The sequence below is a fragment of the Hippocampus bargibanti genome, linkage group LG22 (assembly GCF_051943395.1).
Source record: "Hippocampus bargibanti isolate YZ-2025 linkage group LG22, ASM5194339v1, whole genome shotgun sequence".
Taxonomy (NCBI): Eukaryota; Metazoa; Chordata; class Actinopteri; order Syngnathiformes; family Syngnathidae; genus Hippocampus; species Hippocampus bargibanti.
In genome coordinates, this window is record NC_142755.1 from 4,137,809 (window position 1) to 4,269,398 (window position 131,590).

The 131,590-nt window shown below is 42.5% G+C and overlaps 1 protein-coding gene across 2 annotated transcripts; it reads left to right on the forward strand.

Moving 5' to 3' along the window:
• Nucleotides 1-432: 432 nt before the first annotated feature.
• tafa5a (TAFA chemokine like family member 5a) lies at nucleotides 433-74,132 on the forward strand. Of its 2 annotated transcripts, none has more exons than XM_088989250.1 (5): nucleotides 433-1,137; nucleotides 48,045-48,194; nucleotides 65,970-66,097; nucleotides 68,867-69,047; nucleotides 72,937-74,132. In XM_088989250.1, exons 1-4 carry the CDS (start codon nucleotides 1,038-1,040, stop codon nucleotides 68,873-68,875), a joined length of 387 nt encoding a protein of 128 aa, XP_088845376.1. In that variant the 5' UTR covers nucleotides 433-1,037; the 3' UTR covers nucleotides 68,876-69,047; nucleotides 72,937-74,132. The 2 variants fall into 2 exon arrangements, with proteins under 2 accessions (XP_088845376.1, XP_088845377.1); XM_088989251.1 differs by lacking the exon at nucleotides 433-1,137 and adding an exon at nucleotides 22,125-22,585.
• The last annotated feature ends 57,458 nt before the right edge of the window (nucleotides 74,133-131,590 follow it).

The window sequence follows — 131,590 nt, forward strand, 5'->3', positions numbered from 1 at the left end:
ACATGATCGCAACGAAACCCGATATGATTTCTTTGGGGGTCAGGTGACTTGGGCGGGGGATTACTGTGGACATACTGTTTAAAAATTAACATAGGGGGAGGGGTCAACCCACTCACCCCCACCCACCCTTTGCGTGTTTCTAATGAAGTGGCCCCTTGCAGCAGCCATCCACCGAAAAAGTCAAAGCGACAACGTGCGCAACGTCTCGGCAAAAAACAAACGCGAGCTGTCAAATTTCGTAGATGCTGTGGCGGCAAATACGTTGCCCCGCCCCCATACGCCCCTTTCACACGCCCCCCTCCCTTTTTTTTTACATTCTCACAGGGCTCATTGTGTGACGCAATATTGATTATCCAACGTGAAGGGGTGCGCACTTTGCCTACCTTTTGCTCTCTCTCTCTTTTGCTCTCTCAGTACCCCCCCTTTACCCTCTCTCTCTCTCTCTCTCTCTCTCTCTTTCGCCTCATGCCTTCAGCATCTTCCAGCAAGCACGCCGCGATGGACTTTCAGCCCTGTTCGCTCCCGTCGCAAGCTTAATCACTGAAGTGCGTCGGACCTCGCTGTTATTTTTTTGGAGTGGTGCGGCGGAAGGGCGTCGAAGGGGGGGTGTTGGAAAGAGGAAAGAGGAAAGGGGAAAGAAATCAGCAGGCAACACAGGTGGAATGATCTTTTTTACGATGCTGCGGTATAGATGATTGAACACTTGGAGCATGCACTCAGCGCAATCAGTCACTGGCGCGTCCTCCTTGTCGGAAATTGAGATTCGGCGCACTTTTTAGGGGTCGGCAACTAAAGGGATTTTTTTTCTCGAACCCCCACCCCCCCCCCTCCATGTTGAAGAGCCCAGAGGATGTAATGTTTTCGTTGGCGCACCGCTAACCGGAACAAATCAACCCTCACACTTGCTGGTCTTTTTTCAATTCTGAAGAGGAAATAACGCAGAGAATGAGCTTAACAAGAGCACCGTTGGGATTGTTTTGTTCTTGAAGATCCCCCCCCCCCTCAACCCCTTACCACCACCCCCTGTGTTCTCTTTCATGGCATCTTTTCCACGCCAAGACTCCGGTCGCTGGTCGAGGATGTCTTCAACTTTCTGGGCTTTTGTGCTTCTCACCGCGCTTTTGGTTCTCTACTGCGGTAAGTGGTGCTGCTGCGCGGGTGCCATGCCGGTGCGCGGTAAGGAGTTAGAAATATGGCATGATGGCTATTCTGTTCTCAATATTTTTTTTTCCGAGGGATATGCGCATTTTGGTCACGTGACACCTGCCATTCCGTCATGGTGTGCTAATTGTGCGCTAGTTGCCATAAAACAAAATAGGTTTCTGCATTGTGGTTACGGTGATAGACATACAGGAGGAAATGGTCTCTGGAGGGGTGAGTGGGGTATAAATAGAGGGGGTCTTGTCCTGACATGACAAAAAAATGAAAAATGCTACCTGGGTGTCTGTATGTGAATGTTGACATGTTTGCCAAAGAGGCCTGATGCGCTCTCATGTCATTCAGCCTACCAATATTGTACATATACACACACAAACGCACACATGTAGACACATCTTGGGGGGGGGGGGGGGGGGGGGGGGACTACGCCGCCATGGTAGACCCGCCGAGGTCAAACGGTCATGTGTCAGTCATACCGTTATCGGTGCGAAACAGTGACTCCGGAGAAGGCATCAAAGCGCAAACTCCTGAAGAACAGCAAGTTCATTCGACCTTATTAGGCAAATGTATTCACACACACACACACACACACACACACACACACACACACACACACACACACACGCACACACACACGTACACAGACATACACACACGTACACACACACACACACACACACACACACACACACACACAGAGGGACCGACTGTGTTTGCGAATGGCACTTTCGTTCGATTGCATGTGAGTCACGCGTGAAAGAAAGATCCAGCTGGCAACTGCGCTCCAGCCCACCGCATGTGGAAAGGAGAGGGGAGGTGCGAGGATAAATAAAGTCTACAATGAGCCCATCAGCTAATGATAATAATAATAATCCATTTCATTTCTAAGCGCCTTTCAAGACTCGCAAGGTCACTTTACAGTCACAGGATACGTTTTTCCGTGGGTGAGCAGCAGCAGCAGCCACACGCGGAACCCGGAAGTTAATAGATAGAAAGATAGCTAGCCAGCTAATAGATAGCCAACAGATAGCAAGCTAGATAGCTAGCCACCTGGATAACTCTATATCTAATAGCTAGCTAACTAGTAAGCTAGATAGTTAGTTAGCTAATACACTGAATGTCACTATTAAATACACAGATAGAAAGCTTGCTAGCCAGCTAGTAGATAGCTAACAGATAGCTAGCTACAATTCCCCCCTAATAAAGGCTAATCCAATCCAATCCAACAAATCCGCCACAAGGTGACAAAACGAGCAAATAGAAATCCATTTATTGCTCTGTCGACACAGCTACGTCCTGTCTTGCTTGAAGCACATTAGCTAATCGTTAGCTTTCGTCGCACTTTCACTTTCATGAAAAACAAGTCGAATTAGGGTAGAGAAAACCTGAGATTTACCTTCCCAAAGTTGTTTTTTTTTCTCGAAAAACAGCCAAAAGAGGTCGCAGCTTTTCACAAGATTGAGTTTGCTTTGTCATCACAATGACGGCGGTTTAATCATTAGCCACCTTGTGCCTTGTCGATTGATTTCCCTGCTTCGGGACGATCAATGGAGGTGGCTCGGGTGTTTGTTTGAGTTACCGAGTCCCCACCTGTGGAGCTCGACCTGTCGCCCCGGCGACACCTCGGCATCATAATCGGATGTTATATAACAAGTTCAGGTCACACTGCGCTCAGCTGTTATTTTGGTTCCCAATCGCGCTCACTTTCTGGGCTGAAGATCTGAACTGACGACAGCTACGAGAATCAACAACTGACTGAACTGCGTCTAAACCGCGGCCTTCCGAGGGGGTGCCGAGAAAAGGAAGTTGAACTCATTCACTGCGAGCAGAATTAATTCAGGGGTGAAGGGAATGGGATGAGAGAGAGTGTGAGCTAGCTAAGTAGCTAGCGTGCTAGCTCTTAACTCATTCACTGCCATTCACACATTTATTTGGCAATTGAAAATATGACAGTGACATTCCAGAATTTGTTTGAGTTTTGTTTTCTAAAGCTTGGATGCCGATAAAGCCCTGGCCATGCCTTTGGCAATGTTTCTTCCCCTCCACAAGGGGGCAGCATTTCCATTTTTTCCATGTTAGCGCTTTGTTCCAGTTTCAGCTGTTAAGCACTATATGAACCAATATGTATGTATTGCATTGGATTTTGGACATCCACCCTCATTTCAAGCTTATATAACTCTAGACCCATATAATTTAGGAATTAACTCTTGTTTTTCTTGATGGGGCTGCCGTTAAACTGTTGGTCAGACCTCTGGCATTGTTTTTCCTATTCCACAAGGGGGCAACATTTGCCTTTTGTCCATGTTAGCGCTTTGTTCCAGGTTCAGCTGTTGTTAAATTGCTATATAAACCAATATGGATAGTATTTTGGATATCTGCTCTGATTTCAATCTCACATAACTTCAGACCCATATAACTTAGGAATGATCTCTTTTTTTCTGATAAAAGAAGAGAGTCTAGGGTTTCATACACTGCATTGAATGTTTATGGCGTCCTAGAACTCAATATTCTGTGGGTCCTGGAATCCGAGTGACAATGACAAAAAACAATACACTGGAGTGGATACATTATTGCACGTTTGGCAGTGAATTGGTTAACATTGGGGGTGGATTGACAGGAAAGAAGGCCGTGCATTAGGAATAAGAAAAGCCAATCCCCGTCGAGCAGGAAGAGGAGGAGGGCATGGCGAGAAGAGAACAGTGAGAAGAAAATCAAGTCAGGGACGAGAGACGAGAGCGAGAAAAAAACGGTAAAATAAATGGCAGCCGCTCAACAATATAACGGCTTGAGCTGGAAGAGGCTGTTTGAAACTCTAATCACAGCAGAATGCTTCACTAGGCACTGATTACATTCTTTAAAAAAAACGCCTCGAGCTCCCTCCTCTGGAACCTCTTGGCTGTACATTTTTTTTTCTCGTTATCACTCTTTATTCATGAGGGTGTCGCCTGCTCAGGCCGGGCGAGCTAATCAGTATGCTAATCTTAGCTATCGGGTTAGCCACAATTTTGCACGATTCTGGTTGCTGATGCGCTTGACGTTGTTCAAACTACTTCCAAAGCGCCCGGCGACGTGTCCCAGCTAGCGAACCGTCATCACAATAGAGCATATAATTTTCCGTGCATGCTTCCAGACTACTTTTTTTTATGTCTGAGAAGCTGATTCACCAGCCGGGGAAGAAGGAGACAAGAAAAGAAAAAGAAAAAATAAATAAAACGGAACCAGACTGACCTCACTTGTAGGTGAACACGTGCACATATTTGAATATGTTATCCTATTTCCAGCATAGCCTGCAGCTTTTGTGAGGAAGGGAGTGCGAAGGAGGGGGGGGGGGTAGCAAAGCGGGCCCCGCCGCCGATGGCCCGGGGAGGTAAATTCATAAGAGGGACTTGTTAAGTGCGAGAAAGGCAAACGGCACATTATGGACCCGGAGAAAAAAAAAATTGGGCCAGAGTGCGTATACATATTTGAAAAGCTTTTTTTGGGCGGGGTGCTTTTGCAAAATGTAACGAAAGTGACGAGCAAATTTGTACGAAAGGGGGAGCATTTGCCGTATGGAAAGCCTCAACTTTAGTAAGTCAAGTAAGACGTATTACCATTTTGCTAGTTGAAATATGAAATATTAAGCAGGCGGGGGATCTTTTTCTGCGAGCGCTAAAGGGGTCCGCTAAACACCGGCGTTCCAAACGGTGATCCTCGGGTTGGCGTCTAGCGGCCCGCCGGTATGGTTGCGAGGCCCTGGCCCATCCGTCATCCCATCAGCGTTAAAATGTGTCGAGGTCAGCGAGCTTTGAGGCAATTACGTCGCACCAAGACACTCATTTATGGCTGACGCCAACAGCTTAGGAAGCTCGTTGAATACCGAAAACTAACTTTTTGCTTAAAGTTTGATGAGGAGTATCTAATTAGTGGTCTTGGGTGCAGGCGGTATTCTGATTTTTGGAAACACATTGATCAAGTCTGATTATTTATCCCTCGGCCTGATGTATCAAACCACTGCCATAAGTCATTCACTGCCAGACATGTGCATAAAATGTGTCCATTCCAGTGCCAGGGTTTTCGTCATTGTCACTTGAATTCCAGGACCCACAGAATATTGAGTTTTAGGACTACATAAACATTCAATGCAGCATTAGAAAACTTAGACTCTCTTCTTTCATCAGAAAAAAACTGTTAATTCCTAAATGATATGGGTCTGGAGATATATGAGTTTGAAATGAGGGCAGATGTCCAAAATACAATGTATACATATTGATTTATATAATACAGTAAAGTCTCGTTATATCGATATTCAAGGGAGTCCGAAAAAATATCGATATAACCGGGACTATCGATATATCCGACCCTGTTTGCATGTAATTTTCTCCATGCACTAACACTACTCACCATTTAAACTTCAATATAAACTAATCATTGTCACAATAACATTCAAATAAAGTAACACTACTCACCATTTGATTACAATGCTCTGATCTGACCGATAGCGCTTTGACGACAGCTGAAGCTAGAAAAAAAGCGTTAACATGGGAAAAAAAGGAAATGCTACCCCCTTGTGGAAGGGAAAAAACATTGCCAGAGGTATGGCCAATGCTTTATCGGCACCCAAGCAAGAAAAAAACATCACATAACGGCGCTCTATGTCATATTTTCATTCTTCTCCGTTTTAAACTTAGTCGCCACTGGGGTTTCCACGGTTACCATCAAAGCCACTGCGACTCCTCAACACATCAGTCAACTCACTTGTTTAGCAAAGTCTAGCTATCAAACGCGTCGCTACATTCCGTCATGCTCAAAAACCTCCCGGTGTCACACTTCCACTCGCGTAAGACCAAGCCTGCCGAACCGCCGTCTCCCCAAATCGCATGCTAATATACGCTGACATTTACTTTATGGAAGCTAACCGCTCAAGCATATTCTTTTAGTTTAGCTACACGACTGGCGACATGGCTAATTGCATCCCAAATGTTGGCTGTCCCATTAGGAATTAATGTGCTGTTTGGAGGACTCTGTAAAAAGATGCCGTGGGCCGACGTTCCATTTTTCGGTCAATCGCGAGTGAAAAGCAGAGAAAAATGCACCGATTAGCGCAGCTACATAGCTAGCTTCTACGACCAGCGATAGCAGAAAGGTATAAACAGTTAAGAACAAAGGTTCTTGGGTGTCATGAATGCAGAGTGGTAAACATGTCAGGATGACGCAGAGAAAGGTTAGCGGTTGAAATGACATGATGTAATCGCTTGTAATGGCTTTAAAAATACAAATAACGCAATCAAGGATAATGAAATGGCTGGCGGGAGAGTAGAAATTGCTTCTTTTTACACACTACAGCATCCCGGGTTGAAATAATCTCCAAGATATTAATTTTTTTTAGCAGTAACGGTAGAAAAAATAGGTCGGAAATATTCCGGGGGATTGTCGTTCTGGGTTTATCCGAGGGTTTAAAGCATGAAAAATATTAGACATGCATTGTGAAAGTGCTCGTTTGACTTTTTGCGTTCAAACCAGTTCATTAAGTTGAGCAAAGGCTTGTACTTAATTGGGTCAGAATCAAGACAGGAGCTTGGCGCTATGCTTCACTCTCAAGAGGATTCACGGATGCGCACTTTTGCATGTTTTGCCTCTGGCCAGTAAGCCCATCCAGAGAGAGAGAGAGAGATAGAGAAGAGAAAGAGATGCTAACGCTAACCCCTTAGCCAACGCCCGCCACCTCCTCCCACCTAGTCTCCTTTATCACTACAAAAAGCCAATTGCTTGGAAGAAAATGCCAGAATGGTGCTTTGAATTCCTGGAGGGGCCCATCACGGAGACACGGCCCACGGAGCCGAGACAGCTAGCATCTGGAGCAAAGACACAGTAGCGTAAGTGGGGGAGGAAGGGGTAGGGGAAGGAGAAGAGAGCAGGATGAGCAACCAGAGAGCGACAAGAGAGCCCGGAATGGCGAACGCGAGACAGACTGAGGTAGAGGTCGACAAGGGAGCCGTAGGAAAGAGGATTGAAGGGGGTCTAAGGTGGGGGGTGGGACAGTTGAGCCAATGTGACAAAAGACAGACAGACGACGACACCGAGACGCTCCGCCAATTGACAGCCAGCCGGGGAATAAAGTCAAGTAACGCCACGTAGCCTGCAGACGGCGGCGGCTCGGAGGCTCTCCGAAGCGAAAACAGATATTACATTCGAAGAGACAGAAGCCATTTGTCACAAACGGGCGGCCCGAGAGGTAGTTAAGGCGGCGCCGATAAGCACCCACAGCCGGGCGGGTTTGATCTACGGGACATCGCCGACGCCGTGAAAATTGTGCTGAAGTCAACTCCGCTCAATCTATTCCCCCCTCTCGACATCACAAACTTTGCCGCCTCTCAAAGTTATGTTATTGGACCCGTAGGGCGGTCCTGACTCGAAGCTCCGTGGACCACTCCCCCCCGCCACCACTGCGTACCACTGATTCGCGTGCTGACGGCCGCAATTCAACGTTAATGTGTCCATCGACCGGATACACAAGACATTTATGGCTTCAGTGATAGCTGCAGTCCAGAGAAGGATAGCTTCCACAGCCGCATTAATCAATCATTGATCGATCAATCGGTCGATCGATAGGTCGGTTTATTTATTTATTTATTTATGTAATTGTTTATTATTTGTTTATTATTTGTTTGATTGTATATGTTTTAATGTATGTATTTATGTATTTATTTATTTTTGTTTCATTATTCGTTTATTCAATGTGTTTTATTAATCCATTAATTGATTGTTTGCCATACGAATATGTATGTATTTATTTATTTTATTTGTGCTTAATTATGCAATTATTGTGTAATTTTATTTGTTTTTATGAATTAATTTAGGTATTGTTTGTTATCCATTTATTTATTTGTTTGTTTATTTATTTAATATTTTTAATTTATTCATTTAAATGCCCTTGAGAGTTTTGAAAGGCGCTTATACATGACATGTAGTATGTATTTATTATTTACTTATGTTTAATTTTTCATTTATTTAATTTTTGTTTCTTAATTAATTAATGTATTGTTTGTCATCCATTTATTCATGTATATAATTAATTTTTCGGGGGGTTATTTATTTATTGTTTGTTTGTATTTATTTAAGCGGCCTTGGGAGTTTTGAAAGGCTCTTATGAATTAAATGCATAATTTATTTATTTATTTACTATTTTTTTTTTATTTATCACCCCACCCCAATTTGGTAATGGCAACATCGACTCGTTTGTTTCCACCTGCACTCAGACTCGTCATCACCCGCCATTGTATCACATCTGAATGAGTTGGTGATGAGATCACACCAGGGTTAATTTTAATTTGAATCATAGCACCCGAGTGGCTCCTTGACTGCCATTTTTGGCCGTGAAAAAAAAAGCAATTTCATCATGAATTGCGCTTTAATGGCGAGGAATGCTCATTACTGCCCCTGCCACATTTCAAAGCAACGCGCTATCATCAGATGTTACAGAAGTCGGACATTTTGACAAGATTGTTGCGGGTTTGGACTGCGGTCAGATTTCAGTTTTAGGGTAATTTATCTAAGGCAGAAAAGCTAATTTTAGGAAAGACATCCGGGATTGACCGCTAACGCCCAATCTCTTGAGACTCAACGTTGAGGTTTACATACCCCCACGCACCCCCACCCCCTCTCAACCTGTCCTGTGAATTTGTTTCATTCTCTATTCAGTGAATCGATCGCGATTGTTGCCTCAGAAAAGGATTGGCGTGTAAGAAGTCGCACTGGGAATGTTTACATAGAGCGCAAAGTCGAACCAAGAAAACATACGGTAATTGCTTGTGTGGTATTATGATAACGGGGGGCTGTTTATCTTTTGTTGTGGGGACTTAGATGATTTTCCCATCTGTTTTCTTGCGAGAATACACATTTTGTTTATTTATTTATTCATTTTAGCGGTAGCTCGGGTACTAATTGCCACATGTCTCTGAACCTGCGAAACAACCAAGATTGACCTGAGATTAGCTAGCATTCACTACCTTTGAACTGACCAAAAAAGGGTTTACCAGTAGTTAGGGTGGGGGGTTGTTAGCGGTATTTGTATCTCCTTTAGCATCCGCTCTTTGGTTGCGCGAATGATATGGAAGTGGCAACACGCCTGCCCTCATTTATCTCGCGCTTCGCAACAGTCTTATCGGAATGTGGAAACAATGAACTGATTTGCGGCCGCCGTCGCCGGGAGTAAAAAAAAGGGGATGCAGTCAAAAGATTTGATTTGAAATTCCGCTGGAGGGAGGGGGGTACAGACGCTAGACCGTGACACGGCGCTAATGAGACGAGCCAAATATGAAAGTACACGTATGAAAATCCGAACACGGTGGAGGTCAAATATGACAAGCGCGCTACAAATGAGCCGTGGTTCTATGTGAGTTAGCGATGCATTGGGCGACTGGCACATGGGGTTCCCCCCTGCAGGGTTTTTCTATGTGTGTGATGTATACAATGCGCGACCTGATTCTTCATGACAGCAGATGACTCCCGCCGCCATACATGATGTATAACGTCCGCTCGCGCCATATGTTAGCATGCGTCGACGACTCGCCCGTCTTCGAGACGCTTTGATTGTTTCCACGTTTGAGCAAATCGGGCAGCTGGATGGCATCTGATCAAATGTGAACTCATTCACTGCTATTCGCAAATTTAATCGGGAGATAAAAATACGACGTCGAGTGACATTCACAAATTTGTTCGGGTTTTGTGTTTTCAAGCTTGAGTGCTGATAAAGTGCTGGCCATGTCCCCATGGCAATGATTTTTCTTTTTTACATATTACATAGCGCTAGCAGCATTTCCCTTTTTTCCATCAAGCGCTTTGTTCCAGCTTCAGCTAATGTGAAAGCGCTATATGAACCAATATGTATGTATTGCATTGGATTTTGGACATCTGCCCTCATTTCAAGCTCATATAACTCCAGACCCATTTTTTCAGATGAAAGAAGACAGTCTAAAGTTTCTTACGGTGCATTGCATGTTTATGTAATCATAACACTCAATATTCTGTGGGTCCTGGAATTTGAGTGACAATGACAAAAACCCTGGCAGTGGAGTGGACACATTTTTGCATATCATCTGGCAGTGGAGTTAATCTCTCCAACGGGAGTGTTTTGATTGACGGAGCAGATGAAGAGAACTCCGCTTTTCACGTCGTCGCAAGACGATCCATTGTTGAATGAGACCCACCTGATCCCACTCTCACTTTGCGCATCCTTTTAGCGAGGCGACTTAGAAGCGGGAAAGCGCAAAAAGCAACTAACTGCCCGATCCTCTCGCCAGCTATCGCCTTCGCAGACGCGACTTTGTCCGATCCGCGGCCCGCTCGGATAAAATGCTAAAAAGAGATGATTGACGTCGAAAAAAATCGGTTGTGCTAGCTGTCGCTACTTAGCGCAAAGTCCTCCTTCCGTAGCCTGAAAGTCAATTTTTTTTTTTTTTAACACCCGCTCGCAGTTTGTTCCCAAGACGACTGATTACCTTGAGTCCTTTTCAGGTTTGTGTTGATTTCTTTTGCGAAACCAACAACCACCGAGTTCACACCGGAGGACTATTCTTTTCGGAGCCACTGTGTGCTTTGGAAATGCCCCTTCGCAACCCACCCGCACGCTTTCTCGCGGGAACCACTTATGTGTGTTTATTTAATACGGCGAAGGCGCAGGTGAGCGGTCGAAGGGAGCAAAGAGGAGAATAGCGCCACTTGAATGGGAGCTGGATCGCGTCCTTTTCCCCCACGCTTACAAGCGGCGCCTGACCGTGGCATGGCTTTGCGGTCGCTGTCAATCATCCGTAAGCTGCTACATAAAAGCGGCCACAATGCCTTTTGGTTCATTCTCACCAAAAGCTTGACTTTTATTTTTTTTGTATGCGCGTTTCATATTGCTTTTATGACGCAATCATTGCACGCTTTGGTTTTGTGTTATCTCCAAGGCGAGGGTGCAGTTTCATCTTGTTTTTAGGTGTCGTTGTCATCCTTTTAATAAATGAACCCATTCAATGCCAGACGATGTGCAAAAATGTATCCACTCCAGTGCCAGGGTTTTTGTCATTGTCACTCGAATTCCACAGAATAATTGAGTTTTAGGACTACATAAACATTGAGTGCAGTCTAAGTAAGCTTAGATTCTCTTCTTTCATCAGAAAAAGAATTAATTCCTAAATTATATGGGTCTGGAGTTATATGAGCTTGAAATGAGAGCGGCGGTACAAAATACAATGCAATGCATACATATTGGTTCATACAGCGCTTTAACAATAGCTGAAGCAGGAAGCAAGCGCAAATACGGGAAGAAAGGGAAATGCTGCCCCCTTGTGGAAGAGAAAAAGCATTGCCAGAAGCCATGGCTAGCGCTTTATCAGCACTCAAGCATGAAAAACCCAAAACCCAAAGAAATTCGGGAATGGCGCTCTATGTCATATTTTCAATTCCCGAATAAATTCGTGAATGGCAGTGAATGAGTTAAAACAAATTAAATGCAGTCAGTTGATGATGTTAGCTAGCGCAAGCTAGCTAGCATCATGACAAACACAATCAGAAAGTCTGTAATGATATAATGATAATGATTTTATATATATATTATCTCTGAAGATTATATACATGAGATAATGATAAGATAATATCATGAAAATAGAATAATAATGATAAGAAAAAAATAATAAGAATAAAAGATAATCACAAAATGGTCGACGTGCCTTTTTATACTGAACACAACTACACAACTAGAGCCGCTACATGAACCGACTACAATGAAACGGACTCTAGTGTAAGCACGCGACTGCTTTTGGTGACGGCGGAGACGAACCCCCCCCTAAAATGCCCCCCACCGATCTCCTCTGTACAGCTTCCATTCAATAAAGACGCTTCAGGGGCGTTCTGGAGTAGCATAAAGTAGTGAGCATTCAATTCTGCCTGAAGTGTGCTCACTTCGATGAAAAAAAAATGGATGGAGGGGGAACTATGGGTTATTTAAAAGCTGCAGCTCGAATCAACCCAAATTGCACCTAAATTTTACATGGCCGCCAGGGAACCGCGTCGCACTTTGCATCAAGAGCACGTCGCTAAGTGTTGCTGCGTGACTCGTTGACCCCGCGAAGGCCGCAAACGCTCGCGTCGGCCTGACCTCTCGTAAAGGTCGAGGCGTTCCGCAGAGGTTCCCGCTCTGTGAACATGAACGCAAATTATGCACGTTCAATGGGTGAAAGATTAACTCGTGTCACTGTTAAGAGTCACTCAGCCCTCAAGTGACATTCAGAACATGAGAAAAAAAATCAGGTATTGAGAGCGGCTACACAAAATAAACCAAAAGCAGGCTAATATTTTGCCGTCTGTAATACGCGGTGCGGCGTTAAAAAAGAAAATGGATGCCCTCTTCATCTTATAGCGGTGATTAAAATTGCAAGGTACCGATCTGAGTGGAACTCCCCTGCAATTCAGTACTTGGCCGGAAGCTTAAGCATGTCGACTTTCCCCGCGGCCTCTTCAGACGTTGACTAATTAGGCAATTACCCCCACCGTGAGGGTGTGGGATTGATCCGTCCACCAGCTATCCCTTACTGAGTGTATTCATTCATTCATTCATTCATTCATTCATTCATTCATTCATTTATGTATTTATTTATTTGTTTATTTATTTTTGGATTTATCTATTTATCTATTTAGCTATTTATCTATTTATATATGTATCGATTTATTTATCTATTAATCTATTTATTCGTCTATTTATCTATTTATTGATGTATTATTTTATGTATTCGTCTATTTATGCATTTATTTATTTGTGTATTTATTTATGTATGTATTTATTTCTATTTTCCCGGCGACATCCCAATTTCGTGGTTAGCAATGACAGTTAGCATCCCAGCTAGTCTCTTAACTCATTCACTGCCATTAACACATTTATTCGGGACTTGAAAATATGACGTAGAGTGCCATTCCCTAATTAATTCCTGTTTTTTCTTGCTTGGGTGCCGATAAAGCGCTGGCTAGACCTTTGGCAATATTTTTCCCTTCCACAAGGAGGCAGCGTTTCCCTTTTTTTCCATGTTAGCGCTTTGTTACAGCTACAGGCCTATATACTAATATGTATGTATTGCATTGTATTTTGGACAGACGCACCCATTTCAAGCTCAGATAACACCATATCATTTTGGAAATAACTCTTTTTTTTCTGATGAAAGAAGGTTTCTTTCGCTGCATGGAATGTTTATGGAGTCCTAAAACTCAATATTCTGTGGGTTCTAGAATTCGAGTGACAATGACAAAAACCCTGGCACTGGACTGGACACATTTTTGCACATCGTCTGGCAGTGAATGAGTTCATGAGAGAGACTAATTTGAAACTAAAGCAGCGATCGATTTACGAGTGCTCCCGCTACAGTTGTGGAGTGTCACTGGCTTCGCGGCGGACATTTGTCGTCATCCGATAATTACCGTTTGCCTCGAACGTACTCTGCACAGAACGGCCAGGACCATCTAGATTCACGCCAGCGACGGACGCTGATATCAAACAGCCCGATTCACAAAAGAAGCGATTTGAAAGAAGGTCATACGTTGCCGATCGAGCCGCCCGCCGTCCCGTTGAGACGTGGTAATGAGCTCTTCAAACCTTGAGAAGCAGGCGCAACTCACATGTTGGGCTGTTGTTCTAACAATGGGAGGGTTTATCAGTGCCAAAGCCTTTGGGAGGGATGGAGCGTTAGCGCAGGCTACAGTCGGAGATATTGTGGACAAAAAAGAGACACGGGGGGAGTGTATGAGGCTGAGAAAGCAAAGGAGCGAGATGGAAATCCATATGGATAATAAAAATATAGAAATGAATCCCCTCCAGGATGTCGCGTGTGAACAAAGGCGGGATTCAGCATGCAGAAGAGACATGGTAGCACTCTACACAATACGACACCATTTCAGATTCACCTGCCGATTGACAGTTGGGTATGGATATACTTTGGGCCGCTCAATCACCTGGTCCAGTCCAGTGCCCGGGATTTTGTCATTGTCACTCAAATTGAAGGACCCAGAGAACATTGAGTCTTAGGACTACATAAACATTCAATGCAGCTTAAAAAACCTTAGACTCTCGTCTTTTATCAGAAAAAAAAAGTTAATTCCTAAGTTATATGGGTCCGGAGTTATCTGAGCTTGAAATGAGGGCAGTTGTACAAAATACAATGCAAGACACATTGGTTCACTTAGCGCTTTAACAACAGCAGAGTAAGAGCTCTTCTTTCATCGGAAAAAAAGAGTTAATTCCTAAATTATAGGAGTCTGGAGTTATACGAGGTTGAAATGAATTGAAAATTGATTTATATACAGTAGCGTTGAAGCTGTAACAAAGCCCATTTTGTGTAGTTTTAAGGCTTAGAAAATTAGAAAGTAGAACATTATGTTTTATGGGGACCTGGGAACTGATTATTCTCATTTTACTGGTTTCCTATGGGAAATTATTTTTTGGGATACACATGTTTCGCCTTACACATTGTCTGGGAACCAATTAAGTTTGTAAACCAAGTTATCACAGTATTGAGTTTTAGGACGACATAAATATTAAATACAGCGTTAGAAACCTTAGACTCTCTTCTTTCACCAGAAAAAAAAACGAGTTAATTCCTAAATTATATGGGTCTGGATTTACATGAACTTGAAATGAGGGCAGATGTCCAAAATACAATGAAATACATACATATTGGTTTACATTGTGGAATGAAAAAAAAATGCCAGAGGCCATGGCCAGCAGCACTTTATCGGCACCCAAGCATTAAAAAAAAAACTAAACCCGAATAAATGCGTGAATGGCAGTGAATGAGTTAATCAAGAGTGTTTTAATCGGATTGGGGTATTCATGCCATCTCAAAAGTGGTTTGAAATCTGACGGGAACTAACTTGACTTTGACCACAAAACAAGCGCGATATTCTTTGATGAGTTCTGCGGCAAATATCGATTCATCTTCCAACGGATTCATACATCAACGCGGCGTCACAAGCAAGTCTTCAAAAAGTTATTAGACGTGTTTTATATTTGAAAAAAAAGTGACAGTGAACGAGTGGAAAGGTGATGGAATCAAATGTGATGTGATTATTCCACTAAGTTTATTAAAGGCGCAGTGACACCGTGTTGTAAACGAGACGGGGGAAATGGATTTATGAGGAAATAACTGGAGGAAAAAAATTACCAAGCGAAATTAAAAAGTCTGCTTTGATTCGATGCCAGGGGCCCGAGGCAAGAAGCAAAAAGATTTCCGATTGAGTATGTTGATAAACAACCATGTCTTATTTTATTTTTACTCAATCACTGCCAGACGATGTACAAAAATGTGTCCACTCCAGAGTTTTTGTCATTTTCACTCGAATTGCAGGATCCACAGAATATTGAGTTTTAGGACTACATAAATATTTTAATGAAGCATTAGAAACCTTAGACGCTCTACTTTCATCAGAAAAAAAAGTTAATTCCTAAGTTATATGGGTCTGGAGTTATCTAAGCTTGAAATGGGGGCAGCTGTATAAAAACAATAAAATACATACCTATTGATTTATATAGCGCTTTAAAAACAGCTGAAGCTGTAACAAAGCGCTAACATGGACAAAAGGCAAATGATACCCCCTTGTGGAAGGGAAAAAACATTACCAGAGGTCTGACCTGCGCTTTATCGGCACCCCTCGCAGGAAAAACCAAAACCCGACATAAACTTTCAGTGCAGTGTTAGAAACATTAGACTCTCTTCTTTCATCAGTAAAATAAGTGTTAATTCCTAAGTTATATGGGTCTGGAGTTATTTGAGATTGAAATGGGGAAGGGGAAAAAACACATGACCAGGATCGGCAAACCAGCGGAAGGCAAATGTCATGCTTTCAAATTCGCAAACAAGTTCGTGAATAGCAGTGAATGAGTTAAGCGCTAGCTAGCTATTTAGCTAGCTCGCACTTTCCCTCCCTTTCTCTCTCAATAACTATATATCCATCCCCTTCGGTCTGACCAGCGCTTTATCGACACCCTCCACAAGAAAAAGCAAAACTCAAACAAATGGCGCTCCACGTCATGCTTTTCAATTTGCGAATACATTCGGGAATGGCAGTGAAAAAGTTAAGCGCTAGCAAGCTACTTAGCTAGCTCGCACTCTCCCTCCCACTCCCGATATATATATATCTCCATCCCCTTCACCCCTGAATTATTTCTGCTCACCTACACTTTCTTTTTGGATTTGAAAGTCGCACTTGAGTGACTCTGAGGGGTGTAGGGGGACGAGGGGGGGGGGAGGACCCCTTCTGCAATCATAGAAATGTGATGGATTTCATCACTGAGGCAGAAGGCTTCTGCTCTCCTGAGGTCTTTGCGAAAGGTGGGATCGTTCCGAGGTGTGCACCTCCTAACAACAGCGCACCCGCACTTTTGCCGCTGGGATCTCCTCTGGGGATGGTGGGGGGAAGTCAGGGGTGGGGGTGGGGGGGTAGTAAGTCCTTCATTCAGTGACCTCAGAATTTCGACTCAGAAGAACACAAAAGTGGAAAAAAGAGTAAGGAGTTCGAGATGTATCATCAGAATTAATGCGGAACATAAACAACAGGCCAATGGCATACAGACGGGGGGGGGTTGGATTGGCACGGTTGAAGCCCCTTTGCAGGCGCTTTCAAGCCACATCCTATTAAATTCCCCATCCTTTGTTTTGACAGATTTCTCCTGAACCGATTCCATAAAAAACAAGATCACATCCATATTTTGTTTCTTCTGCCTTTGTGACGGACGGATCAAGCTCCCCCCCCCCCCCCCCCCCCCCCCCACTGTGCCAAAAAACAGTTCATTGTGAAAGATAGGAAGAGAGAGAAGAAGGCGACGGGGGGTTGGGGAGGGGGGTTGTCAGCCGCATTAATGTCAAGTGGACATCATTCCGCGGGCCCCGTCAAAAGGCCCTTCAAAGCGTTGGCGATCAATCTTCTTTGTGATCAGCTTGATGAGATTTCCGTTTTTTTGACGGGAGACTATTTCCCCCCACCCTTGAGCGGGAATGCGTAGCGCCGTCGGGGATTTAAAAAAAAAAACACATTGGGTGGCGATGGTATGAGCTAGCGGCAGGCCGCCATGTTCTCTCTCCCCGCGTGGACTAAAACATAACATGTGACACTGCTACAGTTCGTCTTTATCAGCTGCTGTAAACATAATAATAATAAAAATAAAAAATGATTTTGTATCTTTGCAGAAAGAGCTGATAAATATATTTTAAAAAAAGAGCAAGCAGGAAGCTGCCGGAGCACACCTGGCTCTGTGATGATAAAGGGGGCAGGTCATGGCTCACGGCATGCATTTGGGTGGGAGGATAAAATGAGGAGGGGGGGGGGGGGGGGGGTTCAAGGGAGGTGAGAAATCTCGTGGGTTAAAAAAAATTCAAGGCCAAGGAAACTGCCCATTTTGAGGGTGGGCGAGCGCACCCGTAACAAACGCAAATGAAATTTGGTAGTCATTTGGACCCCCCCCCCCTCCCAAAACCTCCCGCTTCTCCCCTATCGAATGTGGTTTCACTTATCAAAATAAAAATGGCTCGAGATACGACATATGCGACGCATAAACTGGACCACAATAAAAAAAGTCAATTTGTTTTGCTAACAGAGTGCTAGCAAAAGTGCTAGCGTCATCTCGTTTTCAGAAAAACAAACATTATTTATTGTTTTTTAATAGCTTTTTTTCTGGAATCTATAGATGCTATTATGCTAATTGATTAGCGCTAATCTCTCCAAAATATGGCGACGCAGTTTATGTCACGTCGCCGGCGCTTCGGCGAGGCTATTAGGCAAGCGTGCTAGCGCTAAATGTCTAGCGTGAACTGGATGTTTGGTGGACGGACAAGCGGGATGGAAGATTAAGTATGGGGAGGGTGTAAATAAAGAGGCTTGGGGAAACAAAGGCAAAAAGAAGAAGAGAGTTATTTGGAAAGTTGGGGGGGCAAAAGGGCAAATCAAGTGAGGATCAATGAAGAGCAAGAAGCTAACAAAAGCTATTCAACTTGCTCAAAGAATCGAATCACGTCAAGATACTTTCATTCGACCTCACGTCCAAAAAATATAATCATAATAAATAAATAAAAGATGGCGGCTGAGGCGCATGTTATTGCTTCTATCAACGTGTCGCCGTTCTTCCCTCATTTCCATACATATATTCGCCGCTCGCTTCGTATGCAAAAAAAAAAAAGAATTTTCGCACCCTTTCGCATGCCTAGGGGTCATCTTTGGCGCCCTTCCCTCGTAATTGTTACGTTTCGGTTGGCGAGCACTGGGTGGCACTGTAAGGCCCCGTCAGCAGCCGCGGAGCTAGTGGTCGTTTTAATTAATGGCAGTTAAAAGGACTCCCGGCACGATCATTCAATGGCGGGTCATTGTTTGTTTCATCTAGTCATGGTTTTGTTTGCTACTTTGGACCTTTCTGTTCTGATGACTTTGTTGTTTGTGATCTTGTTCCTGCTGAATTTGTCAAATACACTCTGTTCTTCCCTCCTGTTGGCTTTTGTTGGGGGTTCCACCACCACCATCTTGAAAACCGTGATAGAAGCATTGAATTTTGTCAGCGGATTGATTTTTAATTTCTGCCTCGCCGATTTAATTTGACACCCTCGTTGCATAATGTGATCAATAGTGATGAGTCAGATGCCCCCCACCCCCACCCAGTTGCGCTGAAAGAGGCGCTCCTACCATTGTCAAGTCATCAAGGTCGTGACGAGTGATCGTGGCCACTGTCGTATTTCATTTTTTTTGCGGTGAATTTACTCCACTTCAATTGCTAGCGCGTAAATTCTGTTTGTTTACGGTGCAAAATATCCGTCAAGAGGTATCCGGGAATTATTCACGTTATAGATTACGGCGACGAGAAGATTAGAAAGTGATCAGGAATGCGCATTTCATCTTGTCAAACAACTGAGATACAGTAAAGTCTCGTTATATCGATATTCAAGGGAGTCCGAAAAAATATCGATATAACCGGGACTATCGATATATCCGACCCTGTTTGCATGTAATTTTCTCCGTGCGTGCATGGAAATAGTATCGATATAACCGGGACTATCGATATATCCGATATCGATATAACGAGACTTTACTGTATTTTAATTGAGAATGCTAAACCTTTATCGGACATCTGCGTGTTTTTTAGATATTTTTTTGCAGCGTAATAAAGTCATTTCGGGTATTCAATTAACGTGTTTTTTGATCCATAACGCTTTCCGTACCAAAGACTATCAAAACACACGTAGAACGACAATGCAACGACACTCACAGGCATGCATTCTTTATCCTCGACACGACACGCCTAATAGTAACCTGCATTTGTGTGCAATGGTTAACTCTGCGCTGGGTACATAAATAAAAACAAAAAAAATGGACAAGCGAAGTGACGGAACTACAGACGCAGTCCGCCGACAACTCGCCCAGTTTCCAAAGCAAATTGCGGCATTGTTTGATTTCAAACAATGTTATGCACGACACCCCCCCGCCTTCCCGAGAGTGTCTCTGGTCTTTCTTTGGCGAAATACAAATAAATATTCATTCAATTATCCCTCTCCGCCACTCGGAAATGAGTTTACTCGGAGTTCACAAACGTCGCGCATCAAACAACGTCCCAAAAGTTTTATATTTTTGTGTGTTATGTCATAAATGTCTGCCGCCTCAACTTTTTATCTCTGATTAAATTGTAGGAACGTTGTCGTCGGGGCACCTTTAGTGGACGTTTGCCTTATGTTGCGGCTTTTCCCTCTGATTAAGCCCCCCTGGCGGCTTTATTGGCCGTGGGAAATAATGGGAAACACTGGATGGCGCGCTTGGTGGCCATTATTCATGGCTTTTATTGGCATGGGCTCCTCCTGGCGTACGGCCAGTGACCTGCGAAAAGGACAAAGCGAGGAACGCCTCACTTGGCGATCGGGCGGAATAGAGGAGGGATGTAGGTGGGATGAGGATAACGCTTTATTAAGTCATACGGCGCGTGGGATGCGGCGTCCCAAAACTGATCTCCGTGTAGGAAGAGGGGAGGATTTCGATACTAATATCAGACACGTGGAGTCTAGACAGCATCGCTAATCCACAAAAGATGAGTCCATGTCCCCTTCCCTTGCCGAAAAATAGACTAAAATAAGAGCTAGCATCAGCGCACCACTGCCTCAACGGACTCTTAAAAGTCTGGCCGTGATGTTCTAGCAGTTCGCATTTGTCGCGAGGATCTGCTCAAAATCAACAAATCGGATCTCCCCGTGTACTTCAAACGAACCGTTGGCGGTTCTCATGAAAAATACAAATCAGCGCAAGGGTCTCGAAGCATACGGGGTGTCACGTTTTGGTGAACACAATCTGTTCGCGAATCGGCTGAGAGACACAATTGATCACAAACTCTGGGACGGTTACCTGTACCTGACCCCATCGAGTATCAACGTGGACGTCCCGAACCTTGTCTAATGTCAACATGTTTCGTTCAAGCCCCTAAATCCCCCGTTTTTGTCTGAAGCTAGCAGTGATGACAATCTGCACATTGATGAATAACTTAACAGGCGAAGGCTAATTGCCACGAGGTGTCTGCGAAGGCGCGTTATAAATATTTCCTCTCATTTACACCGACCGCCGGTGTCACTTTGAATCGCTGCGACAATTTTTAATGTTTTTTTTTTTTTAACAGGTTGCCACGTGTTGGGTGTCAAAACAGGTGCTGAAACATGTCAGCCTGGCGAATAACTCTCCACGGAGACAAACTCTCACACACTGTCAATGTAACTATATTTAGCTCGTCCAACGGGTGCCGCGCTTGCATCTACTCAGTCCATACCAACGTCTTTGAAGTGTACATTTGACATTTCACCCCACCAAATTTTTGTCCTGGTTAAGTCTTCCGTCATCGGAACTGGCAGCCGGATATCCAAAGTGCGTAGTTTGGCAGTAGATAGCAGAGACTGTTTTTGGCTAATTAGAGCGGGGAGCTTTTGTGGCGCCATCACTTGTCATCCGGTTCAATTAGAAATGCGAACAAGTGGGCATGCTAGCAAGAACCTGAAAGAGTGTTATTCGGGGGGGTGACCTACAAATGCTTTTGGCGCATGTGTCTGTCACTGTTGCATATTTGCATTTTTCTCTTTGAGCTTTAAACAGCACGCGGGGGTTATAAATATGAGTTGGGGGGGGGGGGGGACAATTGCATTTGTTTTGCACTGCAGGGGCGGGATTAAGCTAGCTATTGTTTGCTGCCATTGGATGTTTTTGTTCCTTTTACGGCGCTTTCGACGCTAACCCCTGTTACGCCCCGCTAGCAACGCTTCGTAAGAATTTCTAGCAATACTATGAGGATATTTGGGGGTAAATATGTGACACTTTTTTTTGTCGGCGACGATCACACATGTTTGTTTTTGCTAGTGTGGAGAAAATTGTGTCGTTTTTATGTCGGAATTCCAATATAAAATTAGTGTCAGGTTGTGCCGGCATTTTCTGCTTCGAGTGGAGCAGTATAAAAGTGACTCTCCGTGTTTATTATTGAAGGCAAAGGTCACGAAATGAAACGAAATGTCACCAAAGATATGCAAGTGGCGAGCCGAGGTACAAAAAAAGTCATCTCACAAAATGGCCGGCGCGGAAATATATGTAAATAAAAACGCAGGGATAATTACGGCAGGGTATGGGTTCTCAATGGTGGGCATTTTCTTCAGTTATATGGTGGAGGGGGTGGGGAGGGCGGCAAGGGGTGGGTTGTCACATAAGCCAGCCACTCTTGTGATTGCCCAAGTATTTAGAAGGCGTGATGATTATTGAGGAGATGCTTCTGACAGGCATACTTATCGCGCCGAAATAAGTCGCATTGGACTGCTTGGAGGGAGGGGGGTAGGGGGGTGCGAAAAAGGAGGAGTGGAGAGAAGAAAGAGGGGAGGGAGATGGCATCATTGAGAGAGAGAGGGAGAAAAGAGCTGCAAGGAAGAGGGGGGGCACTTTGAGCCTAGTGTTTGACTCGAGCGGCGGTGGTCGCGGTGACGCGCGCCTAACATGCAGCGGAGAGCGTCGTCCGTGGGCATCACCTGCGCGCCTCGGAGAAGCGCGCCCGCGCGTCAAACGCTCAGCGACGCCGACGAAGGCAGACGGCGAGGGGGCTGCGTCGCGGAGGGAGAGCCAGAGGCGGCTAAGAAACGCCAAACGATGGGCATCCAGACCGTTTTTGGAGTCGCCGCGACGCACTGAATGTTTTGCTTTTTACTTCGCTTGGACTAACGCTTTGGATTGCTTTTGTTTTTAATGCTGCATCGCAAGACGGTGTGATTTTTGTGAGTTTCAACCTCCCCCCACCCAACCCCGCCACTTCGCCTACACCTCCCCCGTCCTCCCCCAGTCAGGATGCAGCTGCTCCGAGTTGCGTGGGCACTAACCGGAGCGGCGATCTGCTGCTTCCTCATCCTCCTCATCCACTCTCGTCTGCTCGCCGAAGGTAAACACCATCAAGCCACTCAAAAGTATCCCGCCAGCGTCGGGACGGCCGAGCGAAATTTGCATCATGATGACGCTCGCGAGCCGCATTCGGGTTGACTTGAGTTCCAACGGGGGAATCAAAAGACGTGACAGAACGGCTGTGTGCAGATTTATTTATTTATTTATTTATTTTTATTTTGTATTTATTTTTGTGTTGTTTATATTTATGTATATTTATTTATACATGAATCTATTTATTTATCTGAATATATTTATGTTGTATTTATTTGTATTTGTATTTTTATTTATATTTAATTATTTTTATTTATTTGTGTATATTTGTTATTTATTTTTATTTTTTATTCATATTTATTTATATTTTTGTATTACTTTGTATTTTGTATTTATATTTATATTTATTTATTTGTGTATATTTATTTTATATTTTTCTTTTATTTAGATGTATTTATTTTTATTGATTTGCATCTATTTATTTATTATTTGTTATTATTTTTATGTATGTCCATTTATTTATTTATTTATTTATTTATTTATTTATTATTATGTATTTTTATGTGTTTATTTATTTTAATTATTAATTTTTTAAAGCCTTCTCAATAGATGGCACTAGAGACTAGCTTTAGGTAAATACGGAGGTCAAGTCACGTTACCCTTCTGTTTTCCACTCTCATGAACCCCCCCCCCCCCACCCAACAAGGTTGAATTGCAATTAAGATCACCGCCGTTATCACTTCCATCCCCTACACCCCAATATCCCCCGCCCGGCCGTTTTGAAAAGCCGTCACATCGCCACCGCCGGCGCGTCCACGCCGCGCGAGTGGGCACAGCCCACAGATGCGCCACAGCAGGTTTGTGGCTGGGCTGAGAATGGATTAACGGGATTCGATTGATTAGGTTCTTTTTTTGTGTGTCGCGGGATGAAAGGCCGATCAAAGTCAAACGTTTGCTGCACTTGGTGAACCTGGCGGCCAATACAAAGCAGTTAATACTCTCAATGGTGGAGCTCAGGGCAAACTGAGGTGTTTTTTGATTTATTTTGCTGCTTTTCAAGCGTGCTAATCGGTACCGGTAAGCAAATATTCAGATCAGACACTCTCCCGTCCACGACTACGAAGGGCTTGGAGACCAGCCAGCATCACCCAAAGAGCCAAAATGGAAGACAAAATAGAGTTGAGGATTTTTTTTTGTGCTGGCACGCTTCCCCCAAAGCGTCTTAACATGTTGTGACACGCTAGGGGTCAAAAGAGCATCGCGCGGCCACTTCGGAGTTGTACAAAACCCGTCGCCCGGGGCCAGCGTAATGTGAGGAAGCGTCCCAAGACTCATTGGCGACGTCAGCTTGGTATTTGTGACCTTCGACGTAGTCACGATGTGCCAGATAGTCATCTTTGTTTGTAAAGTTGACGCCAGCTAGCTTGAAGCGTGACGGATGATACAATGAGCAAGGTCAAAAACGTCAAAGCAAATTCAAAGTGAGGGTATTCAGACCCGATGTCACACATTGGCTCATCGGAATATTTGCCGACACGCATTTTTAAACGTACAACCCTGCTAGCCTACATCTGGAACTAGCACTACGATATCATTGACTCGACTACCCCTTGTGTACCTACGGCGACTTCCAGTGGCCAAAATGACGCAAAGCCTTTGACACTGCTTGACCCAAATGTGCCCGAGGCTCTGAACAAAACCACCACACGACACCTAACCAACTCCACTTCGCTCCGTATGTGCAAAATCAAAACCGAGACGGGTTGCTCGGTGTATGAATACAAATCTCTCTCTCGCTTTTGGACCTTTACACCTCAACCTTGTGGTTTTTAGGATCAATAACCGAGGGTGTCTGGCAAGTAGGACGCTTTGACAATTGAAGGAGAAATGATATGCGGCTGAACGCGCAGTCAACTTCTCATTGGAGCAGATGCCATTTTTAAAAAAATGGGGGGAGGTGGGGGTGTATAACTGAAGTGCGGAGCTGCTTTGGGGCTTGACGAAAACGGAGATGAGAAAGTAGTCTGGCGCAGTTTTGCTGGGGATTGTCTTTGTTAAACCCAACGAGTAAAAAGGGACGCTTATTTTGACATTACTCGAAATCTTTTAACTCATTCGCTGCCAGACAATGTGCAAAAATGTGTGCGTTCCAGTGCCAGGGTTTTTGTCATTGTCACTCCAATTCCAAGACCCATAGAATATTCATTTTTTAGGGCGATATAAACATTCAACGCAGTCCAAGAAACCTTACACTCTCTTCTTTCAACAGAAAAGAGAGAGTTAATTCCTCACTTATATGGGTATGGAGTTATCTGAGCTTGAAATGGGGGCGGATGTACAAAATACAATACATGTTGATTAATATAGCGCTTTAAAAACAGCTGAAGCTGGAACAAAGCGCTAGCATGGAAAAAAGGCAAATGCCGCCCCCTCGTGGAAGGGAAAAACATTGCCAGAGGTCTGCCCAGCGCTTTATCGGCAACTCCCGCAAGAAAAAGGGCAGAGAGTAGCGGCGGTGTTTTCAAAGTACCGTATTTTCTGGAATATAAGACGCACCTTCAACTAATGACATTTAAAAAAAACAACCTTTTCCATACATAAGGTGCACCGCATTATAAGGGGAGCCTTCAACGAATGACATATTTTAAAATGTTTTCCATACATAAGGCGCATGGTAATATTTTGAAAAAAAATATTTTCTTTTAATATACGGTAATCAAACTTTCAAATGACCTCCACGCGTCGGGTGACCAACATTTGGATGGACTTTTGGGTCTAAACTCAGGGGATCTCAGGTATTTCACTCGCTGCATTGATTACAGGACAGTATACACAAAGAAGTGTGTACAATTGCACCCTGTTTTCCTAAAGTCCTATTGATTAGGTTTTGGCAGCTCGGTGGGACAATAAAAGACAACCAGGACGGACGTTTGCCGCTAATGAAAAGCTACTAGCCCTCCCAGTTCGGACCCGTACGGGTCGCAATATTGAGAAATAGACGTCGACCTATCTCGCTAGCTACCTATTAGCTATCTAGCTAGTTATCTATTAGCCATCGATTAGCTAGCTAGCTAGCTTTCTATCTATTTGAGTTACTTCCGGGTTGGGTGAACGCTGGCGCGTGTGGCTGCCGCTGCTCACCCAAAGAAAAACTTATTATGTGACTGTAAAGCGACCCTGAGAGTTTTGAAAGGCGCTTATAAACGAAATGTATTAATATTATACTTCGAAGGACAAATTGCCGATTGAAGAGCATCAAAATGGACCCTGTATGGGTTTTATTCATGCGCAAAAGCCTCCAGACTATCGATTCCACGCTAGCGGAGTGCGTTCCGTCCACGCCTCAACGGAGGAAATGGCGGGTGAGAAGTGTGCTTAGCCCCCCGCTTACTTTCAATTTGGCACTTTCCCGCCGTGCCAAAAGGTTATGACGAGGTCCCCCCGCCCCCGCCTTGACGGTCGATCAATCGCCGCATCTCTGTTCATCTCGCTAATCGATAGCTAGTTAAGGGGGGTTTGAGTACGCAGTCATTTGAATGGATTTAGAAACATTTTTTTGGGGGGGCCGTTGCAAAGACTCGTTCCCCCCCCCCCCCCGAGGACCCTCCTCCGTGCCGTAAATGTGGCGTCGGCGATAACAAGTTCGGTCACGCTTTATGGATCGAACGCGTGGGAATTTTTTTTTCTGCGACAGAAATCCAGGATTCATATGTGACGTGAGTTTGGCGATGGCCCACTAGCTAACCTTGGAATAAAAATATTAGAGTGAAATGGCATGTTTCTTCTTTGGCAAAACTAGTGGAAGCTTTATCGATTCCAACAAGCACGGCCACTTGCTTTGTCTCGCCCGTCAGATCGTGTCGAAAGCAATTTCATAAAGATCATTATTTTCTTTCTGGGGCTTACCTCGCTGCTAAAAAAAACATCTCCCTAACCTCCACCTGGCTGACTTTTGTCGCCCACTTATTTAGCTCTGACAGAAAACGAATGGAAAGCAAACTGCAATTAACGGCAATTATATCATGAAAACTCACAAATGTATGCTAGCCGCATTGCTAACAACAGCTAGTGCCTCTCAGAGTTTTCTCAACATCTGCCAAAATTATTTGAATTTAATAAATATATATATTCAGCAAAGGGAATATGCTGGCATGGCATATTTGCTGGACAAGAAATTATAGCTCGCGCGGCGCTACCTAAACTAGGCGTTAATATCACATGCAATGAGTTGAAGGGAAGTCAGAATAACGGGATTAAATAATAATAATCCATTTCAGTTCTAAGCGCCAATCAGAACTCTCAAGGTCACTTTACAGTCACAAGATGATGTTTTTCTGTGGGTGAGCAGCGGCAGCCACACGCGCCAACCCAGAAGTCAATAGACAGAAAGCTAGCTAGCCAGCTAGTAGATAGCGAATAGATAGCCAACAACCCGGAATAACTGAAATAGAGAGAAAAGCTAGCTAGCTAGCTAATAGCCAGTTAATAGATAGCTAGATAGATAACAGGTTAGCAAGCCACCTAGATAGCTATATAGCTAATAGAGAGCTAGCTATATAGCCAGTTAGCGAATACACTGAATGTCACTAATTAAAAGCTGTGGCATTGACTGGACACTTCAATCATACAAACGCACACACAAACACCGCAAGACCAAACGCAACGCGAAATAAACAACCATGTCAACAACAACCGAGGCTTATGGATTGTCCACGAGCTAAATGCTAAATGCCCAACCACCAAGCCAATCGTTCACGTATGCTTTCAACAAACACACGCATGTGATATTTATAATAATAATACATATCATTTATAAGCGCCTTTCAAAACTCTCAAGGTCACTTCACATATATTCTTTATCCTCTGTGAAAAACAAACAGGAATTGCGATCAAAATGTCAGATTGTCACGACACAGTGTGGATGCAACGAAATGAAGACATTGGCGGCCATTTAAGTGATGTTCAAATGTCATCGGGCCGCCAATAACTGTCAACTCCTCGTCAGCCGCCCCATGCGAGAGCATACAAACAACCGGGGCCGTGGCACTTTGCCGTTATTTCAGCGTCGATGTGCCGATATCGCCTGTGGAGAACCAACTGCGCCTGATGGCTAACGGAGTAGAACCCCGCCCCACTTGCTTTTTGGCCTAGGTAGAAGCCATCTTTTTTGCGCAAATTGCCTCCCTAATTGATGGACTTTGACTGATTGCAGAGCTAGCATCTTGTGTGCATTTGAGTATGCCTGCTTGCGTGTGTGTGTGTATACACGCGTGTGGTGGAGCATGGGCAGAGGAAGGAGGAGAAATCCGTCAGCGGCTAATGAAATAATTGGCACTGAGCACCACACTGAAACACACACACACACACACACATATTCCTGTTTCAATGTTTTTGTGAGGTCTGGGTAACTCCAGATAACTAGTGAGGACGAACCATTCTGAGAAGTTTAGAGAAGAACTAGTGTTACATTTGAGCACTAGATGTCCCCCTAACTGCATTTCCCACTTCAACTTCTATAAAAAATAAAGCAATAAAAAGTGGACTTGATACAGAAATAACAGCAGGAGTGAGGTCTCTGAATGGGTACATTCAACGTCCTCACTCTTGTGGTGAATTTGGTGGAAATATTTTTTTTTTTTTTGCAAAGACGTGCAACACGCACGGATGCTCGCGAAGTACAAATGGCGGCGAGTAGAGGAACTTGGCCGACGACGGCAGAAAACGAAGGAACCAAGGCGGCAGAGTGCGGGCAGGCGGTGGCGGCAAATGAGGCAGAAGAGGAACAGAGGGGTAAAAATGTCAAACCAGAAGAAGACAAGGCGCGGTAACGCGGGAGGCGCTCTCTCTCTTTCTCGCTCGCTCGGGAGCATCTTGGCCTTGGCCCCTAATCAAGTGGCCATGTGAGCCTTTAAAAAAATGCATTCAATAAAGCGACGGACGACGGAAGAGAGGTCAAGGGGAGTCGTAGGGTGCCGCAAATGGTTTCCGCCCTGTTGGAAATTAAGATTTGTTGTGGGGGAGGGTCGCCGTGGCAACATCGATAAGCACCTGGGAGGAATGAGGGGGGTTGCGTCTGTTATTTCCATCATAAACACCAAACGACTGAGTCATGAGAGGTCACCAGGTGGGCCAATTTCAATGAAATGGTCCGGAAACTATTTACTTACGACAAACCATCTGCTCATTTAGCTCATCTGCGCTAGTGACATGCGAAAATATGACATCGCAATCAAAACGGCTCTGATAGGACGATTCTAAAATACATTTTGAGAAACATTGTATGACGCGAATTGGCTACCATGTTGCTACTTGAGGAATGAACTACTGCCGCCATAAAGTTTGCGAATCGCTAATTTCGAACAAAATGAGTCATGCATTACCTTCCCCTTTACTGCTTAATATGTCATGCTACAAGCGTCGCACAAAAAAAAAAACGTTCCAACAAGGTGAAAGGTGAATTCCTAATGACACGTCGCACCCGCTGCCTGTGCGCATTTTAATCACTCCCCTCGTTAATGCGGAAAGCCTAATTGCACTGGAGTCACCAAAGAAAATGTAAAAAAAAATAAAGAAAAGGGGCCGGGTTACGTAACATTTGGCTGGATTCACACAAATTAGCATTGATTCCAATGAAAATAACATAGGCTAGCGTACCGCACACCCCGCGCTAGCCGGCGGTGCGCTTTAAAGATGATACAGTGACTCCCCGCCTTGATTATCTCCCCCCCTAGCGCAACGAATAGATCCCCTGGACGATGCCACGCAAGTAACGTTGGATTGAGAGACAAGGAAGCGCTAATAAGAGCGACGACAACGCCTACGCGCTAGCTATGGTGGATTTCCAGATAGGGAAGAATGTGAAGGACCGGCGGCCAAGCTCCACGTTTAATTGCGACGGCTAAAGCAAAGCGAAAGGGAAAAGACAGCAGCGAGATGTCTTTGGATGAGTAAGAAGCAATCGATAGGTCGCTAGCCTTCTTTGGGCGTTGCGCTCCATCGACTCATTTCAACGTATCGGAAAGCGCAAAGAAGAGAACATCCCCACCCCACCCCCCACCCACCCCCGAGGTGCGTTTTCTAGCGAGCAGAAGAGTTTGATTTAAGGTCTGTTGTAAAAAGCGCGTAAAATTCGGCTGTCCTCGGGGTGCCTGCTGGCTACCGTAGCGCGGGATAGTAGATCACAAGGTCGCGATCGATCGGGAGGAAGAGAGAACAAAACGAAAGGTTGATGAAATGTGGTGGGCGATGATGAGCGCGGGGTGATGAATCGCGCATGACATTATGTCGCCATTTGATAACATTCGAAATTTAGGCAGCGCTGGTCAGACCTCTGTTCATGTTTTTTCACTTCCATGAGGAGGCAGCATTTGCGCTGTGTTACAGCTTCAGCTATTGTTAAAGCCCTACATACAGTAAATCAATACGTATGTATTTTATTGTATTTTGTATTTTATTTTGTACAGGCGCCCCCATTTCAAGCTCAGATAACACCAAACTGATATAACTTGGGAGTTTCTCATGAAAGAAGAGAGTCTAAGGTTTCTAATGCTGTATTGATTGTTTATGTAGTCCCAAAACTCAATATGGTGTGGGTCCAGGAATTCAAGTGAGAATGACAAAAACCCTGGCACGGGAGTGGACACATTTTTGCACACCGTCTGGCAGTGAATGTGTTTACATATTTACTGGTCGCTATTCTTGCGCATCCGCAGTTTCTTTTTCATAATATAATTAAATAATCAACTGACTTCATTCAAATGAGTAAATATTGTGGTTTTTTGTGATACATATTAGATTAGATCAAATTAGATGATGGCATCATGATTAATTGATTATTCAATCATGTGAATTGTCCCGTCGGCCATTTTATTTTCCTGCTCGGACACACAAACAAAATATTCACGATAAACGAACGGATGAATCCAAAGCGGCCCATCGATATTGTATTTCGCTACCTGGTTCGGGCTATGCTTCTCCTATTTGGATCCTTTGAAAGCAGCCATATTGGGCTAGCGCAATTTTCGTCTTTTTGTTTCTCATACGCCACTAAAATCGATCCGAAATGCAACCAACAAGCCCTTCGCTTCCATCATGACACTTTTTCAGGGACCAAAGCTAATTTTGGGGAGTATCAAATCAAATCGTTCGCCCCTACAAATCGGTTACAAATAAAACGTACACGCCACGCGGCACCAAACTATAGCGAACTCGCCTCGACGTGGGCTTTAGAGCGATCGACCAGTTTGTTAAAAGTCGTAGCCATTTCATTTGCATCTGTAAATGATGGCCAAGCGCCGCCTGGTAATAACAGTGGCCGCCTGATGTTGAAGCAAATGAATAATTTATGGTTTATGCCGCACCGAAGTGAGCATATCGTCTCCATTAAAGCGCACTGACTGCGTGCGTGCGTGCGACGCCTTCTAGCCCCCCGCTGGCTTTATTACTAATGCACACACACACCCTCACAAATGTAGAACTTCCTCTCCGTAGCTGACATGCAACATTTCTCACTTTCTTTTAAAAACGTTAACCTAGCGTCCTTATTTCTACCTTCTTTTGTTATGCTAAATGCTATATTGAGCGCTACTATCTCCTCTGAAGGAGCAGACGGTGTTAACAAAAGGAGCCGAGAATGCAGGATGGATTTCAATGCCGTATTCTTCCTGGCGTATTTTTAAAATGTATTTTTTTAATGTTGTGACCGCATCACCATCAGGCCCTTGTCATCCTGCTGTTTGAGCACCTTGTGTACGGTCATGTCGTTTGATTTCGCTCTCCTGGATGAAGTGTGAGTGGAATGTCTTGCTCTCATTAAAATGGTGCAGGTGTTGGGGGGGGGTTCATTGTATCAAAAAGAAGCATGTGGAACTGTGGGGAGGCGGCGGGGGCTGGGGGTGAACGCGACTTGATTTTTGTCACATTTTAATTGTCTTTGACATTTGTTGAGGGGAATGTTGACATCAGCCGCCTGCAACCAAGTTAGTCGAGTGCAAAGTATTCCAGAGTGACTCACGTGCATGACAAATGAACTTTAATTAGCCCCCCCCCTACCTCTCGCATATTTTGCTCAGAGTTCATCCGAATGCGTCACCTTCGGATTTGAAGTTAATGCAGGCGCACCGCAGAGGTAGACCCCCTGCTGTCGGATTGGTTTTGCCGTGTTAATAGCTACTTTGTGATAGATGAAATGCCATTTCAACCCCCCTTCGCATCCTAATAAAAATGGCTACTTTTAACTTCTCTAGGGCATGACTGAAAAAAACAAAAATAAAAAGACAAAGCAACAAGTAGCATTGTCGCTAATATGGCAACAAACGTGCAGCTTTTGCTATCTTAACAGCAGATTGAACGTCTAAAACGGGTGCACACGGTCAAATGTATGCACAAGCTCCGCCCCCCTCCTCGTCATCATCATCATCCCATAGCTAGGTTATCCCCTCCATCATCATTATCCGCGCACCAGCTCGTAAATCTACCGGCAGATAGCTGCGCTCCGGTGTCCTGATGCATATTCATAAACCACGCTTGGCTAAATATTCATGAAGCAACGTCTGGCCAAAGCTGCTCCCATCGTGAAATAGAAGACGCACTTTGCCTTTTTACGGCCTTGTTTTCTCTGCAACGTGGAGAGAGGCTAAGGGGTGATGTATTTGCATGTCTCAAGGAGAATTGCCGCGTACAAGTTAGCCTTAAACTCCGCGGACCACTTCACCGGGGGCTACTAGTCTCCTCCCGGGGATTTTCTACGTCCTACCCTCTCGAAATTGTACAGCAGTTTGTTACTGGTGGTGAAAAATGAGGCGAGTAACAACTTTTGAAAGGTTTATTTTACTGCGATGGTGCACATAGATCATGCTTTGGGCCAAAGATGACATATTAGCATGCAGATTAGCCTTCCTACAGAAATAAGTAAATTGAGCCCATTTTCTAAACTTAGTTTCTAATCAGTCATTCGAGCCGAACAGGATTTCCCCAATAAAGTATCACTGATGGCACCCGAAAAGCTAATTTGTAGCAGCATTAGCGTGATGCAACAGCCCCAAAAAATAAGCACTAAAAATCAAAGGGGTACGGCAACATAGCATAGCTAGCAAGATTGGATTGTAGCATAATTTTGCTAATATCTCCACCCTAGCTGTCTCCAGTCTTTGACCTCTCACAAGCAGGCATTAGTGTCTTGTACAAAGACCCGTTACTACAAAAACGGCAAAGGAATTGGTTTTGGTGGCCAAGAAGGCCATTTCTTGCATCACAATCACATTACTGAAAAATCAGAGGGATACGGCAACATAGCCTAGCTAGCAAGATTGGATCGTAGCATCACGTTGCTGATATCTCCACCCTGGCCGTCTCCAGTCTTTGACCTCCCATAAGGTATTAAGTACGACTGATGGCACCCAAAAAGCTAATTTGTAGCAGCATTAGCATGATGCAAAGCCCCCCCAATTATTTTTATTAAATATGCTTTCGACAAACACACCTGTTGGCAGAACTTAATGCATTTGCACGCATCCCGATGGAGCGCAAACCATCTGTCACATGAGGATATCAGGTTATGTAAGCCTTCAAGAAGTAAAGGTTGGGCTCATAAGACTGAGGTAACGGGACTGTAACCCAATTATACGTGCTGGGCATATCTTGCCTTTAGGGAATTCTTCTATTAATGTCCTACTTCACTACTGACACCTAATGTGCTTTGATTTTAATGTTGTTTTTGCACGTTCATATCGACTGCAGCCTTCTATAGGACATATACACCAAATTAGCCTGCTTATACACTGTGTCTTTACATTATTTTTTATACATCCAAAGACAATATGATGCTAATGATGCCTTGTAACAGCCGGTTGAGGGTCCACAGTGTTTCGTGTGGTGGTGATGACATCTTGAGGCTTAACGCCATCGTAGGAAAGCATATCACATAATTCTTTAGCCGTAGCCTATTACATACAAGAGTCTGTTCCCACAAGAAGGTAATAGGGTCTTGTACAAAGAAACGTCAACCCAATAAAAACGGCAAAGGAATGTGTTTTGGTTGGCCAAGAAGGTCGTTTCTTGCATCACGATTGCATCACTGAAAAATCGGAGGGATGCGGCAATGTAGCATAGCTAGCAAGATGGAATTGTAGCATCACATTGCTAATATCTCTGCCCAGTTTCTGACCAAATGTTCTTCAACCGCGCTGTTCATCGTTAACAAAGACAATCGTCCAATGCTAGCAGACATAATCTAACATTAGCATTGTAAACAAGCCAGCGTTAGCATCTTTTAACCTGCCACATTTCTGCGACATTTCAACACTCCACATGCACCGGAATACTTTCAAACTGGTTCTCCAGGGACAAAAAGGCTCCCCATGGTCACCGTAGCCTCAGCCCCGCTTGTTCTTTTCGTAATTAAAAAGGAGCGGCACTGTTGTGTAAGTGACAACAAATGGATCACGTTTGACAGCCTGTCACTGTGTTTTGACAGCTGCACGTCATCGCATCCTCAACTCGGCAGCAGGTGCTCGCCCCCCTTCTGCGGCTTCTTTGCGCAGCCCGTCGCTCCAAACAAACGTGCCACCTTTTGGGTAATTTTGCCTGCAGATGATCGCAAATGCATCCTGGTCCGCGTGCGGATATGCATGGATGATAATCCCGCCCTGACAATGCTTTGACACAAGATGGTGGCTAGGTGCGTCATTAGCGTGTCGACTGTCAGCGGCATTATTGATGATTCGGGAAAAAAATGGGCTTTTGTTCACGAGAGATCTAATCTGGTTGACTCGAATAGCCAAATGACAGCAAAATCTAACTTGGAATGCTGTCTTGTGCTTAAATTCTGATCGATTATCAGATTTTCAAGCCAAGCTGGTAGACCAAACTATTCTCAGTATTTTTATTATCGTATCTCTATATTATGGGTTTTGACAAATAGTGTGCGGGTCCGGAATGGATCCATGGGGAACACCATTTTCATCTAACGACAGGCAGACTTTGCAATACACCCGTTGTAGCCAAATCCCATTAGCAGAGCTGTATGTAATATTTAGCCTAGCGCTTAGTAACGATTGACTTTGGTCTCTTTTGATCCAACAGAGCGAAACATCCTAAAATTTTAACGCCTCACCAACTGCATTCGAGGTGACGCCGCAATGCCAACTGGTCCTTTACATGCCGGTAATACAACAATGACGACTTTGGCCTCGAATTGACGCTTGGCTACCAGACTGGGGGAAATGAGAATATAAAGTAAATACTCAGTTCATACACTTGTAATGTGACATAGCCATGCGTGCTAAACGAACAGATTTCCTGATTGTCGCGTAGTTTACGCTATACGCACATTTCGAAATAAGGGTCTCTTATACGACATTAACACAGCGGTTAGCTTAACCCCAACTGTTAGTGCCTAATAACGCCGCCATGTTCCGCATCGGGATCCCTTTTCCACTCGCGTCAAATTAAAGCACAAACCGCACCTCATCTCCCGAGCCACTAAAATTTTAACCTTGCTGCCAACTTTTTTTGTTTCTAATGGCACATTCTGTCCTATCTGTTGACGCCCGCCAACGCGCGCCGCTGCTGAGTCGCGCAATCTGTATTTATGGAGGTCAATCATCTAATGGACTGTTTTAAATATGTATAAAAGTGTTAAATCTGTCCACTTTAATTTACTGGGAGATGCCGAAGACCTCCCTTGCACTGTACTCATAAAGTTCCAGGAGAGGCGCTTACGAGGACTATTTTGCAAGCGAGAACCGGGGGTTGCCTCCTATATTTACCGGGGGGGCCTCGTGAATAATTAAAAAGCGGAGGACTGTCATCCTTTTTTTTTTCATGGCGCTAGGGTCACGGAACTCTGGACTATTCTTGGAAAGGAAGCAAGCTCTATAGCTCCTGGCGCAACAAGTAAACGATTCTTTATCGCCAGAGATAACGGTAACCACAACATATCACAGACCCCACTGCTGATTTTATTAAACGCCGCCGTCGTGAACGTTCCCCTTTGGCGAGTAAAATGAAAAACGAATGGCAAATTACCACCATCCCCCCCACTCGTAATGGCTCTGAGATATGGCAATTAACTACCTGCAGTGCCACAAGGTGTAGTAAATCCAGGAAGGATATGAAGTCAATGTTTGAGGACAAAAAATAGAGGAGGGGTATTCGAAATTGAACTGGAAAGAAGAAAGACGACTCAGAAGTGTGTATGTGTGTTTTTTATGTGCATCTTTATGGGCCAGCTGAGCGGCAACACAGAGGCCAAGTTAAACGAAGGGGGACGGGGGGGATTAAAGGCAGCGCCGGGTCCTGCAGCCTCTGTATTCAATCAGCACACTGGACCACACCTCAGCTTGAATGCTGATGGGACTGCAGTGAAAGGAGCCATGCACTCAGCAGCCACTCCCAGACAACAAACACCGAAGAAGCGCATCTAGCCAGTTGACTTTTTCCACGAAATCTCCGTTTGCGTCGCACGCGTGCCGTTTTGCTGAACTGTAATAATTCCATTTCATTCTTTATTCATGTAAACTGGAACCGCTCGAGGTTTAAAAATCATTCTGGTGGGCATACGACTATTTTCAAAGAAGGGAAAAGTCTGGCGCATTATTTTCAGTTCGCAAGCGCGTGGCCTTACGCCTGCTAGCAAGCGCTAAGGGAGAGCTAGCCAGTTTTAATTGCATGGAGAGCGGTGGAAGTTTCAACCTCTGGCCGCTGTACAAAAATTCGCCGGTGTGAGCGAGTCTCTGTGGTCTGATGTTTGCCAGCAAATTCGCTTCCTGCATTTTAACACGCCGACTTTTACTCAACGTTGCTACACAGGCTAACATCGATCGCTACCCCGCTAGCCCGAAAGATTCGCCATGTTTCAGACTTGAACGCAATTCCTCCAGCAGACATTTTTGAATGCAAAAACCGTGGCAGTGCGATTCGTTGTATTAGGACATATTTTCATTGATTTCTATTTTATTTTATATTTATTTTTTGGGTGAACTTGGCTTGGCGTCCCCCAGGGTTCAATGCCAAGACCCATTCAGTTCACCCACTACATACCCCCTTTTTGAATCATATTATACAGCACCGCATCTCCACTACCTGAACATACCGGTTAAAATATATGTCGACAAACTCCTCCCTTAAACTCTAAGTACTTTTGCATTATAATCAGCTCAAAGTGGCGGCTGATTACGTAGCCACGAGCAGAGTTTTGACACAGAGTTACCTGTAAAGCAACGCATCATAAAAGGAGAGAGGATAAAACAGCTGAAGGTGATCCAAATACATTTGTAGAAAGTGGGTCAGGCTACGACTGTACTGCAGTCAAATAGAATGAGCGTTCACAGATTCAGACGGGTTCGGGCTTCTGGCTAAACAAACACACACATTAAAGAAAGGGGAGAAAAAAAACGATGCTAATCACACAAGCAGGAAATGGAACAAAAACAATAACCAGCGACTAAAGTTGTCTTGTTTTTTAACGCCGAGAGGAGCGGAAACAGCTCTGTTGGTTGAAACGTAGCCTAGCATTTTATTCCCTGTGTCGTCAGGCTGAGGTCGGTGTGGCTCAACATGACCAAGTCAGCTTGTTGTCGTCACCGTGTGGTGGCCTTAAGCGGCGGCTGCATTTTATTTATTTTTTGCCTCTCAAGTCTGCGCGACTGCAGGAACATAAAACCCTTTCTTAGTTCAGGGTGACAGTGAGCGCCTTGCAGTGGTGGCCCGTTATATCCTGCAAGGCCTTCTCTGCTGCCCTAAAAATATCTGAATCACAGACTAATGTGAATTATATTTCCTCAATGAATTCTTATTAACTAATTCCAAATTGTCTTTCAGCCTCAGGGCCTGCAACACCTTCTCTGCTGGCCTAAAAAAATATCTCAATCACAGACTAATGTCAATTATATTTTGTCCATGAATTCTTATTAAATCATTCCAATTGTCTTTCAGCTTCAGGGCCTGCAAGTTCTTCTGTGCTGGCCTAAAAATATCTGAATTACAGGGTGATGTGAATAATATTTTATCCATTCATTCTTATCAAATAATTCCAAATTGTCGTTCAGATTCCTTTCATTGCTTTTCCCCTGTTCCGCCTCTTCCAGATGTGTGTTTTCGTATTTAAGAATTTAACCAATCACATTTCAGCCATCATTTGTTACCAGTTCTGCAGGCCCTGGCGCATAAAATAAGTGTAGACGAAACTGTTGCTTTAACCAATCAGAGTTCGAGTTGGCAATTATTTTTGGCTAGTCACACGACTGGCTAGTGACTAGAGAATCATAGTATTGCTAGCCGTGAGTGATAAGCGCATACTGGCCAGAGCTAGCGCACTGTATCGGTAGCAAGCTGCATAAGCAAATATATTGTTGTTTTGATTTAATAGCGGTTTTGTCAACCCACAATGGCTGAAGGAGAGGAATACATTTGGTTTGCGGATTTACTGTTAAAGCCATTTTCAAGACGGACTTTTCAAGAATAGATGGACATCATTAAGAAAGGTTGGATAGCTCAGAAGCAAGAAAAAATAGCAAATTATATTGCAATTTTGTGAGGTTATCATGAATCTACACGTTCATAAAAATTCTAACCGTCTGATTGAGTATTTCTGAAGTTTCTTCACGTCAGAAGTTATTTCCTGGCCAACAACATCCTCTAGTGGACGTGTAGTAAATTACACTATACTCACGTCTGTGGAGTGATTCAGACATAGCACTACTGAAGGCCTAGCAATGAAATCCATGGCCTGCCAATGGTGCCTTTGTGAGCTTTGTCGTTTGTTCCCCATTACCCGTGGAATAAAAAGCCAGTCAAGTAGGCCAGCGCGAAATACCGTATTTCCACAAATAGTAGCCCAACCCTATAATAGACACCTTGCCCTAATTAGCCGCTGAATGGCTCATCCGTTCAGACAATGGACCCCCCTTTTCTCCATGAGGATAGGAAAACTAATTCGCAGATTCTAACCCTTGGGTTAGTTATTTGGGGTTCTTTTGGACACAATGATATCATATTATCACAGCAAGAGACTCAGTACAAAGTGACTTCGTACTTGACAGATTGGGATGTTCCAAATCACACAAAGGTTTTTAGTTTTCCAAATCGCAGGTAGATTAAAGGGCTTTTGCCTTATCATTGCTTCCCTGGGAAGTTCCAACCCCTTGGGGGTAGGTCATAATTGCGACAATAAGGTAGCGCTCATATACACACGTAAGGTTTACAGGGGGGGTCATTTGTTTCGCCTCTTCCCTCGCCGTTTTAATAGATGATCGTGCATTGTTTTCCGCGCCGGCGTTATTCAGCAGCGTTCATAATTCTAATGCAGCGGGAATCCCACGGGAGAACGCCATTCCGCAGGTGCTTTTTTGTACACAAGGTCGCGCAACACGACAATTGAGCTTTGTTTATTCAGGGCGCAAACGGCAGATCGAATCCATACTTGACAAAAGACAGAAAAGTAATTCAAAGGTTTGTTTTGTTTTGTTTGTAACGGAGAAGATAGCATCCGTCGATAGTATCGCACGTGGTTAACAACGGCGTCCCTCGGTTGAGCCATGCGGGTCTCATTTGGGACACGCAGGGTGTTACAGATCTCAGGGCAATTGCTTACAAAATGTCGGAATTTTACTGCCGGCAGGGGATGCAGGATTCATGACCGACACCCAACCTCTGCAGCCCCTCTGGCAAGCTATTTATTGAGATTATGTGCAAATTTAAGTCATACATCATACATACATTAGTAAAACACGGTCTTCTTAATTTGAATGCCACGCCCTGGATGTCCCATGGTACAAAGCACCAACATCCATAAACCAACAGAACATAGAAATTTTAATGGATTGTCTTTCCATGAACTGATAGATTTGTAACCTGGCTAATGAGCTCTTCCTATGAAGGAGTTTGCCAAGTCGTAAATTAGCCCAATATCAGATCTCCTACATGAAGATGACAGTTTAACAGGCTGTGTCTGTCCACCTCAGATTGACCTCGGATTTTCTGCGCTTCCACTGTGGGCCTTGTGTTTGGCCAACAAAGCATACAACAGCATAAAACGTTTAAATATGTTTTGTTTTATTCCAGCTATTCTCTATTATTGTACAAAAAGTGCTTCAATACCTGCTAAAATGTACAGGAAGTTGTGGTCGCATGGCAACAATGGCTTAGTTGTGAAAATGCGGATGAGTCAGAAGAGGAGAGAGAGAGAGCGCAAAGTCTATCATGTGTCCGTGTTTGACATTTATGCCTTGCTTATTTTGTCAGCACATGTGCTGATGTTGTAAGCGCACCGGCAGCACCCCCCCCCCACCCTTGCACATCTTCTGGACGGAAGTGAAGAAGAAGAGAAAAAAAATCAAATCATTTTGCAAGAGTGTCTCCACAAAGTGCTCAGACAAGCTTTGCTCACTGAAAATAGATGGACCCTTCGCCGCATCACCCCACTACCACCACCACCACCCTCTATCGCCGGTGAGGATTGTCTACGGAATTTTCTCTGACTCATGGCAGCGGAGGCGGCGGGGTATTAATAATATCAAGGCCGGGCTTTATGATGGCTTTTCAGTCAATCGATCAGTGTCAGAGGAGGATAATGAATGTATGTTCTAAGTCGAAGGCGCTTTGAGATGAGCTTACTTTCTTTCCGTTAGCGAGATCGAAGCCGTCAGACAAGATGGCGTGACATTCTCGCCAACCTTTTGATTTCATTCCGCCGCCACGCGTTCATTGAAGCGACCCGCGTCAGCGCAACAGGCGAGTTCAAGGTAGCCGATGGAAGTGACGGACAATCGGTACGATAATCTGTAGTATGCGTTAAATGGGAAGAACGTAGGCAAGATGGCGGCGAGCCGAGGTGACAGATGAGGCCGAGGAAAGTGCCAAAGGGGGCTAAATGTTTGTTACGCTTTAAGACAAAACATCAGGTTGTCTCTTCACCTTTGATTCACCGCAGAGTAATTTGCCGGTAAAATAACTGGATTTTTGATAGCTTTGGAAGACTCATTCACTGCCATTCCCGAATTTGTTCGTGTTTAGTTTTTTTCTTATTTGGGTACAGATAAAGCACTGGCCACGGCCTCTGGTAATGTTTTTTTTCCTTTCCACAAGGGCGGAACATGTACCTTTTTTCCATGTTAGCGCTTTGTTCCAGCTTCTGCTGTTATTAAAACGCTATATAAACGTCTCGTTATATCGATGGTACTGCTTATTACGATACAATTTCTATGAACGCAAGGAGAAAATTTACATGCCGCAGGATCGGATATATCGATAGTCCGGTTATATCGATATTTTTTCCGACTCCCGAGAATACCGATATCACATTGTATTTTGGAAAGCTGCCCTAATATCAAGCTCATATAACTCCAGACCCATATAATTTAGGAATTAACTAGTTTTTCATGATGAAACAAGAGAGTCTAAGTTTTCTAACGCTGTATTAAATGTTTACGTAGTCTTAAAACTCAATATTCGGTGGGTCCTGGAATTCAACTGACAATGACAAAAACCCTAGCACTGGTGTGGACACATTTTTGCACGTCTGGCAGTGAATGAGTTAAATATGAAATAAGACCACGAGGCGAAACATGGTAAGATTCACATCCAAATGAACAGCTACAGGATAAACGGTAAACAAAGTAAAGTATCCAGCTATTGCCTGCCTATGTGACGGCCATCTTGTTCGGGGCAGCGTTCCCATTAAAGGCAATGCACGGGCATTGAAACTAAGTGTTTTAGGCTCCATAAAAAAATTAATTACAGTAATTAATTAAAAAGTGGATTGAGAGCATCGAAGCCACAGACTCCTCGCCGATTTTTGAGCAGCTGCAGCATGCGCAGGAGCGATGTAGCATCTTGGCGCGGGCTCGTGCTTCACGTTTCCTCGCTCCTCCCCTCAGCACAACAGATGCCAACTACATCAAGCTGTCATGTCGCGCTTTTTGGGTTAAGTGGAGATTATTTGGGGGAGACATTTTGTACGTGCGCCTTTCGACGGCAAAGTCTGTTTACACATGTCCATATGTCGCAATTCTCGTCGAGTCATGTCGAACACAGGCAAGCTGTGGTAACATATTGAACGATGGCGTAAGATTTTGAACAACTTGAGAAATTCCGTCGTTTGTAATTCTGTTTTTTTGTTTACGTCAATGTTGTTCAATGATAGCAAAAAATTGCGGCACAGCACTTTTTTTAAACCCGCGCTAAAGCACCCTTACCAAGAAACTTTTTGCTATGCTCTCCTTTAGCATCTCCCAGGCAGCAAAATTAGACTTTTTTTTTTTTTTGGGGGGGGAGGTTGTTTTTTGAAAAATGAATGCACAACTGTCCCGAGCTGACGCGCTAAGACCTTTGGGCCAAACGAGAGGCGCGGCGAAAACAAATGCCTCGCCGCCGCGCTGCCCATTTGTCAAGACGGCACGGCTATGACAGAGCAATTGTAATGTGCTGAGGAGTGGGAGGCGAAATAATAAGGCACAGGGGGGGGGGGTGTCAATAATATTACGTTGTATTACGCCGCACGCATCGCCACGTGAATCCATCTCCCACCGACGCCGCCGCGTTCATTTCACTCTAGGGTGGCCACGCATTTATTTTAATCAGGCATTTGGCCGGCCGGGCTGACAACCGCTCAACAAAGTGGAGCTGATAAGGCTGATGATAAATCATAGCTCGCAGCTTTGGGGTCTTTCGGCCCGTCCGTTGATTTTGGCGGATGGGCTTTTGTCGGATTCTGGGAGGAATGTATGTCGCGATAAACTAGCATGCTGTTTCGATGAGAAGGTTTCTTCAGCCGTCATCTGTACAAAAGTGAAGGTTTCATACGAAAGTTTGTTATTTTTAATAGCCGATTCAGTAGAAACAAATAACAAACTTTCGTATGAAACCTTCACTTTTGTACAGATGACGGCTGAAGAAACCTTCTCATCGATGGACCACTCCTGTACGACTGAGAGCTTACACAGACGTATAGCATGCTGTTTGACTACCACTGTGTCATTGGTTGAGTAGTCAAAGTTGTATTTATTTATGTTTAATTTTATTTTTGTTTATTTATTTATTCATTTAGTTGTGTTTATTTATTTATTTGGTTTATTTATTTATAAATCTATTTATCTATTTATTCATTTATTTATTTTTCTATTTGTCGGTCTATCTATTTAGTCATTCATTTGTTTAGTTATTTCTTTGTTTATTTATGTATGTTTTTATTTATTTAATTTGTTTGTTTATTTATTTTAAATGTATTGATCTATTGATCTATTGATCTAATTATCTATTTGTCTATTTATGTATTCATTCATTTATCTATTCATCTGTTTATTTATTTATTTATTCATCCCTTTCTTTATTTGTTATTTATTTATTCATATTTTCATTCATCTATGTATCTATTTATGTGTCTATTTGTCTATTTATTCATTTATTTATACATTCATTCATCCCTTTATTTATGTTGTTTATTTTTTTTATTCATTGGTTCATCTATTTATCCATTTATTTATTTGTCTATTTTCCTATTCATTCATGCATTCATTCATCTATTTATCTATTCATTCGTCTATTTATCTATTCATTAATTCATCTATTTATGTGTCTATTTATTCATTCATTCATCCTGACTCAAGTCGAGAAACACCGCCCCCAAATAAGATGGCCCCCCGCCTTTGTGGATAGCTCGCCTTGCCCTTTCAGCACAGCCACTGGTTCCAAATCTTTTTAATAGCTCTTTTTTTGTTTCGTTTTGTTTTGCTCCCGTTTGTTTGTTTGTTTTGAAGTGAAAAATCACCTCCCATGAGCGTCAGTGTCTCTGGCCATCTTTAAATCTTTCCACCCCAGGGTCACCATCGGGCTTGAGATGTCATCATTACTTTGATTTACGGCCAAATGCGAGTGACACACACGTGTCACGGAAAACACTTTTTGGCGGAGATGACTAAACGCCAAGTGTGTTTTCTGGCGGCCTTCAAATAAACACTTTTTCCTCTTGTTTTCCTCGGATGACATTATGTTTACCATGTTTTTTTGGTGTGGGTGAGGGGATGGTTGTACTTTGTACCTCACCTCACTTCATTGCAAAATATTTAGTGACCTTTTATTTATCTCTTTCTTGTTGTGCTCGGGAAATAATAAAAAAAAGCTGAAACTAATCCCAAAACTAACTATATCTCAACTCATACACAGCTATTTTTAACTAATTAAAATAAAGTATTTTTAAAAATGACATTTTAACTCATTCACTGCCTTCACTAATTCATTCGGGAATTGAAAATATAACGTAGAGCGCCATTCCCGAATTTGTTCGGGTTTTGGGTTTGTTTACATGCTTGGGGGCCGATAAAGCGCTGGTTATGGCCTTTTGCAATGTTTTTTTTCTTTTCCACAAGGGGTCCAATTTCCCTTTTTTCCATATGAGTGCTTTGTTACAGCTTCAGCTGTTGTTAAAGCGCTCTACAAACCAATATGTACTATGTGTTGTATTGCCCCCATTTCAAACTCATATAACTCCAGACCCATATCATTTAGGAATTAACTCTTTTTTTGGTGATGAAAGAAGATAGTCTAAGGTTTCTTACGCGGCATTGAATGTTTACGTAGTCCAAAAACTCAATATTCTGCAGGTTATTCAATTTGAGTAAAAATGACAAAAACCCTGGCACCGGAGTGGACACATTTTTGCATTGTCTGGCAATGAATGAGTTAAAGATCAAATAGTACCACAATTATAAGACGATTGAAAATAATTCATGGCAAAACATGATAAGAGTCTCATACAATATAATAGCGACAGGACAAACATCAAATAAAGTAAAGTATCCGGCAATCGCCTTCCTATGTGGCGGCCATTTTAGTAGGGGCAGCGTTCCCATTAAAGGCAATCCACCTTAATGTCATCCGGGTCATCAAATTTCACAACGAAAGCCATCTAGAGTCAATGTTGTTGGCGTCAAATGTCACACCGGCTCAAATTTGACCCCCGCAATATGGAGGGGCATTTATCACACAGAACGAAAAACTATGCAGGGCTATCACGACATTGTGTACATTTCCCCAAATAAAGTCGATTCACAACCCAGCAAATACGTACACTGCCCAGACCGGAGGTAAATTGAGCACATTTGTTTCCATTTCCCGTATAGAAGCACTCGGGGAGGAGACAGCGCAGCGCGAAGGCATTAAGAGGATATTAATTTAGCTTTACTGACAGCCGCCGCGTTGACAGCGGCGGCGACGCGAGGGCCCTCGTTGATGAGACGTGGGTTGAGTAATGAGCTCGGGCGACTGGAGAAAGACGAACGGCCAACCGACAGCGACTTCAGACGTCGACGCGGATTTTTGAGACGTCGGTCTGTGTTTTCAGGAAGTTCAACGCGTAAAACGTCGCCGTCCGCGCCGGACTCGCTGTGACGAGTTTATTATCTGCCGTTGGGCGGAGAAGGCAGTGGATAAAAGATAGCAAGATGGCGGAAGAGGAGGCCGATGAAGGTGGAGAAGGCGTCTTGATCTCCCAAGACGTGACACATTTGATTTTGTTGACATGCATTATTGAACAAACGCGGCGCTTCATCTGCATATCCCCTCGCAAGTCTTTCCCGGCGTCTTTGTCGGCGCCGTCGTATTTATAGATTTGTCGCTTCCCGTACGCGCTCGCCTTGTTTGAAGCCGCCCCGCTGCGAGGCGCGATGGCGAGTTGGTGGAAATTACACAAATAAGACGCTGTTATGGTTGATAGTGAAAATCCGATTGATTATTTGTTCCTGACTGTTTTTTTTTATACTTTTTTTTGTCTTTTTTCATTGATTATGATTATATTTGTTTGATCACAAGAAGGAAAAATGTAGGTTTTTTTTTATTTGTCTTTTTTTGATTGATTATGATTATATTATTATATGATGACGAGAGGGTAAAATAGATATAGAGATATTTTTTTAGAGTTTAGAGCTATCCCTTTCAAATCTTTTTTTTTAGTCTGGAGTGGGGTGAGCATTATTTAATTGTTTTTATTTATTTATTTATGTATTTATTTATGCATATATTTATTTATGTATTATCCCCCCAATTTCAATTATTCCCCCCCCCAATGTCATGTATTTATTAATTTTTATCTGTTTGTTTATTTCTATATGCATTTATTTTATTTCGCCCAAAATGGATGTATTTATGTATTTATCCATTTATCCATCTATCTATTTAGTTACCCCGTTGTCACTTATTTATTTATTATTTTATTTGCTCCAGTATTTATTTCTTTATTTATTTATTTACTCAATTATTTAGTCATTTATCTCTATTTATTTTTTTATTTGCCCTAGTGTTTATTTATTTATTCATTTATTCAATCATTTAGTCATTTATCTCTTTAATTAGTTATTTTTTTTATTTAGTCATCTATTAAGTGAGGCATTTATTTATTTATGTACTTATCTATCTATCTATCTATCTATCTATCTATCTATCTATCTATCTATCTATCTATCTATCTATCTATCTATCTATCTATCTATCTATCTATCTATCTATCTATCTATCTATTTACTTAGTTAGTTAGTTAGTTAGTTAGTTAGTTAGTCAGTCAGTTAGTTAGTTAGTTAGTCTGAAAAGTAACTGTGATTTTGATGCGCATATGTCACTGCCTCAACGACACCCAAAAAAATTCTACACCACAAGACGGGAAAAGGCTTTTTGATGGCAAAAGAGCGTATTTACGGCCGGGAGAAACGCTGACTCACTGCACGTTTGGCTTTTATTCCTCAACGGCGTCATCGTTTCTCACCATTCGGCGCACACGACCGCCACGGACGTTTTAACAATGGCGGAGTAGCTTTTTAGCTTGCGAGGTGGCGGCAGCAAAGCAAGTTGAATCTTAACTCCTGTCATTAAAAGTAGCAAGGGAACCCTAATTTGAGAAACTTTCCGCTTTACGCCCCGGACACGGTGAGGGTCTTTGCCACCGTGCTCACAAATGCTCATTACCCCAGGTGTTGACCCCCCCCCCCACCTCGCCATCTCAGTTCATTAAGACGAGCGGTCGAGTGTCGGAGACTCGAGTCCGGATTTAATCACAACTTCCGCTCTGGTGCCAATCACAATTAGGCCCCGATAAGCCTCTGCAGTCACGGGGGGGCCCGGAGGCTTCCATACACAGACAAAGGTTAATTTGTGAGCAGCGAGGGCACGGCTACAGAGTCAAAGGTCACCTGATTGAATACGCAGAGTCGGCGCGCGGGCGTGCGTACGTGCGTGCGTGCGACGGGGGCGCTCCGCCGCAATTACAAAAGTTGATCGGTATTCATGGAGGTTCCTTCACAGCTAACGGCTACGCTACCTTCAAATAGACGCCTTTGATTGAGATGAAGCTATGGAAAGGCATTTGACCATTTATTGGTACTCACTAGCGAGACTATTTAGCAAACTAGTAGTGTTGGAAAGACCCCCCCCCACCCCCACCCAATGCTAGTTCGGACACACTAAATTGAAATAAAACATGATCTCAAGTAAATTAACTCATTTGCTGCCATTTCCGACTTTATTCGAGAATTGAAAAGCGCGACGTGGAGCACCATTCCCGGATTTGTTGCAGGGGGTGCCGATCAAGTGCCGGTCAGACTTCTGGCAATATTTTTCCCTTCCACGAGGGGGCAGCATTTGCCTTTTGTCCATGCTCGCGCTTTGTTACAGATTCAGTTGTTGTCAAAGTGCTATAAAAATCAATATGTATGTATATTATTGTATTTTGTACATCCACCCCCATTTTAAGCTCAGATAACTCCAGACCCTTATAATTGAGGAATTAACTATTTTTTTCCTGATGAAAGAAGAACGTCTAAGTAATTTTTTGCCGCGGGCCACATTGTAGTTATGGTTTTCTCTCAAGGGTCGTAATGAATTTGGGGAAGCCATTAGAATGTTTAATCACCTCCAAATATTACATATAGAGCGCACGACAAATTAATGAATAACTAGTTTTCAAATCTGAAGTCAAGACTGTTATTGTAGTTTACATCCAAAAATATGAAATTTTGGTGAGGATTTTAGCAAGCATCATGGAATTTCACAAGTTTGAAGTGCTTTCGCGGGCCGAAGAAATTGATGCGGCGGGCCGGATTTGGCTCCCGGGCCTTGACTTTGACACCTGTGGTCTAAGATTTCTTATGGTGCATTGAATGTTTATGTTGTCCTAAAACTCAATATTTTGTGGTCCTGCAATTTGAGTGAGAATGACAAAAACCCTGGTACACGACTTTGTTTGCACACTGATACCTGTTGTACCTTTTGACTCAGAAAATCATTAAACACTAAATGTGAGCAAAAAATGTCCTTCAGTCCTTAATTTGGGCGGCGGGGGGAACGACAAGGGTCGACCTGCGACTTCGGAAAAATCAGAGTGACGTGACATCAGGTGTCACGGAATGACGGCGAAGCACATTGCCGGATTTTGCGTTGCTACGTGCGTCTGACCTCGCTCCCTGTGGTGTATTTGTCATCCGCAGGCCAACTGGCAGCGGGGACATGTGAGATTGTGACGCTGGACAGGGACAGCAGCCAACCGCGGCGGACCATCGCCAGGCAGACGGCCCGCTGCGCCTGCAAGAAGGGCCAGATCGCCGGAACTACGAGAGCCAGACCCGCTTGCGTGGATGGTAAGGCTTTGGGTTTGGTCCTGGGGGGGGGGACGAAAGTGCTGTGGAGTGCACGGTGTTACGTCACAGCCTCCAGATAGCGCCGCCTTAAAACTCGAGTGGTTTACTGTTACTTGGAAGTGAGTGATGAGAACGCCCTAAGATGGAGGGAAGCCATTTTGTTGACGTTTCAATTTGGCGTTCAAGGGCGTTGCGCAACTATTGAGTTTGAAATATCCCGATTATTTTTTGAAAAGAAAGAGGGTGAGAAGTCGAATATGTTTGCGGGAGTGATATCATTCCAAGGCTAATTAATAGTAGTGATAAACAAGTGCAAGATAAAGGTAAAAATGTGCCGTTCCGAAATCTAACCTTGCTTCATCTCACTTTCGTTTTAAGGGCCGTTAAATTCATTCCTTTTAAAGGGACCGGAATAGAAGTCAAACAAACAAACAAAAAACCAGCCCAAAGAAATGAAAATGTTTAATTTAGTTATTTATTAATTTATTAATTCATTCATGTATGTATGTGTTTATTTATTTATTTGTTTGTTTATTTATTAATTTATCTATTCATTTGTCCATTATTTATTCATGTATTTATGTTATTATTATTTATTTGTTTATTTATTGTTTTATTTGTCTATTTATCCATGTATTTATTTATCTATTTATTTATTTCCCAATGTGTTTATTTATTTATCTATTTATCATTATGTATTTATTTATTTACTTATTTATTTACCAATGTATACATTTATTTATTTATTTATTTATTTATTTATACATTTATGTATTTATTTGCCCGTTTATTTATGTATTTATGTATTCATGTATGCATTCATGTATGCATGCATGTTTGCATTCATGTATGCTTCATTCATTCATTCATTCATTCATTCATTTTGGGTGGTGCTACCGTCATCAAATAAATAATTTTAAAAATCCATTTTGGCTATCCTTACACGGATAAATCAATGTTTATACATTTTTAGTATTTCATTTCCTTGTATTGATCAAAAGGCACTTGAGCGGAATTGGAAAAAAAAACCCTCAAACGTATGAATATATCGCAGGTACAAAAATCCAACTTTGTGTGCATATTTTGCGACGCGGCGGTTGTAATTTACAAGCTCCCGCCGTACACCATTGCCTCCTGTCGGTGTAAAAACTTTATTGCCGGTAGTATTTTAAACATCCTGAGGCTTTCCATTACCGCCATGCAAATGTGCTTATCGGTCGGTGCAAGTGCAGTTGGAAAACCCAGCGCGGCCACCGGTGACCCGAAATGTCGCAAATGGGAATTCAATCATTCTAATCCACTGGAGTCCTTGAGTTCTACCTCTCGTTGGCGCCCTTCACGATTCCGTGTACCGACTTGGAGGCCATTTTGCGATAATCCATAGTCGGCGTAGCAACACGGGGGTGCTTCCAGGTCACGATGTCTTATTAGCGACGAAGACTGTCGTTGAAACTGGGATTGCGTACTGGTTCTCGAAATCCTTCCCTCACTTCACCCCCCTTGAAGACGCCTGTCGCGTATCTGCAATCTGCTACTCGGGATTCTTTTTTTATCCCGCGCGCCAGCCTGATGACTTATGAGTGAGGCCGAGGTTTCGGCGAGACTGCTGAGCCGGAAACAAAGAAAAGAAGCTCTGAAGAGTCAGGGAGAGAGAGAATGTGGCGCCTGTGTTATGCCTCAAACGCTAGTAAAATGAATTGTCTGTATGTATGCAGTATGTTTGAGCACCCCTCGGAAAATTGTATCCATAAATTTGAATGGTGTCATGTGTTACGTAATTTTCTGTGCAAAACAAAAATCCGCCTCCAAACGGTCAAGTCGTTCGAGTGTGACTTTTGACAAGTTTGAGCGTTTGGTTAGCGTTTACAATCAACGAAGGCGTCGTCGACCAGTTTTGCGATTCATTTGAAAGGAACGGGAGGTGATTCGCAAATTAAGACACCGCAAATTCCGACATCTGAACGAGCTAAGTCATTTTATTTTCCGATGTAGTATTTTAAGGGGGAATAGAGTTGTTTTTGGCTAGCAGGCTAACCCTTTCGGCTAAATAACACCCAAGACAAGCAAGGACGGGACTGTTATTCTGTTGGATGAATTATGCCATTAGAAATTAATTGTAGCTTCTGTCATGTAGCATATGTCATGTAGTATTTCATTGTTCCATCTGTCACGGACGCCTAAGTGCGATCGGGAATTACGGTCTTCCCGAAAACCAACGGGCGCTACGTTGAGAGCAGAGTTTTCCAAAGTGCCTTAACATGCCAAAAGGAACCAAGGGATGGCACGTTATCTATTATGAATACGATCTTTCGGTTCAAGGATTCGTATCGCAGCAACGTGTAAATGACCGCATGATAATGCGAATCTGAATTTGGCGTCGGCGCTTTTAGATACGACCGTAGCTGTGTGGGAGGGGTCGAGAAGGGGGGGTGGTCTGTTGGGGCAATCATGTCATAACAGCTCCAGCAGGCAGTTAGCAAGCTAGCCGCTACCGCAGAACAGAACTAAGATCCGCGGGGAGGCGGACTAGAAAAGGTTGAATGTGCAATGCAAAGAGAGCACTTGCTTTCTTATGTCTCCTGAGCCCCCCCCCCCCCTTTACATTCACGTGTAAATGGATGGCCGCGGGCTGCGGTCTTGTCCAAGGAGTCGCAAGGGGGTAGGCAGATGGGTACCACAGCCCCAAGGTGGACCCCTTTTCCCTTTTTGGAGCGTGACATAAATCACATGGCGCCATGTTTTTAAATCACTCAGCCGTCCCGTGTAACCCCGACAATATCTTGTCGTCTTCTTAGAAATCTCCCGGTTTTCAATCCCCGTTTGCTATTCTCTCCCAACCTCGAAGAATGAGATAATCTTTCATTTGCAGTGTGATTGCATTTCCCCTCTTTGAAACACACGCTCGATTGCTTTCTGGTGTTAGCGTGCGTGATTTGCTTTAATCCCCCGTCTGCTTTTCTTTCCGTCCTTATAATTAATCATCAAGGAAAAAAGAAAAAAAACAAACAGGTCTTACCCCCCTCCCCCTCCGTCACCCCACCCTCCATTTTGTCACCAATATGTGATAAAATGAAGCAATCTCACTCTTATTATGCCAGCGTGACGCCGATCGCGCGTGTGTGATTGCGATCCGCCGCCGAGCGTGGAGATGAAGGAGCTATTTGGTGTCCAAGTCGATCATAAAACAAGCATAAAGCGGAGGTAACGCGATGACATTAGGCAAGAACGCGACGCTGTTTTTAGGCTGCAAATCAATGGCTTTCGAACGGCAAAATAGCACTTTGCGCTAATGGCGCAAAGTGCTACTTTTCAGAATAACGGTTACTTTTCAGAATAACTAACTAATTCCGGTTAACTCTGAGGAAAATTGTCGACGGCTAGCTGGGTGAATGAGTTGGACTTTTGACTTCAGTGGGGAGAGGCTGTGATTGGCAACCCAAAAAAACATAAGCGGTTTAAGGTGTAATAACAGGCTTCACCACTAGGTGGCTAACGTCACGAAAGTATCAACTTTGACAGGCGGGCCGACAAAAAGTTATCTGTTGTTAAATTTTTCAAGCTAAGTTATCACCGTGACACCAATCTTCAAGCTAAAACGCCGCCATTTTTTTAAATTTGCTTGAAAGCCTTTATCATCGCGGAATTGATTATTTTAATTCATTCACTGCTATTCCCGGATTTTATTCGGGAATCAAAAAGCAGGACGTGGAGCGCCATTTCCACGAATTTGTTCTGGTTTTGGTTTTTATCTTGCGGGGGGGTGCCGATAACACTTTTATATTGCCCAACTTTGGACCAGAGTGAATTATGGTGGCGGCCATTTTGAAACACTTAGCAACGCTAACATTTAACTCATTCACTGCCATTCGCAATTTTTTTCGGGAATTGAATATATGACAGAGCGCCATTCTTGACTTTGTTCGGGTTTTGTTTTTACATACATGGTGCCAATAAAGCGCTGACCAGTTTTTCCCTTCCACGAGGGGGCAGCATTTGCCTTTTGTCCATGTTAGCGATTTGTTACAGCTTTAGCTGTTGTTAAAGCGCTATCTAAATCAATATGTATGTATTGTATTTTGTACTGCTGTCCCCGTTTCAAGCTCATATAACTCCAGCCCCAAATAATTTAGGAAATAACCCTTTTTTTCTGATGAAAGAAGAGAGTCTAAGGTTTCTTACGCTCCATTGAATGTCAATGTCGTCCTAAAACTCAATATTTTGTGGGACATGCAATTTGAGTGAAAATGACAAAAACCCTGGCACGGGAGTGGACACATTTTTGCACTGGCAGTGAATGAGTTAAATTGCCCCTCCCTGGTTGAAAATTCTTTTTTTTCCCCTCGCCATTGTCAAACTTCAATGTGCCCATGCACTTATATAACAATGAGGTCGTCAAGGATGCCCCCCCCCCACCTTAAATGAATTCATAATCGGGGTGGCGGGGTGTTTGGCGTAATATTCATGAGGCTTTGTTCTCATGGCAGTTAGATAAATGCAAATAACGGGCAGCGATGTACTCCACCGCCGGGCATCAATAACCAAACTGGGGTGACGTCAGCGGGCACCTGCGTCCACTTCATCGCTCGGGCGGATTTGCGGAGGCGGAAACAAACGGCGAGGAAAGCGACAATGCAAATTGACCGCGGCGTGTCGTCCAATATTAACGGTTGCAAATTGATCGTCGATCGCATTCATCTGCCAAATTGCGTTGGGTTATAATGAGGCTGCAACACTTTCGGAAATTATTTCACACAATCCTCCTTTTTGTTCGATTTTCATGCTCTCTGTAATCCGAAACACAAACCGCGTTACTCTTTCCATCCTCTGTGTAAACCCACAAAGAATGTATTTTCATGACAAGCCACTCTATGGGGACAAAAAGAGGAAAAACAAGATCTGCGTTGCTATTATGCCATGCAAACAAATACGAAAAAGAAAATGGAGATGCTCATTTGGGAAGCGTATGCGTCCTCGCTCTCTCTCATTCTTTGTCAAAGACACTTTTCTAAACTCCGCTACAAGCTCGCTCGCTAATAAATTATTTCAGACAAACTAGGTGTACAAAAAAATTGATATATTATTTTTTTCACCCCTCTTCCAGACTCTTTTTAACATTCCTGATGTCTCCGACAACTGTCAAATAAGCGCTCAAAGCAAATATTTATCTCATGCATTTCCCCACTGTGAGACGAATAAAGGTTTATCTAATGTAATGTAATGTAACGTAATCTAATCTAATCTAATCTAATTTTATCTCATCTGATCTAATTTAATCTAATTTCACCTAATGTAATGTAGTTTAACCTAACTCATCTAATTTAATCTAATCGAATGTTATCAAAACTGTATCACTAAAAAAATGCAATATTTTCTTATTTGGATGAAGTGATTCCACCTGAGCCAGTTGATTATTCAACCATAATATGAAGAAAACTACCATTTTTTTAACTCATTATCTGGCAGACAAAAATGTCTCCACTCCAGAAAATTGAGTTTTAGGCGACATAAACATTCAATTCATCATAAGGAACCGTAGACTCTCTTCTTTAATCAGAAAAAAAGTTAATTCCTAAATGATATGGGTCTGGAGTTATCTGATCTTGAAATGAGGGCAGATGTCCAAAATACAATGCAACACATACATAGTGGTTCATATAGCGCTTTGCTGAAGCTGGAACAAAGCGCTAATATGGAAAAAAGGCTAGGAAGGGGAAAAAACAAACAAGTCTGACCAGCGCTTTATCGGCACCCAAGCATTTAAAAACAAAACCAGAACAAATTCAAGAATGGTGCTCTCTAACACATTTTCAATTACCAAACTAAATGGTGAATGGCAGTGAATGAGTGAAACGTTAGCGTCGCTAAATGTTTTGAAATGGTCGCCACTGCCCGCTCGTGGAAGGGGAAAAATATTGCCAGAGGTCTGACCAGCGCTGTATCGGCACCCCGGCAGAAAAACTAAACCCCAAACAAATTTGTGAATGGCGCTCCATGTCATGCTTTTCAATTCCGGAATAAATTTGGGACTAAATTTGTGAATGAGTTAAACGTTGTAGGGGGGTTGCTACATTTTTCATCACTGCTCTTTGAGGTGAGTCGGCGGGGGTAAAACGTTGCGACTATGGATGAGAATTAAAATGACGTGTAAGATTTTTTCTTTATTTACACGTCTCGTGCAATTGGTTGCAAAGGTTTTCTATCCTTTCACACCGGCACCCCATCCCCTTTCAAATTGCTGCTGCGGACTGCAAATGTCCCCATTGTGGGATGAATAAAGGTTTTCTGATTCTGATTGGCCAAAGATGGCCGCCCCCTACCCCCTTCAAAGAAAGTGCAATTTTGGTCTAAACTTAGCCTGTCAGGCAAAAGGCGATGAGGCTAAATGCGCTACCTGTTTTCCCAGAAGTCCGCTCGCTAGCACTTCAGTGTTTGATGGGCCGTGCTCTCCACCTCGCTGCTCTAATTGGAAGCGAAGAGTTCCCCTGCTGTGAGCACGCACGCGGGAAGGGGAGGTTCTGTCCGTTCACCCAGCCACAGGCTATAAACAATTAATTCGCAATTACCGCCCGCGCACTCGGCGAGGTCGCGATTTAAAGCAGGGGGGTTGATGTCGACGCATCGCCAGCCCGTTGCTGTTTTTTTCCCGTCGTCCGATAAAGACTCGACTTGCAGCAACACGATATAAACGTTTCCCCCTTCTGGCAATATGCGAAGAGACAGCTGGTTCCCCCCCAGTAATTCCATATTTAATGTCTTGGTGTTGGCCCGTGGCACACCGGGAGCGAGGCCCCGCGGGAGCGCAAATAGACTTTCATTGCCACTTGTTGACGGAAGCCGAGATGAGGCGAGCCAATCATCTGTTGAGCGTCTCATCGCAATCCGATTCCAAGACTTTACTCGCTCGCTCGCTCGTCGTGAGTCAGTCACAACGCACTTTCAGTCCGTCTGGTGTCTAGCGAGTCGCGTTCTCTTTTTTTTTGTTTTTACACCAGAGTTAGTCACCAGGTGATTATCATTTCCTGTTTCCTGGCTCAGAAACAGGAAGTTTAACTGGTGCGATAGTTCCGACTTTGGACCAGAGTAGGAATAATCAGATGAATTATGGTGGTGGCCATTTTGAAAGATTTAGCGATGCTAATGTTGAACTCATTCACTGCCATTCATGAATTTATTCGGGAATTGACAAAATGACATCGAGAACCATTCCTGAATTTGTTTGGGTTTTGTTTTTTCATGCTTGGGTGCCCATAAAGCGCTTGCTCGACCTCTGGTAATGTTTTTCCCTCCCACGAGAGGGCAACGTTTGCATTTTGTCCATGTTAGCACCTTGTTCCAGCTTCAGTTGTTGTTCAAGCGCTATGTAAATCAATGTATGTATTGTTTTGTATTTTGTACATCCGCCCCTATTTCAAGCTCAGATAATTTTATTAACTTTTTTTTCTCATGAAATAAGGGAGTCTAAGATTTCTAATGCTTTATTGAATGTTTATGTAGTCCAAAAATACTAATAATAATAATACATACATGTCATTTATAAGCGCCTTTCAAAACTCTCAACGTCACTTTACAGTCACAGGATAAGGATATATTAAATAGATAGCTAGCTAGATAGATAGCGAGCCAGTTACATAACTAATAGATAGCAAATAGCTAGGAAATAAAGTGCTTGCTCGGTAGCCCACCAGATAGCTAGCCAGATAATTTATTGGATAGCTGTGGTTGCTGGAATTCAAGTGACAATGACAAAAACCCTGGCACTGGAGTGGAAAATGAGTTTATTTTATGTTTAAAAAAATACATTTTTTGTAATAATCTAAATAAATAATGCACTGGCTTGATCCAAATGAGTAAATATTGTGCTTTTCTTGCGATACATATTATATTAGATTAGATACAATTAGATGACTCCATCCATTGCATTTTCTCTGTAGCTCTCTCGTTTCTATTTATAATTGTATTTTATTTATTATTGTATGTATGCTTGTCTGTGACGGAAAAGTGTCCTTGAGAGCTTTGAAAGGCGCTTGAAATAAAATGTATTATTATTATTATCATATGATTGATCAATTATTCAATCATGTGACTTGTACCGTCGGCCATTTTATTTTCCTGCTCGAATACACAAACAAAATATTCACGATAAAAGAACGGATGAATCAAAAGCGGACATTTTCTCGCGACATAGCATTAAAGCTAATTTTCATGGCGGACGGGAAGTAACGCGTTTGAATCCAAATAAAGCGGGCTTGTGATTTTTTTTTTCTTTATCTATGTCATTAAAGAGGCGATGGCCGCCGCACTGCTACGACCGACAAAAAAAAAAAAAAAAATGGAGGCACTCTATCGTGACTGAAATGATAAAATGCATAATTAGCTAGTCAATGTTGTGTTCTATATACACCCCCGCCCCCTTTGCTTTCTTTCACACGCAGTCACTCGCTCCCTCTCGGGTTGATCGACGCCATTTTCCAAAATGATGTTATTCATTAATGCGATGCCATTTTGTCTTTCGGGCTCGCCGCCACCTCGCCTGTTTTTTTTTTTTTGTCTTTTGGTAATTTGCCTTTATTGGGTCGGCTTAGCAATTCCGTCTCGACGCGGCTTCATTCAATAATGCATGCGTCTGGTTATTGTGCACGCTTTGCGAACCCACCTGTAATTGATGCGCAGCTGGGTGCACTCGGGCGGACGGATGGCGGGGGGAACGGTAAGAGCGCCAGAGGTTACCGGTGCAGGGTTCATTATAAAAAATAATAATAATACATGCGAGGCTCCTGTTGGTGTTACCATCCGAACATATTGAAAACGACTCGTTTGTCATCAAGGGAAATATGTACTTTTGCTCATTTTAGTGGAGATTAATAGCGCTCCATTTTCTAGCAAGTCAGTAGCTTTTAGCCTAGCATAGCAGTCGAGGTGCAGTTATTTTTTTATTAAATACTAAAATTCTAAATATAATCAACAAGTCAATGATACATTTTATTTATTTTTATTTTTGTAAAAGGAATTTAATTTCATGATATTAACATCAATATCTGGGCAGTTTGAAATAATCAAAGTTGTCCTTGAGAGTTCTGAAAGGCGCTTAGAAATGAAATGTATTATTACTTATTACTATGATTATGATTAATATTTATTAGTAGTAGTATTAGTAGTATTCACAGTATTAGTAGTATTAGTAGCATTAGCAGTAGCAGTAGCAGTAGCAGTAGTAGCAGTAGTAGTAGTAGTAAAGTGTCCTTGAGAGCTTTGAAAGGCGCTTGAAAATAAAATGTATTATTATTATAGTAGTAGTTGTTGTTGTAGTAGTAGTATTGCTATAATTGCTATTATTATTATTATTATTATTATTATTATTATTATTATTATTATTATTATTATTATTATATATTTTTAAGGAGTAGATTGTGGGCTCCCCCTATTGGCAAACAAATGAATCCCTACTTCAACATAGATCAGTTGTACTTCCCTTTTTTTCCATTTGCATTTGATCTTCCGGAATATTTTTTGTTTTTCTATTTATATTTACAGGGGACCCCACCCGGGCTGAACCCCCCCCCACCCCGCATTTATATAACCAAACTGCAGTCACCCTTCACTCCCATCCAATTGTTCTGCAAAAGGAGCTCGGTGGTCAGTGTTGTCTTTGCCCTTGGCTTGGAGCACCACTGGCTCACCTTGCCAGCTTTAAAAGAAAACACACACACACACACACACACACACACACACACACACACACACACACACACATGAGCCAGTCTCATAAAAATGTCCATGTTTGTGTGCACCCCCCATAGGAAGACAGACGTCATTATCCCCAACTTTCTCGCTATCCTGTCCCTTGGAGACTTTTAATCTGCCCGTAAAAAACAAAAAAACTAAACACCACCACCACCAACAACAACAACAACAACAACAACAGCAAAAAACACACAATGGAATCTGATGAATGATATCAAATAAAGGCACTATCCAACCCCCCACCCCTTTTTTTTTAATTATAAGATCGCCTTACGGAGCGGCACGTGGCCAAAATAATATTAGCATGCCGGTGACAAGCACGTGAAGGCCAGATGAAACTAAGGATAAAAATAAAGGCAAATGAATACAAATGGGGTCTCCTTCACCTAGAGGGGCGAATAAATCACATGTGCTCTAATGCAGTGTACTCGCTCGCCCCTCTCTCTCTCTCTCGCCCACCCTCCATCAGATTAACTTTGTGTCCTTCTCTATTAATAATACACTGGTAGAGGTGAGCCGGGGCTATTTACTCGGATGCTAGGGGTGGCGACGTGTCGTGGCCGTTTGCCGTTGTCTTATTTTTATAAAGGTATCGCGTACTCGCGGGGGGGTTTTCGATACTCGCCGCAAAAAAATGTACAGTATCTAACCTTTAGTGAGACTGAAAATGGTACACAACAACCCCGAGCGTGTATAAAATGGAGAACATTTTACAAGTGAAGCGGCGAGGACGCCTGTCCAATGTCTGGATGACATTGACTGCGGCAGGATTCCCAAAGTGTCCCGAGAGTGTCCGTAAGAGGACAGCCATTTTTTTTTTGGTGTGTGCGAGATGCGCATCCCGCGGGAGGGACGTCGTCATCTCCCGAGACAGGACAAAGTCAATACGGGCAGTTACAGCGAGCCCGTCGAGGGGCGAGGAGGGGGGATTGCAGGCCACCAGAGGCCTGACTTATAGTCATGGAGAAAAAGGCAAGTTGATTCCGTGTGTAGAGGAGAGCAAGAAAAGGTGTCAAGGACCCCCCCCCCCCCTCCCTCGAGGGAAACCGCGAGCCGTCGTTTTCTTCGGAACGAAATAAGATAGGATAGCGAGCCAGCGCGCCATCGTGGTTGTGATTTCAATTGACACAACGAAGCCGTGTCCAAAGTTCCTATTTTCACTGCGCGGTTTGTTTTTAGCATAGGGATGTTTATCTACCTCCTCGACTAATGGCCGTGAGTCCCGCATGGCTCCGCTTTGTGTCCCCCTAAAATAGCACAGGGCCACTCGAAAACCCTCTCGCTTGGCTGACTCACTTCGAGTGGCCGCTTATCTAGCACTCCCTTTGCCATTCATCTGTCGCCGCCGAAGCGTCAACGCCACTTGGCCGCCCGTCTTTACCTTTTCGATCGATATGGTGCGCATTGCACAAAGGCGTTATCATTACGATTTATTTATTTATTATGATATTTTAATGTATTTTGTTATTTGTCTGTTTGTCTGGTTGTCTACATATTTATTTATTTATTTACAGTAAAGTCTCGTTATATCGATATCGGATATATCGATAGTCCCGGTTATATCGATACTATTTCTATGCACGCACGGAGAAAATTACATGCAAACAGGGTCGGATATCTCGATAGTCCCGGTTATATCGATATTTTTTCGGACTCCCTTGAATATCGATATAACGAGACTTTACTGTAATTATATATCTATGTATTTATTTATTTAATTTGTGAGTTATTTATTGATTTATTGATATATTTACGCATCCGTGCATTTATGCATCAAATTATTTGTTTATTTATATATTCATTTATTTATATATTTATGCATCTATGCATTTATGCATCTATTGATTTGTTTATGTATTAGTGTACTTATTTATTTATGCATCTATTTATGCATTTATGTAATTGTGCATCTATTTATGTATTTATTTATGCATCTATTTATTTATTTATACATTTATTTACTTACGTTTTTAATTCATGCATGTATTTAAGCATTTAGGTGTTTATTTATTAATTTATATATGGATGCATCTACACACCTATGCATGTATTTATTTGTATATTTATTTATGTATGTATTCATTTATTTATTTATCTGTTTATTCATCTATTTTTTATGAATGGACTACTTTTTACTGACGTTGACGAAATCAATCATCATTTTGTGCAAATCGTTTCCTGTCGTAGTTTACTATTTATGCACTGTCCCTCGGGGGCGGGGGAGGGGGGTGCTGGGGGGAGGGGGGTGCTGTCAGTTAATTGCTTGTCAGAGGATGATGACAAGAAGAAGGGAATGCCTCTGACCAGCAGTTAGCGTGTATGGGATACAAGTTCAGGAGAGCGGAAAATAAAAATGGAACACACGCACACACACAAATAAGAAGATGGGCCAACCCTCCCGTGCGTCGACATTTTCTCCCCCCCCAGGTGCCGAAATTCCGGGCTACCTTTAAATTTGTCCGGGGACACAGCGGCACGAGGTATAATCCACCTGCCAACGCCGTTCAGCATCAGCGGCCATATGGCAGAAACATTCGGGGGGGCCCCTTCTCCCACTTAAACACAAAACGCCATCAGTGCTGAACTGTAGATACCCCCCCCCCCCCCCCAACTACACACCCATTCCTATCGCTACAGATGTGTCGGGCGAAAAGCTATTTCTTTTATTAAAGGCTGTAAAATTATTTATAAAGTCATTAAATCCTCAATTGCTGCCCTACGAAATCTGCGCGCAATGTTCGTCCTATGTTTTATAATTTTCAACGCACCTGTTTATTACTATTCGTGCTTGGCGTCAAAGTAAACATCAAACAAAGAGAAAGTCACTTACCTTGACAGTCCGAAAAATGCAATCGGCAAAATATAAATCGGGATACGCTAAAGCGGTATACAATGTTCTCCCTACGTTTTATACATTTCAGCGCACCTGTTTATTGCCATTCGTGCTTGGCTTGGAGTCAAAGTAAACATCAAACAAAGAGAAAGTCACTTACCTTGAGCACAAATACAGTCCGAAAAATGCAATAGACAAAAAAGCGGGATAAGCTAAAACGGTGTACAATGTTCTCCCTACGTTTTATATTTTTCAACGCATCTGTTGATTGGTAATTGTAGTTAACTTGGCGTCAAAGTAAACATCAAACAACGAGAAAGTCACTTACCGTGAGCACAAATACAGTCCGAAAAATGCAATCAGCATAAAAAAATCGGGATAAGCTAACGCGGTGTTTTGAAATATAATGACGTAAAATTAGCTCAAAAAATTTGGGGGGCTAAAGTCAATGAATTCGGGGGGCCGGAGGGGTGTGTGTGTGTGGGAAGGGGGGGGGGGGTGTCAATGTAACTTCGCTCTAAGTCATCCGGAAATGCAAAAAAATCACCACCTACCTTTTTCCCCAGGCTTTTTTGTAGGTGAGGTTGATTGGTAGGTAGTGCTTGAAAAGGACCAATAGGAGAGGGCCTGGGGGTGTTTGGGGAGGGGGAGAAAAGTGAATGATTAGTTCATTCGGATTGAGAAAAGTGCATTAAAAGACCAAAAAAAAGCAGATTCCTCCCTACGTTAATGACAAATGAGCTATTGATTTTCTTGTTTACAATCCAGAGTTGAGATTGACCCGCGGATGGCCCCCCTTGCCAACTGACAACCTCCCCACGCCTCCCCCTTCAACCCACTAAAACTTACAGACCGCTTCAAAATAATGCTTACAGACGCCAACGAAGGACGACCGCCGGCGAACATCCTGTACTGCGCGTCGCAACAAGCCCGCAGTTCTTGTTTTGTTGACCTTTGCTATTGATCTCGGGTTGATCCTTTGAAATGTCAGCCGCCGAACCCCCAGCAACCCTCAGCCACAGTTTCTTACACACTTACCCAGCGCGGTCGACACACGCCGAGCGGTTAGCCGCGTGCTCGCCGAGAAGCCATTTTTGTTAAGGGCATCTACGCTTCAAGTCTTCGGATGGCGTTGTCGGGGAGTACAAATCAAAAGGATGCGCATCCCATCGACTTTTTCGCGATGGACGACCGTGCAAAGTTAAGACTATTTTTTTTGTTCTTTCAAAACAACCACTGTGCAATTTCTCTCCTGTCCAATGCATCAAAAAAAGTTTTGGGGGCATCAAGTTTGTTGTAGGATGACTATTATTTTGATACCCTCCCTCAAAAGATCATAAAAATCAATCAGATTTTGATCCGTCGACCGAAGTTCCCTTAGTCGTGTCACATGACCTGAAAAGTCAAAGGGAAAAAAAATCTATGTGAAATGTTACTTACAATACAATAAAAAACATATGATAAAGTGCACAATACTGTCGGCCAGGCTAAGAAATGCAGCTAGGCTAACAACCGCAGCTAGGCTAACAACCGCGGCTAGGATAACAACCGCAGATAGCCTAACAACCACAACTAGGCTAACCACCATGACTAGGCTAACAACTGCGGCTATGCTAACAAGCACGGCTAGGCCAACAACCGCAGCTAGGCTAACAACCGCGGCCAGGCTAACAACAGCATTCATTCGCACTGCGTAAACCGCAGCCGATGGCCGGATAAAATGAATAAATAACATAGCAACAGTGAGCATATTTTAGCAAAATGCTACCATAAGCCGCCTTCGACATTAATGCCAATGATTGCCGTCTTATCCTCTTTGGGGAATGTTCACAGGGAAATTACCATTCACGCCGGACTGCCGCTTCACTTAATTGGAATTTGTTTAGCACGATTTATAAGTTTAGCAGGATTTATTGGTGGACGGGCTACTGCCAAGTAAAGGTTATGCATAATTTAAGGCGGATTAGTGTGGATGCGGAGGTGAAAAAGGCTAAATGGACAACATGGCGGCGTGGCAAACTTAAAAACACGTGAGACCAACCCCCTCCTCACTTAAATAGCCAATCAAACTAAAAACTTTCGGTTTTGCACACGTAAACAAACACAAGGCGCGCAAATTTAACACTGACACGCCGCAACGGCAGGTGCAGAATATAGCGACCGAAGGCCGTTGCAGGTCACGTGACACACGTATAATTAAAGCGTGAGTACCATGTGTTACGGAGACTCCTCGTTCTCAGTGGCGCTATGTTTGTTTTTGAGTTTTGTCAGTGCTGTGAAATCAAGTTGACGCCTACCCCCCTTTGTTTACTGTGAAGAAGGAAGTGTTAAGGAACAACTTGTGGAGTGCTGGAGACGACTTTGCGACGTCCTTGCCAGGCAAAAAAAAAATCGGGGACGGTATGATAAAACGCAGCCAAAGCAAAATAAAAAAAAATAATCACTCATTCACTGCCAGATGATGTGCAAAAATGTGTCCACTCCAGTGCCAGGGTTTTTGTCATTGTCACTCAAGTTCCAGGACACACAGAATATTGAGTATTAGGACTACATAAACACTCAAAACAGCGTTAGAAACTTTAGACTCACTTATTTCATCAGAAAAAAAAGAGTGAATTCCTAAGTATATGAGTCTGGAGTTATCTGAGCTTGAAATGGGGGCGGATGTACACAATACAATACAATACATTCATATTGCTTTATATAGCGTCTTAACAAGAGCTAAAGCTGTAACAAAGCGCTAACATGGACAAAAGGCAAATGCTGCCCCCTCCCGGGAGGGAAAAAACATTGCCAGAGGCCTGACAGGCACGTTATCGGCACCCAAGCATGAAAAAAACAAAACCCAAACAAATTCCGTAATGGCGCTCTACTTCATGCTTTTCAATTGCCGAATAAATTCAGGAATGGCAGTGAATGAGTTAAAAACCAAAGACAATTGTTAGACTCTTGCTCAACTGGACTCGAAATGATCAATTTGCTACAAACTGCCGTTATTTTTTAATCGAGGAAGAAGATTTTAGCAATTGGAAATGGCTAACTGGGTTGAGCGCTACATACGTACCGATTGTTTTACCCAAACGGTTCAAACCACGCCCACTTCCTCAATCCCCTTTTTTAAAAGGAGTTCCGGCCAATCAGATTTGAGCTTCACTTGACCCCTTTCCAGGTGGCTGCGATTGCCTTTCAATGCAACAATTAAGTCGACAAGACGCACTGAGCATCACATGTTGATATCAAATACTGACAACACCCCCCATTTAAAAAAATGGTGTCATTTAGAATGACAAAAAAAATCCCATGCAAAATATTGGAAAATCTCCATATGCCGTGTTGATGTTTACCACTTGCTCAAGCAGAGCCGAGCGGGGGTATAAATTGCCAATTTTCAAACAATAAAAGGAAAATGATAGGAGGGGGAAAACGCGTGCCGCCCGACGCCTGCGTTGGGACGCTCTTCCTCGCATTATGCCGCCGGGAAGTTTTTACTCTTACAGTAGGATGAAGAGCCCAGGGAGGGGAAAACCGCTGGCAGATTCATAGCACTTCAGGTGAAAATGTAGACGCATTGGATTGGCTTAAAAGGTTATTTGACTCGTCAGGAGCTTGAGCAACATGGCGGCGCATTAGTGAGAAGGAGGAAGGGTGGATGGGGAGTGCCAAACCGAATTGATGAAGAGCGAGGAGAAGAAAACACACGCGGGGGCTTATTTGTACGCGCCAGCTCCAATTTACAAGCGGCTCATCGAACGATGAATAATGTTGATTTGACGCTGCCGCTCGGCGAGAACCAATATGAGTGGCAGAAAAAGGCAACCTGGAAGCGCGCCGCTTCAATAAACCGACACCTGCGAGGAGAGCCCGCTAGTCATTTTCGACCGTCTTAACTCTGTTTCCGTGCATATAAAAGGTATTGTGGAAACGCTGCGTTATTTAAATTAACTTGGGGCGGGGGATGTGGGGGTCCTATAGGAAATGTGTGCAGATGCAACATAGCATATGACAAATTCAGATCACCAGCAATCCAAATATAGTTCAACTCATTCGATGTCATTCCCAAATTTGTTTGGGTGTTGGTTTTTCTTGCGCGGGGTGCCGATAAAGCGCTGGTCAGACCTCTGGCAATGTTTTTTTTTTCCATTCCACAAGGGGGCAGCATTCCCCTTTTTTCCATGTTAGCGCTTTGTTACGGGTTTAGCTGTTGTTAAAGCACTATATAAATCCACCTGTATGTATTGTATTTTGTACAGCCGCCCCCATTTCATGATCAGATAACTCCAGACTCATATAATTTAGGAATTAACTAAGGTTTTTTACACTAGATTTAATCTGGGTCCAGCAGTTTGAGTGAAAATGACAACAACCCTGGCACTGGAGTGGGCACGTTTTTGCGCATCTGGCAGTGATTGAGTTAAGATACAAGCGAAATTCAAGATGATGCTTAGCCGCCAGTGTCACAACTAATCTACCCCGCCCCCTTTTTTAATTTTAAATATTTTTTGATCATTATTAAAATGCTTCACCTCGCGATGTCAAAATATGATTGATCGCAGTGTTTCGGAATGAAACAGTTCACGTGGACAATCGTAACCTATTAGCCGCTAGCTAGCTGCGCTTTCTGTTGATTGGTGCGACATCACGGCAGCTGCTCAGGGTGCCCTCGGTGATCAAATTTTGAGATGTCAAGAAAAGATGTCTTTATGTATTTTTATTTTTTTCGTAAGCAAAGGCAGACAATCGAACGGCGAAATATTTGCTGCATAGCCCAACATTCAACATTCCGTTTCGCTTCAGCTTGGGCAATTTCCACTGAAACTACATTCCCTAATCACTTCTATGTTTTGCCATGAGTCGTATGCGTCCCCATGACAACCCCGCCAACACCCTCCCTACCTTAGTCGGCTTGTGCTGGCCGCTCAGAGCGGAGGAAAGAAAATATTGAGTGAGCGCCACATAACCGCCCAGCTTGACTGTGATACTGGCCCACCCCGCGCGGCGCTCAATGGATCGATCCACTTTTTTTTTCTTTCAAATAATTCAAACTGCTCTTCTGTGTCAGTGTGCCAGAGTGAATCAGTCATCACCGACACCCCCTCAGCCCCCCTTTAAAGTTCCTAACACAGTCCCTCAGCATCCATCAGGCAAGCTACTCTAAGTTAGCTTTTCGATGCGCAATGATGACTCCGATTTCTTCTCAACAGCCGCCATTGTTCGGAAAAAGCAGTGGTGCGAGATGGTGCCGTGCTTGGAGGACGAGGGCTGCGACCTGTTAGTCAATAAATCCGGCTGGACTTGTACGCAACCCGGAGGCCGAGTCAAGACGACCACGGTGAGTTCAGACCGCCTCATTTTCTGATTGCCGTTATAATTGGACTGGTCTAAAAAAGGTTGTCAATTTATTATTGTTATTATTATTAAATACATTTTTAAGATCACCAATTTAACATAACTCCCCACCGTGAGCCGTTTACGCTTCGTTACATTTTGAAGGGAACTCTCTTCCTAGGCTAATATTGTTTTGATGGGAAAGGTTGCCCCTATCAAAATGACCGCCATGTTGACACTTTTTCTTAAAAATCTCATGCTAGTCTAACTGTTTAAATGTGTTTATTAGGCGAGACCAGCGCAAGCTAGAAACACGTGATTAGCCATTTTGACTGCGTGGCACCATTAACAGACTTGGAAAGTTAAGATACGCAAAATTCGCCTCAACCAAAAATTGCACCGCGCGAGCCGCAAAAATCACCCAAGCGCCAAGCATGGTAACCTAATGCTAATCCCTCTCTTTTTGCGGCTCATTAATAAGCGTAAAAACATTCACTTTACCTCCTTTCCTTGTTTTCGACTCATCAAAATTTGCATTAACCGATGCCTATCATTCGACATTTTGAATGATCTCAAAATGGAGTCGCTTTTCACCGAGGAGTCATTTCATTAAGGCACAATGGCTCGTATTTGGATATTACCACCTTTTTGTCATTTCACCCACGTCTCCGTCGGCGCGCTTTTTGCCTTTCACGATCTCATCCGCCGACGTACACGCGACCGCGCCCGGCTGCTTATCTATTGAATGTCAACGGGTGAAGGCCGAGGCGCGCTGGAGCATCATTAAAGGATCTTGCCCATAATTGAGTCATTCCGCTGACTCACTTGTTTATGCCCAAAGACAAACGTCGGTTCGGAAATACCCGCACGCGTGTCGATGGCTACAATGTCGTCTTGTTATCCGCACGCCAGCTCATAAGCAACATGTATCCGCGTCCTTTTATTATACTTGAGGGCTACGAGAGCGGCGTTAGCGCATGTTACACTATGCGAGCGGCCATTTTGTCGCCTACTTATACCTTTCATATTCCGCTCGAGGACGTCCGCACCGCCATTTTTCTTTCAGACTCTTTGATAGAACAACACGCAAAAAGCTAAACCGTTTACTCAAATGACTTGGAACAAACGCCCCCCTCTTTCTCTCTCAACGTGATCGCGATCGTTGCAGACGAATGACGTGTTTGACCTCTCTCTGACATTTATTTGCCAAATATTAGCTGTTTAACTAATAGATAGCTAACAGATAGCTTGAAATGGGGGCGGTTGTACAAAATACAATACATATTGATTTATATTGCGATTTAACAAACTGCGCTGCGAATATCGGACAAGGCTGGTATTTTTCCATCGGCGGTAGGACAACCCGACCCCGACCCCTTTGCGCCGCATTGGAAGCGTAGAAAATGCACGTTTAGATCTTGAGCATCCTTACAAAAGCTTGTTTACAAGAGACAATATCCTGGATGGATGAATGCTTTGAGGGTATTTATGTAATCCGAGTAGCCCCCCCCCCCCCCCCAATCATCTGCATCTCCGTGTCGCTACGGAACCGGTTCAAGACGATCCTGATGGGATAGCACTACAACGCCCCCCCCTAGCCGCCTCCCTCTCCACATCAGCGGAGGTTCTGGGTTGGTACTGGCGTCTGTAATTGATCCCTATGGGTATTCCGAGCGCATCCAAACAGTACATTGAACAGAATCCCCACGAAGAAGACAGCTGTTTGGCCGCGGTAGACATGCAGAGAGACGAAGAAGACGAAGACCCCCTTGCTGCTCACCATTCTTTTTTTTTAAGAGGGAGCCAAGTCAGCATACCTCCATTTTAGGGGACTCGGGGTAGGCAAGGGGGAATGAGGGAGATGAGGGATGAATTATTATTATTATTGCTTCTCTTAGCGTCACAAAATGCGAGAGTAATTACAGAGCACAAAGCCGACACGTCGTACGTACTATGAAGAGATAAATGTGAGCTGTCGGGATTTTAAATGACACTGGACAATCGTAATTTGGGATAATTTGGCGGATTGACAGGTCGAACGGTGAACAAAAATTAATAAATAAATCAAAAAATTCTAACATGAACGAGGGATCTGGCAGCACCAGTATCATCAACTCTCCCCAGTGCATAAATGAGAAAATTATTCAAGACCATCCAGTCGCCAGCAAAACGCGGCGGCTCATCAATTGCATTAGCATTAGCATCGCGTCTGAAATGACACGATGGCATCACTCACGAACTCAAACGGGCCAAAAAAATCAAAGTTTGGGTTTCTTTTTTAGTTATTTTTTTTAAATCCCCTTCCTTTCCACCTTTTGCGAGCACAGCAACTCCCTCAACCATTTTTCTCCTTCGAAAGCGTTTCAATGATAAGCTGGCTATCTAGCAAGCTACTTAGCTGGGTATTAATTGCCGTCTCGCTAGCTAGCTAACTGGCTAGCTATTTGCTATCTGTTAGCTGTCTTGTCTTGCTGGCTATGTATTAGCTCTCTAGTTGGCTATTAGTTATCTACCTGACTGGCTAGCTATTAGCTATATATTAGCTAGCTTTCTATCTATTTGAGTTACTTCCGGGTTGAGTGAATGGTGGGCGCGTGTGGCTGCCACTGCTCACCCACAGCAAAACTTATTCTATGACTGACCTTGAGAGTTTTGAAAGGCGCTTATAATAGTTCATTAGCAAAAGCAGAAAATGGCGGCGGAGATAACGTGACAAAATAGTCCATTTTTTGCCCTCTTAATTTTTTTTTTCTACTTATCCGCCCCCTTCCAGGCTCTATGACGCGACAAGACTCTCCCTCCACATTCTTGCACTAAGGAGCACATTGACGACCCCCTTGACAGGCAAGCCAGACGCCACCCGCCGCAGCCGCCACTTTATCGCCAATATCACGAGTCCACCCGTACCCTGGAAGGCCTCCATCCTGCACCGCGGTCCTCACGGCGGTTGAAAGGTACTGAAAATAGCCCTTTTGATGGTGTCCCTCCTGAAATAATTTTTCACGATCAAATAAAAGTAATCCATCCAAAGCATCTCCGAACGATATCATCAATTTTAATTTATCGCAAATACCACCCATCAACTGCTGACAAGAGAGATGACATGTGCGCGAGAATCCAAAAACATAAGTTATCTATCTAGCTAACATTCTATTAGTTACATAGCTATCTAAGTGGCTAGCTATCTCGCTAGCTATCTGTTGGCTATCCATTTGCTATCTACTAGCTGGCTAGCTAGCTTTCTATCTGTGTTTAATAGTGACATTCAGTGTATTAGCTACCTAACTATCTAGTTGGCTAGCTATTAGCTATAGAGGTATCTAGGTGGCTAGATATCTAGCTAGCTATCTGTTGGCTATCTACTAGCTGGCCAGCTAGGTTTCTATCTATTTATTTCCTGTATTATTATTATTATTATTATTATTATTATTATTTCAAGCTCATATAACTCCAGACCCATATAATTTAGGAATTACCTATTTTTATCTGATAAAAGAAAAACCGTCTAAGGTTTCTTACGCTATATTGAGTGTTTATGTAGTCCTAAAGCGCAATATTCTGTGGGTTCTGGAATTCGAGTGACAATGACAAAAACCCTGGCACTGGAGTGGACACATTTTTGCACATTGTCTGGCACCGAATGAGTTAATATAATCATCAATAAAAAATATATCGTAAATAATCATCCGCCATCAGTCACGATCGATTAAAAATGACTGAGTGGACATATATTTGCAAGTCTGGCAGTGAATGAGTTAACGTACGTTTACTGGGACGGCAGAGTAACCATTTTTTTGTTTAACTTGTAGCGCAATAAAATAGATCAGGATAAAATTGTTCACGTTGGGCTTCAGAAAAGCAGTTTCCAGTCAATATTCCTGACAGTTTTATGATTTGCTTTTAAGAGAAAATCTCATCCCGCTCTGTCTTTCCCATCTCCACTGAGAGCCCCCCCCCCCTTAATGGTAGATTTGCGGCTATAAATAGACATACTCGGGAAGATTGGTTTACCAGCGGTTAAAGAAGACCAAAATGCAATTAGAACATGAAAAAAACAAAAAAAATCCAACGAGATAAGTTCTGCTACAAGACAGCTTCTTTGTATCCGAGACAAATTAGTGCAGTTGTTCCCCGGGATGTAACCTCTTGAGAACAAGCTTTCCAATCAGATTCTATTTCGCAGTTAGCAAAGACTGACATTTGGAGTTCGGCGGACATGTTACCCTCCCCTATTGCGACCTAACTTGGCGGCTAGATAGTCGTAAACTAACCCCGTATACACGCGTGTGAACATTTTTGCCGCTTCGGGCGTTTAACCAGCCGTTCCCTAGCACTCATTAACCTGTGGCTCATTGCTAACCTGCGGATGAATATTCATCGACCGTGCTTTGGTGGGCGTAAGACGAGGCGAGACCGCCGCTATTACAAAGACAAATGAGCAATCGCTAAAAAAGGCAAATGCTAATGCTTCAAGATATTGATATATATATATATTTTGTACATAATAGCACAAATAAATTTTTTTAACCAGATATTGATGCTAACCACGTGGATGAGCTTTCTCTCATGCGTCCGCTAACGCATTTAGCGCCGGGTCCGTGTGCGCTGACATTTTCGAGGGAGTCGGCCAGAGTAGGCGCACAAAGGAAATGTCAAATCGCGGCCATGTGTTGCCTTGGATTTGCTTTTCCCATCCCAGCTGGAAAGCGACTGTGTATGTATTATGAATCGAGTTGTCTTTAGCGCAGACAAATGTTCACCTTCGCTCCAGTGCGTGTGTTAAGCGAGTATAGAAGGGATGTATAAACGTATGAACAAATGTACCGTGTTCTTTTGTTACGCTATGCTTTGCCTCGAGCTAGCGAGATGCGTGTGAAATTCAACGTTTTCCCCTCTTCCTTGGATGAATTTCTCGATATGTATTGAGTGGAATGCCCGCTTGCCCGTACGCGCAAATTACACGTCAACACCGGGGGTTTAATATTTACGTTCTGCTGCAACCGTCGATTTTGTCAATGGCTTTGCGTTTGTCAGTCAGACGCATTTCATCTCTCTCTATCTCTGTTTCTCTCTGCGACTGAAAATGGCATCTGGTCATTCTCATAAGATATAAAACAGAGTGATATGGCAGTTTCCTGATAAACCCGAGGTAATAATCACCTGAGAATTTTATTCATCAGGCAAATTCATCTGATATTCATCTGACATTGCTTCTTCTTTTAATAGGAGGCTTGCATTTCTACCCCACGGATGAGATTTGTGTATGAGGGAGATTTATGGGAGGCTGTTTGCCGGCGCATCGTGGGAATATAAGAAAATTACCATGGTCGACCGTGTCGACAAACTATGTGGCGGTAGTTGACAAAAAAATAGATATTTCATCGCCTTGCCATTTGCATTCCGTTTCAGTGTGCCATTCCTTGACTGCAGTTGTGTGGGATTTCCCAGTAGGGGCTGCCGCTACCGGTTGCAGTCATCCCCCTTGCTACTCTGCGCTAAAAATATTTCCAGTTGCCGATAGCTGCGCGAATAGTTCCAACTCTCCGATATCATTACCTTGGAGCAGTAATTCGTGCCTTTGTCACATCTCGACTCGATTACTGGAATGTGGTTTACTTTGGAGTCAGGCAACCCTCCATAAAGCATCTCCAGCTGGTCCACAATGCTGCGTCTTGCCTCTTGACTGGTACTCGTAAGAGGAAGCATATAACTGCTACTCTGGCATCCCTTCACTGGCTCCCTATATGTTTTAGTTATCTTCAAGATGTTATTTGTTTTCAAATCTTCAAATCTGAAGGTCTGCTGACCGGATATTATTGGATGGGAAACTCATTGTATGACATTTGACCTTCAAAGCGGCCATTTTCCTGCACTAGTCCATTAAATGGCAGCAATATGCTAAGCTTACATTCGAAAATCAGTTTTCCGTACCCTGTTCCATTCGAGAGGGTAATCATTACAATCCCCGTGGCAGTGCCAAAATCTTGGATGGCGAACTATCATTTTGGCTGCGTGAGCAACAGCGAACGGCCAGATGGTTTGCGGGCGCGTCCGAAATGTGTCTTTTTTTTTGCCCGAGGAGTAATTGTTTCCCCGAGAAAGTCACTATGTTTATGTGTACTTGGAGGAGAATAACTACCAGTTGGAAAAGGGGAACCGAAATCCTATTTGCGGTTTTCGGGAGTGGTTCAATTTTTTGTTTGCGGCACGGCAGGATTAAAGAGATGGTCTGTCTTATACGATGACAAAAATATATTTGGGACCGTTCGTGACCGTATACAAACTACATCTGCAGAAACGTGCAAAACTTCACCAAGATATGAGCTTCACTCTATAAGAGTCACAAACCGCTACTTATCGGGCACTTACTGTAGCTTCTGCTGAGCCGCTAGCTGCTACCAGATCACCATAGTAACCTCCGGCGCCAAGGGTTGATCTGGACCATTCTCTGCATCATTTTGAAGTCTGTCGCACTGCTTTTCTGGCATCAATCACGCGGGGAGCTTCGCTGCCCGCCCACTGGCATAGCGTGTAGTCATCAAACACTGCAAAAAAATACAACGAAAAATGAAAAGAATCTGTTAATCAGTTCCAAGATTGGGTTAAAATACCTGGAACTGTGAAACAAACGACTGAGCTAAAAGCATGACAAAAACAGGGGCCCTTAAGTTGAACCCTGTGGAACACCACGGTACATTGGGCGGAGAATGGGACTCAGAGTAATTAACCGAGGCTTACGCAAAAAGTTTTACCTGCCAAAAAGGATATAAACCACTCCAGAGTTGACTCGTGATTATGCTAACGCTACCTCTTGTTTACTCTGCTCTTCATCCTTTGGCACAGGTCTCGTAACACCAAAAGAGCACGAAAAAGGGAGCGTTTGCGGGAATTCGTCCTTGCCTCCCTTTCCACGACACCTCCAGGACTGTGGTTCAATGGCTCGCCGTCAAACACTATTCCCAGCGAGCAAACTTCATAGGCTTTCCGACTTCTCCCACCCCGGCGCGTGTCGTCTGGGTCAAGAAGATGATAGCCTGCTCCGTCCAATTAGCAACTTTTGCCTGTCACCGCGGCGCGTCGGACTCCTGCGAAATGTCAGGGTAGATCTGCGCCCCATCCGAAGTCCTCGGAACTGCTTTGAAGATGACAATTCCTCGGATTTCTAGGACACCGGCAACGCGCTAGGATCCTTTGGCGCTCTCTTCTAAAATTTGGCCTTCTGTTGGAGCGGACCTCCCGTATTTTTTACAGACCAAAGAGCTAAAGAACAAACGCCAGTGGAGCGGCGCAACGTGGACTCTGCGTCAAGCGCCAAGAGAACCGCAGACACCTCGCGTTGACCGTCATCCGCATGGATCAGAGGAGTACTTTGGACTATTTCCTGACTTTTCTTTCCTTCGACTGAGCCCAACACTGTACTTCGGAACTGGAGATATAGGTACTAAATACGTATAACTGTGTATGGAGAATTTAAAAAAAAAAGAAAAAATATATTAGATGCGGGCCACAGGGGGAAAAAAAACGAATGAAAAGACGGCGTAAAGAAATGTCATTAAATGTATTTTGAAAGGCCCTAAAAGTTATATATTTAACAGTTTTTCTATGTTGTACCTTTGTAGAGAAGCTTATCGGACTCGTGGTCACAATGACTATTAGGGTGTGAACAAAAAGCTGTTGTTCTCATCACCGCTGGCGCTCGTAGTCTTTGGTTTTTTTAATATTTTTTGCCGTTCACAACCTTCACTAGCTGCTTTATTTTCATGCTCATCGAAAAAAACAAACAAAAAAACTGACCCTGCCGCCGACTCGACATTGTAAGTGTATAGTAGTCAGTGGAAGCTATTGAAGATTGCTAATTTGCTATGATATTGTATTGTACACAATGTGGAATACTGACCCTTTTCCTCTCCAAGGCTTTTGATCTCTTAATTTATTTCCGATCGTTCCGGATTCCCCTATTGGATGAACTAGGGGATCGAAGAGAACAATGGAGATATGACCGTCATTGACATACAGTCTTTTTTTTAAACTCATGAGATATTTTAAGAATAAATTAAATACAATGGAAAAAAATGTCCCTTGAAAATGTGGGTGGTGTTTGATCCAGAGGGTTTTGAAATGGAGTCCCGCAGGGTCGCCGAACACAAGAAATCGGTTGCCGTGGGAACGCATGGTATCTGCGGTTAATTTTCAGAAGTCTGCGGATTCCATAATTGTGATAAAAACAAGTCATAAAAATGAACTGTCGTCGCTAATGCGATGTCATTATCGCAGGCGGTCGTGACTATTTAATTTCGGAGTGTCGGTTTGGCGCATATTTATGGTCTGTTCCTCTGCAGCGACGCCATGATGGATTTGACCAATTCTTTTGCGCGACGGCGAGCACTGTCACGAATTTGAGGACCATTGAGACGACTTGAGCGTGTCGCACAATAATTATCACGGTACACACACAGCAGTGACGTGCAGTGAAGTACGCCCAAACGGGAAGTCACATTTATGATTTTTACCATGAATATCATTTCGGCTAAACAGCAGAACAGAAGAAAAAGACATGCCTGATGACGTACAGATCAGTAATCAAGACATATGTAAATTCAACCACCGTCCTGCTCCATCTCTCCCCCCGACAGGGTTGACAGCTGGCAACCAGCCTGACACACAGGACCAGGAAATACAAATGACCATCTATTCAGCAGCTCCTTTAAAAACTCATTTTACATGCTGTCACCTTTCATTACGCCTGCCGACCCGCGGCGAGGGCCCTGCAGGACGGCGCGCCGACCGGGCGCATCGAGCATACCCGCCGAGCTCACGCCGGCCTGACCCGCCTCACCGCTTCGCGAAGCAACCACTTTTCTTCTGTCAGCCCCCCCCCCCCCCCCCCCCCCCCCCCCCCCCCCCCCCCACCTCATCAACCCTTGAAGAAATCTGCCCACTACAATAAAATAGTACGATAGAATAGTGATCGTCATTAAATGTTAGGCATAGCCTATATTTATTAGCCTAGCCTAGCCTCTACATTTAAAATGGGCTTTTATGTTTGGCTTCAAATGCAACAGACTACACCTGTTTTGTCATATGTGTTTTCAGATTTGTGCTTTGTTTTAACTCATTCACTGCCAGACGATGTGCAAAAAATGTGGACACTGCAGTGCCAGGGTTTTTGTCATTGTCACTTGAATTCCAGGACTCAGAGAATATTGAGTTCAAGAACAACATAAACATTCAATATAGCGTAAGAAACCTTAGATTCTCTTATTTCATCAAAAAAATAGGTATTTCGTAAATTATGTGGGTCTGGAGTTATATGATCTCGAAAAGGGGGCAGGTGTACAAAATACAATGCAATACATTCATATTGGTTTATATAGCGCTTTAGCTGAAGCTGTAGCGAAGCGCTAACATGGAATAAAGACAAATGTTGCCCCCTTTGTGAAAAAGAAAAAAATATTGCCAGAGGCCATGGCCAGAGCTTTATTGGCACCCAAGCATGATAAAACAAATTTTAGAATGACGCTCTACGTCATATTTTCAATTCCCAAACAAATTCAAGAAGGGCAGTGAATGGGTTCATTCCAGATTAGCAAAAAAAAAAAAAAACACATTTGAGCGAAGGCCTGTCGTCCCTTTAACGCTATCAGAAATGCACGTGGTGTTTCTCCTGGCCTTGGTAATTACATTCAGCGGCCTCGTTTCGCCATGCGGAAAAAATTCAAATGAGTCCTTGATTCACTTAAGCACAAGCTCTCCACCTTCTGGACACGTGGCGGCTGCCATGCTTGTTCAATCTGCTTTTTCCAGTCTTAATTTGACAGCTCAGGGTTTATCGGTCAGTCGAAATAACAGCGCGGAGATACGGCGTTATCATCATCATCATCATCATCATCATCATCATCATCATCATCATATCTGCCGAGGACATGACTCTACAACTATTTTCTTTCCTATCCTGGGGTGTACATCTCAATCACTCTGACTCGGGATGGCTTTCTACTTGAATGCTCCGAGGGCTATTAGGCCTTCGGGCGAAAACGATCAAGCAGAAGCGTTTGCGGGGAGGGCGGCGGGGCGTTGAATATCGGGGATTATTCTTGATGCGCTATTCCTCGGCCTTTCTCGCTGCGCTCATCAATTTATTTACACTCCCCCCTCTGCCTCTCCACCATCAACCTCAACCCCAAAAGACCAGGTGAGAAATGATGGACTTGCACTTATTGAGCCCTGGCACCTTGATAATGGAGTGAGGCTGAAGCGATTAGCGCTTTAACAGCTTCACACCAAGCAGTTCTCTTCGGGGACATGGGGGGCTGTCTGATGGGAGAACGACATCAGGTCAAGAGACGTTCACCTCTACCGGACTTTCTATACGTCTGCTTGCCCTTGTACAGAACCGCCGATCAAGTCTTGTGCTAGCATGAAACTGTAGCACCACCAGACACGGCTCAACGCTAAAGTCTGATCGCCTGATCAATGTGGCTTTGGATCGGTCTTGAACGAACTTCCAATACAGTCCCCGTTCACCTCGTCGGGTTTTGGTTTCCAGAGCCGCCCTCCTTCAGCTGCAGTTGGCTATGAATTATTGATAAGGTCACAGCATCTCAAGTATCTGTCTCATAATGATGAGCGGGAAGGGTCACGCCGCTCCAGGGTGAAGTCGCCCGGCATCCGCCCTTAATCCCACCCTTAATCCCCCGAAACAATAGGCCGCGCCACATAGGGAGGAACCGTCGATTTCTATCAAGACACCCTCGGAGGGATCAGTCTGCTTTCACACAACAAACACAACAGGCGATTGTCGTTTAAGGCTCTTCCCGGAAGTAATGTTTTAGAAAGAAAATACGACGTGGAAGAAACGTTACAGATTTATCAAGGTATTAGCCGCTGCGGATGAGCTAGCGTGTTTACCTTGTCTCATCCCAAGATTGCCGGCCATCTCAATTCCTGTTTCATCTGGAAGGATCAAGAACTGAGCCAGGTGTTTGTGTTTGCTCATCGTGTGCTACAAGACAGGAAAAGGGATTGAAGGTTTGATGGATCCAGAAATATAATAGTACTGTCGCACTAAAGTCTTCAACAATTTCTATTCCTGATGACTCATCAAGGCTGGAATGTAACGAACTTTCAAGATAACAATACTCCCGAGATCTTTACCTCGTTTCGGGCAATGTTTCCGGTCAGTAAAAGTTAACAGGCCCAAAATTTAATTGGATGGACCACCAGTCATTTACAAACGAGCTTCCGTGGGATTTAGTTTAGCAACCACGTGGAGCGCGATGCATTCGTGCAGAGTTTATTAAGTTGTAAGGATGACTTCCTAGCAGACTACATTATCCGGCGAATACCGGCAGGCCTTTTGACCCACTTGAAGACACGGAGCGAATACTCGAAAGCTGCATTTCAGCTTCAGGACACCTTTCCAACCCCGGATGCATTATGATAATCTATTCAGCTAGCCTTATTGCTCAAAAATGGTCCATAACGCACGGAAAATCACCCACGGGGATCAGGAGGTATGCGCCGCATTAGGAGGCCAAGCGGTGGTTGAATTTTTGTATCTTTTTATATATATATATATTTTTTTTACACATACACACACAAAAAAACATTATTTGGCATTTGTTAGCGACATCAAATCTGACGCCTCAGCTGGAGAGGAGGCTTTAATAGAGCGTGCTCTGATAAAGTCCCAGCAGAGAGCACTCGGTAGCCAGTAGGTTGCCGCGGCAAGTTAATTGATCCAAAAGAAAAACCTCACACGGAAATTGAGGACACCGTTATCATGGCAAGTCAGCCACGCTGTTAATAAATTGCAACCCCCCCACCCCCTCCCGCCAACTGCATTCCAATGATATTTCTGCTCAGCCTCAGCATGGAGACTTGTGATGTATACAACAATGGTCAAATGTTTACCTTATACGCAGAGTCGGTATCCCTAGACCGCCATCCAGGAATGTAGCTGGACACCATGGACCATGACATCACCTGTGTCGAGCCACCGTGACCTTGAAACATAGAAAATATGTCCCTGGTGACTTTTTTTTTCCTCTCTTCACTTCTTTTTTTACTAGTTATCCACATATCTCACTAGCTGTGTAGATACCTATCAGGCTAGGTGTCTAGCTAGCTATCTGGACGGCTATCTAGCTGGCTATCGATTAGCTATATAGCTGAATAGCTAGCTAGCTATTTATTTACCTGCTAGCTTTCTATCTATTTGAGTTATTTCCGGGTTGAGTGAACGCTGGCGCGTGTGGCTGCTGCTGTTCACCCACAGAAAAAAATGTATCCTGTGATTGGAAAGTGACCTTGAGGATTTGGAAAGGCGCTTATAAATGAAATGTATTATTATTATTATTATTATTATTTAGCTTACAGTTGGGCTAACACTGCTTTAATGTTAGCATCGCGACAATAATGTTCATAAAATGGCCAAACCCCAAAAAATCGATGGCCTGTCACTTAAAAAAATATTTTTAAGGGACATAGAGAAGCACTAATGATTTCACGGCAATTTTTTCAAATAAAAATAAATGATTGTGAATTCAAACTGCAAATGGAGGCCGGCCGGGTGAGGCTTGACAGCCGACTCCCCAAAACAATCAAATCGGATGACTGAGTGACAGCAATAAATATCGGTGAGGATCGTCCTCATCTGCAATCCCCCCCATTGCCCCTTCTCCTCATACGTCCTCGTGCCCACTGTGGCATGACAGGTGACTGACGACGCTAAAAACGCTACCCGTCCGAGCCAATGAGCGAAGGCGGCGGCGGCATGATGAATTACCCTCATCAGTTTGTTTCGTCAACAGGCCCGCGCGGGTCACCGCCAAGGCCGCGCGTGACATTTTGTGGCGTACTGTATATGCAAATACCTGCCAATCAATTAGCGCCCCCCCCCCCCCTTTCGGCTGCTGAAGTCGGCCATTGTGATTAAAATGAATTGATTGCGAGGATGAAGCAAAACCATTTGGCCTGCCAAAATAAATAAACCCAATAAATGAATACATAAATAAACAAACAAATATAGAAATAAACACAAACAATAATACCAAAAAATGAAAAATAAACTAATAAATGACAAAATTAATCTACACATAAATAGATGAATAAATAGATGAATGAATGAATGAATGAATGAATAAACAAATGAATGAATAAAGAAACAAATATAAAAGTAAATAGAAAAACAGCTGTAAAAAACTAATAAATAAAAATAATAAATAAATAAAAATACATAATAAATGACAAATAAATAATAATCCGATATGAACAAATAAACAAACAAATACAAATACATAGAAAAACAGTAATAAAAAAGATTAATCAATAAGAATAAATAAATAAAAATACATAAATAATAAATGACAGATAAACAATAAGCAAATATAAATAAATAGACAGAGGGACAAATAAATAAATAAAAATAAATAAATAAATAAAGAATGAACTAAAAAAACAGTAATAAAAAAATAAAGAAAAATACTACATAAATAATACATGGCAAATAAATAATAATGAAATAAATAGACAGAGGGACAAATAAAGACATACATACATAAATAGATAAATAAATAAATAAATAAATAAATACATACATATAGAAACAAACAAACAAATACATAAATAAATACATACATAAAAATAAATAAAATGCTATGGGACATAAAATGCTATGAGAAATAAAACCGGCCATTATTGTTTATCACCGGCTCATAACTGCTCCAATTACGGTGAAATGTGTTGAAAATGAGCAATACAAAAACAGGGACATTTTTAAAGGGGGGGGGGGGGGGGGGGGCTGTTAAAAGATTCCAAAAGTGGATGTTCAAATGTGTCGATGTCGGTCAGAACCGACGGGCGCTCGAGTGACTCACACGGCCAAGACGCCGCTCGGGCGCTTTTTAGCTTAAAATGCAGAGTAAACACCTGGCTGAGCCAGTGATTAAAGGAAGCGCTTATCATTCCAAGCCATGTCTGCTTCCATGAGCACACTTTTTGAGCGAGAGGAGTTAACGCGAGCAACCAGAAGGCATCGCGTTAAACACATGCGTGTGCTCTTATTTGCGTTATTTGAAAACTGAGCGCTCCAAAATAAAAATGTCTCCACTGCGAGACTAATAAAAGCAAATCCAATCCAATTCATATAGCGTGTTTGCAGCATGTATTTTACATACACATTTCTGTTGTTGCATGGTTAGTATAGGCAATGACAAGATGCTATTAAGAACATACAGTATTTTCCGGTGTATAAGCCGTACCCAAAAGCTTTGATTTTCCTGAAAAGATGACCCTGCGCCTTATACGCCGGTGCGCCTTAAAAGTGAAGTCATATTGAGCCACAACAGGTCTCGGAACAAGTGTCAGCAGCCATTTTCCTCTGTAGAAGAAGCAGTACGTAACCCATGCCTCTACTGTAGCGCCTTATAATATTTGGAAACTTTTATATATTTCTGTATTATACTGTTTTCATTCATTGAAGGTGCGCCTTATAGTGTGGTGCACCTTTTACATGGTAAAAAGTTTTTACACCATTCCTTGGAGGTGTGCCTTATACATCGGAAAATACGGTACATAAAGTGACCCGATTATGAAAACACCATTACATCGAACGATTTTAACAGGGGGGGTTATTAAAATAGAATTTTACATCAAAGCTCTTGGAATATTCCTCATAAAAATTTTCAAATTTTGGTGGGGAAAGGAGGGGTGGAAACTGTCCCCACAAAGCCCCTCCATAATTTATAGTACTGCATTGAGCCATAATCTTAGCTCTGCGCGCTAATCAAAGGCGCAATGCCGTATTTTATTTTTTTACAGCGGGGGCCATAATGTGGCAAGAGGAGAGAAAAATAGCAGCGCACCTGCCATCGCCCGTTTTGTCCCATCGGGACCCTCGCTAGGCGTTTAACTCTGAAAGTCCATCAAATGCCACCGGGGGCGGCGATGGGGATACGACTCACTCGACTTTTAATGGTAGCAGAAGACAATACAAGAGTTTTTTTTTTTACTTTTGACATCAAGCAGCTCCATGTTGATGTGACAGAATCATTTGCATTAGCTTGAGTGGAACAAAATTCACCATCTGCCCCCCCCCCCCCCTCGCTAACCAATTCCCACCCCTAACCCTCCTTCCTATTTCCATCCCACTGCCCATCAATTGCGCGGCGGCTCCAGCTCATCGGGTGCAGCCGAGTGCAACCGACGCGCATGGTCGCGCGCGCTCGGGATATTAGTGTAGTCGGCCAGTAGAGCCGGCAAAACACTTGCCCGACCTCAATTGTAAAGAATCTGCATTTTTACACGCATAAGAATATGTCTGGATGTAAACCGCAGGAATGCTATCCTGGTTGGGTGAAACGCTACAGTTTCCAATGCCAAAGATTGTTCACCGGCTGTTGGAAAAGGCCTCATTATTATCGGTGATGGCGTTCAAAGGCGCACCCCCCCCCCCCCCCCCCTAACACTTCGCCACCTGAGGTTCTCCTCTTGGGTGGTTAATGTCAATCGCCCGGCCATTGACGGAGGACGACTTCTGAGGCGGGGGGTCCGGGAGGAGGGGTGGGGTCTCCCGTCCGTCTCCCGGCATGAGCTCATGCATTATTCTGCCGCTTTCATTTGAAAGGCCGAAGAAAAGCGCTTTGAAACGTGGAGACGGCGGCTTGTAGGACTTGAAACAGGGCGAGGGATGACTGACTAGCACATGAGCACCCCGACTCCTGCCCCCCACCAGTCTGCCACGTACGAACAGATAACCGGGGGAGAATTACAATCAAAGATCAATTTAGCTGGAAGACATGTTGCCAACTCAAACCCCGAAATGCGGTGCGGTAACAAACCCGAACTGCGGTGCGGTAGCAAACCCGAACTGCGGTGCGGCAACCACCACGAACTGCGGTGCGGTAATTACCCAAAACTGAAGTACGGTAACCAACCAAAACTGAGGTGCGGTAACCACCCCGAACTGCGGTGCGGGAACCATTCCGAAATGCGGTGCGGTAACCACCACGAACTGCGATGCGGTAACCACCACGAACTGCGGTGTGGTAACCACTTGGGCGTCATCCATCTTGTAAGTGCAAAATAAAGAAAACAAACAAAGTATAAATCCCAATGCATCCCAGTTGGACACAACCAAATAAATCTTTTGACAGTCACGCTAGGTTTTTAAAAGCGCAGCTGCCTCGCTGTTGAGCACCCACGCATCAAATTAACTGTCCAATAAAACCGTGATAGACTGTTTACCACCTGCCGTTTGTTGGGAAAAATAACAAATCGCGACTAGAGAGGCGCCATCTTGCTTTTGCTATTTCTTTTAGACGGGTGCCGAAAAGTGATCCGTTTACTACCCAAAACTTTGGGGGCCGAGTATTTTCAGAAGAAGCGCACCTGACCCGATCACGGCGAGCCGCCGGTTGGTCGGGCTCGGCGGCGCTTGGCGAGATACTCTGTCCCCGCAGCAGCTGTGTCCCAATTAGAGAGGCCTGACTCCCGTGCACCGTATTAACATTCCATTCAGGTTCTCCCCGTTGCCCCTCGCCGGGTTCCGCCGCAAACCGCCGTCGCAGGGTCCCTCGGCTGAGACTGCCCACCAGCCTCGCTAATTGACTCCTGATCCACCTCCGGCGCGCAGGTAAGCCCACGTCGCATTAGCGGCAAATGAAAACACAGAGTGCAAAGTGGATGATCATCTTCATCTCATAGATTTTGATATTTTTTTTTTACCCATCGAATGGTGCATGAAACCACTCGAGAGCCAGGGCTCGTTTTCCGTCTGTGGGTCCTGCAATTTGAGTGAAAATGACAAAAACCCTGGCACTGGAGTGGACACATTTTTGCACATAGTCTGGCAGTGAATGAGTTAAGTATCTCATGAGTTAAAAAAAGGGCTTGCGCAATTCGACATTAAAAAAAATGCTCCCCAGTCATGACGTCACAACCTCACCAAAAGCAACATTTTCTTACAATGTGCCATGTCTGATCAACCCCCGCCCTTCCACCCAAAGCCACGTCTGTCCAAATTTTTGTTGCTACCACGAGAGATCCTGACAGGAAATGGATTGCAGTGTTTTCCCGGCCCAGTTAACAGGTTCTCGCCGCTTGTGAAGGGGGTATAGATGGGTTTGATATAGAATTCTGTTTAACCCAGAAGCAACGCCCTGGCCCGCGGGACGGCCCATTCCTCACACCGCGCATCCATCATGCGGGGCAATCTGGAAGCGGGGCTCCCAACCCCCCCTGAGGGAGGGCCAATGGGGAAAGGTAGAAGGTGTCAGATCTCACCCATGCGTGGAGGTAACAACATACAACCCCCCTACTTCACTTATGGCGTCGGGGTTTTGAAGGCAGTCTTCTGACGGCCTCCGTCATGTTGTGACTGCTAAATAGCGGCGAGAAGATCTGTAGAGGGGGAGCATCTAGGCTCCACGCTAGGGAAATCTTCTGTTTTGGACTTGAAACACACAATCGTAGATTGTTGCCGGCGTCTGTGAAGAATCGTCTGTGTTTGCCACCCTCGTCACGGCTTTTAGGTGCCGCGAGCCCCATTGGAACGCTTTTCTTTTTTAAGCGCGGGACGGGGAGGCTTGACGGCAAAACGCTTATCAAGTCTGCAAACCTACGACTCACGAGTCACCTCTAAATTCACTGGTTGGAATCTAGAGCTATTTTTAGGACAAATACGCCATTACCAATGTGGTACAATCGCTACGCTATCAGGATGGCATTTGGGAGTCTTTTGCACACTACTCGGGTGGTCCTTCGCCCGTTATTAAGAGACACCGCTTTGTCAGTTTGTTGTTAACCTCTCTCCGGTGGGCAGTCTTCTTGTCAGGCCACTCATTGTCACGTAACGTACAAACTTCATTACCGACGTTGGAGAGGAAAGAGAGTGCGGCTTGCTTCCACTCAGTTGCACAGTGGCCTTTTTGCCAGGGGACAATTTGGACAATTAGTACTGTTCTCTTGAGAAGGTGAGAGTCAAACTGATAATTTAACGTGATAGCCCTTTCACAAGTACGATATAAACATCCATACGGCAATCGTGTCGCTGTCAATCGATTGTCCAGACCACAGGTGTCTAACTGCGGTCTCCGACAGCCACCGCCCCACATGTTTTCCAAGTCTCCCTGTTGCAACGCACCTGATTCAAGGGAACAGGCTCAATGTCAGACTTCCGCAGAGCTTGTTGATGATCTGATCATTTGAATCAGGTGTGATGCAACAGGGAGGCTTGGAAAACAGGTAGGAATGGCGGCCCTCGAGGACTGGAGTTTGACACCCCTGGTCCAGACCATCGCGGTTGGAAAACCTCACCTCAGAATCTTATGACCAATGACCAATAATGGGGAAAACTCAAAGCAAAACTGCAAGGGGCTTAAGGCGGTTCGATGTGGAGCACCTATTGCGGTACTTAAGTCACTTAGATGCTATGGATTTGCTAGCACTGATGGCAAATATCTAATCATGTGTGGTTAGTGACGATTACTTCCTGGAACTTGACAATAGAATCAACCAAAGGTAACCAATGTCTTTGTTTGGAGGTCACGTCCCTCCAGAAACAACACAAGACATCTGACTGGCTGGGAAAAATAAATACATTAAGTATACGCTTGGTTTCGCTAGACCGCCTCTGCCTCAATGCACCTCTTCCACCATACTCATTAGCGAAATGGATTACTAATGGATGATTAATCTTTGAGGAGGGAGTGCGCACCGACCCATATCCGAACACCTGGAACGCAAAGAGGAAACAACAAGCGACTCGGACAATGGCACAGTTGCAGTAACCAAAATACGGCACGGGCTAAAAATAACCTGATTCATGGTTGGCCCAATAAATATAATGGATTTAGCTAATTAGCCGTAATTAATTGTCACCCCACTCATCTTTTTTCGGACTTTCTCCCCCTATCGCCACCGTGGCATATTTCCATCGCAAAACAATGGCAACGCAATCACGATGTAACATACATCTCTTCCACCTCTGCCGACGCATCCCCCAACCACCTCGCACCGCCATTTGTTTTTGCATCCAAGGCAGCGCTCGGTTTGCTTTTGTCATCTAATCATTCCTCAGGAGAGGCAATTAGTCACTGCAAAGCAACTAAGGTTGCATGATGCGAAACATGGGAGTGGGCGCACATACATGAATAACGCAGGTGCGCGCAAGAGCACACAAAAACACACACTTATGGTTCCGCGCAAAAAAACTCCGGAGCACGGGTCCAAGGAGAGCGTCGCGTTAGATAAAAAGAATCCCTGAAACAAATCAATGGGTTTATATTTAGACAGTCACTTTAATCAGATAAATGATTTTACTTTATATGCAGCGAGGGCAAAAAAGCGCGCGCTAAATCTATGTACATATTCTCCATATCAAAGACGAACTTCAAAAGACAAGAAGTGCTGTGACTTCCCAAGCCGTAAGATGAGCGTCGGGGGTTTGCTCCTTTGAAAGAAAAAAATAACGCTGAAATAAAAGTATTCAAATGAAAGAGAAACATGTTTTTTTCTTTATTTCCAAGATGCCAGAACGGATTACTGGCATTATCATTCGTTTTAATGGGGAATGACGATTTGGCGTGAAAGGGACTCGAGCTAGCTCGTCATTAACGTTTTATGATTAATCTGAGTACAAATGACAGTGAATGGGAATGTATAATTTACATCAATTTTGAAGGTTATTTTGAAGCCTGCATTTAACTCATTCACTGCCAGATGTGCAAAAATGTGTCCACTCCAGTGCCAGGGTTTTTGTCATTATTACCCAAATTCCAGGACCCACAGAATATTGAGGTTTAGGACTACATCAACATGCAATACAGCGTGAGAAATCGTAGACTCTGTTGTTTCATTGGAAAATAATGAGTTAATTCCTAAATTATATGGGTCTGGCGTTATATGAGCATGAAATGAGGGCGGCTGTCCACAATACAATGCGATATATACATATTGCTTCACGCAAAGCGCTAACATGGAAAACATGGAAATGCTCCCTCCTTGTGGAACATTGTCAGAGGCCATGGCTAGCGCTTTATCGGCACCCAAGCATGAAAAAAACAAAACCCAAACACATTTGGGAATGGCGCTCAATGTCAGATTTTCAATTGCTGAATAAATTTGTGAATGGCAGCGAATGAGTTAAAGTTTTGTGGTTTATCTGAATATAAATGATGGTGAATCGGGATTTATAATTTCGGAGATAGGTCAATTTTGAACGTTACAGAAGGCAGAGCGGCGCTGTCAGGTTATTTTATTTTGGGTAAAATATGCGCCTAACATTTCTATCCTCGATGCAACTCGCTCCATTCCGGCTGTCTTGGGAGCTGATTAATTCCGACGGGTTGTCCGCATCGAAGTTTGGGAAAATACGAAGGGAAGTCTAGTCTACGAGCACTCCATTCCCTCTGATTGCTTACAAAGGTCCCCTTTCTCGCCGAACGCTGTTCGCGGACCAACGACATTTAGCATTAGCGTGCACGGTGTATGTTGCAAGGGCAAATCACCCCCCCCCCCCTACCCCAACCTAGTTAGCTTGCCTGGACGAATGACACTCTACCCGCACAATGTTGCTTATGAGGACACGGCGTTTAGCGATGCAAAAGGAAGAGCGGAAAAAGAATTAAAATTCCTGGCAGGGACTATCGCTAAAGGTTATGAAGCCGTTGTTGATGCATCCATTTGTCGCGGTCGCATCCAACGTTGTGACATTTATCAAGTATGTCCAGTTAAATGTCAACCCGGAGAGGTAGCGAGCTGTCCTGTCCCTCTAATTAGGACCCTGAAAGTCACGCTCAAAGTCCTCCATCTCATCTACTCCGGGATAACATTGATCTGCTTTTCCGTCGACTGGGGATTCGAACCGCCACCGCCGGCCTTTTTAGCATGTTAAGAAAACTTTAGGGTTGAGCGATGGATACCGCGGTGGGGATAAAGTGCGGACAAATACGGGAGGGATGTAGGCCATTCGTCATGGACCTGGGGCTCATTGTTTGCAGATTGTGACCTACGGGAGTCTTGAGGGGGGGGGGGGGGGGGGTGATACTTTCCTCCCAAGTGGGCAGGGGAGGGCAGGTTGTAGGCAGGAACCAGACTGGGAATAGACTAGCGGCGGAAAAAAAACTAAATCGGATGACCGAGCCCCAGCTGGAAAGAACAAAGTGCCGAGTTTGTACAATTTGCAGCCCCCCCCCCACCCCCCTCCGTTATTCATGTAGCCAGACTTTGAAATTGATTTCGCAGCAAACGTTAGGAAAAAATAATCGGGAGAAATTGTAGAATAGAAGCAGATGAAATGCAATCAACAAACGTCAGCAGTTATTCAGTTCAAAACGCCTTTCCCATTTGTGTCAATTCAGCAAAAGCGGGACATTGTATTGCCTTTTTATTTATTTATTATTATATTTTTTTAGGGAGGGGGTTCGGATTTCAGTTATTCAGTTAATCTGACTTTGATGGTTATTTTATTTTTGCATTGAATTTTATTTTTTAAACCGGAGTTAAATTGTTTTTATTTTTCTATTAAATGGTTTTACTTTTCTATTTATTGATGTATTTATTGTGTTTTTTTTCCGCTATTTATTGTCAAGTAAAATAAAGTACAATTCCCATATGACCTTTTCTGTACATTTTCTGTACATTTTTTTCCCCATTATTTTTTTTCTATGTAATTTTTTTGTACATTGTTTTAAATACATATACTGTAAAATATATAAAATACAATTAGATGACATCAGTTGAGTTAATTATTAGTATTGTACATTATTGTACATTTTTTTCTACATATTTTTTGTACATTATTTTGAATACATATAAAATATATAAAATACCATTATAGGACATCAGTTGAGTTAGTTATTAGTTTCGTACTTTCTACATTACTGTACATTATTTTTTTCTACATATTTTTTGCACATTATTTTAAATACATATAAAGTATTTAAAATACATTTATATGACATAAGTTGAGTTATTTATTAGTTTTGCACATTGTTGGACATTATTTTTCTTCATTATTTTTTTCTACATATTTTTGTACATTATTTTACGATGTGAGCAATGGATTCCAGGTATTTATTTTGTAAACAGATGTGCTCACGCACTTCCTTTTGACGTGTTTGCACTCATTTGTAACTTTCTCGGAAACCATTTTTGTTTCCCGGCACCGTTATTAGTCAAGAGTGAAGTCAATATTGGTGAGGCAGCTTAACACAGAATCTCTTTCAAAATAAAATTCCTTGAACGCAAACATGTCCGCATTTGACTGGTAGGTATAATGGCGGAGCTTCTCTTTGATTATTGACACGTTATTCATGAGCGAACAGCAAGTCGGTAGAATGCAATTTCCCACTAGCAGGCGAGACGATGAAATGCGCATTCAAATCCGCGTTCAAATCTTTCCCCTCCAACACTCGGCAATAAACATCTGGATTACGATGCCGCTAAGCTCCCCGACATTGTTGCACTGGACGACCTTGGCGCCGGGTCATTTTAGTTTGGAAATCAAATCAGGGAAGGAAAGACACCCAAGCGCTGTGATTGTACAATAGGAGACGAAATTTGAAGCGTCATGACAGCATGCGGTGAGTTCGGCTGAAATTGAGGCGTGACGGAGCGATTCCAATCAAACGACGAATGAGAATTTGGTTCGCACCTCACGGCCGCTGTCGGGATTTATGGCTTTCAATTTCACACCTCTTCCCGTTTGATGCCTGCTGTTTCGCTACGCTCCGCCTCACCATCGCGCGCAGCTTGGATTCCTAAATTCTGCCCGAGAGCTCCGACACGCCGACGTCCTCGTTTCTAATTACGTATTCAATGCCAAGCCCGGATTTCAAGGACCGCTATGGGCCAAGATTGAATTTTATTGGTTCTTTTATTGCCTTGCTTACAGACTAAGTTCGTTTCTTCCTCGTCGACGCTACGGTCCGAATGACCGTAGGCTGAAAAGCCTAAAAAGGCCGTCGAGACCAGATGGTCTTGGATAGGAGGTCGAGATGAAGGAATAGGAGCAAGTGTGCCAGAAGATGCAGGAGGCTTTGTTGGCCAGTCGAAAACTGAGAAGGAGACGGTGAAAAATGGCCGTGCCCCCAAAAGTTGGACGAAGAGCAAAGAGAGAGGCGGCACAGAGGTGCCCGGCGACTTGTAAAACTGATGCGATTTGAAGATGAAAGTGACAGTGTGGGCAAATTGAGCGCCACCTTGTGGAGCACAACAGGAAGAAGGTCGCAGTCATACCAAGCGATGCTATTTTTAAACGTTTTCTTCTGGACGTTCAAGAAACACTTACTGTACGGTCGAATGTCATTTTGACGCAGTCCATTGAGTCAATCAAGTGTTGTTGCCATGCGAAGGACATGCGAGATGAGCTATTGTCATTGATATGGGAGGGGGGGGGGGAGGTCACATGACCGAGAGAGAGAGAATGACACGGGCAAGAAGGACACGATGGCGAGAAGAGGAGGAGCCAAGTGCCCCCCGGCCTCGTCCCCGGCACCGGGGGGAAATCTCCTAACGCCAAGGTTAATTAAGCACTGGAAATGAGATCAAGAAGCTTTTGCTTTCCGACTCATTAGCCAATTGCAATGCTTCTTCAAAACAATCCGCGACTCATCTCAGACTGCGGAATTATTGCGGGAAGATCAACAATCAAGGACGGCCACAGACCGAGACGCAAGCACGGATGAGAGGGCGAGTCCGTTGGGGAAGAGTCGCAGATGACTCGGAAACGTAAAGTTTTAAGGAACAGACGCACGGGTCACACGTTTGGGTCGACCGACTCGTTGATAATGGCAGTAGACTAGAGCAGGCTAAAGCGTACGTCAAAGTAGCGGCCATTATCGCAGAGCAATGTTTCCATGAAAGGTCATGAAAAGCGTGGATGTTAGCATAGCATCATATCGATGGCTGTTCTTTATTTAAATATTTCGTGTCTTTATTTAAATATTTATTTTATTTATTTGTGTATCTATTTATGTATTCATTAATTTATTTATTATGTTAGTTTGTTAGTTAGTCAATTGGTTAGTCAGTCAGTCAGTTAGTCAGTTAGTTAGTTAGTTATGTGGTTATTTATTTGGTTATTTATTTGGTTATTTATTTGTGTGTTTTTTTATTTTTTTAACACTATTTATTTATTTGTGATTTATTTTTGTTTTAATGTTTTTATATCTATTTTTAGTTCCTTAGTTATTTGGTTATTTATTTAGTTATTTGGTTATTTATTTAGTTATCTGGCTATGTATTTGGTTATTTATCAGTGTGTTTATTTATTAGTGCGTTTATTGAATAGGGTGTTTATTTATTTCTATATTTATTTCTATATTTATGTATTTATATATTTATTTATATATTAATTTATATGTTTATTTTATATATTTTTATTTATTTGGTATATTTATTTGGTACGTTATTTATTTAGTTATTTATTTATGTATTTATCTATTTATGTATTTATCTATTCTCTGTTATACTCATATATATATATATATATATATATATATATATATATATATATATATATATATATATATATATATATATATATATATATTTGCCAGAGCACACCAAAAAAGGCAAATTTGGACAATCTAAGACTTTTCAAACATGCTATTTTAATATTTTTAACACTGAGAAAAAGTGTATCTTGAGGATCACTCAAACGATGACCCCATCGAATCAGTAAGGTTTTATAAAGCAAATTTCCATTGTACCGATTTTTTTTTTTTTTTTTTTTGTCGCTGTTGCCAGTCTAGCAGTTTTTGAGTAATGCAGCTAATAGAGTGACTAATGTAGGTGCAAGCACAACGTCCTTGGCCGAGGTGATAATTAATTCTACTCAACAACTGGCACTGCAGCACAGGAGATCAAAAAGCAAGAAAAGAGTCACCGGAAACCAAAGCGCTTCCATATTGGGTCACCAATTCAAAAAGTTGACACGCCACACCTCTTATGCTAAAGCGCTCATAAAACCCCACAAGGAATCCGAAGGCGATACGACGGTCATGAATAAATTACATTAGTTGAGAAATTCAGAGGTGGGCATTTTCAGGTCAGCGTGTGCGACCTTTGAACCCACAAAACAATGGCTTTCAGATTCAGAGAAGATGCTTTCTTGTTACTCATCCAGTTATGAATATGATTCAAATAGTTCTGAAGAGGAAAGCATGAATGTTTGCAATCGATTAAAGAAGTCCTTCCATATCAATTCGAGCCGTCTGGACTCCAATGTAGCGTCCCAGAAAATGCAGAAGATGGCGCCCAAGCTCCATTGGAAATGGGCTGATTTGTCTGCTGGGAATTTGTGTCAACTAGTATCAAATAGTAGTCTTGGTGCAACACACAACGATTCACCATCGCGCTATTTATGTGTTTTCGTTCTAATTCCACCATCAACACGGATCAACACCAAGTTTTCAGACCAAACAAAGTACCCAAAATGCATTGTGTGTCGCTTCATGAATATTCAGCGTGAGTCTTAAAATGTAAAATATACCTACATGCCATGGAATTGTTTGTAAAATATGCTCAGTAGAAGTCATTTGAAGTGATTTTACAAATTATGGACACAACTTGTCCGATGGCGCCGGTTGTCCTTTAAATTGACCGCGCATAAGAGTGAACCGGCATCCATTGGAAATGTAGCACTTCACTTTCACTAATTCAAGTATGAGTTGTCCTGCTAAATAAACAAAAGAACCAAACACGCCGAATAGATTCAAATTGTAAAACGGGATGTTTTGTGTGTTATTATTCAAAAGTAGGTTAAAAAAAAGAGGTTTTCAATAAAAGCTAGCTAAGGAAAAAGGGCATAAGAGGGACTAGATACATTTGCTGCTGTCTCCCTGGTGCGCCTCTCGACTGCTGTTCATTTGTCTCAATTAGTCAGCATACTTTGGGAACGTAGCCGGCCAGCTCTGCTCTTGTCGCTCGGCGTCTTTCTCCGTCAGTTCAACTTTTTTTTTCCAGGTTGAAGAACAAAGATTTTTTTTGGTGCTTTTAGCGTAAAAAAAAAAAAAAAAAAACGAGTGCAGGAAATGGTTAAGCGGAATTGACGCTGGGAAAATTTGTATGCAAGGCTCTTCATCCTTTTTTTTTTGTAATTACAAACAGGAACAGGAGCAGCTGGCTGGTCAACTCCGATTTTTTTACACCCCAGTGGCAGGATGGGGAAGGGGGGGGGGGGGGGGCAATATCATAGATGCATGCACAACATAAATTATCATTGAGGTCCTTTGACAAACTTTTAGCCATTAACTCATTCACTTCCATTCACAAATGTATTCGCAAATTAAAAATATGATGTGGAGCGCCATTCCTGATTTTTTTTTTTTTTTTCATGCTTGGGTGCCGATAAAGCGTTGGCCATGGCCTCTGGGGGGGGGGGGGCATTCCCCTTTTTTCCCCATGTTATAATAATAATAGGGGTTTTGTACAGCTGCCCTCATTTCAAGCTCATATAACTCCAGACCCATATCATTTAAGTATTAACTTATTTTTTTCTGATGAAACAAGAGAGTCTAAAGTTTCTAACGCTGTTTTTGAGTGTTTATGTAGTCCTAAAATTCAATATTCTGTGGGTCCTGGAATTTGGGTCACAATGACAAAAACCCTGGCACTGGAATGGACACATTTTTGCACATCGTCTGGCAGTGAAGAATATAAGACACAAAAACAGAAGATAGAATATCGGTCTTATTTAACAACCCGATTAGCATTTTCGATTTAATTGCAAAAGAGACATAATTGTCCCTCGGAGCCCAGAGAGAGTCCGGATGTCTCCGTGAACATTTAAAGGGGGCGTGTCTGCCGCCTGCAGATTATTCACATTTCTCTCAATACACCCCCCCCCATCATTGTCGTCCCTCCAGCGAAGGCTATTATTGTTTGTGTGTGCGTGTCTTTATTGCCATAGCGGGTGCGATATTGCTCATTAATATTCCATGCGGCGTCGCCGGGTCGTTTCCTCTGTTTATTAGCCGGCATCTGTTGCGACGGCGCCGTTTGACTTTACATGGATGGCGCACTTGTCAGCGTGTTTTTAATATTGCATGCTAGTTTTTGTTTTTTGTTACGGCTACATTATTCAAATCGGGAAAGTTAGCATGCACAGCGTAAACACAATGTTGATCATCAAAAGGTTCTTTGGTTTCATCCCACACACAAAAAAAAATGGCGTACAAAAATAAAAGGGTACACAAAATCGAACGGAGGCATCACTTTACTGGCACATTCTCCGACTTTCCTTTCCGCTTTCGGTTCTCATCCCTGTTGTCTATTCGATTGACCAAACCCTTTAATCACAAACTATCTGGCAAATGGAAATAATGGCGGCTCGATAATTAGCTGTGAGAAAATGGAAATTTGACGGTCATTGGCGGAACAAGTTCCGAGCTCATTGACTATTCATAGCCAGCCATCTGATGCTCACCAGGGGTAGCTTTCGTCAACATTTGGCATTCGCCGCGTTCCCGCATACAGATGTACAATCACGCCGAGGTAGGAATTAGCCAGCGAGCACGAAGAGAAAAAAAAGTGGACATGGAACAGGGGATTAGCATTATTAGCGCTAGGTGCTATGTTCACAATGCTGTAGTTATGTTATTTTGTGAGGGCGGGTCACAGAGGTTATTTAACATTTAAAAATGGAAGCAATAATGCAATGTACGCTTACCCATAGGCACAAACACATTGCACACACACTACCAAATACAGGTAACATCCGACTTACGACCGAGTTCCGAGACAAAACGGTTGTAAGTCAAAATGGTTGGAAGTCGAAATACATTCAAAATGTTGAATAGAGACTCGGAAGCTAAATGACTCGAAAATTCCCCCCTTTGGCGACATCACACAGTCGATTGCTGTGCGAGAGTGAGATGCTGGCTGGCTGGCCAAAATTGTCGTACCCGTCGGCGGACTGCTAGCGTGTTGCGATGCCAGGCGTAGAATTAAATTTTAAAAAAATAGGGTCTGGAGGTCATGGTCGGAAATACGGGTGGTCGTAAGTCGGATGTTACCTGTACTACTATCACTACTACTGCCATTTTCCCTTGTACTGCCACTTGCTTGTCGAATGAAAATAACTTTGCGATGGTAGCGAATGTCACATGACCAAAACACAGAAAACATAGAGTCATTAACTCATTCACTGTCAATCCCAAATTTATTTGGATTTTGTTTATACTTGTTTGGGTGCTGATATAGCGCTGGCAATGTTCTCCTGCAATGTTTTTCTCTTTCACAAGGGGCATCATTTGCCATGTTAGCACTTAGCTACAGCTTCAACTGCTATCTAACTTATCCTGTGACTGAAAAGTGACATTAAGAGTTTTGAAAGGTGCTTATAAATGAAATGTATTATTGTTATTATTATTATTATTAGCTATCTATTAACCAACTAGCTTTCAATCTATTTGAGTTACTTCCGGATTGAGTGAACGATGGCGCGTGTGGCTGCCGCTGCTCACCCACTGCAAAACTTATCCTGTGACTGTAAAGTGAACTTGAGAGTTTTGAAAGGCGCTTAGAAATTAAATGTATTATTATTATTATTGTTATTATTATTGTTGTTGTTATCATTATTATTATTATTATTATTATTATTATTATTATTATTATTATTATTATTATTAAAGCGCCATATAAACCACCATGTGTATGTATTTCATTGTATTTTGGACAGCCCCCCTCAGTTCAAGCACATATAACTCCAGAACCATTTCATTTAGGAATTAACTTTTTTTCCGATGAATGAAGAGAGTCTCAGGTTTCTTACGCTGAATATCATATTTATGTAGTCCTACAAACTCAATATTCTGTGAGTCCTGCAATTTGAGTGAAAAATGACAAAAACCCTGGCACTGGAGTGGCCACATTTTTGCACATCGTCCGGCAGTGAATGAGTTAAGGTGGTAGTTGGAGGTGGGGTGGAAAAAGTTTAAAAAGCAGTCTATATAAATAAAGGCAAATTTCTAAGGTTTGATCCTTTGGCACTGTCCGTTCGGAGGCCAATTGTCTCATCATGGAGCTAAAGTGAATACTTGGAGAGCCTTCATCAAAACCCCGCAGGAAGTGCCATCAGGAAAGCAGTATGACATTCTCATTCCGGCCCCAATTAAAAGAGGAGTCTGCGTGGAACGCAACGGGATAAATTGCCTCCTAATCAGGCAGGTGGGCTGCGAGGACCCCGGGTGTCAGAAGGCTTTCAGATCATTCCATTTATTAAGCCAGTTGATTTAATCAGCACCGGCCACTGATTTGATGAATTGCTTTAATAAGCCGCTTGGTGAAATGTTAATCTTAGGGGTGTGGCATCGTCTTTTCGGGATGCAACGAAGATAAATAACGCTGGGATGTCAATATGGAGAAAACGGGCAAGCGCCGGGAATCAACGTCAATCGAGAAAATAGGACATTTGTTTACTTTCAAGGCTATTCAACACAAAGCCATGGTCAACTTCTATTTCCTGAGGTAAGAAACCAGAAGCGCCGGAAAATAGCCACGCCCTCTGTCCAATGACAGATCACAAAATAAACTAAAATTGAAAAAAAAAATGTTTGCAAAGTAAAACCAAATACAGTTTTAAAAAAATGGCTATTAAAACTAGCAACGCCGTTATACAAAAAAAATTAAAACTACAGAGAATAAAAAAAGGTCAATAAAATAAAGAACTGGACGGAATTGTAGTTGATTTAATTACGCAATAATAATAATAATAATAATAATAATAATAATAATAATACATTTCATTTCTAAGCGCCTTTCAAAATTTTCAAGGACACTTTACAGTCACAGGATATTTTTTTTAACATAAAAACAACAATAATATATATATATATATATATATATATATACACAGATGCGCACACTCACACATATAGATACATATATAGATATACACACACATATATATTCTATATATATTTAGATTGTACATATATATATTTAATGTATTTTTTATAGTAATATGAAGTTGACAGGATCCCTCCTTTGTAAATACAGCATTATGCTGACTGAATTCTGCTCAATTGTCTAATGTAAATACTGTCATTTTTTTTCCTCACAAAAAATATTCTTATTAGAATTTCTTTTAAGACTATAATTCATAATTACACCCTTCCAATTTTGCCATGTCGGGGATAGACCTGATACTACTAATCTTATCCCACACCATTTTTACACCCACCCACGCAATGACGGCAATTAATCACGATCAACCGCAAACATAACCGACACGTCGAGTGAGCACGGGTGACATTTTACACTTGAGTAAAAAGTGGGTTGGGGGGGGGGGGGGGCATTCTGTCCAGAAACAGACAGAAGCTCGTTAACTTGCCTCCATCATCCAATTTATGACCACAGGATGCGCTTTGAGCACCGCATTCCAAGTTTTTTTTATGCTCCAAATACTCTTTTCATGCCTAATTTAAACATGCAGATGATTAATGGAAGAGTTTTATTTTTTTTGTGTGTGCATGTGTGTGAGAGGACGTGAGACGCTCTGGCACTAAAGGACGGCGGTGACAAGTCACGCGGAGGCAAAGAAGAGATATTTGGTGGAGGTCCGTCCCATCTGTCTCCCTTTTTGTCATTTTTCACTCAAATTGCAGGACCCACAGAATATTGAGTTTTAGGACTACATAAACATTCAATGCATTGTAAGAAACCTAAGACTCTCTTCTTTCATCAGAAAAAAAAGAGTTAAGTTATATCGGTCTGGAGTTATCTGCTTGAAATGGGGGCGGCTGTACAAAGTACAATAAAATATATACATATTGTGCTTTAACAACAGCTGTAGCTGTAACAAATCGCTAACATGGACAAAAGGCAAAAAGGCTTCCCCCTCGTGGAAGTGAAAAAAGATGGCCAGAGATCTGGCCAGAGCTTTATCAGCACCCAAGCATGATTTTTTTTTATATATATATATAGCCCTAACATGAAAAGGGGGGGATTCTAACACCTTGTGGAAAAGAAAAAAACATTGCCAGAGGTCTGGCCAGCACTTTATAAGATCCCAAGCATGAAAAATCAAAACCCAAACAAATTTGGGAACAAATTGTCATATTTTCACTTCCTGAATAAATTTGTGAATGGCAAGTGAATGAGTTAATTATATTTTCCCAAACCACAGAAGCCAAGCTGATTAAGATTTATGATTATTATTATGATTTTATTTTCATTTTTTATTTTTTAACGTCGGGGGAGGAGTCCGGCATGTCCTCACGATCTGCATTCCGCAAAGCCTCACAATACATATTTAAAATTGATTCATGATAGCTAATTAATGAGCCGCGGCTGAATTATTGAACTGATTAAACAAAACATCAATCACGGATCTAACAAGATTGAAGCTTTAATTACGTCTTAATATGATTGATGCCACGCCGGAGAGCGGTTCCGCTCACCTACCCCCCACCTACCATACCCCGAGGTGCTTTAAAGGACAACCGACGTCTCCGGACAAGTTGTGTCCATAATTTGTAAAATGGCTTCAAATGACTTCCACTGAGCGTATTTAACAAAGATTCCACCGCATATAGCTATATTTTACGTTTTAAGACTCGCGCTGAATATTCAGGAAGTCTTGTTTTTGAGTTGGTGACGAGTCCGTATGTGACGTCACTGAAGGAACGCACCTGACCGAAAAAAGGACACATTGTAGCAGTCCTTCCATCACGTCGATATATTTTGCTGTACTTGTTTGGTCTGAAAACATCATGTTGCACCAAAAAGAACCAGAAGAGGGCGACCAAGCTCCATGTAAGGAATTTATCAGCCTGTGGAAACAGGCTAAATAATTCCTCACACGGAGCTTGGTCGCCATTTTCTGCCTCTTTTTTGGTGATCCATTTCCCCCCAATGTTGCCTCAAAATGACACGGAATAAATTATTTAATCGATTGCAAACATGTATGCTTTCCTCTTCAGAACTATTTGAATCATATTCATAACTGGATGAGTAACAAGAAAGCATATTCTCCGAATCTGAAGCCATTGTTTTGATTCACGAACTGGAGGCGGGACTTTCTGAAAATGCCCAATTCGCAGCTCAATTTTTTGCAGATTTTGGACACTCTAAGTCGTTTTTATTGGTGTTTTGCATTTGAATCAAAATATCATTCTGCGTGTTTTGAGTATTTCAGATGCTATAAAACGTGTTTCTGATGTCAGGAAACAAAAAAATGACGTCGGTTGTCTAACATTTTTTGGGTTTCCTCATCTATAATCGTTTATCGGCTCTCCTTACCGAACTGAATTTTCAATGTATTTTACAAACAATTTAAACGCTACATGAAGCGCCTTAGCAGGAAGTAGGAGGGATTACCGGCCTCCCCCCCACAAGAGGCAGATGACGCGGAAGACGCGTCACGGCAACCCGTAAATATGGCAGCGGCTCACTTTTGCCTCGCCTGATTATCAGACACCATATTGGCTCTCATCGAGGGGGAAAGAGGAGGTAATTTTGTCGCAGAGTCCTTTTGGGAAATTAATTCATTTTACTGATGTGACTCGGTAATTACAGTGACATCAAGGTTAATTGGCAAATCTGTATTGCTCGGTCGGGCGCCGTCAAGGAAATGTGGTCTCTGAAACACACCCTCGGTAGACAGCAAAGGTAAACACGTGTGGATAACGTGCACAAGCGGTTTGAACAAAGGGAAAAAAAACAGCTTGGATTTATCACAGGGGAAAAATATTATGACAAAAGGTAAAATCGTCGGGGGGTGGACCTGAGAAATCATTATTTACAAAATGGAGGACTGAATCAATAAGCGAGTACTCATTAACGGGCTACGACGAGGGTGCCAAATGCGGTCGTGAGAGAAAGTTGAATATAAGTGCTGATTTGCAATCTTGCGTCCTCGCCCCTTTTATCCTCGTATAATTTGAATGGAATTTATTTTGATTGCATCCTCATCAACGGACACTTTGATGTCGATTTTAATTTGTGTGTGTGTGTGTTTTTTTTGTTGTCCTTGTTTGGAATGAGCTGGCAAAGCAGATTCCCTTTGACAATAATACACTAATACAATAAATAAGTAAAAAAGAGACAATACACTGCAGACAATAATAAGAAACAAAGACCGCAATAAAAATGACAATAATGTATTTATTTATTTATTTATTTGTGTATTTACATATTTATTTATCTACTTATTAATTTCTTTTGTGTTTGTGTATTATTTATTAATTATTTATTATATCTTTATTTTTATTAGTTAGTTATTTTTATTTATTTATTTATTTATTTATTTAGTTAAGTTATTTATTTATTTATTTATCTACTCGTTTATTTATTTTTATGTATTTATTTATTTTTCTGTTTGTTTATTTATGTATGTATTAATCTACTTCTTTATTTATTTTGTATTTATATATTATTTATGTATTATTTTTTACATATTTAGTTATTGACTTTTATTAATTAATGTATTTATTTACTTGTCTACTTATTTATTTATTTTATGTATTTATTTTTTCTGTTTATTTATCTATTTATTTACCTACTTATTCATGTATTTATTCATTTGTTAATTTCATTTTACATATGTATTTATTTTTATGTATTTATTTATGTATTTATTTATGTATGTATTTATGTATTTATTTCTTTATTTACCTATTTATTTATGTACTTATCTACTTATGTATTTATGTATGTATCTATTTATTTATCTAATTATGTATTTAATTTCTATGTATTTATTTTTTTATGTATTTATGTATTTATTTATTCATCTATTTGTCTATGTATTTATTTATTTATTTATTTATTTATTTATTTATTTTTTATCCATGTATCTATTTATTTATTGGTCTATTTATTTATGTGTCTATTTTTTATGTGTTTTATTGATTTGCATATTAGTGCAGGAACCAAAATGGCGGAAAAAAAAAACACCATTACTTTTTTTTTTTTTTTTTGTGCTATGCCATTTGTCATACTGCATTCCGAGTAAGTGCCGACAAGCGTCAAACGCAATTAAAGGTAATCAAACTAAAGCCTGACAACTAAATAAAGCCTGCCGAGGCATCTTGACACCCCGCTGCACTTTCCTCGCTTTGATTTGGAGATTATTTTGTCGCTGCTTCCATTTGCCTGAATGCACAGCAAAAAATAAACGTCAATAAAATATGTCGCCTAGACAATGCTGTGCAAACATCATTTCCGATGAACCCGAAGAAGCCGCCAAGACATCAGAAGCGTGATGCGGAAAGGTTGCTAATGGCGTCCAACCCTAGCCAACATTTTTTCTTTATAGTCAAAAAAAATTAAAAATACAAACACCAAAAATGTTATTTATATGCTTATTTTTTAGGGCCGATTTTATGTTTCAGTCTCGCCTGCTTATGCACTTGTTTTTGTTGTTTTTTTGGGTCGCACATCTTTTATTTAGCAATTTCTGACAGGCTACACAATTTGACTCTCTCTTCATTATCTCCGCTCGTCTCACCCCCCCCCCCCCCCCCCCCCCCCCCCTGAGCATTTCTTGGTCGCGGCTTTTGGGGAAAGTGGTTCTAATTCTCAATTTGGATTGTCATCAAGGAGTCAGCACCGATTTTGTAATCAACAGAGCTCTTAAATTAAGTTCGCGCGGTAGGGGGGGGGGGGGGGCGTTGATGAAAGAATAGTTTCATCAGCTAATATCGCAATATAAAAACGTTGAATTATATGATGAATTATTTCTTTTATATTGAGTACAAGAGAAAATGTGTACATTCATGTACGTCTTGTCAAATTCATATTTAATAACATTTGTTATTTAGTTTTTTTTGTTATTTTTTTACTTCAAGATGACATTTTCGTACTTCTTTCTTTCTTTTCCTCTTCCTTTCATAACTTTGCTGCTGTGTTACTTCCGGGTAGATTAGAGAGCTCGCAAGCTATGTAGCTGGCTATTTATTAGTTATATGGCTATCTAGCTAGTTAGCTAACTGTCTAGCTGGCTATCTATTTGCTATCTGTTAGCTAGCTGGCTAGCCTTCTATCTATTTGAGTTACTTCTCAAATAGCCACTAAACACACGAAAAAATGAGCTTCTCAACCGCAGAAAAAAAACGATCCTGTGACTGTAAAGTGACCTTGAGAGTTTTGAAAGACACTTAGAAATGAAATATATTATTATTATTATTATTATTATTATTATTATTATTATTATTATTATTATGATAGAGTAAACGCTGGCACGAATGGCCACCGCTGCACAACAAACAAAACAAAACAAAAATGAAATGAAGTGTTTATCCCGTGACTGTAAAGTGTTCTTGAGTCTTGAAAGGCACTTAGAAATTACATTATTATTATTATTAGTATTATTATTATTATTATTATTATTATTATTATTATTATTGCTATTGTTATTTATTATTATTATTATTATTATTATTATTATTATTATTATTATTATTATTATTATCCTCTTTCCCGGCAAATTGGCATTTTCGTGTTTATTATGTTTGTTAAAGTCATTATAAGTGCCTTGCACACTAGGTCCGAGAGGACAGTAATTTCATCTGTGCTGTATGTCATGCACATTAGCATATTTGACAATAAAGCTGACTTTGATTATTATTATTATTATTATTATTATTATTATTATTATTATTATATTGTTCCTGAACATTTTTGGCGGTGTTAACAGCTCGGTCGCAAATGGCAAATGGTGGAGGGTGTTCACTCCGCGCTCATTTTTTCATATCAATGTAACATGATTTGCGTTGCTTTGCCAAAATGGGCTTCTGCCAAGCCTAAAAAGAAAAGATGGACATTATTACTGTACAGATAACGCGACCTCATCTCTTCATTTCTCCTCGTGGCATCCAAATTCCCAACGTGCCAAGTTAGCATTTAGCGCTAATGGACTGATTCATGCAAGTTTTCCGAATGAGTCATTAGTTGCGCAACCTCTCGGCCAATCGGAGAGCGGCTCAAGGCCGGTTGATCCTTGATCGATAATGGCTGTTGATTTGCTCATTAGGGCCCAGATGCGAGTGGTAATTAGGCTCACCGGTCACAATTGCCGTTGTCGTCCGGGGCGCGCACGTATAAAGAGCCGCACGGTCCGCGCCCTTCTCGACCCGGTTGCCACCAGACGATGCTTGCTTCCCGAATGATCAATGCCTCTGTCATCCCGGACCGTGTCCGGGGCACCGGGAAGGTTCGGTGAGCCGAGGCGGCCAAGCTCGGGGCTGACATTAGCGGACGCCGGGTGAGTGATGTCAGCCTCTTACTCCCGTGGGGATGGAGGAGGGTAAAGGGGGGGTGGGGGTATGGCTGAGCCCGGAGCAGTGGGCTTGAGGAAAGGTCACCGCTCAGCCTGGTGTGATTAATAAGACAAGAAGCTGAGCATCCCCGATGCCATTATCAATATCCGCGGCCACCAGCTGTCCCAACTGCATGTGGAATGGGAATCAGACACGCACACCCATGGCAGTTTACATGGAAGCGGTGGGGTTGATGATGCAGATCCGTCAACAAACAGTTAAGTCGCATCGCCGCCTGTGTTTTTCCGCTCACATTTGCTTGTTAATGTGAGAGGTCAGCTATTAATTAGATCGTATTTATCGCAACCGGATTCCGCTAAATGAGTCACGGCGAGAGAAAAAAAAAAAACAACAAATCGTGAGAGGTGCAAATCCCGCCATTGGAAATGTCAGCGCAGCCTCGGCGAGAAACATGACATTTAAACACGACATCTGTTCACCGCACCGCCCCCCCCCCCCCCCCCATCCCCAACTCAAAATATTTATCCTTGCCACTGTTATCGCATGTAAATCAGGAGAAGATATATCAACTCCCATAAGCCCATTTAAAACCGATATAAATGTGACATCCTGATTTGAACTACTGCCAGAAAAATGCGCATTAGGGCTATCAGAAGTTTTCGGTTTTATAGCATCTAAAGTACCCAAAACATGAAGGCTGATATTTTTAGTCAAATGCAAAACACCAATAAAAATGATTTAAAGTGTCCCAAAATTACTTCAAAATGATCCTGGAAATTTCGAGTTTCAGAAGGTCCCGTCAGAAGGTGACGTCACGCCAGGACGTCTTTGTCTTGCTCTAGAACCAAACCAATGGCTTCAGATTCAGAGAAGATGCTTTCTTGTTACTCATCCAGTTGTGAATATGATTCAAACAGTTTTGAAGTGGAAAACATAAATGTTTGCAATCAATTAAAGAAGTCCTCACATATCAATTCGAGCCATCAGGACTCCAATGTAGCGTCCCAGAAAATACACAAGATGGCGCCCGAGCTCCGTTGGAAATGGGCTGATTTGTCCGCTGGAAATTTGTGTCAACTTACACCTTCTTTATGCGTGTTACTGCAATTGGTTGCGACACACAACAATTCACCATCGCGTTATTTATGTAGTTTTCCTTCTAATTTCGCGAGCTACACGGTGTTTTCGGATGAAAAAAAGTACTCAAAATACATTGTGTGTCACTTTCTCGGTCAGGGACGTTCCCTCCGTGACGTCACTTAGGGGATCGTCATCAATTCGAAAACAAGACTTCCTGAATATTCAGCGTGAGTCTTAAAATAAAGCTATATGCGGTGGAATCTTTGTAAAATGCGCTCAGTAGAAGTCATTTGAAGTCATTTTACAAATTATGGACACAAATTGTGCGAAGGTGTGGGTTGTCCTTGAAATCATGTGCTAACAAGAAATGGAAGCAGCACTTTCACGGACAAAGAAAATCCAAAGTGAGAGATTCAAGAGGCTGTTTTCAGCCTTGTTACACCCCCCGGGCAACCCAGATGTCAAGGACTCCGTTTGGCGGGCGCAGCAATTTGGCAACCGCTACTCCCCCCTCTTAGCTAGCTACGACTTGCGCGTTTAACTCGATATCAGCACTATCGCACAACCCGTTGAAGGTTAGCGAGCGTTTTGTGTTGATCTAGCGATCAATCTCCCAAGCTATCCAAACTATGACTCACGACGTTGCCTATTAGCGCTGGACGAAAAGTCAAATGTAACTTTCAGACCGGTTTGATCTAGTTCGGCAGTTTGTTAAACACGGCGCCGGAGAATTCTTCACCTGAGGACAAAGTTAACCGCGCTTTACTTGAGGGCTATGTAGATTGCTAATTAGCTAATGAGCTGCAGCATGCAAATTCGACGGTAAATGTCACTCGAATCTCGCAAGATGCTGCCACGTGTGGGCGGCGGACCAACGGAGACCAACCTGCTTGTCAAGCAAGGAAATTAAATTCCGACAATAAATAGGCAGACAAAAATACTCTTCACTTGCTTTCAGGGGGATGCTAACTTGATATAAGAAAATCCAATGACGCTCCAGGAATTGTTATTCACTGGCAAATACAAACACCAACCGTTGGGATGTTCCCAGCCAATCGTTGCCTGTTCCAACCTCGACACGAACAATGGGTAAAGGGTAGCCATTTTGAGCCGGCCGTCTGCCTACGTGGCTCATTGGCATGGACGCTGATGGTTTATTGAATGTTGACGAAGACAAGAGCGACAGATTGGTAATAGTGGAAAAACAGATGTGTTTTTTTTTTCACTTTTTTTCTGCCCAATGAGGCAAAATTGCAATAAAATGAATCAGGGAAATTCCTCATGTTACTAAAATGGAGGAGAAATGCAAGCATGCGCGGCTATTTTTATTTTATTTTATTTATTTTTAATTTAATACAAATGTCATGCAGAATTTCCCTTTGGCTGTTAGTGCCGCCAATGACCGGTTAAAGCTAAAAAAAAAGTACTGTACGTTGTTCAGTATAAATTTAGGACAGCCAACTGTCAGCAGGTGGACAAGCGTGGTATCGATTCACCAGCTAAATCACTTTTATTGACAGGGGATGAAAACAGCGCTCGTATATGTCAAGCGTGCGGCGGGGAGGTAAGTCATCAACCACTGCGGCTAGCGATGGACAAAGACAAGATGTCAACGCGCATGTTCGCCGACCATCTTGCTTCATTAAAATAATTGCCCTAACATTTGGTGTCGAAACCATGAGATTGAACAAAAAAAACACACAAAAAAAGGGGAAGATATGGGACCAGGGTGGCCCGCGTTTCCCTTTCACTGACTACATTTGTTGAAGATTTGAAGCTCGGCGGCGTTTGAAAGAAATACATTTGCGGGTTTACATTTTCATTTTGACCTTGGTATACAAGCAAACCGCCCCCCTTCTCCACGCCCACCCCCGGTGTATTAATTAAAACAAATAATCTCATTCGTAAGCGCCTCTATAAAAGTTCCATGAAAGACATTCGAGAGCGGAAGGGGGTTTTACTCTCCATTTCCGAGATTATTCTGAAATGTAATTGGGGATAATGAGCTGTAATCTATTTAAAGCCTGAGTGCACTTGTAAGAAGAGGAAGAAAAAAATGGTATTATATTCTTTCAATACAACCTGACAGGTGTTGAACGGGTTTTGAAACGCGTACAACAAAGGATTCCGAGTGATTCGGATTATCATCCAGGGAAGGTATTGGGATTAAGAGTGACTACAAAGTCCTTTTGTGAATAGATGCGAAATTGTAAAAGACGGTAAAACGTTCCCCTGAGCCGCCTGTGTCCTAATAAAAACAAACCCGTAGTATGTTCAAAGTCGATTTTAAATCCAACTATGATATCAACACATCACGACACACTTATATTTTTAGCGAATCATTCACTACGGTCACGAGTTATGGGTCGTGACCGAAAGACCAAGATCCCGGATGAGCTTTCTCCAGACTCAGAGATAGCGACCACACGCTGGATAAACGACAGATGGATGGATGGTATCCTCGTTCATAGTCTTGTCACCTCCCGGATTGACTATTGTCATTTGATTCCCTCAGAAACTTCTCCACAAACTTCAACTTGTCCAGAATTCTTCAGCCGGGATCATCACCAGAACGTCATCCTTTCACCACATCACCCCCGTCCTCCAAGAGCTCCACTGGCTCCCGGTCAAATATAGAATCAACTTTAAAATGATTCTTTATACATTCAAAGCTATCCATAACCTTACCCATACCCCATACCTATCTGACCTTCTTCAAATTTCTATTCCCTCTCGTTCCCTCAGATCCTCTTCCTCCCTCCACCTCTGTGTGCCCCCCTGCCCGTCTCAGCACAATGGGGGACAGAGCTTTCAGCTGTTCTACCCCCAAACTCTGGAACTCACTTCCTCACAACATTCGTAACATCGATTCTCTTCCCACCTTCAACTCCCATCTCAAAACCCACCTATCTAAAATTGCATTTTCTGTGTAGCACTTTCTCTTGTTTCTATTTATAATTGTATTTTATTTATTGTATTATATTTTGTGACTGTATTTTATTTATTATTAGTAGTAGTATTGTGACTGTAAAGTGTCCTTGAGAGCTTTGAAAGGCACTTATCTAATGTATTATTTACCTTTACAGCAAAATATTGTAGTTGCGGCTTTTGTTCGGGTGCGCTTTGCTGAATGGCGATATTTTGCCATGGGTTCACTGTATCCATCTTTTAAACCCAAACGTAAACGACGTACATGCTTGCAAAGTGCTTATACGCTGCATGTGCATTGACTCGATCCGAGACTGACCTCAACGTTGACAACAAGGACACCCGACAATGGATTACTTGTCAATTTGACCGCATAACAGAATCACGGAGTTGGGAGATGAATGACTCGGCAAAGCGAGCTCGACAAGTGGGGTGTGTGTTCATTTAAACCCGATTTATGTATTTAACGGTTTACGGCGCGGCGTACGTGACGGTGCCGCTTTCATGCAGATGCGTTGCGGCCGATGCGTCGCCGCCGCGGTGACTGACAGCCATAACATAACCCTTGAAAACAATTATTCGCAAGTCATTCGGCTCGATGTTGATGATAAACGCTTTGGTTTTTGTTCGGATTGATCGGACGCATCGGTGTACGGGGGAGAGCGACGTTGATAAAAAGCTGCGGGCGTTATCGTGGCTGTCGTCCAGAACGCGGCCACTGGTCTTGATTTAATCAACGGATCTGTCAATGCGTCTGCGCCGTTGGAAGTTTTGTATTCAATGATGATCGTTATACGTTGCAGACGGGCCTTCGCAGCTTCCGATCGATATGTCAAGAGCGATGACAACCGTGGCAAGCAACAAATGAACACTTATTCCGCGATTGTCCAAATTAATTTATTCGACTCTACTTTCACATTTATATTTGCGGGCGACGCTTGACTCAAGATTAATCTCTGCAATTTCATGATCGCAAACAAACAAAAATCAGATAGCTGAATGGGAAATGATGATATACAAAACACGTAAATGAGCCAACTACAACTCCATCAATGTGTACTTGTAAAATTCGGAATAATAAATTTGACAACAAGCGGGAGAGTAACTTGCAGAAAGAGCATAGAAAGAATACTAAGGAGCATATATTCACCACACAAACACTTTTGCAATACAATTGAAGTATCTATGTATATTACTGTAAATCAAGTAACCGTATTACTGAATTCTGAAGACACAACACCTGATCAATTATTCTCAATCTGTTTGATTATGTCATTACAGTGCATCTGTAGAAAAATACCAAATATATAGGGTACTTACCTTGTTTATTAAAAATCGGAACGGATTACTGGTAATTCCATTCATGTCAATGGAAAAAGATGATTTGATATGAAAAAAGGCAAGCGCAGAGCAGTGAACAATGCACAAGTTGATCAAATGGGTTTGTTCTTTTTTGTTGGACGATGCCAGCGTATATAAGAGAGGGGTAAAGTTATTTTTTTTAATTCATTCACTGCCAGATATGTGCAAAAAATGTGTCCACTACAGTGCTTGGGTTTTTGTCATTATCATTCGAATTCCAGGACCTACAGAATATTGAATTTTAGGACTACATACACATGCAATGCAGCGTTAGAAACCTTAGAATCTCCTAAGTTATATAAGTCCTGAGTTATATGATCTTGAAATGGGGGCGGATATACAATACATATTGGTTTATATAGCGCTTTAACAAAAGCCGAAGCTGGAACAAAGTGCTAACATGGAAAAAAGGGAAATTCTGACACCTTGTGGAAAAAAAACATTGGCAGATGCCATGGCCAGCGCTTTATCGGCACCCAAGCATGAAAAAACAAAACCCAAAGAGCGGCATGCAGTACGTCATATTTTCAATTCTCGAATAAATTTCTGAATGGCAGTGAATGGGGTTAATCTTTGCTATTTTAGGTCATAATTATATTGAAAATATTTACATGTTTTATTTTGACTATTTTTGCCACCTCCGCAGACTTTTGCTTCGATATAGAGGGTTTGTCTATTTATGTATTTATTTATTTGTTTAATAGTTCCACGCATGGTTTTGCATGACGCATTTTCCACTTGGCTTCTTATCCGTTTGCTATGCTTCACTCACCTCCGCCCTCGTCGTGATGCTCCAACACGGCCCAGTCGCTTCGTTCCCGGAGCGGGCTTGTTATCCGATATCTTCTTCACGCCTCATCTTCTGGAAGCTTCATCTACTGTGCGAGGACAAGGAAGGCACAACAACAAAAAAACATTATTAAATGCAGAAATTCTTTTGGATTCATTCGAGCGTTCAGACGGCGCGCATCACATCCATTTAGAGGCGGCAAATTGATTCAATTTGCCACGTTTGCATCACTTAATTCCGGCGGCTGTCGGTGAGCTGTAAAACATGCATTGTCAGGGAGATGCTTTTGTTTTTCCATAAATCCCCCCCCCCCCCCCCTCCTCCCCATCCCCACTTTAATCGCCAGATATGCTTTCAGACGATTTCTCATTTCTTAATCTAACTTTGCAGAGGGAGCCGAAAAACCGCAACGAGATTCCGATTGTCAAGCGGCTAAAGTCGCAATGAATCATATATCTGTGGGATGAGGGGGTTTATGGGGCGGGGGTCGTATCCAAAATTGAGAAACTTCGGTTGAATAGGCAGGACACAGATTTGGTCATTCAAATGGAGCATCCGGATAAACCGACGAGAATGAAGACATGTTCGGTTTGCGTGTCAATTCGTTGCGGATGCTAACGTGCATTTCTCAAAGTCGCTGTAAGGGGGAGCCGTTGAGCAAAAAAAAAATTGTCACTTGATAATAATAATAATAATACATTTCATTTATAAGCGGCTTTCAAAACTCTCAAGGACACTTTACAGTCTTGAATTGCAGGACCCACAGAATATTGACTTTTAGGACTACATAAACATTCAATACAGCGTTAGAAACGTTAGACTTTCTTCTGTCATCGAAATAGTCAGCAATAGTTAATTCCTTAATTATGTGGGTCTGGAGTTATATGGACTTGAAATGAGGGTGGATGTACAAAATACATACATATTGATTTATAGAACGCTGTATCATCAAACAATGGGACACGGATTAGTATTCACAGGCAGTCAGGGATGGGCTTGTGTTTTGCGACAACACGACAGCGACTTCTGAAGACCTGCACATATTCCACACAAGTTTGGGAGCAAATTCGTCACAACGGTGATATGGGGGGGGGGGGGGTGCTTGATTCTAATTTTAGCACCAACGATCGATTGAAGAACAGATTCCGATAGACGGCAAGAAGGCGTTTTACATTCAAGAGTGTAACTGATGTTTCTTTCAGTGGCTTTTCGTAGTCTGTTTCAGTGGTTTATGCCTCTCCTCCACCCCCCCCCCCCCCCCCCCCCCGCAAAAAAATAACATAAAAATTCTGAGGTATATTATTGCCGTGGCAAGAAATTGTTTTCACTCTGCATTCAGCTTCCCGTGACGTGTCAAGGCCGAGGGAAAAAAAAAAAAAAATAACAGGCATTAAAATTCAAGTGTTTATGAGGTGTTTATTGCTGCAATAAGACATCGCGCGATCCTGTGAGTGGAAATACACGCGAGAAACGGCGCTGGAATTATTAATGGTTATTTCAATGGTGGGATTGGAATCTTTACGTCAAAAAGAAACAAAACAAAAATGTGTGTTGACTGAACATGGCGAGCGTGTCAACACAAAGACCGAAGATGAAAAGAGGACAGGCGTCAAATATAAATCATGTTTTTCCCCGTCATGGATGTGCAAAAAAAAAAAAAAGGATTAGGGACCCCCCCTCGCAAGCAATTACCGCCACAAGTCCCACCGTGCAAAACACGTGTCAAAAGATACAAACCTCGGGGGTCACATCTATTCCATCTATTGTTAAAGGCAGCTGTCAGCCAAGTATGAACGAGAGAAATGTTTATGACTGGGGGGTGGGGGGTGGAAGTCTTGTTAGTGACAGGAAAAGCATACAAGTAGAAGAGCTGGGTCAGCCATGTTTTTTTTCCATCATTATATTCTACTTGTTGCTAAGTTGCATGAATAGATCATTTTTATTGGATTTATAATGATATGAATAATAAACAAGTTCAGGAGTTGAACATTTCTGAAAGAGTTGCATGCGGGAAGACCACGTACAAAATGAGTACTGGCATTTCAAGGTGGTTTGCTTTTGTGCAGTTTTGTGCCATCCTTTAATGGCAATTTATCCTGCAAGAGAATCCTTGGTACTGAAAGGGGGGGTGGGGCTATTAATCAATCACAGTACTTGCAGATTGAAAAATGCATTTTGAAAAATTAAAAAAATTATTATTCATTTATTTATGTATTTATTTTTTATTTATTTGTGTGTATTTATTTATGTTTATTTATTTATTTATCGTGTGGTTATTTTTATTTATTTGTTATTATTTATTTGTTGATTTATTTATTTTAATAATAATAATAATACATTTTATTTATAAGCGCCTTTCAAAGTTCTCAAGGATGCTTTACAATCACAAAATAGGGACATAAAACCACAGATAAAATTATAAATTAGAACAATAATAAGATAATCAAAATAATAAGAGGAATATTTATTGATTGGTTTGTTGATTTATTTATTCATGTTTTATTTATTGATTTATTTATTTTGTGTTTCCTTGTTTATTTATGTATTTATGTTTTTGTAAGTTTATTTTTCTAGCTATTTATTGTTGGTTTTATTCATTTTAATTTTCCATCTATTCATTTGTTCATTTTATGTATTTTATTCATTTTCTTCATTTTATTCATTTAATTTATTTAATTTATTTTATTTCAGCGAGTGTAGTTAGGAATTGAATGGTCGTATGTGGCTCACCAATATCCTTTAATAATAATAATAATAATAATAATAATAATAATAATAATAATAATAATAATAATAATAATAATAATAATAAATTATTTATAAGCACCTTTTAAGTTGCCCATCCTTGGTTCATATAATTGTTACTAAAATATATACACACACACACACACACAAGCGGAGTAGGCACAGGCATTTTAGTGATTAGCAAGGCACCCTTTGTGAAGGTCATCATTAATGCAAGCTGATCCATCAAGATGGCGTTACTTACAACGCACAACAAGGCAGCTCGCCATCCGATGCGGAGGGCGGATTTTCATTTAGCACTTTGATTCCTTGCTGCCACATCTATCGTGTTGCCGTTTGACGCGCCCGACGTTGTTTTCAAGGTCATTTCATCTCGCCCATTTGAGAGAGTAGGTTCAATCCATCGCCTTTTTAGTCAAGCTCAAGACATAAATATGGCTGACGAGCGAACGTAAATAAGGAGATATTGTCGTGATTCTTAATGGAGCCGTCAACAATAACTTCCCCGCAGAAAAGATGGCGAGGGGATGGGGGGGTTGCTTTTCCGTGCATAAGGCAGAGTGGAAGCATCATTATCATAGAAAACATTACTGGCGATGACGGACGTCCGGGTTATCAAAAATGATCATCATGTAAATCGCATGCAGCGCATAATGGGCCCGTCACTCTTTACGTCGGAAAGGAAAATAATGGGCGAGGCTTATCTCCATCTTGCGCGGCGCTTCGGTTGATTACCGTAAAATTCCGATCTCAAGCATGTATCGCCAATCAACACAGTGGATAATGCACGGGTTATATTTTCACCATCGCTATGTTCCGAGTCCGAGACGGAGACAAATGCACTTGGCTTCCTGTAAATGGAGCAGAAAGCATTCGGAGTAGCAAGACAAATCCGCCACGGTTTGGGAAGCCACTTTTAGCCGGCGTTCCGTCAAAATAGCTTCGTCTCTCGCCTCTCTCGGGCCATACTGAGGGATGCTGATGTTTTCTAAGGTCATTTGGACCATTTGTCTTATGCGGGCAAAGACGGCGAACACAACAGAGGAACTTTGCCTCGGGCTTCCACTTTGTGCAAAATCCAAAATGGAATCTCCCGGGAGGGACGCTATTACTTTAGCCGTTTGCTAATTATGACACATTGAATACGGCGGCGCATCCGTTAGCCTTTAACGAGCAATGCGGCGCACGTAGCGTCGGGTGGATCCATCAAGCGCGGACCACCCGGTGGTTGATTTATGTCGCGGGCGCTTCGCCGACACAACTTGCCCTTTTTTTCCTTTGCTACTTAATAAAAATTAGTGAAAGATAATCAGGGGAGACCAAAGCCGGCGCTACAGTCCCGCTGACAGGACAACGCAGCCGCGCTGGAGTATTTACCCGCCGTTGCGACAAATGAATGCTAATTATTACCGAGAGTGCGCCGGGACACGTCGTTACGGCAACCTTGTTTTTCATTTATTTATGTATTTACTTTTTTAGTGCCGTCAGCATATTTGCCGACATTTTGGATGAAAACTTACACACATCGTCGTCTTTCGCGCACCATGAGTGAATGTTAAGCTAGCGCTACCGTGCTTAATCGAGAATCCCCAGCGCAAAAAAAAAAACATGCAAGACAATCCGTTGGGGAAGGAATATGAATAAACGCCCGATCAGATTTCAAGACGGGTCAATCCCTTTTCCATCCCGACGATCCGGGTGAAACAGGCCACCGCGGCGAACGCCGCCTGTAATTAACCCGCTACGCTCGGGCCAATGACATTTTGGCGGAAACATGACCTGAATCGCAAAGCGGGTTCCCCTCTGTGCTGGGAAAGGTTTTCGCACCTAATTGATCCGCCTACAAAAAAGGAAACCGATGGGGGGGTAACAAGAAACATAAAAAAAAAAAACTCGCTTATTATTAATGTGAACAATGTCCGCTACAAAATGGCTGCACTTGAACACACCAAAAAAAAGGAAACTAGAACATTTTAAAGTTTATCCAAAGGTACCGTGTTGTAGCTCGGGGCCTCAAGGGGGTTGCGTTCATGAGCCATGATTTTAGCACTTTTTTCCGCCTAGGTTCTGATTAGATGCCATAGATAAGGTTTTTTTTATTAAAATTAAAATTAAAAAAAAATAAAATACTAAAAATAGTATGGGAGAGAGAGGTGTATCTCCCGGCTCTGGCAAAAGATACGATTACGTCAATGAGACGTGCTCCTTAGGAGCTTTCAGTTATATTTGAAGGCCGATATTTTCGCCTGTTCGAGTCGACTGTCATCTGTTTATCATTTATGTATTTATTTATGTAAAAAAAATAAAGGGGAGGGGGGGGGGGGGTAGTGCAGAAAATTCAGGAACTGAAAGACTAAAACCGTGACTTTCGAAGGGTTAGTTCAAACCGACGTCCCAGAACATTTCACTTGAACCAGACTTGTGATGTCACGTAAAACACAGCAAAAATGCTAGCCGCTAACGCACTATGCTAACTTGCTGTATTTTTTTAGCATTATCTTTATTGTAAAAAAACATAATGGCCTCATTCACTCCCATTCTTGAATTTATACGACGTAGAGCGCCATTCCCGAATTTGTTTGGGTTTTGGGTTTTCTTGCTGCGGGTGCTGATAAAGCGCTGGCCAGATCTCTTCAGCTTCAGCTGATATTAAATTATTATTTTATTGTATTCTATACAGCTGCCCCCATTTCAAGATCAGAACTCCAGAACCATATAACTTGGGAATTAACTCTTTTTTTGCCTGATGAAAGAAGAGAATCTAAGATTTCTTATACTGCATTGAATGTTTATGTAGTCCTAAAGCTCAATATTCTGTGGGTCTTGCAATTTGAGTGAAAATGACAAAAACCCTGGCACTGGAGTAGACACATTATTTGCATATTGTCTAGCAGTGAATGAGTTAAGTATCTCATACCTCAATGCATAATAATGCAGCCATTTCTAATATTTGCTTCATTTATTTAGTCGCATCATTCAATTTAGATCGTACAACTCCTGATTGTTGGCCGGCGAGCGTTTCAGTCATGTAAAGCGGCTCCAAAGCTTGGAATTTTCACCCTGTAATTAAATTAATGCAGCAAATGATTCATCTTGATTCCATTCCACGGTTGCGTGGCGTTCCCGAATGCGTGATCTGCACACAGTTTTTCGGTGTACTGAATTTGGCCCTCGGGTGATTTTGGTTGCGAGTGACACCAAGTGGACGATTGTTTGAGGTTCGTCCCTTTGGCCCGCTGTCATCAGTTCGTCTGGGTCATAAGAAGTGATTACACGCGTGCCGACTGGTTCAAAAAGGCTTTTCAAAAAGGCGGCAGGGGGGGTTGATAAACGTGTTTACGGTGGAGTGGATGGAGAAGCGCTCTTTCAGTCCTCGAGGGATGAAAAGAAGTGGGCGAGAGTGATGTACGAGGCCGCCGGAGAGAGATGAGAAGGAGCCGTCACCCCTTGTCAAGAGGCGGGGGGGGGTCGAGCCGGGTGAGAGGTTACAAACATCGAAATGCCATTTTCCTTCACTCGGCGATGAGGAATGGGCCTAATAAAAAATGGCTGCCATGACGGGTTTGACCTCCGACCACCTTTGGCGGTGGACCTCGCGCTGCAGACGTACAAATTTTTGGCTGTGCATGCGCTTACAAAATGACATTTTTTAACTCATTCACTGCCAGACTATGTGCAAAAATGTGTCCACGCCAGTGTTAGGGTTTATGAATATTTTGTTTATGTATCCTAGCGGGAAAATAAAACGGCTGACGGTACAAGTCACATAATTGAATAATCATGGCGTCATCTAATCTAATATGTCTCGCATTTGGATGAAGCCAGTCGACTATTTAATCATATTAAGAAAACTATTTTTTTTAAACATAAAATCAACTAATTTTCCCTTTTTTGTGACCACAATTGATGATGTTAATTAATTCTAAGTGGATGCGCAAGAATCGCGACCAGTAAATATATTAACTCATTCACTCCCAAACGTGCAAAAATGTGTCCACTCCAGTGCCAGGGTTTTTGTCATTATCACGCGAATTCCAGGACCCACAGAATATTGAGTTTTAGGACTACATAAACAACCAATGCAGCGTAAGAAACCTTAGACTATGTTTTTTCATCAGAAAAAAAAGTGTTAATTTGTAAGTGATATGGGTCTGGAGTTATCTGAGCTTGAAATGGGGGCGGATGTCCAAAATACAATGCAATACACACATATTGGTTTGTATGGCACATTAACAACAGCTGAAAACAATGCTCTAACATGGACAAAAGGCAAACGCTGCCTCCTTGCGGAAGGGAAAAACATTGCCAGAGGTATGACAAGCACTTTATCAGCACCCAAACAAGAACAAAAATGCGTGAATGGCGTCATATTTTCAATTCCCGAATAAATTTGTGAATAGAAGTGAATGAGTTAAATGCATTCAAAAGTGTCGCTTTGTCAAGACCATCAGGCCAACCAACGGCTAATAAAATCTTTTAGATTGGATTCGATGTTTAGGTTTTATCATTGGCCTAAAGTAATTTTTGTTGTTGTTGTTCTTTTAGACAAATATTTCCGTTCTAGTATGTGAAAAAGCTCAATTGTTATCCAACAAAAGAAGCACCAGTTTGAATTGTTCGACACTGTCGAAATACCAATGGTGTTTGTTATCTGGGAATGCCTCAGGGTGTTGTGCTGGAGCCCCTACTCGTTCACTTTTGATCCGCACTGATATTGAAATGAGTCTGATACAGCGCTAGAGGCATAGCGCTCGCCGGGACGTCCGTCGCCGGAGGCCTGAGGTTCACCGTGATTGATGGAAACATAGTGGGTGGCCTTTATTCTGGTGTCCCATGTGCGGTAACCCACAGAACAGCAAAATAATGTCATTCGGCATGACAGGCTGCATTAAATTGGCAATGGAAATCTAACATCTCACGGACGAGGTTTGACGGATTTATTAACTAATGTTTTGCCATCCAAACTGAGCCTGGCGTACTTGGCCATTTTATTTTTTTATTTTTCCCCTCCTCCTTTTAACTTTCAATTCCCAGACTGAAGCGAGCTAGCAGAGAGCTGGCATGAGCTCTTAATATCATCAGCGTGATCATCCGCCTACTGACAGCCAGCGCTTTTCCTTCTCTCTCGCTTTTACAGAAAAACCAGTGGGAAGTGTCAGCGCTGTTAAAAAATGCATGAAACAAACAGAAAAGAAAAAAAAAAAACCCGCTTGCCGTCAATAGCTAAAACAGACACGATGATTAGCGCGATGGAGTCGAGATGTTTCTCACCGAGTAGTTTTGGTTGCGAGGGGTTGAAAGCAACGATCGTCGTTTTGATGTCCGTTGATTTGGGGCGACCCGGGATTTTAACTCATTCACTGACAGACGATGTGCAAAAATATGTCCACTCCAGTGCCAGGGTTTTTGTCATGGTCACTCTAATTTCAGGACCCACAGAATATTGAGATTTAGGACTACATGAACATCCAATGCAGTTTAAGTAACCTTAGACTCTCTTCTTTCATAAAAAAAAGAGTTAATTCCTAAATGATATAGGCCTGGAGTTATCTGATCTTGAAATGGGGGTGGGTGTCCAAAATACATATTGGTTTATATAGCGCTTTAACAACAGTTGAAGCTGGAACAATGTGCTAACATGGGGAAAAAAGAGAAATGCTGCCCACTTGTGGAAAAAAAAAACATTGCCAGAGGCCATGGCCAGCACTTCATCGACACCCAAGCGTGAAAAAACAAAATCCGAACGCAGTGAATGAGTTCATGATGTTTTTTACAATAGGGTTAATGCTAAAAAAAAATCAGCAAGTTCGCGAAATGCCTTTGCGGTTAGCATGGTTGCTAGTTGACAATGAGTTAATGATCAAAGTGAAATTTGAATATTCGACCCTCGATTCTCGCACCCTTGAGATTCGCCACCCACGATTCCTTGACACGCTCGCGCCTCATCTTTCGGTTCGGATGAAGCGGAACGGTTTTGATTCCATTCAGCTGGATTAAAATTTGACTCAGTGCGCTTGGGCGACAATTCGAGAGGGTGTAATGAGATTGGCAACGTACGTGCTAGCATTTTTTTTGTACACGTCATTATTCGGCCTGTCGCTACATGTCGTAGACGGATAAAGGAAGATGCATGACTTGTCATGAATAAATTAAAGACAGTCATTCCAAGAAACTTCTTTTCCGAATTCGTTCCAAATAAGAGAATCCACCCAAACGATTATGCGGCAGGATACCCACAGAGGAGCAGCAGCCTTCTGCCGCTTGCTAAAACGCTAATGAGATTCCAGGTGGGCATTTGAAGGCAGGTGGCGTATTAAAAAAGGCAATAAAAGACCGGGCGGCGGGAAGGGCGTTTGGGACGGGCGATAACAAGGAACAGCGTGAGACAAGAGGGGGTGTTAGTCGCGGGTCAAGTTGCTCGGGGGGGTTAATGGACTTGTGTTACAAAGAAAAGAAAGATGGAGGATGTAGCGCCGGGAGGCTAGCCAACAGATGTTACGGAGGTTGCTCAATTCCCGTTGCTAGCCCGAGATTACCATTTAAACGTGTTTTACGGAAGCCGTTCCGAAAAACCGTTCAGGGTGCGTCATTCTTGTATTTATTTACGCGATGATTAATTTTTGCAGTCATTTTTTCCCCCGCCAAGAGTCTGATCAAGAGTTGATTAAAACTCAAGTCATTAATGTACGTACTTATCCGGGCACCAATTATCGCATACGCCGGGGCCTGTATGTGAATTTCATGACACGACGGCAGCTTTTAACACTAATTCTATCACTCAAGGGATTAAACGTTTTTTTTTTTGTCCCTGTGTGACCGTCGCTAAACGGCTGGATTAGAAAATCACCAGTTTTAATTTGTCCGTCTGTCCGAATTAGTTGCTAGTGGCTTAAATAGATGAGGCTGGCGGACATTTTTTTTCCCCTCCCACGGGCCACCATTCTATGGATATTCATGGTTATATGAATTGAATGTTTATGTAGTCCGAAAAGTCAATAATCTGTGGGTCCTGGAATTTGAATGACAATGACAAAAACCCTGGCGCTGGAGTGGAAACATTTTCTTCAGAAAAAAAACGAGTTAATTCCTAAATTATATGGGTCTGGAGTTATCTGAGCTAGAAATGAGGCCAGGTGTACAAAATACAATACATACATATTTATTTATATAGCGCTTTAACAAGAGCTGAAGCTTTAGCAAAGCGCTAACAAAGCGCTAACACGGCAGAGGCCATGGCCAGTACTTTATCGGCACCCTTCGCAAGAAAAACCAAAACCAGAACAAATTCGGTAATGGCGTTCCATGTCATATTTTAAATTTGGGGATGGCAGTTGAGAATGAGTTCATAATTTAGCACGTGCGTATAATGATTGGAGAGCAAAAATAATAGACAAGACATTTCGACGCTCACTTCACATTCTATAGGTCGGTGATAAAGATGGGACGCGGTTGAACGGGCTTCTTGACGACGACGCCTCCATTTTAGCGAATCCAACGGAGCGAAGCGGCGGACGACGTAGCTTAAACACCCCTCCGAGTTGAGATCCGAGAAACCTCGTAACGCCCGCCGTCTGAAATCCAAAATTGAATTTTCTGCTCTGCCACACGATACTTGTCGAGATGGAAACGGGGGGCAAGCGGAAAGGTTGGGGGTGGGTGGGGGGCGGGGGGGGTTAAGGAGATGGTTGGGGCCGGGTGTTCTTTGAATCTTTTAACCTTTTACGGCTTGTTGCGGTATCAAGCCCGGCGGACAAGATCGGACTGTGACACGTTTGTCGGCGGATGACAAATTAGCTGTCCTTCCAGATGCCTGATTGCCTGACCTTTTATTCACTAAGTGGCGACGCTGATGAGGGGGTGCCACGGTGACAGCGGTAAACGGCGCCTTTATCAATGACGGGGTGTGAAATATAGAAGACGGTGACTTTTCCGACATGGGTAAATGGAAAGTTCTTTTTGATGCTATCTTGCGATGATTTCGCGTAAAATCCGCACGGTCACGTTTAGTTTAAACTTCGAGACTAAGCAAAAAAAAACATCTAAATAGCCTCAACCTTGACATTTTCCTATTCCGCAATGCAAGTTGCGTCGCCACTTCGGCTTGGTGCGGCATGTTAAGCAGTTGCACGCAGAGTAAACTTTATCCAAGTGCATCGTCTGCTAACTAATTGAGTCGGGGGGGGTGGATGTGCCATCTCCTCAGAGAGCAGGACATTTAAGCACCTCTCCCTCGCGGGGATGGTTGCGGAGAGTAAATCGCTTTTAATTAGAATAAATCTAAAGATTAGATCTGGCCTCCCCCAACCCCTCCCTGGCCATCATTTGCATTGCTGCTCTCGATACGATCCAGGCGGCGGCGGTTGATAAATGGGATTTGCGAGATGTGAGGAACGGAAAGTTAAAACCGATCAGCGAGAGATTTTTTAACAAAATCTCAGGCTCAGGCGCGATTGCTTTTATGGTTTGACTGGACAAGCCTAAATTCATTTCTTTTTAAGTCACCAAACACTTTATTTGTTCAATGGCTTTCGGACCGCTGTCCAAATTTAGAGTGGCGGTTAATCCAATAATCCCCCCCCCCCCCCAGCCCCCACAAAAAAAGGCCTCTGAAGGAAATCCAGCGAAAGTTCCAGATAAAATAAGGAGATATTCTTCCTTCCAATACTAAAATCCAAGCAGGCACAGTCAAAGGGATATACTGGCGATAAGAAACACTACAAGAGGTGATTTAAGGTACTTTAAGTGAAACGTACTACCAGTGGCTAGCCATGCATTTCATAACTAGGCCTTCAGCAGTGCTATGTCTGAATCCATCCACAGCTTTGACTGCAAAACCTGCCGTGTGACATACAAGTTTACTAGAGGGTACAATTAGCCAGGAAATAACTGTCCGACCTTTCTTAATGATCTTTTCTTGAAAAGTCCGTCTTGAAAATGGCATTAACAGTAAATCTACAACCAAATCCATTTCTTCTCCTTCAGCCATTGTGGGTTGACAAACCGCTATTAAATCAACACAACAATATATTTGCTTACGCAACTCGCAACCGATACAGTGTGCTAGCTCTGGCCAGTATGCTCTTGTCACTAGCGGATAGTGATACGAGCGGTTTTCGTAAACTATGATTGGCTAGCCATTAGCCAATCATAGTTCGCAAACTATGATTTACTAGTGACTATGATTGGCTAGTCTGACTACTGGCGTTTTTGGCTTGTCAAATCGAAATCTGACTGGTTAAAGCAACAGTTTGATCGACAGGGCCTGCAACACTGATTGTGAAGGTGTCCAGGTAGATTTCTGACCCTGGTAACAAATGTTTGGCTGAAATGTGATTGGTTAAACGCTTAAGCACGAAAACACCCATCTGGAAGTAGTGCAACAGGGGGAAAGTATTGAAAGGAAGCTGAAAGACAATTTGGAATTATTTAATAAGAATTTATGGACAAACTATAATTCACATCAGTCTGTGATTCCAATATTTTAAGGCTAGCAGAGAAGGCCTTGCAGGCCTTGACGATGCACCACTCTGTACTACATAACTACAGGTCCCTAAAATCACAGAAAAAAAAGTAATAATAAATTTGTAAAAAAAAATTGTAGCTGGTTCTATGATATAAAAAATAAATAAAAATGGCTTCTATTTTGGCTTTGGCAAATATTGTAACGTTCATCTCTGCTGATTGTATCAAGAGCTCATACGATACGCAATACCATATCGCTTTTTGCTGTATGTAGTTTTGCTAACTGGATTAGACGGGTAGCGACATATACTGTATGTATTATTATTCCATCTTTTCATCCACATTAGCAGCAAAACTGAATGACCTGATCCGACAAATATGCCCACCCAAACCACCCATCACAGATATAAACAATACCCACCCCCCATGCCTGATTCCATTAATTACTCGAGTAAAGATCGGCAAGTTACTGTCGGTACCGAAAAAAATGACAGATGGCAGGTGCAAGGATTCGAGCTGTAACCTTTTGAGTATGCGGGAGACCCTCCAACTAGAGGCTGTGAGGGTGGGGGGGACATAAAAGGAGACCCACTCAGAGCCAAACACAGGCGAGTGCAGTGACTGAGGAAAATGCGAAGGGACGTGTCCCAATCTCCTCTCATTCAGAGGTGACAGTCCATCTGTCAGCACCTCGGAAGTCCGCAGACATTGGGGGCGGGGGCGCGGCGGGGTGGGGGTTCCGTGTCTGCTGAGACGGCCAAAGCCAAAAAGCTATCCGCGTCGCCATTAGTATTCCTCTGTTGGAAAGACGCCAACTGTCGCCGTACACCAGTGCAAACACCAACAGCACCGGTGCCGTGTCAATAGATCGAAAAGACAAGCGACGGGAGCCTTCGCTATTAACTGACGCTATCTTTTTTTTTTTTTTAGTCACGCGTCACACATGGCGAATGCGGAATGGAGCGAATGCCCAAGTTGATAACGGACATGGTAAGGTCGGACTTGGCGACAAAGAGCTCACCAATCAAGGCCAAGCGCTGATTCGCTAGTCAATTGGCGTCGCCCTTTTGAAGACTGCAATCCAAAGCTCCTTCATTCAGATTATATCGAATAAGCAAAAATGTATTTATTTATTTATTTAGTTTTTTTTTTGTTTATTTATGGATGTATCTAGTTGTTTATTTATTTACTTGTTTATTTGTTTTAATTTATATATTTATTTGTTTATGTAATTTATTTTGCTTATTTATTGTAATGTATATATGTATTTATTCAACTATTTACTATTTATCTATTTATTTACACATTTATTTATGAATGTATCTATTTAGGTATTTATTTATTTTTATTTTTTTTTTGTTTATTTTGTTTATTTATGCTTATTTATTGTATATATATATCTATTTACTTTGTTTACAAATGTATTTATTTATTTTCATTTATTTATTTGTTTATTTTACTTATTTATTGTAATGTTTTTATCTATTTATTCAACTATTTATATATTTATCTATTTTTTAATATATGTATTTATTTCTGGATTTATTTGTGTATTTATTTATTTGTGTATTCATTTATTTTAATTTATTTATTTGTACATTTTGCTTATTTATTGAAATATATAAACCTTTATACATCGATTTATTTATCAATGTATTGTATTTATCTTTATTTATATTTTGATTTATCTAATGTGTTTATCTATTTGTTTACACATGTATTTATTTATTTGACTATTTATTTAATTATTGTTGTTTTTTTTAAGTAAGCACTCCCATTTTATGAGTTGCAATGACCTTTCCAGTGCTGAGGGGATTAGAAGGCACCAATTAGCACTCTAGTGGCCCCACTAGAAGGGTCGAACGCCTCGGGGAGTGACGCATCCCGCCGGTGAATATTCCGGCGGATACGTCCTGTTTTATAGTGACGCAAAATGCCCCTTAAAAGCAGATTTAGTCACTTTTAAAAGACGATGTAAAAATATCGTCAAGTGCAGCGTACGTATGACCCCAAAAAAAAATAATGACGTACGCACTCTGAAGATTATGCCCCAGTAAGCAGACTAACAATGTGGTCAAGGGCGGGCGTAATAATGAATTGATCGTCCTCCCCGAGTGTCATAATGAATGCGAATCAGACCGCGCGCCGCGTTTTGAGCAATCGATATGACTATGAATTACCATCAGCGGCCAAAGTGATTGATTATCTTCATTCCTATTCGGGCATAATTTGGGGGTTTGATCAATTATGAATATATTTTATAGTCTACTTAGCGGTCATAAAAAAAAGTTAAAATGGCTACTGTGAAATAAACGCCACCCACATTCCCCAAAAATAGCCCCTTCACCCACCCCCCGCGATGAAAAGAAGAGGCGAGTAAAAAACAGAAACGAATCGGCAGACGTTCGTCAATCGTCCAGAAAGTGCGACACACGCGGCGCCGTCCTATGGCGACGCATTAAGCTTTCATGAAACTGAAAGTTAATTAGATATGATGACTGAACTCCCGGGATTGTAATTAGCCAAACTGCGTGACTGCTCTCCTGTAATTAAATGTCATTTTCCCTCCGTTCACTGAGGCCTGAAAAAAAAAAAGAGGACATTGGCGTGGGGCAAGCTGGTCTATTTTAGCAGCTCCGTGTGACATTTAGACATAAGCGTTCGGGCAAACTAAGTTCACACAAGAGTGTAAACACTTGAGGTGAAGGTGTGACGGCAGTAGAGATTGCGCTCGGGAGGGGTGTCATATTACACTCTGGGGTATGTGGATACCCCCCGCCCCCCGGGAAGAGAGCGAGAAGCGGGGCTGTCCGACGGAGAGCTGATGTCGTGCTAGGGGACCAACGATGGAGTGACATCTGAGGACACAACAACTACATCAACCTCTGGTGCTTATGGATGATTTTATATTTATACATCTCTAGCTTATGCGTAGACAATATGAAACAAATGCACAGTTGGGGGGTTTGGGTTGTGTAGGATTGGATTGGATTGGATTTGCCTTTATTAGTCTCGCAGTGGAGAAATTAGGGTCATCGCGGCTTGGAATTGAAGCGGATTTATGTGGGACAGGAGATGTGAGACAATCTCTTTTAGTCAATGGATGCCACAGCTTCGTATTTGCTTTCAACACTTAGCTTGTAGTAAGCGTGCACATTCCACCATGCCGTCCCTGATCCACTGCTGAAAAGGATGCTTTGATCATCCCCTCTTTCATCTAGAACTGCTTCATGTCACAAAGAGGGTACAGGAAGTGCTGAAGAATGAATGAATCTCCGTGTCTTTGTATTATCATATTTTGTTTTTTTCCCAAGATGGTGGCGCGTGAACACGCAGCGGCTCCTCTCCCGGCAAATTGTCATTTTCGTGTTTATTATGTTTGTCAAAGTCATTATAAGTGCCTTGCACGCTGGATCCGAGAGGACAGTTATCTCATCTGCGCTGTATGTCATGTATATTAGCATATTTGACAATAAAGCTGACTTTGACTTGAGCTATAAGGTGAAAGGGAGCGATGAGCTAATTATCGCTGCCCAATGGACAAAAAAAGATCAGAGCAAAAGTATGTATTTATTTTTATTTTTTTTAAGTAAAATGGCCGCCAGTTATTTGGGGGGTGGAGGCTTCCGTTTGATTGCATTCATATTTTTTACTACAAAGGTTATACGATGGCTATTTGAAATGAGACGACGGGTTCGTGACATCAAGGCGGCAGATTGTATTTATTTATATTTTTTTGGTTGGGACTCCGGTTTTCATTTTATTTTGTATTTTTGCTAAACACTTCGACAATGACACCATCTGCGCTAATCTCACTTTGTTTTTAAACCTTCCCGTAGCACTTTTCACGATTTACAGCCGCCGCTTTTATCTCCTCGATGGACAATCAATCAATATTTGGTGATTGTATTTTCCCTGAGTAAAGAAAGTTGGGAAATTGAAAACACTAAAAAACTAAATAAAAACAACAACAACAACAACAACGACAAGAAGCTCCCAGCGGAACGAAAGAGAAGGCACTAAAAAAAAATCCATCATGTGAAAATGATCCTCCGGAGAGCGTTTTATGTTTGCTTTAAATCGGCTGATTTTTACGACTGCGGCAGGCTATGTAATGTAATCACATCAAAGTGCCCAAAAGAGCCTCTTCAATTCTCCTTATGTTCGCCCAATCGCTTATCAGCACACACCCGTAATGGGAAACAAACCGCTATGATTTTTTGTATTATTTTTTTTTTCGGGGGCGATTCAGCGTCGACAGGCAAAGTCATGGCGGCCGCATTTCACCGACTGTCATGCCGGCGTACTCCAAATTGAATCCCCTGGGGGTGAGAAATGACCTCGAGAGTACATCCTGCGGCCCCCCCCCCCTGCGAGGCCACTTCTACGTGTGATTCCACCTGAGCACTTAATTATCTCATTAATTTATCTTGACAGGGGGGGGGGGGCGATGAAAGCCACCCCCCGTGATCCCTGGTCGCCAGCTAGATAGCTAGTTAGCAAGTAGATAGCTAGCTAGATAGCAATATCAGGATTGTGTTTTGTACAGCTGCCCCCATTTTAAACTCAGATAACTCCAGACCCATTTAACTTAGGAAAAAAAAGAGAGTCTAAGGCAGGGGTGTCAAAGGATTTTTTTTTTGCTGCGGGCCACATTGTAGTTATGGTTTCCTCTCGAATTTGGGGAAGCCATTAGAATGTTTAATCCCCTCCACATATTACATCTAGAGCGCACAACAAATTAATGAATAACTAATTTTCAAATCTGAAGTCAAGAATAATGACTGTTATTGTGGTTTACATCCAAAAATATGACATTTTGGTTAGGATTTTAGCAAGCTTCGTGGAATATCACAAGTATGATTTGCTTTCGCGGGCCGAAAAAAAAAAGATGTGGCAGGCCAGATTTGGCCCCCGGGCCTTGGCTTTGACACAGGTGGTCTAAGATTTCTAACGCTGAATTGAATGTCGACCTAAAACTCAATATTTTGTGGGTCCTGGAATCCGAGTGACAATGACAAAAACCCTGGCACCGGAATGGACATTTTTTACATGCCTGGCAGTGAATGAGTTAAAAGGTGTGCTGACAAGTCTCACCTAAAAGAACCCGAAGGGCCGTTTACAAAAGTATCCGCTGACGTACGTCTTATCCGGGACACGCTTTCTTTTAGAAAGACGGTAACTGAGGGAGGAAATGGGCGGGATGGGGGTGCTAGGAGGGGGAGGTGGGACACAATGAAGATTCCTGGAGATGCTATCTCGACAGAGGAGTAATAAAGCGCCCGTGCTGAGACGTGGGTTATATTGGTCTGGCCGGACAGCCGTCACATGTCCAGCCTTGACTGAAGTCGGGATTAGAAAGGGTGGTGGGCGAGGATAGACAGAGCGAGATAGAGCACAGACAGAGGAAATGATAGTGAAGAGGGGGTTGGGGGGGGCAGGAGAGGGCAAATAAGCGAATGACAGCAAGGAAGATTGATGGTTGACGTCTCCTGGCCGACTGATTTTTTTTTTTTTTTTTTTGCCCATTTCGCCAGTCAAAGCTCGCCCAGTACTTGGTTGGGCGGGTTCTGCTCCGGGGGAGAGTTGGCAAAAGATAAAGCGCAAGATAAAAAAAGGGAAGAAATAGAAACAGGAGGATGGTGTGCGATAATGGCGAGTAAATTGCGCGGGAAATGTTAAGCAAACAGAAATTTCATTGGGCAAACAAAAAAAAATGATTACCAAGGGATAAAAATAAACAAAACGGTAACTTTTTCCTTGACTTAAACCTAAGCGAGGCTTCATTTCCCTTGCACAAACAATACAGTATAGTCTGGTCCCATTTTAATTTTGTTGTCATTTTATGAAAGTTAAATGACCCTTAGATAGTACGCAAAAGTTAGCACAAACTTTCCGATAAATGCCAATTAAGTTCGGAACATTCACCGGCGACGTGTGTGTGTGTAGCGTTATGGATTTAGCGACAGGCCTGTGAAACATGTCCCAAATGTTGTTGTGCGACAGCGAGTTTATACGATATGTACGTCGCCGTCGTTTCAGATCATGGTGAATTTACCGCATTTTCAGGTGTATAAGCCGCATCAGTGTATAAGGCGCACCCGCAATGAATGGTTTATTTTCGAACTTTTTTCCCCATATATAAGGCGCACCCCCAATGAATGGTTTATTTTCAAGCTTTTTTTCCCATATATAAGGCGCACCGGAGTATATGCTGGCGCATGTGGCTGCCGCTGCGATTATAAATGAAATGTATTATTATTACCGGCATGTATGGCTGCCGCTGCTCACCCACAGGAAAACTTATACTGTGACTGTAAAGTAACCTTGAGAGTTTTAAAATGTATTATTATCATTACTATTACTATTACTATTAGTATTACTATTACTATTACTATTATTACTTCTATTACTTGTATTACTACTATTACTACTACTATTACTAATATTTATTATTATTATTATTATTGTTATTATTGTTGTTGTTGTTTTTATTATTATTATTATTATTATTATTATTACTATTATTACTATTATTATTACTATTATTATTATTACTACTATTATTATTACTATTATTACATCTATTACTTGTATTACTACTATTACTACTATTATTACTAATATTATTATTAATTATTATTGTTATTGATATTGTTGTTGTTGTTGTTTTTTATTTTATTTTTATTTTTATTTTTATTATTTTATTATTATTATTATTATTATTATTATTATTTTTATTATTATTATTGTAAGGCACACCCCCAATGAATGGTCAATTTTCAACCTATTTTCGCTATATAAGGCGCACCGCACTGTAAGACACAACGTCAATGAATGAAAACAAATTTTTCAAATATAATAAATAAAAATATCTAAAGGTTTTCGATGTATAAGGCAACCCCACATCATAAGGCGCTACAGCAGAGGCTGAGGTTATGAAATACCTCTTGTACAGCTGTTGTGGCTCAATATTACTTCACATATAAGGCGCACCTGCGTATAAGACGCAGAGTCATTTTTTTTTTAGAAAATCAAGGTTTTTGGGTGCGCCTTATACATCGGAAAATATGTTAAGTGAACACAAAATATGGCCGCCCTTTGTTAAGTTAATATCACTGATGACGAGAAAAGACCCGTCCAGGCTATGTCCTTCCCGATAAGTGAGTTTTCGCTCAGCATCCCCCCCCCCCCGACTCCCCTTTACCCACTGTAATAAGAGTTGACACCTATTTGTGACATATGACTGTATCTCTGATTGCCTGGGGCGCGATAGCATCCCGACACGCGCCGAGGTCCGCCAATGGAGCCGTCGTGAAAGTGAGCGATGGAGAAATAGAGGGCGTTTGCGGCTCAAACGACTCGCTCGCTTGCGATATTCTCTATCGGGGTGGGAGATAGCGAAGTCGTGGGTGTGGCTATGCTGTCTGTCGGTAATAGTGAGATTATGTAATAATAAAAAAATAAATAAATACATGGAAGGTTGATGCGTCGTTTTTGGATAAATTATTGGACACCCCAAGGGAATGGGCATTTATCCGTCTTCGGTTGTCGACGTTGACGCGTATCGCAAGAAAGAGCGGATATTTTTTTCGGCTGGTGTAGGATTAAAAATAAATAAATCCAAGAATTGTACAATGTTGACATCGCTATTTTTTAACTATTTTTTTAGCAATTTTTCGTAGCTATTTTTTAGCTTAGTTTCCTCAGAGGCCATTTTGAAAAGCATCGCCCTTACCGAATTTGTTCGAGTTTTGGTTTTTCTTGCCGGGGGATTGCAGATAAAGCCCTGGTCAGACCTTTGGCAATATTTTTCCCTTCCACGAGGGGGCAGTGTACCCTATTTTTGCCTGTTAGCACTTTGTTACAGCTTCAGCTGTTGTTAAAGTGCTATATAAATCAATATGTATTAATAATAATAATAATAATACATTTCATTTATAAGCGCCTTTCAAAACTCTGCGCCAGCGTTCACTCAACCTGGAATAACTCAGATAGAAAGTTAGCTAGCTGGCTAATGGATAACTAATAGCTAGCTAGTTAGCTAGATAAATAGCATATAGATAGCAAATAGATAGCTAGTTAGCAAGTAGATAGCTAGCATGGTAGGCACCCACAAGCCAGCTAGGTAGCAATATCAGCATTGTATTTTGTACAGCTAGCTAGTTAGCAAGTAGATAGCTAGCAAGGTAGCCAGCCACATAGCCAGCTAGATAGCAATATCAGTATTGTGTTTTGTACAGCTGCCCCCATTTCAAACTCAGATAACTCCAGACCCATATAACTTAGGAATTAACTATTTTCTCTGTAACTATTTAACTCTTTTTTTTTTTATTAAATAACGGAGTCTATGGCTTCTTACGCTAAATTGAATGTTTATGTAGTCCTAAAATTCAATATTCTGTGGATCCTGCATTTAAAGTGACAATGACAAAAACCCTGGCACTGGAGTGGACCCATTTTTGCATATCGTCTGGCAGTGACCGAGTTAAAAGAATGACGTGCAAAATATCGCGTATTTTCAAAGTTTCAATAAAGATTCCATTCAAATATGCTACAACAGATAAACAGATTTTTTTTTGCGCTAATAGCATGCTGAGCAACGAGCGCAATGTTTACTTTAAAACAAACGCACCGCCTGCAAATATTTTATGTCGCAGGGTTTCGCAACTTGGTACTTCAGCCCACCTTGAGTCGCCTTTAACGGTAAGTTTAGCAGCAGGTTTTCCAACGAGAAGGTTGCGACGATAAATCTCCAGACTGTTGAAATTGTAATGGTCCCTTGGATCGAGATTCATCTCAGGGCTCTCAATTAAGAGACACCGCCGGAGCTTTTTTGCTCTAATGAAGTACTTCCCATTATTGTCGCTGCCGGTAAATTATTCAACGAAACTCCTGACGGGAAGGCCGGCTGATGCCGACGAGGAAGTGAGAGAGAAAGAAAATAAAAATGAGAGAAGTCTTCTCATCATTTCCAATTCATCACCTTTGTCCCCCATATTGCCCTCCAGATCACAGGGAATATTCACCTAATCAGATTTATGATTTATCCCATTTAAATTCAGTTTCTCAAACGCGCCAGGGAGGGGCGGTCGAACGAAGAGGGACGGACGGAGAGAAGCAATTTAGAATGTAGAATAAAAAAATATATAATAATTTGAATAGAAGATGACGACATCTCGCGCCGCGGGTGACCTCTATTTGAATGAATAACGATGAGCTCTTTGTATATTCCGATCGCGCGCCGTTTCTAATAAGCGACAGTGATTATTTGTCCGCGTCGAAGGGCATATTCTCCCGATCTTTTATTTATTTATTTTTCTTCCATTTACCGTTGATAGGCATGCCGTCAAAGTGGCGCAATTACGATCTATACGTGCAGACAGCGCTGGATGGAAGCCAGATCAGAAATGATTTACTTATATTCCCGCGGATATAGAATTAGCGCGCGGCTGTCGGAGCCAATGCATTCCGACCAATCGTAGAGGGAATTTCAATTCGGTAGTTTGCACCGTTCAATAACCCCCCCCACCCCCACCCGCCTTCGATTGCGGTGACAAGCGCTCAATGGGAATGTGCTTAGGTTCATTTTTGAGCATTTCACTCATGAATCATGATTAGTTCAACCTGACCGACGTGATTGATACGTTTTAATTAGCTATTAATTTGAGGCTTTTGTAATTCATTATGAGCCCCTCCCCCTTACCGGCTCACCCGCCCTCCCGGTTTTGTGTTGTTTCGATGGCGCCTGCCTCTTTGCGAAGATCATTTAACTCATCAAAACACTTGCATGCAGAAAAAACATGAAGTTATCTAGTTGAAACTATAAAAAGTCGTGAATTAGCGTCAACAATTTTTTTGGGGGGGCGGGGTTAAATTAGAAAGCGGGTACTTGAGCACCGTTCTTTGCAGGGGATAAAAAAAGTATTTTTTAGATGTAATTTGCTCCATATTGCTCAAATGACGCTATTTGCTAGCCCATCTATGGCTTTTTCCACTATGTGTTAGCCTCAAGCTAGCAGACCTCCAGAACGTGATATAATTGTTTTTAAACATGCCATTTTTTGGGTTTCTTTTCCAATTTGGTTAAAATTTCCGCCCTGTTAGCGCAGAGAAAGGTTTGTTAGCGCGGAAAGAGGAATTAATCCGGCTGCCTTTTTTGTTGGCTGTGGCGGGAACACGAAAAGCTCAGAAAGACTCGCAATCGCAACATGTTGTCGACAGACACACCCCCAAAAAAGAAAAGAAATAGAAGATAAAGTAGTGAAATAAGACTTTCGGCACGGCGGGAAAGCTTTTAGCAGTCAAAACAAACGGGGCACCTGCTGCTGTTACTTAGAACTATGTTGGAGTTATATGCCAGGATGTTCTTGGGAAGAGGGGTGGAGGGGGTTGGTTGGGGGAGGCAGCGATCATATGATGATTTTACCAACAACAACAACAACAATCAAAAACATCGTCAAACAACACAAATGTCACATATTTGTCGCTAAACGAAAGCATCGGATAAAATGGAGGCGTCGACATGATGGCGTCAAACGTTTGATGAAATGTCAGCTGGCGAGATGGGCCGCGAGGGAGGTGGTGTGTTAGTTAAAGAGGGGGGGGACGGGACTGTCTAACGTAATGGCGAGTCCATTCACGAGCTGTCACAACAGTTTACCGAAGAAACGACCTCGTCGCGGCGGCGCTGCTGGAAAAGGCAAATGATGGTCGCCAAAGTCATTAAGTCCGCCGAAAACTGTGAGACATCGCATTGTCAGATTGACATACGGGTTTTGTTTTTAAGCCTGGTATAAACAAAAATGTATTGTTATTTGGATTCCCATCTAGTGGATGCATTACGTGACTTCAGCCATTACGATAGCGACTATTCTATGAGCCTTATAATGCGGTGCGCCCG

Excerpts from the sequence above, each read along its gene's own strand:
- tafa5a (XM_088989250.1), top strand. The coding sequence starts at position 1,038 with ATGGCATCTTTTCCACGCCAAGACTCCGGTCGCTGGTCGAGGATGTCT. Across the intron at positions 1,138-48,044 it reads GCTTTTGGTTCTCTACTGCG|GCCAACTGGCAGCGGGGACA; the intron begins GTAAGTGGTGCT and ends TGTCATCCGCAG. Across the intron at positions 48,195-65,969 it reads CAGACCCGCTTGCGTGGATG|CCGCCATTGTTCGGAAAAAG; the intron begins GTAAGGCTTTGG and ends TCTTCTCAACAG.